Below are 143,713 nucleotides of genomic sequence, written 5' to 3'. Positions count from 1 at the left end.
GGTTCAGAGGGGGGCATTGTGGGTGGTAGAGAATTACGGTAAGGAGAGTGTCCCGGGAAACCTAAACCGCCGAAAGATTAAAAAAAAGTTTGAAGCCAGTATAGCAAAGTAATATATGTAGCCATAGGGCAGCTCCCTGATTGTTTCTTGACTGCCCAATCCCTGTAGAGGACCAGGGCACTTTCCCGCCCCTCTTCTATTCTCCAAAAGATCGCATTCTTCCCCCAGGATGAGAATCCTGCTTCGATGACCCATTCTCTGTTACATGTTTGTCTTCCCCTTTGCAGCATTCTTATCCGAGTCACCACTTCTGAGCTGTGAAATAGAGTATGAAGAGTGAGTTACACGTCCAAACCCAGTGGAAATAAAGAAAAAATGGCCGAAACTCACCGCACAATCAAGCAGTCAATCCTATTAAGGACCAACAGGGTGCAGAACACTGAACTAAACACTTGGCAGAGTACAACAGAAGCCAAAGACACAGTCCTTGCCCTCAGAGATTACATTCTGATGTGGGGGATTACCTAAATTTCACCAGCCAATTTTCTGGACCATGTCACCACTTTGGACTGTAGACCCAACAGCACTCGATGGCAATTCACCCTAGACTGTACTCTCCCAACCACTTAATACAGTGCTCTGGACACAGAAAACACCCAGTAAATACCACTGATCGATTGAGATCATCTTTTATCATTCCCTGTCTTCCACAGCCCAGGGTCTACCAGAGCCTCCAAAGCTTCCGCACATCTTACGATCAGAAAAGAATGGGGCCCACCCTCCCTCACGGACCTCTTCCTCCCGGTGGTCTTCCCCAGCCTCGCAGCTGTGACATCAATTCTGAGGGCAAGCAGTGCACTCAGGCCTGCCATAACGCATATTTCCACTACATGTCTTGGCTAGAATGCTGTGAGGGAAATAGGGAATATTCTTCTGACAACATGAGACTGTTTTGGATACAGTGCAATGCAACATCAGAAGAAACGATTGTGCACATGGGCGAGGCGATGGAATGCGCGAGGTCTACGATCCCATAGTATGGGACTCTGCTAAAGTAAGGCCTGGAGGAGTCCTGGGTGTTCTTAGATTCATAGGCGCTCACTTTTGATTCCAAACCTGGGGGCGAAGAGGCAGGGGTCAGACTCGGTGGGGAAGCATGGTCACTTAGGCTCCCGTTTGAAACCCTATCTGACTGCAGCCCGGGCAGCGGGCTGAGGAAGATCGTTAAGTAGTTGATGTTTGCCTCTGATAATAATGACCGTAGTATTTGCTAAATCTAATGTGCTAATCACTGTGCTAAGCGCTGGGATAGATACAACAGAATCAGATCAGACACAGTCCCTGTCCTACTTGGGACTCACAACCATGGGGAGCGAGACTAGGTATTTAATCCTTGTTTAACAGATGACGAAACTGAAGCCTTGAGAAGTTAAGTGAGTTACCGAGGTCACCACCAAGTGAGTAGCAGAGATGGGATTCGAACCTGGGTCTTCTGACTGCCAGTCCTGCGTTCTTTCCACAAGGCAATGTCGCTTCCCTAAGACTTTGACCGTTACAAGAAAAGGGGGGGGGTCAGAAGACTGACTCTGCAGGAATCTTGAAAATAGCAGGGCAACGAGGGTGACGAGGACCACCGTGGCTATGGAGGTAACCACTCTGCCCACTGTCTACTGGTCTGTGGCGCTTAGGCCCAGCCATTACATGATGCCGCCATGTAAATAGGTTTTGTATCTGAAATCACTTTGCGTACTTGGCAGTGAGCTGCCCCCCGCTCACCTAAGAACAATAATAATAATAATCGTGGTATTTGTTAAGCACTTACTTTGTGCCAAGCACTGTACTCAGCGTGGGTCAAATGCAAGATAATCAGTTCAGATGTAGTTCCTGTCCCACATGGGCTCACAGTCTAAGTAGGAGGGAGAATAGATATTCTTTTCCCTGTTTTACAAGTAAGGAGACTGAGGAAGAGAGAAGGCAGGGGAAGCAGAATGGCCTGGCAGATAAAGCATGTGCCTGGGAGCCAGAGGACCCGGGTTCTAACCCAAGCTAAGGCACTTTTTTTTAAAATGGCATTTGTGAAGCGCTTACTATGTCTCAGTTACTGTACCGAGCCCTGGGGTAGATACAAGTTACTGAGATTGGACACAGTTCCTGTTCCACGCGGGACTCACGGTCTTAATCCCCATTTTACAGATAAGGAAACTGAGGCACAGAGAAGTTAAGTGACTTGCCCAAGGTCACACAGCAGACAAGTGGCTGAGCCAGAATTAGAACCCAGGTCCTTCCGGCTCCCAGGCCCGTGCTCTATCCGCTAGGACACACTGCTTCTGGCCAGCGGTATGATCTTGGGCAGTTTCGTGAATGGCAAAATGGGGATTCAGTACCTGTTCTCCCTCCTACTTACTCCATGAGTCCTTGGGCGACAGGGACTGTATCCGGCCTAATTAACTTATATCTACCACAGTGCCTGGTAGATGGTAAGGGCTTAACAAATCCCATTGAAAAAAGAAAAGTGAAGTGATCTTAGGCCAACAGCAGGTGAAAAGGGGAGCAAGGATTCGAACACAGGTCCTCCAACTCCCAGGCCAGTGCTCTTTCTATTATGCCACACTGCTTTTCACTTACCCAACCAGGAACTTTGCTGGTCGAGCAAACCACTGACACTACAATCAGTTCCTAGGCATAGGGTCTCACACCAGAAGTCTTCATTATCTGGACCAAGAATTGTCCATTTTTCATGACAGGAGTTTCCACCCATTATGGCCATTTTCAACCTCTCACTCTCCATTGACTCCTTCCCCTCTGCTTTCAAACCTGCTCAAATCTCTTCGCCACACTGCCAAATCCGACAAATCCCTTAGTTCCGTGCTCTGCATGGAAGGCTCTCAATCAATACTATTGACTGATTGACATCCTGTCAGGCTGTAGTTGGCTCCAAGAATTTGATATGGCCAACTGTTGTAAATTACCTTTACAGGCTCAAATCCAGTACCAGTTAGCCAAATGCCATTTAAATGGAAATTAACCACATTTCTAATCCTACTTGGAGTCCTTTTAGGATGAAAGCAACTGCCTTCTTAGTCACCTGTGTCAACGAGTAAACCAGCATCTTCATCATCAACCTCAAGAAATTCAATTAATCTGTCATTTAAATCATCAATCTGGTAACGTTTTGCAACCGGTAAGAAACATTCCTCTTCAGCTCCCACACAGATGTTACTAAATCCCACAGGCCTAGGTCCATAGAATAAATGTCTGGCGAAATATTGCTGACAGGGAAAGGGCTGGGATAATGCCATTTCCTGGGCCTCAAGAGCTGCCGTGGCCTCTTGAACCTCACCCGTTGGCCACACAGTAGAGTCTTGGTAATTGTACAAGAAAGACACTTTCAGCCCCCGGGGGCCTTCAGCCACATGACTGTAGTTAATATCTGTAGCGATAAATTTCCATTCAACTGTCTAACTCTCCCTTCAGAATCCACCCATATATGAGGCACAGCTACTTCAGTGTTGAAAGGTAAGATCAACTACGCAGCATGGAGAATGTTGAGCTGCATTATGCTCGTCTACAATTATTCACAATTTGTAATCTGGAAAAAGCACTAAATTGAACTCCATCCTTACCAATCAACAGGCCAAGAAGAGTGACGAGGTTTGTTATGCATCCAGGAAAGGGGAAGATTACATACAGCCAAAAATAAAGCGTGATGTTTTAGACAGTGTAAAGATTGGCTGAATCTCGGAGTTCATGATCTGGCCGGGATACTGGAAGGAAGAGACCTTAGCTGCCGAAAGAATCCCGGTCGACTGAACGAAACGTTTGCGTGGGCCGGAACCCACCGGACCCACGAGACGAGGCAGTTTCCACCGATCGGTAGGGTTGTCCTCGCCTCCCACTGAAGCCCAACTTGGTGATCTGGACCGGCCACTCTAGATGAAGGGTGGCAAATAATTGCCTCGCGTCACCCCACTGCTTTGTGTGGGGGGGATTAAGGGGGCCTCAGTCTATGAGGACAAAGGACCCGTCGAGAGGAGAACAGAAGATGGAGTGGGAGGAGGAGGTTTAGCGGGAGCTAGCTGCGGGAGGGGAGAACGTGGGCTGGGGAAGCAGAGCAGGGAAAAGAGAGGTGTGGTGGCAGGAGAAAGCATCATCGGGGAAAGGAACATCACCGGGGAGGGGGGCAGTGGAGCAAAGGGTGGAACCAGCCCAGCTGGAGAGCCAGATTGATGGCATCAGGTCAACAGGTGAGGTGCAGGTGAGCTGCAGGTGAAGGAGTCTGGGTCTGACAGGGAGAAGTCAGAGCAGAGGGAAGATGTCAACAAGCAGATTTCAAGGCAGCTGATAGTCTACAAGTATATGAGGTGTCTAGAGAAGCAGCGTGGCTCAGTGGAAAGAGCCCGGGCTTGGGAGTCAGAGGTCATGTGTTCGAATCCCGCTCTGCCACCTGTCAGCTGTGTGACTGTGGGCAAGTCACTTCACTTCTCTGTGCCTCAGTGACCTCATCTGTAAAATGGGGATGAAGACTATGAGCCTCACGTGGGACAACCTGATTACCCTGTATCTACCCCAGCGCTTAGAAGGGTGCTCTGCACATAGTAAGCGCTTAACAAATACCAACACTATTATTATTATTATTATTAGAACACACATGTGACAAGCAGAAATTAATCAAAGGGAGACTCGGGGAAACTTTGACCACCTGGCCCAGAAAAGGAGATTGGGCATTCTCTCTAGAGCCCCAATAAAGATGATCTATAGGTAGTTGGAGCCTGGCTGGGGCTGTGGGTTACCCCCATCCCTCCCCCTCCCCTAATGCAGGGGCCCTCATAGCAAACATTGTAACAGTAACTACTGAGCACTTACCGAAGGGGGTGTTCTCATTCTGTACTTAAAACTCTTGGAAGTTGTGTCGCCTAGCCCAGGAACAAAGGCTCTGATGTGACTCAATGGAAAGAGCATGGACTTGGGACTCAGAGGTCGTGGGTTCTAATCCCGCTCTTCCACTTGTCAGCTGTGTGACTTTGGGCAAGTATCGACTTTTCTGTGCCCCAGTTACCTCATCTGGAAAATGGGGATTAAGACTGTGAGCCCTGTGTGGGACAACATGATAACCTGGTATCTATCCCGGTGCTTAGAACAGTGCTTGGCACATAGTAAGCACTTAACAAATACCATCATCATCATTACACTCTCTTGCATCCCTCCTATCAGTCAGTCAATCGGTGGTATTTTTTGAGCACTTGCTGTGTGCAGAGCACTGTACTGAGAGCTTGGGTAAAATACTATGTACCAGGCACTGTTCTAAGCCCTGGGGTAGATACAAGATGATCAGGTTGGACACAGTTCATGGCCCATGTGGAGCTCACAGTCTTAATGGCCATTTTACAGGTGAGGAAACCGAGGCACATAAAAGTTAAGTGACAGGCTAGTGGCCGAGTCAGGATTCGAATCCGGGTCCTATAACTCTCAGGCTCTCGCTCTTTCCACTAGACCATGCTACTTCTCATGCATTTACTTGATGCAATTATTACCACAGGAAAGATGGGTGAATAACAGTAGAAGAGAAATCACATGAGAGAATGCTAATATTAAACATGCTGCCAGACGAATACAGTCTGTGCATTTATAGTGTATTATGGAATGTCAGGAAGGGACAAAGGAAGGCTTTAGAAGTATTTATAATGTGGGCCAAAAGGGACTATGTGGCTTGAGTGGAAGGATGGGAGAATGGCAGAGAAGGGGCGTGTTGAAGAACCAAAAAAATGTTTAGCTTAATTTTAAATTCTATTTATATAAGTGAGGGAGAAGCATTTTGTTCACACGCCATTCTGATATTCCTCTAGCCACCGGGAGTTCTTAGTTTTTGTCACTTTGTGATGAATTTTACATCTCTTATGGAAACCCAGCCCCAGCCTCAATCTAAGAAAAAACAATACTTCTTTGAAACCCTAAAATTCTCAGGTGCCTACTAAATATAAAACAGCCTACATAAGACCAACAGCTCATCCTCCCTCCCAGTGTGGGTCAAAAAAATCCCACAGACTTGAGCCAAATCAGCTAATCTAAAGGACCTTAATCTAAACAGTTCAGTGTTAAATGTCGAAATGCACACCGCTCATGCAAAGTAACTTTGCCCTTCATTATCTACAGACTTCGATGAACTAATACGTTGACTAATCTTGTCCACTGATAAAATTCATGAGCAAAATGACTTGCCAACCCAGCTCTGGTGAGAGAGGTGCTGGGATCAAGGAGAGTTTTGGAGAGAAGCAGCATGGCTTAGCGGATAGAGCACGGGCCTGGGTTAATTAGTCAAGTGTGGCACGGGCTAAGTGTTTGGATCAGCATAGCAGCAGTTTGGTTGGAGAGGACAGGGTAGATTATAGCGATGTTGTGAAAGTGAAGCAGCGTGGCTCAGTGGAAAGAGCCCGGGCTTGGGAGTCGGAGGTCACGGGTTTGAATCCCGGCTCTGCCACTTGTCAGCTGTGTGACTTTGGGCAAGTCACTTAACTTCTCTGGCCCTCAGTTACCTCATCTGTAAAATGGGGATGAAGACTGTGAGCCCCACGTGGGACAACCTGATTACCCTGTATCTACCCAGCGCTTAGAACAGTGCTCTGCACATAGTCAGCGCTTAACTAATACCAACCTTATTATTATTATTAGAACACACATGTGACAAGCAGAAATTAGACGGGATCTGGTGACAGACTGAATATGTCTCCGGTCCCCAGGTGTACCCACAGCCCCCAAAACAACCGAGCCTCACTCCTTCATCCCCACCACAACCAGCTGCCAATACTTTTACAAGAGAGAAATCAAAAGCTCAGGGCATTTACCTCAATCTTAACTTTATGTCACCTCAAACTTAACATTTCAAAAACAGAACCTCCATCCAAACCCTGTCCTTCCCTTGACATTCCCATCACTGTAGACAGCACCACCATCCTTCCTGTCTCATAAGTCCACATCTTTGGAATTATCCTTGACTACTCTTTCTCTTATTCAATCCACATAGTCAATCTATCACTGAATCCTGTCGATTTAGTCCTCCATGACATCAGTAAAACCTTTCCTTTCCTCTCTCCATCCAAACTGCTACCACGTTAATTCGAGCACTTATTCTATCCCATCTGGATTACCGTATCGGCCTCCTCAATGACCTCCTTGCCTCCCGTCTCTTCCCAAACCAGCGCATACTTCACTCTGCTGCCTGGATCATTTTTCTACAGAAACATTCAGTCTTGGTTTCCCCACTCCTTATGGACCTCCAGCGGTTGCCCATTCACCTCCACATTAAACAAAAACTCATGGTTGGCTTTAAAGCATTCAATCACCTTACCTCCTCCTACCTTACCTCCCTGATTTCTTATTACGACCCAGCCCACGCACTTTGCTCCTCTAAATCCAACCTACTCCCTGTACATCGATCGCATCTATCTCACAACCGACCTCTCCCCACATCCTGCCTCTGGCCTGGATCGCCCTCCTTCTTCATATCTGACAGACAATTACTCTCCTCCTCTTAAAGCCTTCCTGAAGGCCCATCTCCTCCAAGAGGCCTTCTCTAAGCCCTCTTTTCCTTTCCTTCCGCTCCCTTCCGCATTGCCCTGACTTGCTTCCTTTATTCATCCCTTGTCCCAGTTCCACTGCACTTATGTACATATCTGTAATTTATTTATATTAATGTTGTCTCTCCCTCTAGACTGTAAGCTCTCCCTCTAGACCGTTGTCTCTTATACTGTTATATTGTACTTCCCAACATGCTTAGTACAGCACTCTCCACACAGTAAACTCTCAATAAATGCGATCATTGATTGATTTACTTGCTGGTGTTGTAGTTGCTCCATTAGGTTGAGCTAAGGATGAAATAGTACCCTGTGTCTACTCCGGTCTTATATTTCACTGCACCTTTAATGGTAGTATGCTTCATTTGGAGTCAGAATTTCTGTCAACGAGATCAAACAAGTCCCTCTACTAAGGAAAGAGTGATCGTTCCAGACTCTGTGCTAGCACAGGTACAAGAATGTACCCTTTCTAGAGCTTTCTCTTGGGATAGTAATGTGGAGAAGTGGAAGAGTCCCATCAGTGGGACTCTTCAGGATCCAAGCTTTGAGGACAGGGTGCTCAGCAAGGACTGTGGGAGGCAAGAACTTGCCCAGGTAGTTTGTGTGCAGATGTCTACAACTGACTTTGAGTGACATCTCCACCTCCTAGTGAGAGAAAACCCAAAAGGCATCCATGTGCTGGGATGGGAGTGGTTTTAAATGGAAGCATGTGTTTTGAATTGGCAATTCTTGTAACAGAAGCAGTTTGGAGTTTGGGCTGGGAACTGCTGTTACAGTAACTGCAGAACTGCAGCTGTTTCCGTGTCCCTTGAGGAGAAGGCAAGAGATGATGAGCTTCAACTGCAGCAAGAGATATTTAAGTCAGATATTTGGAAGAACTTCCTGGCTCTAAGAGTGGTGAGATGGTTGGTGTATTCCCTCTGAAGATGTTTAAGGAAAGGCCAATGCAAGCGCTGCAAGTAAGCAGGAGGAGGCGAGATACTTTCTGAGGGACTTAAAGATCACTTTTGGCCCTCTGACTCTGGGATCCTGTTATTCCTGGAAAGTTAGTTCCCCTATCTCTATTAACGGGAGAGGGGATAGGCACAAAACAAGTGCTCAGCAAATAGTCCACACCAAATGGAGAAGCACAGGAAAGCAAACACCGATGTTAGGAAGAATAAATGGAGAGAGAAAGAGGGGTTTTTGTAAAAGAACTGCCTTCCCGGGCCAATGAATAAACTGTTTGAGGTTCTAGCTTGAGCCTCTGGAAACAACACTACTGCTGACTCTAATTCTCCCCCTCAATCTCACATTTAAGCTTGTGACTTTTTGAGATAAAACTAAAATCTCCATGGATTTGATTATATAAAAAGTCTCCCAAGGAACTCAAAATCCTTCCAATTTTCAAAGCATTGCTGTGTGATGGTGACCCAGGCCATTCGTTCATTCATTCAGTTGTATTTATTGAGCGCTTCCTGTGTGCAGAGCACTGTACTGAGAGCTTGGGAAAGTACAGAAAACAACAATAAACAGTGGCATTCCCTGCCCACAACGAGCTTAGAGTTTAGAGGGCCACATAAGTGATCAGGAGCGTGAGTTTTCAAGTACACTGTCTACTCACCCGTTAGCTGATCACCCTGTTTGAAAACTTGTATCTTTGTAATGGTTTCATGTTATCAAGCATTTTTTCATGTAAAAGTTATCCTAGATGCCTCAGAGTGAATGTAGCATATCAATACCGAGGTCAAGAAGTTTGAGAGAAAGGAGAAACTGTATTTTCAGCTTGGATTTCAAGAGAGATGAAGTATAAGATGAAGTGGTGCAGAAAACTGTAAATTAATCAAGCTTTGCTGAGATATATTTATGTGCAGCCCTTAGAGGTCTTTCACTGAGGGATGGGAGTGGAGCATATGAGTGCTTAAAGAAGCAGTGTGGCTCAGTGGAAAGAGCCTGGGCTTGGGAGCCAGAGGTCATGGGTTCAAATCCCAGCTCTGCTACTTGTCAGCTGTGTGACTGTGGGCAAGTCACTTAACTTCTCTGTGCCTGTTACCTCATCTGTAAAATGGGGATTAACTGTGAGCCTCCCGTGGGACAACGTGATTACCCTGTATCTACTCCAGCGCTTAGAACAGTGCTCTGTACATAGTAAGCACTTAAATACCAACATTATTATTATTAAAGAAGCAGCATGGCTGGGTTTGGGAGTCAGAGTTGCTGGATTCTAATCCCGGCTCTGCCACTTACCTGATGTGTGACACTGGGCAATTTATCTGTGACTCAGTTACCTCCTCTGTAAAATTGGGATTCAATCCTCTGATTTAGAGTATGAGCCCCATGTGGGACAGGGACTGTGTCCAACCTGATCATCTTGTATCCCAGCCTTTAATATGATGCCTGGCCCTTAGGAAGTACTTAACAAGTACCGTTTAAAACACAGTTCAGTAGCAATAATCTAAAGGAATCCATATTTTATGATATCTTTCATGGAAATGGAATCACTGGGAAGGAAAAAATGTATTTTTAATTCCCTTCCCTAATTCACAAGTTGTGTGTATGATTACAAAGAAAGACCAGTGCTCTTGATTCTGTTCAGGCTAGTCTATAAACTCTAGATGACCTTGTTTGCACAACAGTTGATGGAGAAGCAGTTAAAATGGCTAGAAAATGGGGATCATCATTTTGGATGAGGTCAAATACTATGTTCATCATTCATGTTTCAAAAGTCACTATAGAGAATTAGACTTAGTTGAAGCTAACTAACTGTAGGCATAGAAAAAGACAGAGCGAGAGGAAAATTTGACCTCTGTAAATTTCCATTAAACTATAAAAGATGTAACCAAAGCTTCTCTAGTTGCTAGGAATTTGGGCAGTGGTTTTTACTTGAAGCTGGACACAGATTGTTAATGCAGTCTATTAGTGCCACCTATTGTGAATTTCTAGAAAACAGTGTTGCACATTCTATCAGTTTCAAACTGGTTCTGGTGCACCTCTCTCCTTTCTGCAACTTCCACCTGGCTCAGTTAATGATTCACTGCCGGGGACTCAAAGGCACAATCCAGGCTGCCACTTTGGACCGGGTTCTGTTCTACTGACAGAACTGGAATTTCTCTGAGATGTCCCCATTTAGTTTGTTCAATAGACTGTACTCAACGGTGAAGAGAGTTGAACTCCCAATTCTCTCCAACTGCTTTCACGGACCATATATTATGGTGGAGAGCAGTTGTACAGGTTCCTTAATCCCACATGGGGAGATACATTTTGGAGTGGCAAGATAGAAATATCTGGGTAGCAGTGTGACCTAGAGGAAAGAGCCTGGATCTGGGAGGTAGAGGACCTGGGTTCTAATCTCAGCTCTGCCAGTTGCCTGCTGGGTCACCTTGGGCAAGTCACAACTTCTCTGTGTCTCAGTTTCCTCGTGTTTAAAATAGGGATTCAGTACCTGTTCTCTCTCCTTCTAAGACTGTGATCCCCATGTGGGACAGCGAGTGTGTCTGGACAGATTAACATAATAATAATAATATTGTTGGTATTTGTTCAGCACTTACTATGCGCAGAGCACTGTTCTAAGTGCTGGGTAGATACAGGGTAATCAGGTTGTCCCACGTGAGGCTCACAGTCTTAATCCCTCTTTTACAGATGAGGTAACTGAGGCACAGAGAAGTTAAGTGACTTGCCCACAGTCAGACAGCTGACAAGTGGCAGAGTCAGGATTCAAACCCATGATCTCTGACTCCCAAGCCTCTGCTCTTTCCACTGAGCCACGCTGCTTCCCATGTACCTCTCCCAGCGATCAGACCAGTGCTTGACAGACTAAGCACTTTACAAATATAATAATAACGATGAATAATCATAAAAACAATAGTCAGTCCTCCTTTGTACTTCAGGTTCTTTGTGGAAGAGGAAAATCCTTACCGCTATTTTTCTCCCTTGGATCTTGCACAAATGAACGAGTTGTCTTTAAATAACACAATGAGCTCCCTGCAGGTCATCCCCCCAGATACTTTCCATTTATGTTCATTTCATCCCCATGAAGGGAGTTTATGAAGCTTTTGTTGAATAAGGAGGTGGATATGGCGGGAAACATGTCGACCCACTCTGTTACATGGTACTCTCCCAAGCAGTACAGTCCAGTACAGTGATCTGCACACAGCACTCAGTAAATATCATTGATTGATAAAGTATGAGGCTAAGTATTTTACTCTGGGGAGGTTGGAGACACCAGAGAAACCACAGGAAGAGAAACATTTTGGGGGATAGAACTGATATTTGGTACTGAAATCTTACAGAAAAGCCATTTTTACACCAAGCTATCTTGGACCATATGTTGGTAGTACTCTTTTCCTCACATTACTCTTTAAGAAGACTCCTTGCCTTGAAACAGAAATTGCGAATGAGTTTTGGGAAGTTGGGTTTTTTTTTATTTTACTAAATTTAGATCCCACTTAAAATTCATCAGTTTTGCAGTTAAAGTTTGAAGTTCTCAGTATTAGTTTGCCAGATTGAAGCTCCTTAAATTTTCTTAGAAATAGACTCAAAAAGATTTTGGGGATAAAACAAGATTTAATTGGTGCTGAATTGAACCATACTCTCCTCTTGAAGATAGGCAAGGGAATTACAGGGAAGGAAGTTGGAATTGTATTTCCCAATAGGCAAAGGGGCTGATTGCCTACATTTCCCAGAACTCATTAATGATTTCTGGTGGGTATTTTCCTTCCCGGCACTGGGAGCCTAAATCCACCTCAAGCCAGGGGGCTAAGCCTTTAAAGGTGAGTGCTCAGAGCTAAAGTTGCTCTTCTGCCTCTTGTGGGTTCATTTTTCGGCCTTTACACCGGTACCAGGCCTGCCACATGGTAAGGAGCCCTTTTATTACCTAATCAATACTTATGGGAAGGTTAGCCAGAAGAGTAATGGTTTTGCGGTTTATTCCCGGGGCTTGTGTACTTTAATCGTAGCATTTCCTTTTGCATTCCTTCTTCAATTAAATCCTCTGAGTACAATCTTGTTTGCTGGCAATTATTGGGTTGGGAAATTGTGTCTTAGACTTGCTTACTGACGACTTTGCAACTTGGAAAATGTTTATGCAGAGTTTACAGAGTTTTCCTCTGAGGCTTGGCCAGATTCCTTAACTCCTTTATTCCTTTTGAAAGTTTTAGGCCTAACAGGGATTTCTGTACTGGCCAAGGGAAATCTGACAAGATCTCTTGGCCATAAAGCCTAACTGTTAAGCTTTGATTTTACAAAATTGATTCAAGGAGACCTCCCAAACACAATTAAACAGACAGCCAGGCAACAAATCACTAAATAAGAATAATCCCCCATTCTAGAAGGAGCTGGACCTAGAATTTGGGAGAATGAAAAAATCTGTAAACTTGCTGGAGGCAGGGAATGTATCTACCAGTTCTGTTACATTGTAATCTCCCAAGTGCTTAGTACGGTGCTCTGCCCACAGTAAATGCTTAATTAATGATTGATTGACTTTCTCTCACACTGCTCCAGTGTGCTGATCTCACCTGAAGGTAAATTGTTGAAACCACCCATTTATTATGTTGGTTTTATTCCCCTCTCTCCAGATTCTCAGTTCTGATCCAGTGGCTGACCCAACACACACAGATGTACACACAACTGACGGTCTCATGAACTATGCTTCTTGTTGACCCTTTATTCATCTTGGCAAAATCAACCTGCCATATCTGCGTATGCCCCATTCTGCTCAGTGTCAACAACTCAGTAATTATTTCACAAATAAAGAAAACCTTGTTTTTGATCTCCTGGCCAGATTTCATCTTAGGGTGGCTCTAACCTACAGTGTAGTCAAGCGGAAGAATCAATCCCCCCCAGTATAGGGAAGTTTTGAGTGAAGGGTAAAACTGTGACTTTTCAAGTATTACTAGGAAATGACAGACTGAACTGAGTTCGGTATTACCTTTTAACTCTCCCGTTAAAAGTTTCAGTTGCGGCAGCTGTCAAATTGCTGGCCAAGACTTAAAAATCATTCTTCACCTTAAATCAGAGAAGCTGTGCAGTATTGGTTTGCTCCTACTGACCCCTTTTGTTCCTGGGTGTCGGTGATATGCCATTGAGTGTATTGTCCAAGTGAGTCTGCCTTTGAAAGTTCACTACGAATGCAGCGGACATTTCATATACGGTATGTTGCCGTACTTTTCCTATTAGAAAATAGTCCATGACGGTTGGTAAAGTGTGATATGGTATATAGACTATAAGCTCCTTGTGGGCAGGAAATGTGACCACCAACTCTGTTGGATGGTACTTTCCCAAACTCTTAGTACAGGGCTATGATTGATATTATACATCACCTTGTTATATGATTTAAAATCATGCAATGGTGATTTTTTTTTCCTCACCCTCTAAGAAGCTTTTTCCAAGGCAAAAAGGTAATCTTCTTTCCCATAAATAACAGCTGGTACCATTTCTCAGAGTGTCGGTGGGGATTAGCTATGTGTTATACCAGTTTCCAGAGGATGCCAACTGTTCCCTCTTCTCTTTCATCATCTGAGAATCTTCTTAAATGCTCAGGCAATGCTGTGCTAAGGAGATTGTTTCCCCAGACTACAGGTTTGCAGGCTGTAGCATCTACAGGTTGTCGATTCTAACCTTAGAGGCTGATTTACTTGTGCATTAGGAAAGCACTGTCCAAATGGACTCTTTCTGGAAAACCATTAGAAAATATCCTTCAGTTATTTTGACTTTTCTGTTCATTTGGGTTGAAAATAAGCTTCACTAGACACCAAGATATAATTCCATTCTAGTTCTATAACTGTCTACTGACTCTGTTATATTGTACTCCCGATATACGTAGTACAGTGTACTGCACTCAGGAAGCACTCAATATAATTGACTGATATAAATGATTTCCATGAGGGAGAGATTCTGTTCTCATGTCCTCCATGGTTTGAATAAAAGGAAATAATCTTAAATTAAAGCAGGAGAACTCTTTGACTGGAGAAGAACTCGATGACCTCCATGGACCAATCACTTTTGTAGCGCAGCCTAAGAGAGAAGGTTGTGGAGTTTCACCCCTGGACATCTTTAAGAAAAGAGCAGACAACCATCTGTTATAAAAGGTTTAGTAATTTCCCCTATTCTAAGGCAGAGAACTGGACAAGATGATTTTCCTTCTGGCTCACTTATTCTACAATTCTCAAAATGCTTAAAAAGGGAGCCCTTAATAGCTCCATGTGACTCTAAAATACATTTTTTAAAAATGCAAGGATCTGAATGTAAACTCCAACCAGCTGGAGTTCAGTTAGTTGACTATAGTGTTTATTAAGTGCTTCCATGTGCAAAACACTGATAGATTCAAGATTAGGTAACCCAGACCCAGACCATGTCTCACACTAGGCTCACAATCTAAGTCAGGGAGGACAGAAACATATAAGAGAGGAATAAATTAGAGAGCAAATTACAGACAACAGGAACATTGGAAGAGGAAGGGAATCAAAAATTAAGAGCAAAGATGGCAAAGAGAACAGTATACTCAGAGGGGGGTATTTTGAGGTTCCTCCCCACTCTACACCAGTCTTTGCTTCCCCAATGTTGTCGTCTCCACAGGGTTCTGACGGCTGGGGAAGTGGGCCGTGGAGGCTCCCAGCTCCTGAGGGGGGTTGGGAGGCGGATTGCCGTGAAGGAGATGGGAAGGAGAAGGTGGCCTCCGGTAGACACAGGGCCAGGCAGCCTGGGGCCGGCTTCTGAAGTGGCCCTGCTCCTGAGAGACGGTGAGGTCTGGTCGCCCACGACGGTGGGCAAGTAGCTCAGGCAAGGGTGGGCCCCTGGCAGGCCCCTGCAGTTCACAGTGTCATGGTGAAGTTCCAGCTTCACTCGATGTTTTGTATTTCCAAGGTTGCTTTTACAGTCACATCCTAGGAGGCAATTAAAGATTTGATTTTTAGCTAACTGCATACCTCTCATTCATTCATTCTCTCCCCTTCTTTCTCTCTCCCTCCCTCCCTCCTATTTTAGAGTACACAAAGATTTTAGCTAGGGTGCTGCCCTCAAGACACCTCTCTTTGCAAGTCATTTAGCTAATACACCTTTGGCTTAAAAATGAATGTATTTCATTTTGGTTTTTTCAATCTGCTAATGTGAAGCCATTCATTTAGGGATTCCCACAAAAGCCAATATCACTCGGAACAAGATATCTTTATTTTTTCAAAGCTTTATATTCAGATAGTGGAAGCCAGCCTTGCTACTCCCCAATTCCTGTCCCTAGAATGCTGCAAATTCTAGAGAGTGATTTTTCAAATCTCATACAAATAATGTCAGTTCATATATACATGCTTCCCAGTGCTGTAAGAAAAAAAAAGGATACAAAGCAGATATCCAATGGCAATTCCATTCTGGGGTTACTCTACATGGAAATGATAAATATTTTCATGCTGTGAAATGAGATACAACCAAGACTTTCAGTTGCCCAAGGATGAGAGCTGAGTCTCAGTGGGTATTAAATAAGGTTTCCCATGTGGAAACAGGCTAAAAGGCAATGAATGGACTCTGGCATGACTCTTTAAGTTTATCACTATTTCATAAGTCTTGTTCTGGATCTAAACAGACATCAGCTGAAAGCAATTGGGGCATCAGCAAAATATCGTGCTTCTCTACATTGCAAGCTCATGATGGGTGGGGAATGTGTCCTTTACTACTGTTATATTGTACTCTCCCAAGAGCTTAGTACAATGCTCTGCACATAGTAGGCATTCAATAAACACCCTCGATTGATTCCTTCCCCCTGTCTCTCTGCCTTTGGTCCTTCTAACATCGATACAAGAGTGTTGAGGTACTATATCAATAACAATAATAATGTTGGTATTTGTTAAGTGCTTACTATGTGCTGAGCACTGTTCTAAGCACTGGGGTAGATACAGGATAATCAGGTTGTTCCACGTGAGGCTCACAATCTTAATCCCCATTTTACAGATGAGGTGACTGAGGCACAGAGAAGTTAAGTGACTTGCCTACAGTCACACAGCTGACAAGTGGAAGAGCCAGGATTTGAACCCATGACCTCTGACTCCCAAGCCCGTGCTCTTTCCACTGAGCCATGCTGATTCTTTAATCAATCATCAATCAATCAATCATATTTATTGGGATTTTAGTATATGCAGAGCACTGTACCAAATACTCTCCCAACTGCTTAATACAGTGCTCTGCACACAATGTATGCTAAATACCACTGATTTTTTTTTAAAGACACTAGAGGTAAGAAGGTAGAAAAGAAAAATGTAAATTTTTAAAATGCAAGAAGTTACCTTGTTTTCCACTGTCCTGGGGTATCGTTATAAAATAGTAATCACTGTGGTATTAAGTGCTTAATATGTGCCAAAAACTGTACTAAGTTCTGGGGTAAATACATGATAATTCGATGAGACACAGTCCCTGTCCCACATGGGGCTCACTATCTAACAGGAAGGGAGAACAACTCTTGAATCCCCATTTTTCAGATGAGGAAATTGAGGCACAGAGAAGTTAAATGACTTGCCCAAGATCACCAACAGGCAAGGGGCAGAGCCGGAATTAGAACCCAGATCCTCTGACTCTCTGGCCCGTGCTCCTTCCACTAGGCCACACAGCTTCCCAACATCGATTTACAACTGCTGGCCTTAGAAAAACCCACCTGGAAATCTGGGATAAAGGTTAGGAAATAGAAGATGAAGCCAAAGGCCACTGTCCATTCACAAATTGCACTCCCTAGATGATTCTTATAATCCTATTGGGAAGGAAAAAGAAACAAAGCAAGTTTTAGGATAAATAGTTAATGGGAAACAGATGGCTAGCCCTTGCCCACAGATAAGTTACTCACCTTGCATTTAGGTTAGGTACTTTGGGAAACATGCAAACCCTATCAGGGAACCATTCTTTTTCTTCTCTGCCCCAACAGAGCTGCCTGGGTCCCTCCTAGGACCAACCACCTCTGGGCCCCGGAAGGAAGAAGAGGGAACCTAATGACTAACAAACAGCCCAGTTTACACCATCAAGGGCGGAGTGCCTGGTCTCAGCTGGTCTTTTCTGTCAGTGGGTCTGTCGGTGACTGAGGCATCTTGGGTGTCTACCTGAGCTTTACCTTATATTTTCAGACTGTGCCATCGGACCATGATTCACAGAAAACTAAGGCTTTTTAAGTCTGGCTCCATGAATCTTCACAGTGCACACTAAATGGAATTTTGTGATTCCACAATATGCATTAATATTCCAATGCAGAATTTGTCACTAGAACCTTGGGACATTTCAGAGCACTGGAGGGCGTTTGGCCATTTAACCAGACAGTGGGGATACAGAATTCGTATGGTATTTAAGGGCTTACTAGGTGCCAAGCAATATTCTAAGCACTGGGGTAGATACAAGGTAATCGGGTTGGATATGGTCCATGTCCATTTACCGATGAGATAACCGAGGCAGAGAGAAGTGAAGTGACTTTCCCATTATCACACAGCAGATAAGAGGCAGAACCGGAATTAGAACCCAGGTCTTCTGACTCCCAGGTCTGTACTCTATCCACTTAACTTTAGGTCTTTGAAAATGCACACCGAGTCCAATTTACCATATATGGATTAATGGAAATAGGGAGATTCTGTCTTACCTTCTACAATATTAGGGGAAAAATACCTTTTAATAATAATTATGCGATTTATTAATTGCTTACTTTACGCCAGCACTCTACAAGCCACTGGGCTACAAAGTAATCAGGTTGGACATAGTTCCTGTCCCACATGAAGCTCAGAGTTTAGGGGAAGAGAGAACAGGTATTGAATCCCCATTTTACAGGTGAAGAAATTGAGGCACAGAGAAGTTAAGTCACTTGCCCAAAGTCACACAGCAGGCAACTTGCAGAACCGGGATTAGAACCCAAGTCCTCTGACTCGATCAATCGAAGGTATTTATTGAGCACTTACAATGTGCAGAGCACCGTTCTAAGCACTTGAGAGCAAAATACAAGAGAATGTGCACTTCACAAGGTTACACTGCTTCTCCAAGCATCTTGGACTACAGTGCTGAATCTGAGAGGAGGAGTTTTGGAGGGATCTGAGCAGGAACCTGGGGGAGAGGTGGGTGTGTGAAGGGAAGGTGTGAGGTGGGCGGGAGGGTCACGTTTCTCCAGTGAAAACTGGAGACAACGGCCGCAATTTCTAAACGAGTTGCAAAATTCCTACCTTAATATCTGATTTCTGGCTTGATTTAGAAACCCCGCTCTCCAAAGCCCTCCGAACCACTCCACCACCCCTCTTCTGATCTAGGCCAAGGTTCTAATCTTGCCTACGCTTCCAGCCTCATGGACCCTTCGTGCTTACCAGTGAAATGTAAAATAATAATTTAGGGATGAGGCACTTCACGGCCTCCACCGATTCGGATAGCTGCAATCCAGAGAGGAAATGGATGAGCCATCGTGTTTGCGAAAGGGTGGTAACCAGGGGGTTTCCCAAATTGTCTTTTCGAAGGGAAGAAGAAGGAAAAGGGTTTCTCAACCGAGCAAGGGCCCTAAGCTCACCCCCAGCCGGCAAGGCAGCTGAGCATTATCTCAAGGAGCAGGGTGCTGGCCCTCTGGCATCCTGCAGCTCCAGAACAGGCCGAGGGAGAAGTTTTCTGTGGGAGGCAGCAGGCTCCTCACCAGCCACAGTTCGTCTATGGGATTTGTGGTGGAAGGACTCCACCTTGTGGTCCATCCACTTGCCACACGACGGCCGCTCCCGATGGGAACCATGGATGAGCTTCCATCCTGAAGTCTCAGGGCCAAGAATCTGGGGCAGAAGGACTGATTTTATTGCCAGTGTCTCGTGCGGCACCATTTGCTCTCTCTCGTCCCTGCCAGTCGCGTTCCTCCTGGGGCACGGACGAGCACCAGGGCAGTACTCTAATAATAATAATGTTGGTATTTGTTAAGTGCTTACTATGTGTAGAGCACTGTTCTAAGCACTGGGGTAGATACAGGGTAATCAGGTTGTCCCACGTGAGAGTCACAGTCTTCATCCCCATTTTACAGATGAGCTAACTGCGGCACAGAGAAGTGAAGTGACTTGCCCACAGTCACACGGCTGACAGGTGGCAGAGTCGGAATTCAAACCCATGACCTCTGACTCCCAAGCCCGGGTTCTTTCCGCCGAGCCACGCTGCTAGCGCAGAGGCACTCAGCCAGTGCTTTTGGGGGGCCGTAACGGTACTTGTTAAGGACTTTCTTGGTGCCCTGTACTAAATGCTGTGTGGATACAAGATAATCAGGTTGCGGACAGTCCCCGTCCCACATGGGCTCATAGTCTAAATAGGATTTAATCCCCATTTTATAGATGAAGAAACTGAGGCACAAAAAAGTGATCTGCTCGAGGTCACGTAGGCCTGTGTTCTTTCCTTTATCAATCAATCAATCATATTTCAGTGTGTACTGCGTGCAGAGCACTGTACTATGCACTGGGGAGAGTATAACATACATAGCTGGTAGCCACGTTCCCTACCCCCAGCAAGCCTTAAGTCTGGGGAGGGGGGATACAGACATTAATATAAATTACAGATATACACGTAAGTGCTGCGGGGCTGAGGTCTGAATAAAGGGTGCAAATCCAATTGCCAGGGCGATACAGAAGGGAACAGAAGAAGAGGAAAGGAGGGCTTAGTCAGGGAAGGCCTACTGACGGAGATGTTTTTAATAAGGCTTTGAAGGAGTGGAGAGTGATTGTCACATATGAAGAGGGAGGGCATTCCAGGCCAGCCGTAGGACATGGGTGAGAGGTTGGTGACAAGATAGATGAGATCGAGGTACAGCGAGTAGGTTGGCATTAAAGGAGAGAAGTGTGCGAGCTGGGTTGTAGTAGGAAAGTAGCGAGGTGAAGTAGGAGGGGGCAAGGTGATTGACTACTTTGAAGCCAATGGTAAGGAGTTTCTCATTGATGCAGAAGTTGATGGGTAACCACTGGAAGTTCTTGAAACGTGGACTAAAAGGTTTTTGTACAAAAATGATCCCAGCAGCAGAGTGAAGGAACCAAGTGGTAAGAGACACGAAGCAGGGAAGTCAGCAAGGAGGCTGATACCGCAAGGTGGAAAACGATAAATGCTTGAATTAACAAGATAGCGATTTGGATGGAGAGGAAAAGTTGGATTTTAGTGATGTTGTGAAGGTTGGACCAACAGGAATTGGTGACAGATCGAATATGTGGGTTGAATGAGAGAAATAGTTGAGAATAATGCCAAGGATTAAGGGTTTATGAGACAGGAAGGATGATGGTGGTTCCTACAGTGATGGGAAATTCAGGGGGAAGACAGGGTTGGCATGGAAAGATAAGGAGTCTGTTTTAGGCATTAAGCTGCACTGCTTCTCATTAAGCCAGCTACGGGCAGAACCTAAACTAGATACTTGGTCTCCTGAGTCCCAGAGCAATGCTGTTTCCACTGGGCCAACATCTAGGTTCTCTGTTCACTAGATAAACTAGAGTCCTCTCGGGCAGGATCCCTACCCCTGACCCAGTAATTTGGCACTGAGTTCTGTCCTCATCAAGGTTGGGAGACACTGTTTCCTGTTGAAATGAGGCCTCTGCCACCCTAGAACAGGAGCTCTTTGGTGTCTGGAAATCGGTGTGAATGTTTGAAAAAAATCACTTTTTAAAAAGTATTTACCACCGTGACATTTAAGGCACTCTTTAGATATTTGATTTGTCTGGGTGTAATGGAAACATCATGATAAACCTTTTTTGAACAGTTTCCCAGGCTCATTTGTCCATCACTAGGAGTATGGGATCCTCGCTCAGATTTTTTTTAAAAAAAATAAAATCTAAGATATTTACTATATGCCAGGCACTGTCCTGAGCTGAGTTAGATACAAGCTAATCAGGTTGGCAACAATGTCCCACGTAGAAGCAGTGTGGCTCAGTGGAAGGAGCATGGGCTTGGGATTCAGAGGTCATGTGTTTGAATCCCAGCTCTGCCACTTGTCAGCTGTGTGACTGTGGGCAAGTCACTTAACTTCTCTGTCCCTCGGTTCCCTCATCTGTAAAATGGGGATTAAGACTGTGAGCCTCGCGTGGGACAACATGATGATACCACAGCGCTTAGAACAGTGCTTGGCACAAAGTAAGCACTTAACAAATACATTATTATATGGGGCTCACAATCTTAATCCCCATTTTACAGGTGAGGTAAGTGAGGCACAGAGGAGTTAAGTGACTTGCCCAAAGCTACACAGCAGACTAGTGGCAGACCCAGGATTAGGACCTTCTGACTTCCATGCCTGTGCCCTATCCACTAGGCCATACTTCATGGAGAAGGCAGCTTTCCAGAGCCCCAGTGTTTCTGCCATCACTCTGGGTGAGCCTTGTTGATGGCCGATTTATCCTCAAACAGGAATATACCGCCCAATCCGGAGGCTGCTACCTGTTGCCACTGACCTTCCGCCCTGAAATAAAACTCAGGACAGGATATTGTTCTCAGAAACAACTGACCCAGAGTAGAGTGGGGTCTATTTTACTCTCCATGTCCTTGGATAATATAATAATTATGGCATTTAAGTGCTTAGTATGTGCCAGTCACCATACTAAGCGCTGGAGTAGATACAAGCAAATCAGTTTGGACATAGTCCCTGTCCCAGTGGGGCTCACAGCCTCAATCCCCCTTTTACAGATGAGGTAACTGAGACAGAGAGAAGTAAAGCGACCTGCCCAAGGTCACACAACAGATAAGTGGCAGAGTCAGGATTAGAATCCATGATCTTCTGACTCCCAGGCCCTTGTACTATCCACTCCCTGCCGGGAGTGTAGGAGCGGTGGTGAGGCTGGGGCTGGGGAGACAAGAAAGAGAGGCCCTCAGAGGACAGTCCTCCTCTCCCAACAGCGTTCTCTCTCCCCAAGGGCTAAGGATGCTGCTCTAGCAGTACACATGCTGGGAAGGGTACACGCCACCTGCACATGCGAGGGAGAGGAAAGGAATCTCTCCCTCCTCCCATTACGAAAACACTAAAAGAAAGTGGTGAGGCTTGTATAAGCCAGGCCATCCCACAGTTTCTCGGATGCCAGGTGTAAGACCGGATCTAACCTCCACCTAGACCTTGCCTCTAACCATCCCCAAATTGAGGGGAGGACTAACGGCAGGATTTGGGGTAGGTCCATTTTAACCAGCCATCTTGAGAGCTGTCCTTGCTGCAGGTGTTCCAACCGTCAGTCTCTCCAACTGAGGGCACACTCAATCTGGCCATGGTATCTGCTGGAGAAGCAGCGTGGCTGGAGAAGCAGCGTGGCTCAGTGGAAAGAGCACGGGCTTTGGAGTCAGGGCTCATGAGTTCGAATACCAGCTCTGCCACTTGTCGGCTGTGTGACTGTGGGCAAGTCACTTAACTTCTCTGTGCCTCAGTTCCCTCATCTGTAAAATGGGGATTAAGACTGTGAGCCCCACGTGGGACAACCTGATTCCCCTATGTCTACCCCAGTGCTTAGAACAGTGCTCGGCACATAGTAAGCGCTTAACAAATACCAACATTATTATTATTATTAGCTCAGGTGTGCCTAGATCAAATGACCAAGGCCACCCTGCCCAAAATGAAGGCACTGTTCGTGCAGGTTGAGGGGAACTGCCTTGTTTTCCACACTCACTTTTCTCCGAGCCCAGATCTACAATTTCAGTCACTCTACATATGTATTTATTGAGCATCTATCTACTGAGCCCCAAGCACTGAACTAAGCACTTGGGAGAGTATAAATATAGGAAGACACAAGTTCCCTGCCTTGAAGGAGTTTAAGATTTAATATAATTAAAGCTGCCCGAAAAACAGGATTCAATCCAAGGAGCAGTACTGACACATCAGGACTAACAGTTGAATAAATAAAGGAATGCACAGAGAATTATATAAATGTACATACATGATGAGGATAGAAATAAAATCCTCAAGTGCTAGGGGTGGGTGTTGGGCTGACATGATATGGTATTGTGAATTAATCAGGGGAGACTTCCTGGAAGAGGTGGGATTACAGAAGCACTTTGAAGAAGAGGAGAGCTGTGGTTTGGCAGATTTCAGGGGGCAATAAATTCCAGGATGGCATGATCGAAGAGTTGAGAGCAAGGTGCAGTTAGAAAATAAGGTGAGCTGGTGAATAACCAGGGAAGAAAGCTACTATGTAAGATGGAGACCTTCCACCAGTCTCGAAGCCGGCGGTAAGAAGTTTCTGCTTTATGTGGAGGAAGATGGGTAGCCTTTTTAGTGGAGTGGAGAGATGGCAATCTTGCAAAATATTACCTTTTCATCTGGATTCCATTCCAGTTTAGTTATGGAGATCAGCGAAGCAAATGCAATCACTGGAAAAAATAAGTAAAGGAAAATAAAGACAAAAGAGAGCTACTGTACTGGTCAAAATGGTTCATTCTTTTGCTGACGTGAAGGAAGGCAATAAACTTCTCTGCAGCGGTAACCTTCTGACTTGTACCTGAGAAATGGAATAAGTCCAGAAAAAAATGCCATATAGAAAAGAGGAAGAGAATAATGAATCCAAGTCTTTAATTTCTTTATCCTTGAAATTCCATCCTTTTATTTGCTTCTGGCTTTTGTTTCCGCTCTTGAGAGAAAATTCCTTTATCATATCATTTCCTAGACAACTGCCTTAAAGAGCTCATGAGCAAAAGATCCAAAGCACTACACTTGAAATAGTTCAGCATTGGACAACATGCTCTCCTGACACCTCTCCGTCCTGTTTCTGAGGCTAAGGTAGCCCTTCCCCACTTTACCCTTCTCACCTCCTTCCTCTTATTCTGCTGTGCTTCCCTCCAAAGCGGAAGCCCACCATGGGGTCAGGGACTGGATCCGGGTATTCCCTGGCTTTCCTACAGCCCTGAACTCCGGGAGGCAAATGCTCCTCTCCTGCTCCCGGGTCTATGCTAGAGAAGGAACAGAGGCACATACGTACAGACATACATCCAAACAGAAGCAGCATGCCTTAGTGGAAAAAGCATGGAACTGGGAATCAGAGGACCTGGGTTGTAATCCCAGCTCTGATGTATGCTGTGTGACCTTGGGCAAGTCATTTCTCTGTGCCTAAATTCCTTTATCTGCAAACTGGGGATTGTGTGCAACCTGATTAGCTGATTAGTTTGTAACTACTCCAGTGCTTAGTACAGTGCCTGACTCTTAGTAAGCACTTAATAAATACCATTGAAAAAAAGAAACTCTAACACCCTAATTATTAGAACTGGTCCAACACAAAGAGTTAGGAAACCGGGGCTGGGGACTATGGGCCTTTAGGAACTTATTCTCCATCCCCACCCTCCACCTGGGGAGGACACCCTGCCTTATGCTGAGGGGGAAACCCCTTTCAAGAATTTAAATTCCCACTCCAGGCACTGCTCAGTCATCCTTATGAAAAGACCAACTTAAATACACAAATGGCAAACTCGCCGTGGGAATAGCCAGACGGTGACCACCTACTCTCTTCCACAAAGTGTCAAACCAAAAGGAAGTGCCTTTCCCCAAGCCCTGGGTCTGTGCCCACCAGAGTCCTGTCTGAATGAGAAGGGAAGGGCATTTCAACTTGGAAGAAATAGCTCTCCGGGAGTTCCAGTTAGGTGTAAGCTCCTTGAGGCCTGGAAAGTGTCATTTTTTTAATATGCCAGGTATTGTACTAAGTGCTTCAAGCAGATACAAGCTAATCAGCCCACAGTGTACATGTGGCGGAGCCAGAATTAGAACCCAGGTTCTTCCGTCTCCCAGAAGGAGTCTTCTTTACACTGGACTTCCCAGGCACCTCGTAAGCAATCAATGGTATTTACTGTGTGCTTATTGTGTGCAGAGGACTGTACTAAGCACTGGAGAGTACAGTACAACAGAGTTGGTAGACATAATTCCTACCTACAGTGATTTTACAGTCTAGAGGACTCATTATAATCCACTGTTTTCTCCTCCACAAAACTGAACATAATCGTTCCATACCTTCATCCAATAAAAGACATTTTATTTGACACACATAACTCATTATTAGGCATCTCTCTTACAAAATAAGTACAAAGAACCGAAAGCTCTACCTATGTAAAAATTCTTGCATTTAATACTCTGATTCAATACACGTGTGGGCTATTTAGAAACTGTAAATGTTAAAGGTGCTCTAAAGTAAATATTCCTTTATAGCCACACATGAAGGTTTCTTTTTTCATGTCAAGCACTGTACTTTGTAAAATCAACTGTTGATTTCAAGAATTAGGTGTTGTGCAGGGATAAGCCCACTAAAAGGTGATCACATGTAATAGGAATGCTTAGAAATTGATATTTTACTATTTAGCAAATATTCCTCCCAACCAGTTGCGCTTAATGGTACACTACTACAATGTACCACACCAAGTGGGTGCTCAATAAATACTTTACTCCTATGACAGCTGGATTGTTCATTTTAGGTCCCCTAAAGTGCGTTTCCAAGGTGATTTTCTCTAGGCAGGAAGCTCTTATTAGTGTTGTCTAGCGACTGAAACATGGGAACAGGAGACACAGCTCTATTGTTGAAACAATGTGCGGTCTTGGAGTAGTCGCTTCACCTCTCTGTACTTCAGATTTTCCAGCTGCAAAGTAGAGATACTAATTCTTGTCCTTTCACAAGGGTTCTAGGAGGAGAATTGAAAAAATGTTTGTAATTCTTAGAAAGTAAAAATCACTATAGAAATCAGAAGTATTTGGAGCGGTACAGTGCTACTGAATATGTGTTTATGTATTTTGGCATCAGCACAATGCACTTTTAAAAGCAATGTACTAAGGAGGTAGGCACGAAAAATGCAACAAAACCTCGAACCAAAATGAAGACTGCATTTGGGGGAATTTGTTTTATGAGAATTCTTTGTCTGAGGTTCTTAAAAAGTTAAATTATTTTGAGGGGATTTCTCCAACTAACTGAGAATTTTAAGGATTGTTTTTGCTAAGATAAAAATTAATTAAAAAGAGGGTTTTCTCACACCAAATTTCCATGAATTGAGAGTTTTTGGAGTCTGATAGAAGGGCTCTGATTTTTAATGTGTCCATCTGATGCTGGAAATAAGAACTTCTTAGAGTTAACTTATTCTGCCATGTTCCCAATTCCCTTTCCGTTTAAATAGGACTTCATGAAGAGAAAAGGGTTCTTTATTTCTTCCATTTAATTTGAGCATGCTGAGCCGAGGAAGGGAAATGTTTGTTTTATTTTTCCTTGGGGATCCTTGCCCACCTAATAGTAAAATGTGGTACCTCTATGCCTTTACTTAAGTCATTCTTTTTTTTAATTTCCTTTTGATACAACTACCAAGGAATTAAAACTCCACATTAATTTTGTAGGATTTACAGCTTCCATTTTAGCAAGAGAAATCTGCATTTAAGATGCATTCTTCTAGAGCACGTGAATCCAATGAGTCATGTTTTCAACTTTATCTCACCTCTCTAAAAATGTTAATGAAACCACTCCTAGTTATAAAGAAAAAACTTCAATAGTTCCTATTTTTACAGTAAAACCTAAGTTCCTCTTTTTTTATCATTCTGTAGCTTTCTCATATAAAACCAGAGAAGAACTCTGGAAACTTTGAAAGTTATGACTTTTTTCCCCACTCATCACATTTTCAATCTAAACGGCTAAGCATTTTTTAGAGAAAAACTTAAATTACTTTCATTTCTCCTAAAACATGATGCATAATTGAGCATATTTTTCAAATGCTTTTTGCGTTAAATGCCAAATATGGTCTTTGCAGGGTAAAATAGAAGTTTCAAGAAGAAAAGGTTTCAATTCCCTTGATGATAATCCATTCAGCTGACTGTGTCCTTTTTGTTATCTTGAACCTAGCCCCTTCAAGTTTCAGTAAGGGCTCACTAATACCAAGGTTTAATATAAATAATACTAATTAATTGCTCACTATATATTACATTTAGTATCTAGTGTTTAGTACAGTGCTTTGCACACAGTAAGTGCTCAGTGAATATCATCAATTGATAAGTACTGAGGTAGATATAATATCACATGAATCTCACTGTCTAAGAGGTAAGAGGAGCAGGTATCTCATTTCCATTTTACAGATGAGGAAGCTAAGGCACATTTAAGTGAGAGATTTGGTGACTTCCTCAAAGTCACCCAGCAGGCCAGTGGCAGAGGTAGGACTAGAACTCAGGTCTCTTGATTCCAGTTCTATGCTCTTTCCCCTAGAACCTGCTGCCTCTGTGAGACTTGAACAATTCCACGTTCCTCCTGTCCACCCTCTTTGGAATTTAAGGCCTTGCCTTGCACACCTAGGAGAAAAAGATTTGACCCCTTCTGTTTTATACAGAGCTAATACTTAAAGTACAATATCAATATTAGATATTCTAGCCAGGCACTACAAAGAAAAATAAATATTTTCACATCACTTCCAAACCTGCCTGCACTGGGAGGCAAATAAAGAATGAGCCAAGAGTTCCTACTTTCCCCACATTTTTCACCAAGGTACTCTTACCAAAAGATAACTTTCGAATCAAATTGCCACTAAGTTATTGTCCCTAATGATTTCCACTCACGTGTTATCCTGCCACTAGTAAGGTTGACAGTTAAAACCCTCTTTTTCCCCTTATGCATTTCATTTCCCCTTTAGACCACTTTAGTCATATGACACTGTCATTGTGAAAATTTTTCTTCATAAGTGCCGGTCTGGTGATCTTTAGCTGGTTTCTGGAAAGGGCAGGGCTCTGGGGACCTACTGTGAACCCTGAAAAGGATACTGGGAACAACAGCAGCACACGATACAGCAGAGATGACCATCCTTATACGGCTCATAGTAACACTATTCCATCGTGGGCATGACTTGTAAGAGATGATGGACTGAAGTAGGGTGTAAATGACCCCACAGACAAAAGCTAAAAGTGCACCTCCATCATGGACCACCGGCACAGCTAATTCCTGAAAAGAGAATCATTTTACACGTTATTGCGATTGAGGACATGGTCCTGCCTTGGATGAATGATGGTTTTTTAACAGTAGCATTCCTACTTGGACTAGGTCTGATGGACACTAATTAGCACCTTAACAAGCCCTCCCTTCCTATCCAGAATCTCCCTCAGCACCAAGTATGTTAGATCCAAAGGATGACAGAGTACAAATTCTGTAGGGCTGATGCATTCATCAGTGGTTGGTGCAGAAATGTAGGTGGGGCGGGGGGGGAGAGGGGGTGCCTTGCCTGCTGATGACTAAGGCTGGCCATTTCTTTCCTCTAGACTGTAAACTCATTATGGGCAGGGAACATGTCCACTAATTCTGTAGTCATGTACTCCCCCAAGCACATAGTGCACATAGTAAGAACTCAATAGATACTACTGATTGATAGAGAAGCAGCATGGCTTAGTGGAAAGAGCAGGGGCTTGGAAGTCAGAGGTCATGGGTTCGATTCCCAGCTCTGCCACTTGTCAGCTGGTGACTGTGGGCAAGTCACTTAACTTCTCTGTGCCTTAGTTACCTCATCTGTAAAATGAGGATTAAGACTGTGAGCCTCATGTGGGACAACCTGATTACCCTGTATCTCTTTCAGCGCTTAGAACAGTGCTCTGCACATAGTAAGCGCTTAACAAATACCACATTATTATTATTATTGATGGACTCACACAAAGAGTGAGTGCTTCCTCACACTGGGGAGTCCCAAACCATGGAGAAGGCGGGGAGATTCCAAAGGGAACAAGACATGGAAACGGGAGCTGTAAAGCTCCAAACAGCTGTTTGCAGTTGTGGCGGCAGAACAACTTATATCATCAATGGTATTTACTGAGCGCTTACTGTGTGCAGAGCATTGTACTAAGTGCTTGGGAGAGTACGATACAACAGAGTTGGTAGACAGTTCTAGAGGGACTGTATATAAGCCTCTCTCCCTCAGTTTCTCTCTTGTCCCTCTCTCTCCGTCTTTCTCTCTTTCTTCCTCTCTCACCCCCACCGCAGGGAAATAGAAAGATTGTTCAGTGGAAGGTTGATGCCGGTATGATGTTGGGAAGAAAGAAGAAATAGATCACTGGTTGAACAAGTTGAAGAACAACTTTCAGGGTGAAATGAAAACTGAATTTTTCAGTTCCTTCTTTCAACAAAAGTCTTATTATCTGCCCTCCTATAATGACACCTGTCTTTCCAGGTGTCCGATTCTCACCCACTTCCTCCAGCCCACATTCTCCCACCCTAATAGGGCTAATCTCCTTAAAAATTCATCCGACTGCAGCTTGGACTTAGAAGGATTTGCCTAGCTCTGAGGGGCAGGGAACAAAAAGTTTGGAATTCATGGTTTTTATTTTCAGACCTGGTTAGCTGCTCTCGTCCTGACTCCAACCATCTCCCTTGTTCTTCTACTACTGCTGGCCATCTTTTTCACGGTAACTCTAGTACTAACTTTCTACCTGGTGATAGTGCAGCATTCATTCATTTATTCATTCAGTTGTATTTATTAAATGCTTACTGTGTGCAGAACACTGTACTAAGCTCTTGGAAAAGAACTTGACAACAATAAATAATGACAATCCCTGCCTATAATGAGCTCACAGTCTAGAGGTGGGAACACAGACATCAATACAAATAAATAAAATTACAGATATATACATAAGTGCTCTGGGGCTGGGGTGGAGATGGGGGAGCAAAGGGAGCAAGTTAGGGTGACACAGAAGGGAGTGGGGGATGAGGAAAAGTGGAGCTTAGTCTGGGAAGACCTCTTGGAGATGTGACATCAATAAGGCTTTGAGGTGGGGGAGAGTAACTGTCTGTTGGATTTGAGGAGGGAGGGCATTCCAGGCCAGAGGCAGGACGTGAGCCAGAGGTTGGCGGAAGGACAGACAAGACAGGCGAGACAGCACCAGCTTTGCTGCTTCATTTATCACAAGAATCAAGCGATCTTTAAATGTCATTTACCTCAATCAAGGAGAGGTTTGTTTCTTTGAAGAAACTGGCCAATTGTTTTCTAAGTAATCACACTTCAAATTTCTATTCTTGTGTGGCTGAGAAGAAGGTGGCGTGGGTGAGAGGAAGGTGGAGTCGGTGAGCAACGTTTTTGGCTGTTACTGTTTTGCCTCTTTTCCTTGCTGCCTGCCAGAAGGGAAAGGTATTTCCCTTGAAATGATGGATGCACTTCTAGGGCAGAGAGCGTAATAGAAGTCATGGGAGGGCGAGGACAGATTTTGGCCTATTTCAGTACTATGACCAGGGAACATGTGTGTGTAATTAAAAAAAAAAGAAGCAAGCACTGGGACAATTACCTGATATGTCATTAATCATCCATTTAAAAAAAAAATTCTTCCTTATTTTGCAGTGCCACACACAAACTCAACACCTACTTTGTATTTTTCTCATTTCTATCCTAGTTCAGGAATTTTCTCTCCCCCCACTTGTAGGCAGTTGCCACACAGCAACTCAGTACCTATCTTGTGTTCTGAGTCTAGTATAGGAAATTCCCTTTCTCCTGGCTAGCAGAAAGTTGATTTTCAGAACAGAAACAGAGGATGTGTCTTCTTGGGTTTAAGCTTAACAGCAGGATGAAAAAAGAGATCTTCCTGGGATCTTAATAAGTGAGAAGTGTGGTTTAGTGGAAAGAGGATGGGTCTAGGAGTCAGAGCACCTGGCTAATGCGGCCTCTACCACTTGTCTCCTGTGTGATCTTTGGAAAATCACTTAACATCTTTGTGCCTCAGTTACCTTATCTGTAAAATGGGGATTAAGATTGTGAGGCCTATGTGGGACAGGGACTGTGTCCTAGCTGATTAACTTGTACCTACCGCAGCACTTAGTACAAATGCCTGGCAAATAGTAAGTGCTTAACAAATACCATTTTTAAAAAAGGTTCCTCCTTTTGAGGTCAATGAATGTTAGGGGGACTTGCTCCTATTGTTTGTGTCCCAATTCAGTATGGAAAGGGTTGAGAAATAATATGTCAAAGTTGTCCAAACAATGCAGTTTTGATGTGTGACAGCATCCTTGAGAGAGCCTCTGAATTGGCCTTGTAATCAGCAGAAATGACAGTTTCTGTTACTCTGTGTTCCCCCTCACTCCTACTGGACTCTCTGAACTCCTGGGGCCCCTCAAAGCAGCAGAAGAGTGATAGGACAGGCTGGACAACAGAAAAGCCCAAAATGCATCTGTCAGGCAGATATACTACTCTCCCAAACCTGGAAAGAGATACGTTGTATATGGCTCCCCAAACATCCTTGCTATATTAGTTTAGCACTTCATACTAGGATTGAACCTTGCAGATTTGGGCCAAACATACTTTAAACTTTCTTTCTTTGTATTTCCTACTTTAAAATTGTTTTCAAAAATTAATTTGCTCCATACAAATACAGCCAAATAGCAATAATGGAGTGATACGTTCTTTAACATCCCAGTTAGACCACTGGCAGCTTCCAAACAAAAGGCCCTCATTTGACACTGTGGTCATTTCATACTGAGTTTGCAATCATCCAGAAATAAAAAAGTTTTTTTGTTTTTTTTTTTTCAAAGGAGATGTACACTCAGGTTAGTTAAGCATGAAGGCTGGATCTGTTAAACAGGACAGTTGGTGAAACTAGCCTTCTTTTTCTGCACCGTTTCAAGGAACTTCCTAGCTTTGTCCAGATGATGACTAAAGGAAAAAAACAGCATGACTACAACAAACTGACTGTTGGCAAGACTGAACCGCAAAGAAACTGTCTTTTCAGTAGAGCAAACTCATTTGAGAAAAAGAAACTTGTTAGACACCATAGAATTCACAGAAGATGAGCCACATAACCTAAACGTCTCTCAGGAAGGACATTTTCTGGGTGCCTAGAGAATGAAGTTTGCTATTACTGTGGCTTTCTCCAAACCCTGAACTGTGGAATAACAAACAAGGAAGTTATCAAAAAATAAATGTATGGGTACCATGACAACGGTCTAAGGCAAATACTTTGTTCAGACGGGAAGTGTCTGAAGAGTATTTCAAGCTCTTGTTAAGGTTTATCCACATACAAGCCACGAAAAGAACCACAAGTTCAAATATCACACCCCTAAGATGCTACCGGAAGTAAAGTATGGTCACTGCGGCTCAAAATCTGACACCTGCCTATGTACTTTAATAGAATCCAACAGTGTGGAGCAAGTTTTGATCTAAATGATCATCATGTCAGCTAATTCTCATTGTTAGACTAATTTTGAGTAGACATTAAAAAGTGAATTTTTGTGGGGGGGGCGTTATCAAGGGTTTTCTTCAATCAACATCACCTGACCTTGAGAGAGAAGTGAAGTGGGGAAGAGGGAGACAGGGAGGGAGGGTCTCGGGCTGCTCCCCCTGCTGCTATTTTGGGCCCTACGAGTCTGGGTGTGTCAGTGACTGGGCAAGGGGGTACACACACAGCTGGAGGAGGGAGGTGGGAGTGAGAATCGGAGCAGTGGGGCCCGGTATTGAGGGTGGTGGCTGGCTCAGTAAAGCAAGCAGGGAAGAAAGTGGACAAGGGGGCTAGCTCTGAACCAGAAGGACAAAGGGGTTGGGCTGTCCCAAAGTAGGTCTCATTTCTCCCCTCCAGCCTTCCCCTCTCTGCTTCCCCCTTCCTCCCCTTGTCTGCGTGATTTGTGGGGGTGGAGGAGATTGAACAGTGCAGGTGGGAGGGCAGGTGGTCCGGGGTAGAGAGAGGGTGCAGTTCAGGGACATTCCATCCAGTGCCAGTCAGGGACGGTGAACTCCAAGGGGGCTGGTAGAGAGGGGACGGACAAGATGACCACCCCCCTGCCACTGCCCAACTCCAAGTTCTGAGGAAGAAAGGAGTGGTAAGGGCAGAGAGGGGTGGGGTGGTTGGGAGAGAGAGAGTCACAGTCTGTATTTAGTTTAGTAATCGCAAGGAGGAACAGCATTGTCTCTTCTCCCTAAATGATGCTTAAATGTCCTTGTGCTGCTATAAAACCTACCTACTTCTTTCAATTATGAGCGTGTTTCACAACTTTGGTTTGCCTGCACAACTCAGAATCACCAGGGAGATAGGGACAGGAAAATCAACAAGCACTCAGCTAGATAAAAGTCCTGATTGCCCTGTGTGAGTTAGAGAATAACATTTTATCACACAGTCTTCTCAATTTGAAGGGGAGGCTGAATATTATACATGCCTGAGCTGTCGAGGGCCTTTCTGATATTTTATTTTACCAGCCTACAATGATTTCTCTGATTTTCTCAGCCAAATTTTGTTATTGGAGCATGGGATTGTGAGTCAAGAGACCCAGGTTCCAATAGTTCTGCCACTGATCTGCTCCGTAACTTCAGGCATGTCATTTAAGTTGTTTGTGCTTCGGTTTCCTCATCTGTAAAATGGGATTAAATATCTGTTCACCCTCTCTCTTTGCCTGTGAGCCCCATGAGGGACAGGGACTGTGTTCAACCTGCTTATCCTGTTCAGTGTTTGGCACTCAGGAAGCAGCAGCATGGCCTAGTGGATAGAGCAAAGGCTTGGGAGTCAGAAGGTTATGGATTCTAATCTTCCACTTATCTGCTGTGTGACCTTGGGCAAGCCACTTAACTTCTCTGTGCCTCAGTTCCCTTATTTGTAAAATGGGGATTAGATTTAGACTGTAAGCCCTATGTGAGACAGGGATTGTGTTCAACCCAATTATCTTGTATCTAACCCAGTGCTTAAAACAGTGCCTGGCACATAGTAAGCACGTAACAAATACCATCATTATTATTAGTATTAAGCACTTCTCAATTATTATTATTATTATTATTATCATCACTATTATCATTACTGTGAAATGGGTATAAAGATCCCTTCTCTTAGACTGTGAGCCCAGTGTGGGACAAAGTCTGTGTCTGATCTGATTACCTTGTATCTACCCTATTGCTCAATACGGGTGTGTGACCCAAAATAAACAGCTTAATCAATATCATAATCAACATTTTCTCCCTGGTGCAGTCTCTGTAGTCTTATTAATACTTCAGGACATCAAATTCTGACTGATATGAGCCCCACTGTGGAAAAATGCAGCTTTGGAGTTTAAGAGATCTGAGTTTCTAATCCCAGCTGTGCAAGTACGAGAATAGTCTCTGGGACTACACCATTGGCAATGAAAATTTAAGATGGAAGAACCGCCTTGGGGGTTTTGTGCCACAGACAGGTCTAGCAGGAATTGTAAAAAATAATGGCTATTGTGGTTGGAAAGGCCATAGCAGAGTTAGAAATGGCCACTCAAACCAGGATTGGATTAAATTTTTTTTCAACCCCAGGCTAATGATTGCCACCCCATCCGAGTACCCTGGACCAGCAGACAAGAGGAGCAGGGAGGGAGGGGAAGGGAGGGTTGGACAACTGGTGGAGGATTACTGGGGAGAGAGTTTGCGTCTCCCTGAGCGTCAGAGTCGAGGAGTGGCAGTAATCTGGGGGAGTGGACAGTGTGGAAAACTGAGGACCTGGTGCACCAACCACTCCAAGAAAGTGAAATTTTCCACAATCTGCTTCCCTAGTCAGAGAGCCAAATGGAAAGCCACTACTTCCCAAACCCAGGACCAATGGTCTTATTATGGTCCCAAGTCCCTTTGGGTATCATCGTCAATGGTATTCATTAAATGCTTACTATGGGCAAAGCACTGTACTAACTGCTTGGGATAATACAACAGATTTGGATGATGATCTTACAGTCTAGAGGACTGTAAGTCTTGTGGGCACCTGGGTGCCTACAAGAAACTATGCAGGTAATGAATTTGGTAGGTGAAGACTGACTGTTAGCAACCAAACTCTGTAGGTAGCCCTATTAGTCCTGCTCTGTTTCGCTCACTCACGTGGCATAGTTCAGGATTTCTCAGCCCTCTGCTTTATAATTACTTCACAAGAGTCTTGGAAACTGCTGGAAAACATACACTCTCTGGTTTTGGCTTTGGCAAGCTGTTGCCGAAAGAGCCTCTGCAGACAGTATGACATCCCGGTGATGATTAAAACAACATCTTGCTGTTCATTTTCCCAGAGAAAGCAATCTGGTAGATTTTTATGCCGGGTTTGCTGACGCACTTACTAAGAACCACAGAAGTGACTACAGAACACTACAAAGCCTGGGTGCCCTTTTGCACCTCTCTCTGGAGCTTGTACTTTGGCTTTGATTATGTTTCTAAAGTTAAGAAACCTGAGAGACATTTAGGATAAATGTCAGAATGGGGATGTGTTACACATGATTTTCTTTAACTGAGTTCCCACCCCACTCTAAATTCCACTTCCTCCTTCTAGATCATGGGGATGGAACTTTAACCCTACAACAACAGGAATTCACTTGTGTCTTATGTCCAGTTTAGCAATCTTTGCACTGAAACAAGAACAAATATTCCTAAGGAGTAAGAAAAGAAAACTTCCAGCCTTGATGCAACCCTACTCTGAGAAGGAAATTGAGAGAGTCTTCTGCCTAAGACCTTTCATTTTTAAACTTTTCCTTCAACTCTTTTTACATTCCTCTTGAACATTTAATAGCTAAATAACAGTGGGGGGAAGGCTGATGCATTTCAGAACTTAAATACATGTTCACGGAATTGAATAATTTAATTTTCTCAGTGTTAGCTATCTTTTCATATACATTCATTAAAACATCTTATATTGAATCTATCACATTCAAAAATTCTTATAAGGATAATTAAGGTGATCAATTGCATGTTAAGGTACCACCTACGTTCACATCTATTGTATTTTTATTAATGGTGAATTAAAAGAAACTAATTTTCTGACATTTTCAAAAAAGTAAATGCAGCATTCATTTCTTTTTAAGTGTCTATTAATCTAAAAGCTCCAAAGAAAAACCAAAGTGAAAGAGCACCATAACAAGGTGGCCATTTCTTGAACTGCCACATAAATTCAGTGTTTATTTCTGGAGAAACAATCTTACTGAAAAGCATATTTTTAGTATAGCCAAATATTTTTTAACAAACCTAAAGTATACGAAAAATCATATTTTCACTCTAATGAACTCTACTTCTGATCATTTTGCAATTTTGGGGCCAGCAGTTGTTAACGAACTTACTGAAGGATCTTTTTTTTTCTGAGTTTAGCAAAAATGTATTTTTCCATTATCCTAGTGATATTTATCGAGCACTTACTGTGCAGGCCACTGTACTACATGCTTGGGAAAGTACAATATACTACAGTTGGTCGACACTATTTAAAGCATTTTGACTAGCTTGTAAAATACTGAAATATCACTTGGAAACACAAGCAAACCCTGGAAGTTAGTGACATTTTTAAGAAATTTACAAGCTACTGACAAGTTGATATTAATTCACTTACCATCCTGATTAAGATATTCATTGTTGGAAACAGTAACACAAGTTAGAATTTTTCATACACTCTTACTGTGAAGGGCTACTGTTGAAATCTAATGAGACAACAAAACCACAGAATGTCTAATTGGTTGAAAAACAAATGGAAAACCAAATCCTCCTAATCCTCTCAAGCACCACAAACAGTATTGCTCCCCACCCTGAAACAAACTTTTGCAGTGAAAAGGCAAAGGTTTGTCACAACCAAAGTTTTTGGCAGACAAATAGCACATCACTAAATTTTTGAATCGATGGTCATTTATCTTTCAAAAGAGGAAATATAAAGGAAATTTCAGATTAGTTCTCAGAAATCTCCCATAATACGTCTTCAATCATTGAGATACGCACTATAAATTTGGACGTGTAAAACTAAAAATAAAAGAATCTGAAAGAGGAATGAGACATACCTGAAAATTTGCTACAATGCACATTCCAATACAGCCCACCAATCCAAGACCAAATGACACAATGTTAAACACAGGGCTAATGAAGTGTGAAGTCTCACTTTGTTTCTTCACTATTTTAAATCTTGTGTACATTGTGGCTGCACCTGAAAATAAAGCACCAAAACATTTATGGAATTTATCATCCTTACTAAGAGCATTTATTGAGTACCTTTCATATGCAGGGCGCAGGTGTAGGTCCCTGGAAACATCACTGAATCAATCAATCATGGTGTTTAGTGTGTGCAGAACACGATCCCTGCCCACAAGGAGTCGACAAACATATATTACAGTCAACAGGCATATATTCAAATAAATTACAGAGAGGAGGAAGTAAGTAAAAGATATGGTTCTTGATCTTCAGTAGTAAACAATCTAATGGGACAGAAAAACGGATGCAAACTGACAGAATATAATAGGGTAAAGAATAAGAGCATAATACCAAATGATAAAAACCAAAGAAAGAAAAATATATACACGAGTGTAAATGTGATTTCAACTGGGCAGGAGCTGAATTTTTAGAGTGTCTTTGAAGGTGGAGAAGAGTGTGTTTGATTAATTTGAAGGAAGAAGAGTTCCACGGGAGGGAAAGGATCAGAACAATAGTTTACGGAGGGGAAAGTTGAAAGACAAGTACAGTGGTGGTGGTAGTAAGAGAAGTATTATGAATAATAAGAGTAAGTAGGAGTATTTATTGAGTACCCAGTAGGGGTGACACATTATACACTGAATGCCGGGGATGGTGGGAGGTGTACATGGTGTGTTTTCTGCCCATAACAAACATTCTAATAAGAGAACTATAACGGGATCATTGCTTCTGGAAAGGTTCAGAGATGATAGTGGTATACATGTTTCCCATCCATCTTTCAATTCGTGCAGCCAGCCAATCAAAAATAGTTGTTGGCTTAATGAGAGCAGACACTGAGTGCATGTCAGTTGAGTGGGATTCCGTTGTGCTTCACAGATCCAGTGACTGTGTCCTGTGAGTGGTTCAAGGACAGAATATATTTTATAATTAAAACTAAACTGACGAGCTCTGCTCTTTATCTTCCAGTGAATGGATGGACTTGTATGGATTTCTGTCCACACAGTACTCTTTTAATTTTATCACAACGCTTCAGTACCTCCACTGCCATTTTAGAATGATGCGAAAAATTTGAAAATGCTGAGGGGTTGGACCGAAAGAGGTCTTTGAGAATTAGGACGGCATAGCGGAAGGAGCGCAGGCCCAGGAGTCACAGGACCTGGGTTTTAATCCCAGTTCTAAAACTTGTTTGCTATGTGACTTAATGACTTAACTTCTTGGTGCTTCAGTTTCCTCATCTGTAAAATGGGAATTAGGACTGTGAACCCCACGTGGGACAGGGACTGTGTCCAACCTAATTATCATCTATCTGCCCTAGCACTCAGTACTGTGCCCGGCACAAAGTAAGTGCTTAACAATGAGTTGAGAAAGGGTGGTTTTCCATTTTTAGCCTCTTTAAATGTGTCTTCATATATTGCTCTTGCTTTGGTCATGAACCTTTTTAGGATGTTTTGGCCAATATGTGCACTCTACCAACTTCTTCCCTGCCTTCCTCTTTTGAAGGCAAGGTAAGGGCTTTTTCATTGTAACCAATGAATTTTCATTTTATTTTCATGTCTCATTCTATTTTCACTGGGTTTTCTCCAGAGTCTAATTCAGTCCTTCCTGCACTTACTGAATGATTTATGAAGAGGGTCTGTCATTTTTCAATTATTATTATTCTAAACTGAACTCACTTTGCTTACCAAGAAATGCTGAAATGTTAATCATGAATCCAAAGATGCCACTCTCTGGAGGTGTCGTTCCTGTGTCACTGTGAAAAAAAGAAAACAAACACCACTGAAGATTAATTTAAAATCCTTGTAGTGGAAAGAGATAAACTACAACTTTAAATGGCTTTTTCTTTTAATTATGTGGATAATGGTAGTGATAGGATTTCGCCATTCATAGTTAAAAGGAAAAAAGAAAAACTTTGAGCCTCAGAAGAGAACCACTCCAAGAGGCCATAACCAAGCTGCTTAACCTGAAGCATGGTTCCTAGAGTCTTGAAAACCTCTTCTAGTTAATGTCCTGATGGAAGTATCACATATTCTGGCAGCTATCATAAGTAAGGTTACAAGAAAATGACCTTTTTTTTTAAAACCAGAAATGGGGTAAGTATCTCCAGATCTAACTCTGGAGATTACCCCCTACTGCCATAATTATACATCCACGTTCCTTCCTCCACATTTATTAATATTCTTGCAGATATATGTAGACATTTCTACTATCCACGCTCTTATGTGTTTTTTTAATGTTCATGTTTTGTGTTATCTTCCCCTTGGCTGTAAATTCTTTGATGACAGGGAATTTGTGTGTCACCCATCAGCGGTAAATAAATCGGATGAGGGCGTAACAGTGTCTGTGGCTGAAGAAGGCACACAAAGATATCCTTTTCCATGGCCACAGGCTGCCACCTTTTAACAACCAACCAGGGGCTGAGGCAAGAGAGATTGTGAAGGGGTGGGGGCAACTCATCCCCACAACTGAAACAAACCACCAGCAAATGTTCCCCTGGTGGGGGAATACCCCTTTCTCTATCTTAAGCAAATATTCAACCAATGCTCAAGATGCTGGCCATCTGGTTCCTAAAACAGCAGCCTCAGCAATACTGCTGCTCAGCTCAGTTGAGGAATGCACTGCTCAAGAAGGGAAGTTCTCTGGAAGGAGTGATGGGATGTCACTGCCCCTCATGGGTTGGATTGAAAGGGATGAAGTGGGGCAAACATTCAGCTGTAAAATGGGGACCGGCCAGGAACTGGAAATATGGCAAGTCCTAGGACTGGTGCCCTCCCATCTCAGATTACAATTTCCAATGGAAACAGCATCTGGAAATTTCTCTGCTATACTGCTAAACAGGCAGCCATCAAGAAATTAGATGTGTCTAGTTGAAGCCACCGAGATTGGTTCGGTGAAAATGAGTCAGCATTAAAAAGTCTACTTACAGCAGAACAATTAACGAATTAAACAAGCACCTCAGAGCAGAGAAGCTTTCAGAAACCAATACCGTGACACGCAAATCAGATTAGTTAGGGAGAAGGAATGACAGATGATGGCTCGCCAGAGCTGAGAAGTTCCAAAGCCACAGAGAATGCTCCCAAGTGAAGATTTCTACCTTATTAAAGGTCGATGGTCCCTTACACACGACCACAGATCCCAAGCACTTGGTTCAGTGTTCTGCATATGGTAAAACAGTCAATAAATATAATTGATTGATTGACCTCTGAAGAGAATAGAAGGCTCTAGTCTCATCACAGTCCAGAAGGGAATTTTGAGAGAGCAACAACAATTCAATAGCCTCCTGAACATATCATCTATTCTTGAAAATGAGGCCCTTCTGACCCCAGGCAACCTTCTGACATGAAAAGACATGACACTTGTCCCAACTACTGTGGTAATCACCACATCAGTCAGAGCCATGAAAACTGGCAAAGCACCTGCACCCAAAAGGGTACCCACTGACATCTACAAGCATGAAGGAAACCCACAGCTTTAATCATTTACACAAGCTTTTCCATGGAAAGTCACAGAATCTCCAAGATCATCTTTCACCCTATCCATTTTCAAAGTAAAAAAAATCAGATTGGGTCAACTCTCATTGTAGCACACTCCTCGCAAGACCCTAGCTAGCATCCTTCTGGACTAGTTATTGAAGAGCTTTGCTGACTGAACACTTTCAGAGAATAACACAGCAAAGCAGCCTTGACCGTCACAGTGTACCAGATAGAGAAATGCAAGAAGCAGCACCAAGTCTTTTATATGATTCTCAAGGACCTTTGAAAAATATTTCACACTACATGCTATAAAAGTGGTTATTGTCCTCTAGAGATGTATAGACAAAAAGATATGTAGATGATATAAACTATTTTGCAGTTAGAGCTGAAGAAAACCAAAGAAAGGAAACCTACACACAAGCAAAGATCTTCAGTAGTAATGGGAGTCAGAGGACCTGGGTTCTAATCCCAGCTCCACCACTTGTCTGCTGTGTGACTCTGAGCATGTCATTTTACTTCTCTGTGCCTCAGTTTCCTTATCTGTAAAATGGGGATTAAGACTGTGTGTCCAGCCTGATTAGCTTATATCTACACGAGCGCTTAGTACAGTGTTGGGCACATAGTAAGCGCTCAACAAATACCTTAAAAAAAACAGTAACATGAAATCACATGCCATTACAGAACTCAGTCACTTAGGACACACACAGTCCACTGTAATACTGGATAAAGTGGAAGATCGAATCCAGAAGGCCAACATACCCTCTGGGAGACTGAAGGGCATCAGACCTCAAATCAAACTGAAGGTGTATCAGTCAAGTGATTCTTTTCCACTTTCTTCTGAAAGTCAGGGGAAAGCCCAAATTATAGAAACAGAACAAAACAAAGATAAAACAACAACAAAATGGAACTGTCTTTCACCCAACCAGAGACCAGAGTTGGAAAATGCAGAAGCAACAGACTAGGACATATGCAGGCCAGGCCAGAGTGGTTATTTCAGGGGGGGAGTGGGGGGGGTGCTTCAAGATAGATCGGTATCACCAATCACTTCTATCTCTGGGCAGATCTGGTAGGCCCGTTCCCCATGATTATCCGACTATAAAACCACCCCCAACAGCCACAGCTATGATGAGGAAGGACCTCTTCTACGCTCTAATGAAGGAAAATATCTCTAAAACTGGGTGTAGCCAACACGGGTTTCCATTAGCCATTCTTCCACAAGCCCCACAGCCATCGCCTGGGCAGTGATATAGATGCCACCACACCTAGCCAGTCCATGCCACCGGCTACAGGTTACGCTACACCTTTCGGATGGTGATCTTTCTCGTCATCACGTAGGGCTCTGATGTGAAGGTGAAACTTGTAGAGAATAGTAATAATTGGTATTTGCTAAGTGCTCACTATGTGCCGAGGACTACATTAAGCACTAGGGTAGATAACGATACAATCAAATCAGACACAATCCCCTTCTCACACGGCATTACGAGAATGAGTTGGGTTAAAAAAGTAAAAACCTAAGTTTTAAAATCCAAGAGCTGTAGCTAGTATTTCCCATCCTTCAGTCTTCCCCAAAAAACTCACTTGAACTACAGAAGAGGTCCGGTACCCACGGGAGCTGCCGGAAGGGGGACTCTGCCTAGAAAACTAGTTTAGTTTGATATTTCCCGTACTTACACTTTAAGAAGCTTAGCTAAGCCTTAAAAGTTCAGAATTTCACAACAGAAATCTTGCAACATCCTTTCTTTCAGTTTTTAAATGAATTAATTTATGAGGTTAGGTCTGTACAGTATCATCTGATCTCTTAACGGGAATGAAATTCGCCCCAGCCTGCTCAAGCACATGCTTTCAATAGACAATTTGGGTAAAACATGTTGGAAGAATTAGGAAACATTCTTCCCGCAACATGAGTCTATTAGGGTATAACACGATCCACAAGTTGAGGCAAGTAGATTAGGTGTAGGTAGAAAGCTGCGTGGCCTAGTGGATAGAACATGGGCCCCCCGAGTTAAAAGGTCATGTATTCTAATTCCAACTCCTCCACGTGTCTGCTGTGTGACCTTGGGCAAGTCACTTCACTCTTCTTACCTCATCTGTAAAACGGGGATTGAGACCGTGATCCCCACAAAGGACAAAGACTGTGTCCAACCCGATTTTCTTGTATCCAACACAGCGGTTAGTACAGTGCCTGACACATGGTAAAGCACTTAACAAACACCACAATTATTATTATTACATGGTTGTTTGCATGTCTGGGGTGTCAGTCAAGACACTTCCCATCCTCTACCTTAGCCTACTGCACTGTGCCACACAGAACTCTCTGTTTCTTTGTGTTTTTGCAACTTCACAAGATTTAACATAGCCTAGTGGATAGAGCACGACCCTGGGAGTCAGAAAGACCTGGGTTCTAAACCTGGCTCCCCCACATCTGCTGTGTGATCTTGGGCAAGTCACTTAACTTCTCTGTGCTTCAGTTATCCCCTCTGTAAAATGAGGATTAAAACTGTGAACACACCATGTGGGACAGGGGCTGTGTCCAACCTGATTAGCTTGTTTCTAACCCAGCACTTAGTATGGTGTCTGGCACATTGTAAGTGTTTAAGCAAATGCCATTAAAAATTAAGAAAAATAACCATGAGCAGCAAGGACATAAAGCATGACAATCAATCAGTCAATGGTATTTATTGAGCACTTACTGTGTGCAGAGTACTGTACCAAGAGGTAGGAGAGTTAAGAGCGAGGGAGTCAGGTGAGTTTGGAGGTAGCTGCTGCAGGTGAACAGCTCGTTAAGAAAGCTGCTGACGTTCTCCCTCTACACTTTATGTAAGCTCCTTGTGGGCAGGGAACAGGTCTACCAACTCTACTGTATTGTACTCTCCTAAGCACCTAGCGCAGTGCTCAGCACAGAGTAAGCCCTCAAATACCACTGATTGATTGACTGTAGTAAGATGGATAAAGTTGGTGGAGAGCTTTGAAGTCAACAGTAAGGCATTTCTGCTGGATGCAGAGGGAAACTGATTTCTGCTTATGGCTTTTGAGGAGTGGAGAGATGTGTTTTATATAAAAAGATGATCTGGGCAGCAGTGGGGAGTATAGACTGAAGGGGGGGGAAAGGCTGAAAGCTGGAAGACCAGTGAGGATGCTGACACAGTAATCTAACTGCAGGTGACAAGTGCTTGAACCAAGGTGATAGCTATTTGGATGGAGAGGAAAGGAGGATGGGGGAAAGTTGTACTGTACTTTCCCAAATGCTTAGTACAGTGGTCTGCGCACAGTCAACACTCAATAAATATCACTGATGATGATGATGATGATGTGGAAGAAGAGCTGGCAGGGCTGAGTTCATTTAATGTGATACGTGAAAGAGGGTGAGCAGTTGGGACTGACTCCAAAGTCCAGGCTTATGGGATGAGGAGGATAGTGGTGTTATTGACAGGGATAAGAAAGATGAAGAGAAGTGTATTTAAGAGAAAAATGAGAAGCTCCATTTTGGAGATCTTACAGCCTTTACTGCAGAAAATGCACTTGTATTACAGAAGGGGGTCCTACCTATACACATGAGAACTGCAAGAAGGGACTATACCCAGAAAACTACCTTGCTACCCCAAAGAGAGATGCCTGAGAGGCAAAAGAAAATATAAGATTAAATTGCTGGGGAAACCAGGGCTAGAGAGGTAGATTTGGAAGTCATCCATATTGAGTGAAGAACAAGAAGCACATGGTACAGTGGATAGAGCACAGGCCTGGAGTCAGAAGGTCATGGGTTCTAATCCCATCTATGCCACTTGTCTGCTGTGTGACCTTGGGCAAGTCACTTCACTTCTCTGTGCCTCAGCTGCTTCATCTGTAAAATGGGGATTGAGACCACGAGCTCCTCATGGGAAACGGGCTGGGTCCAACCCGATTTGCTTATATCCACCCTAGCGCTTAGTACAGTGCCTGGCACTCAGAAAGCGCTTAACAAGTACCGTTATTATTATTGTTATTATTATTGTTATTAATAAGCAACCCAGAACAGAGTCTTGCAGGTCACTGCACATCCAGAAGATACACATGAAATAAATTATTAGTGATAGCGGCAGCAAATGCCCCAAAGTTCAAGTGATCCTTTAAACTGTAGTTGGGAGAAGTGTGAGAAAGAAAAGGAGGAAAGGGGCAGGGAGCCTAGATCTGTGATCTGCCCAACGAGGGTGCGCAATGAAAACTGGTGTACAGATGGCTGTTAGTTTAGGGTAGATAGTTTAGGAAGAAGAGGTAGGAGGATCAGGCTAAATTCTGCCCATTCCTCTCCATCCAAATTGCTACCCCGTTAATACAATCACTCATCCTATCCCGCCTGGATTATTGCATCAGCCTCCATGCTGACCTCTCGGCCTCCTCTCACTCCCCACTCCAGTCCAGATTTCACTCTGCTGCCTGGGTCATTTTTCTACAAAAAAGTTCAGAACATGTCACACCACTTCTCAAAAAACTCCAGTCAGTGGTTGTCCATCCACCTCTGCATCATACAAAAACTCCTCACCATTGGTTTTAAAGCAGTCCATCACCTTGCCCCCACCTACCTCATCTCTCTACTCTCCTACGACAACCCAGCCCACAAACTTCGCTCCTCTAATGCTAACCTTCTCGTCGTGCCTCTATCTCACCTATCTCGTGGCAGACTTCTCCCCCTCGACCTGCCTCTGTCCTGGAATGCCCTCTCTCCTCTTATCCTAAAGACAATTACTCTCCCCCACTTTGAAGCCTTATTTGAGGTACATCTCCAAGAGGCCTTCCCTGACTAAGCCCTCCTTTCCTCTTCTCCCACTCCCTTCTGCATCGCCCTGACTCGCTCCCTTTATTCATTCCCGCTCCCAGCCCCACAGCACTTATGACATATCTGTAAACCTGCTGTGGGCAGGGAATGTATCTGTTTGTTACACTGTAAACTCCCAACCACTTAATACAGTGCTCTGCACACAGTAAGTGTTCAATAAATACAATTGACTGACAGACAGAGAGATGGACCTTTCTGCTGCTCTCTTGGGGAATAGCAGGGTGGTTGTCGGTCGTCAGAAATTCCTGACACAAGTGCAGAAGTTTCTCAAAGCAAACAGAACTCCTTGCTTGTGTAGAGAAGATGAATGAATGACCACCTAAGGCAAAGAAATTTGTTATTATGGGATGATTGTCTCTTCCCCCACGACTCAAATTAGCCTCTGTCACTGTGACAGGCCAGCTGGCTTGAAGAAGGAGTCACCTCAGCACGACAGAACATCTCTTTACTTCTGGGATTAAGGTTGCTCAGAGACTTTGCTCTAACCCTGCCCCACTCCACTGCTCCCTGTAATCCTAGCTTGAAACTATCATTGCGAATAAACTGAAAAGAGGCCAAGGAAGGAGGGCACTGAAATACAATCATCAAGTCATTGAGTTGAGAGAGAACTCAGGGAGTCATCTAATCCGGGCAGGGCGGCAATCAAGGGTATTTACTGAGCACTCACCATGTGCTCAGTACCCGGGAGAGTACAAAGGGGTAAGTGGGCACTATCCTGACCCTCGAGGCGCTTAAACCATCCCAACTAACTAGCAATTTACCCTTCCCTTCAAGGTGCCTCTCAACGAAGGTGACTCCATAGTCTCCGGTGCCAATGCACGAAGGTGTCACAACTCTAATCGCCGAGAAGATCTTGCCATTTTCAAAAGCGCTGCTACAATTTAAACTCCCTCCCTCCTGCCCTCAGTGGAAAAGGCACAGCTGCTCGGGTGCCTTCACACTTCACATTCCACCCCAGGCTGGACGTTCAAGTCCAAGAGCATGGGCTGGGAGTCGGAGGAGCAGAGTTCTAATCCTGACTCCGCCACTTACCTGTTGGGTCACCTTAGGCAAGTAACCTGAGTTCTCTTGCCTCGCTTTCCTCAACAGTAAAATGGGCACTCAATAACCTTTCTATAATATAGACTATGTGCCCCGGATGGGACAGGTCCAACAGATTCTCTTGTGTCCACCCCGGTGCACTGTGAGCTCCAAATGGGAAGGGGACAGTTGCCAACCGATTGTCTTGTATCTACCCCAGTGCTTCGTAGGGTGCCTGGAACGTAGTAAGCGCTTGACCCGTGCCCCCATCGTTATTATTAGTGGCTAAGTTCTCCCAGTTCCTCTGGCCGTTCGTAGTAGGACCCTTCTGGCTCCACTCGAGTTAGAGGGTCCCGTCTCCAGGGGCCCTCCCCGGGCCCTCCTAGGGCAGCCCTGCGCCCCCGGCCCACCCCTTAAGGGGGCCTGGGGGCTAAAAGGATCTGGAGGGAGGGTGGTATGGTGGGGGGGGTCTCACCTGCCCTTACCTGATGTAGGGAAGGAAGGGGTTGACGTGTCCTTCGAGCACGGCGATGACATAGGAGATGATGAAGGCAGCGGAGGACCAGGTCACCAAGAGGAAGGGGAGGAAGGCCACCCCCTGCAAGTTGGCCAGCATCCTGCCGGGCCGGGCGAGGGGCTCCGAGGCCCGGAGCTGCGGCGGGGCGGCCGGGGGCCGGACGAGGAGGACGAGGAGGAGGAGGAGGAGGAGGACAGGGGGCGGGGGGAGGGAAGAGGAGGAGGGGGAGGAGGGGACGGGGCGGGTAGCCCACAGACAGAAACGTCTCCTTTCACTTTTGCTTCTGCGGATGGGCCCCGGCCGCGCCACCAAGTTTTCCCGCCCAGCCGGCCCGCCCCCCGCAGACACCCCCAAACCCTCCCGGCCCCTCCTCCCACCTTCTCCTCTATGAAGAAATTGGACCGCTGCGTCCAATCCAGTCCGGGAACTTTCCCAAAAGTTGCCACAGAAGGAAATCGTAACGGTAATGAGGGGGTTTGTTAAGCGCTTACTGTGTGCCGGGCGCTGCTCTAGACGCTGGACTAGATACGAGGTAATCGGGTCGTCATTCATTCATTCGATCGTATTTACCGAGCGCTTACTATATGCGGGCCACTCTACTAAGCGCTTGGAACGGACAATTCGGCAACAGATGGAGACGATCCCTGCCTCACAACGGGCCCACAGTCTTCGTATTTATTGAGCGCTTATTGTGTGCAGAGCACTGTACAATAATGGTACTTGTTAAGCGCTTACTACGTGCCAAGCACTGTTCTAAGCGCTGGGGTGGATAGAGGGTAGTCAGACTGTCCCACGTGGGGCTCACAGTCTTCATCCTCATTTTACAGATGAGGTCACTGAGGCCCAGAGAAGTGAAGTGACTTGCCCAAAGTCACACAGCTGACGAGTGGTGAGGTCGGGATTGGAACCCACGACCTCTAACCCCCAAGACCGGCCTCCTTCCACTAAGCCACGCTGCTTCTCATAAGTGAAGTGACTTGCCCAAAGTCACACAGCTGACGAGTGGTGAAACCGGCATTGGAACCCACAACCTCTAACCCCCAAGCCCGGGCTCCTTCCGCTAAGCCACGCTGCTTCTCATAAGTGAAGTGACTTGCCCCAAGTCACACAGCAGACAAGTGGCAGAGCAGGGATTAGAACCCACGACCTTTGACACCCAAGCCCTGGCTCTTTCCACTAAACCACGCTGATGGTATTTGTTAAGCCCTTACTATGTACCGAGCACTGTTCTAAGCACTGGGGTGGATACTTTTCAAGGAGGAAAAGTAATTAAATCATCATAATTTATAAAAGTCTTTATCTTGGCTTTATCTTGCTAGTCTCCTTAGGGATCGCAGAGCTCAAAGGACATGCCTATCCTTTCCTTTCCTCCATCACGTAACAGCAGATCTGATCTCTCTGATCCCCACTGGTTCTCTCTCCCTCATGACAGTAGCCACACTATTGTGTGAAATAATACAAGTCTAAGACACATTTCCTGCACACAGCGATCTTACCCTCTAAACAGGGAAGTCAGACACAAATATCTTTACAAAGAGTGAAATCAAAATAAACAAACTCAATATTCAAATGAAGATTCAGATCTAAATAAGTGTTGAGAATGGAACCAGATGAATACATTGTGCTAGGGGAGGCTGTAGTGTTGAGACAAGTCAGGGTGTTGAGAATTGATCAAGAAAGGCTATTTAGAGGAGGTGGCATTTTGGGAGGCTTTTGGCTGAGGACTAGCAGCTTTGAGGGGAAGGAAGTTCCAGCCTGGGGCTGGGGGTAGCATCAGGAAGGGGTTGGAGGTGAGAAGAGCAAAAAGTGTGAGCTGGAGAGCATCGGGTGAGGAGAATTCACATGTGAAATGGAGAGAACTGGAGGCGACCTTTGAAGTCAGTGATGGAGTTTTTGTTTGATGTAGAAAAAGATGGGCAGTTCAGAGAGTGGTTTGAGAAGTGAGAGATGTGTTTGGAGGTTTTTCCAGGGAGGTCATGAAAACTGGAACCTCACGAGGAGACCTAATCCTCCCATCAATGAAGCCCACTAGGCCATGTGCTTCTGTAAAAAGTCCACTATGCTATGTGTAAAAAGTGCATTTTACAGATGAGGAATCTGTGTCCAACCTGATTAACTTGTATCTTCCCCAGCACTTAGTAGAGTCCTTGGCACATAGTAAGTGCCTAACAAATATAATAAAATTAATAATAATAATAGAGGAAGAGGGAGAGTACAACCACTAGAATGTGAAGGAATAGCTTTTGGCAATTCATCCCTGATGATTTGTCAGGGGGTGGGAAGAGGCCCAGGAGAGGAACTACTCTGGCTTTGGGACTAGTACTAAAGCACAGAAGTCCCCCCAGGAACAATTGTCATATCTGGAACTTTTCAGATGACTTTAAAGGTAATATTCCCTTTGTCAAATCTACATCTGATTCCTAGGTTGGGAAAGAGACAGGGAGGAAGCAATCCTAGACCAATAACTTTGCAAACCAAAGTTTGTTCTTTCGTGGAATCTGAGTATTATAAGGTTAACAAAAGCCAAACTGTTATGTGCCTCTCTATGAGGTTCACCTTCTTATTTTGCCTTGCTTTCAAGTCTCTTACCTGTGACTCTTTGCTCATATCCTTCCTCCTGCCTGGAACTCCCTCTCCCTTCAAATTTACCAGAACACAACTTTTCCCCTCTTGAAAGCCCACCTCTTGCGGAAAGTCTCCGCTGCTTTATTTCCCAAATGCCCAAATTGTATCTGGAGATTGACGGAGCTAGAACTAAAACCCAAATCTCCTGATTTCCAGCCCTGTGCTCTTAATACTAGATCAGGCTGCTTCTCTGGGTGAGATTCAAGCAATTGCAGGTTCACCCTGTCTACCCTCTTTGAAATTTGGATGACACGTAAGGCAGAAAGGTTCTCTTAGGTTTTATTAACAGAGCTAATATTTGAAGTGCAAGATCAATATTACATGCTCTAACAGGCACTACAAAGAAAAATATTTTCATATGACTTCTAAAACTGATCCCATTGAGACCACAGAGAGCAAAGTGTTCCTGCTTTCCCCACGTTCTTCACCAGAATATTCTTCCCCAAAGGTATTTTTGAAACTAAGTTATTGTCCCTAATGATTTCCATTAATTTGTTATTCCCCTACTTTGTAGGGCCACAGTAATAATAATAATGGTGGAATATAAGTGCTTACTATGTGCCAGGCACTGTACTAAGCGTTGGGATCGATACAAGCAAATCAGGTTGGACTCAGTCCCTGTCCCACCTAGGGCTCATAGCCCTAATCCCCATATAACAGATGATGTAACTGAGGCACAGAGAAGTGAAGCGACTTGCCCAAGCTCACACAGTAGACAAGTGGCAGAGGTGGGACTAGAACCCAGGTCTTTCTGATTCCCAGGCCTGTGCTCTATCCACAAGGCCATAATGCTAACCCTGCTTCCCAACACTTTTCATTTTTTCTTTTGAATATCTTAGTCAATAACACTTGTACACATTCAGTGCTCTGCACACAGTAAGCAGTCAATAAATATGATGGAATGAACTTTGGTCGGGTTTTTTTTACCAAGATTTTGTCAAAGTTTAGGGCTCTTATAAGAGCATTTTGTGATACCTGAGATACTATACCAGTAGGGAAAAACAGCTACTTATGACACATTGATACGATCAATCAATCAATCCACGGTATTATGTGCAGAGCATTATAGTAATCGCTCAGGGGAGGGCAATATAAGAGAATTAACAAATACATTCCCTGGCCACAACAAGCTTACATGACCATCAGAGTAAAACTTTATTAATTTGAATCCTTTGAATAAGAAATTTCTGTTAGACCCTAATTGGCTGAAATAAAATAGTTTCTTTGATATTTTAATCAAACTCTGGGCCCAAGGATTGGATTTGCCCTGTTAGATACAGGTCACAAGTGGAAATTTCAAGTGAAAAAATCCTCTTGAAAATAGTTAAGCTATGCATATTTGGCCATTTAGGTGATCAGAAATGTCAACAGAAGAGCAAATACCTGAGCTATGAAAAAATAGATGGAAATTAGAGATTTTTTGAAGAGCTGCCCACCCTTACTTTTACCAAACAGTTGTTGAGAGTCCTCTGGACTGGTCTACAGGACATTACTATGGAAATTTTCTGACCCTTATAGTCTTTATTTGCCTTCTGTCCCCATTCTCCTTCCGCAACTCCCCAGTACTTTCACCTCTCTCATAATCAGTTGCCAAGCTTGAAACGAGGTCTCAACTGATTCAGAGATGTTTGGGTTTTGGGGGTTGGGTGAGGGGGTTGATAGAAAAATAAAGAGTTTAGGGGTTCTACTCTCCATTTTAAAAAATGGCATGAGAAAAGTTTTAATTTCTATTTAAAAGTTTTGGTCTTTCTGACGTAAGACAATGTTCCCGTACCACCATTTCACAATCTTTAAATAAACTTATGAAAAAATTATTATCGCCCCTAAGTGGAGCCATTCCCAATGGTAATCTCTCAAGTTGTCGAATATATTCAAGCATTTCTTCAGGAATAAAACTACTGAGATGAGAGATGGAAAATCACTGCCACGTGAGGCTACTTCAATTTCATGTCACCATAGGATTGCTCTAGTAAGGAACTGGATTCTGTGCTGGAAATTTTTCAGTATTTAATTGGAAATATTGGTTAAGAATTGGGTTAGGAATTCCCATGGCTCTCCTAGCCTCCTTATCCTCCTGTTCTGATCCCCTGAACCCACCCCTACCTCTTCCCCTCCCACACACCTCTGCACCATGCCGGCTTCTGGCTTTGCCACTTATTTGACATTGGGCAAGTCATTTGACTCGTCAGAGCCTCAGTTTCCTCACTTTTAAATGGATATTAATACGTTCTCTCTCCCGCTTAGCCTGTGAGCTCCATGTGAGACAGAGATTGGGTCTGATCTGAATGTACTGTATTTACCGCAGAACTTAGAAACCCCAAACTTTCACTGTAAGATAATGACTGTTAGCTGTCTCTCGGTCTAGACTGTAAACCAGTTTTGGGCAGGGAATGTGTCTACCAACTGTACTGCATTATACTCTTCCAAGTGCTTAGACACTGCACAGAGTAAGCACTCACTATTTAGCATTGATTGGTTGGTTGGGTGATTGATTGATAGAGAAGCAGCATGGCTCAGTGGAAAGACCATGGGTTTAGGAGTCAGAGGTCGTGGGTTCTAATCCCTGCTCCACCACCTGTCAGCTGTGTGGCTTTGGGTGAGTCGCTTAACTTCTCGGTGCCTCAGTTACCTCATCTGTAAAATGGGGATGAAGACTGTGAGCCTCACGTGGGACAACCTCATTACCCTGTATCTACTCCAGTGCTTAGAAAAGAGCTCGGCACATAGTAAGCGCTTAACAAATACCAACATTATTATTATTATTGATGTTACCCAATGTCCATTCTGGGCAACCTCTATTTTAGACTGCTTAAAGGAAATTGGCTTATACCCAGGCAATCATCACTGGCATTTATTGAGGACTTACTGTGAATAGAGCACTGCACTTGGGAGGAAAGTATGAGAGGTAGAAGACATGATCTCTGCCCTCAAAGAATTTACAACCTAGTGGGGTGAGGCAGACATGAAAATTAATTACAGGTGGTGGAACAACTGAGTAACTCCAAAGCAAATGGAAATTCAGACTCTTTGGAAGAGTTCCTGGGGAACTAGAAATCTTTTTGCACCTGCTGAGAGGAGAGTTATTAATAGTGATAGTTAAGAAGTAGGGTGGCCTAATGGATAGAACACGGGCCTGGGAGTTAGAAAGACCTGGGTCTTCTCTTCTCTGGATCCCCACTCTGCCACACCTATGTGAAATTGGGCAAGGCACTGAATCTCTGGATTCCCCACTCTGCCACATCTGCTGTGTGAAACTGGGCAAGGCACTGAAATTCTCTGCCTCGGTTACTTCATCTGTTAAATGAAGATTAAGACTTTGAGCCCCATGTGGGGCAGGGACTGTGTCCAACCTGATTAGCTTGTATCTACCCCAGCGCTTAGTTCAGTGTCTGGCACTTAACGACTACCATAAAAGAATTAAGTGCTCAGTGTGTGTCATGCACTGGACTGAGATTTTTAATGGGGCTCACAGTCTAGGTAGGAGGGAGAAGAGGTACTGAATCGCCATTTTGCAAATGAGGAACCTGAGGTATAGAGAAGTTACATGACTTGTTCAAGGTCAGAGAGCAGGTACGTGGCAGAGCCGGGATTAGAGGCCAGGTCTTCTGACTCCCAGGCCCGGGCTCTTTCAGTCAGGACCCACTGCTGCTCCTCCCAGCCGGGCCTCATGCTCCTACTTCCCCAGTGAGGAGGGTGGCAGAGCAAGGAAGGCCAGCCCGCCGCCTCAAGGAGCTGGTCCTCCGGCCATCACTGTGGACACTGGGGAGGGGGAGTGGGCACGGCCAAGAGTCTCCAGGGCGTGGGACTCTGGGCGGGAAATGGTGCTGCCCAGGGGGAAGTCGTACTTAACAACAATAATAATAATAATGTTGGTATTTGTTAAGGGCTTACTATGTGCAGAGCACTGTTCTAAGCGCTGTGGTTGATACAGGGTAATCGGGTTCTCCCACGTGAGGCTCACAGTTAATCCCCATTTTCCAGATGAGGTCACTGAGGCCCAGAGAAGTGAAGTGACTTGCCCACATTCACACAGCTGCCAAGTGGCAGAGCCAGGATTCGAACCCATGACCTTCTCTTTCTCAGCATGGGCTAGTGGATGGAGCACAGGCCTGGGAATCAGAGGTCATGGGCCGTCATTCCGGCTTCGTCTCTCATCGGCTGTGTGACCTGGAGCGAATCCCTTCACTCCTCGGGGCCTCAGCTGTAAAATGCGGTTTGGGCCTGTGAGCCCCTGGGACACAAGGGACTGGGCCCCACCCGATTCACCTGTATCCACCCCAGTGCTTGGCACGGAGTAACCGTTTGACAGACAGCACGGTTTTGGTCATAATTATTATTATTCTCGTTCCGGAAAGATTGGAGATGGCTCCGGCGCCGTTGAGCGGGGCCGGGGCAGGCGGCGGGATGGCGCTTTGTGACGTCACGGACCTCGCCCCGGCCTCGCCGCCTGCCGTGGCCTCCGGCCCGCCTTTCTCCCTCAGGACCGGCCCGGCCCGGCCCGGCCCGGCAGCCCTCAGCCCTGTGCCCTCTTCTCTCCGTCACACTCGCCCACCGGCCCCGCTCTTCTCTCGCCCTCTTCTTTCCCCTCAGGCTCGGCCCGGCGGCCTCCTTCTTCTCCGGCCCTCCTCCCTCTCTCCCTCACAGAAGGGTCGCGCTTCCGGCCATTCGTCTTCTCCCTCCCTCACACCCGACCCGCCCTGCCGGTCCTTGTCTTCTCCCTCCGGCCCTCCTCTCTCCCTCAGGCGTGGGCCGCCCCTCCGGCCATTTGTCTTCTCCCTCCCTTACACCCGGCCCTCCCCACCCCTCCGGCCATTGTCTTCTCCCTCCCTTACACCCGGCCCGTCCTGCCCGGCCGGCCGGCCGTCGTCTTTTCCCTCCCGCCCTCCTCTCTCCCTCAGAAGGGCCACCCCTCCTGCCATTGTGTTCTCCCTCCCTCCCACCCGGCCCGTCCTGCCCCGCCGGCCGTTGTCTTCTCCCTCCCCCCGTCCCTCCTCTGGCCTTGACGGCCTCCCGGCCCCTTCCGTGTTGGGCTCCCGCCCCCGTCCCAGCCCGCACACTTGGGCCACCGCAGACCCGGGCCCGGTGGCCGCCCTGGGCGCGGCGCTATGATGCTGCGCTCCCTGAAGGCGGTGGCCCTGCTCCCTCTGGCCTTGGTGATCTGGTCCTCCGCCGCCTTCATCATCTCCTACGGGGTGGCGGTGCTCAAAGGACACGTCGACCCGCTCCTCCCCTTCATCAGGTACGGGAAAGCCTGACGCGCCGCCATTCGTTCATTCGGTCCTATTGATGAAGCGCACGAGGTGGGAAGAGGACTGTATTCAGCGCTTGGGAGAGTGTCACTCCCCTCCTCAAAAACCTCCAGTGGTTGCCCATCAACCTGAGCACGAAACAAAAACTCACTCATGGCTTCCAAGCTCTCCATCCCCTTGTCCCCTCCTACCTCACCTCCCTTCTCACCCCGTACACTCCGCTCTTCTGCCGCCCACCTCCTCACCGTCCTCCGTTCACACCTGCCCCTGGCCCACCTCCTCCCGCTGTCCTGCAATGCCCTCCCTCCTCCCCTCCGCCAAATTCACTCGCTTCCCCTCTTCAAAGCCCTTCTGAGAGCTCACCTCCTCCAGGAGGCCTGCCCAGACTGAGCCCCCCTTTCCCTCTGCTCCCCTTCCCCTCCCCTCAGCACTGTGCTCATTTTATATATTATTTATTACTCTATTCATTTTGTTAATGAGGTGTCCATCCCCTTGATTCTATTTATCTTGATGATGTTGTCTTGTTTTTGTTTTGTTCTCTTTGGCTCTGCTCTCTGTCTCCCCCGGTTAGACTGCGAGCCCGTCACTGGGCAGGAATGGTCTCTATTTGTTGGCGAATTGTGCATTCCAAGCGCTTAGTCCAGTGCTCTGCACATAGTAAGCGCTCAATAAATACTATTGAATTACTGAATACAGGACAACAATAAAGAGTGACAGTCCCCGCCCACAGCGAGCTCACAGTCTAGAAGGGGGTTCGGTAAGAATAAATGACATTACAGGTATCTACATAGTGGCTTGGGGCTGGGCGAGGGGCGAAGAGCAAAGGAAACGAGTCAGGGCGACACGGAAGGGAGTGGGAGATGAGGAAATGTGGGTCTTAATCCAGAGGGGCCTCTTGGAGGAGATGACATGCTTCCTCCTAATCATAATAATAGTAATAATGATGATATTTGTTAAGCGCTTATCATGAGCTGAGCACTGTTCCAAGCGCAGGGGTAGCTCCAAGGTAATGAGGTTGTCCCACGTGGGGACCACAGTCTTAATACCCATTTTCCACATGAGGTCACCGAGGCCTAGAGAAGCGACGTGACTTGCTCAACGTCACACAGCTGCTAAGTGGCGGAGTCGGGATTGGAACCCACGACCTCCGACTCCCAAGCCCGGGCTCGTTCCACTAAACCACGCTCGGACCCTCCACCCGCCGCCCAATCTCTGTGTGGGTTCAGGCGCAGGCACCAGCCGCCCCAGTTTTTAAGTTGGACATTCCAGAATCAGAATCAAAAGTAAAGAAGGATGAGTGTCTCCCGGCCAATGCCGTCGCCCCCCCCCCCCCCATTGACTGTACTAGATTGAATTGTACTTTCCAAGCGCTTAGTACAGTGCTCTGCGCATAGTATTAAACACGATTGAATGAATGAATCACGGTGAGTGATCGGGCCACTTCTCCCTAAGCCTCCCATCATCTTAGGTCTGGGGCCAGCGGCTCCCCGCATCCCCCGGGGCTTCTCCTACACACGGAGATTTGGAGGCAACCCTCCCCTCCCCTCTTTTCCCTTAGTACTATTCCCCAATCCCCTTCTCCTGCCCCCCACCCTCCTTCCCAGTACTATTCCCTGGTTCCCTTAATAATAATTGTTAAGCGCTTACTATGGGCCAAGCATTGTTCAAAGCACTGGGGTAGATACAAGATAATCAGGTTGTCCCACATGGGGCTCACACTCTTCATCCCCATTTTACAGAGGAGGTAACTGAGGCCCAGAGAATTTAACTGGCTTGCCCAAGGTCACACAGCTGACAAGTGGCGGACCCGGAATTGGAACCCACGTCCTCTGACTCCCAAACCCGTGCTATTTCTACTAAGCCCTTCTGCCGTTCCTTCCCACTTCTTAGTACCATTCCAGCTGGAGCACGGGACTGGGAGCCAAAAGACCCTGGGTTCTAATCCCGACTTCACTACATGTGAGCTGTGTAACCTTGGGCAAATTACTTCACTTCTCTGGGCCTCAGTTACCTCATCTGTAAAATGGGGATTGAGAGTGTGAGCCCCCTCCCCCCCATGTGGGACAGGGACTATGTACATCCTCATTAACTTAAATGAAAAGGTCACTTTAAGCAATAGAGATTGTCTTTCTGTTACAAGGATTTTAAATTAATATTTATTAGTGTGTATTTTTTTTCTTAGTGACATTGGAACAACCTCCCCAGAGAGTTGTATCTTTGGATTTATGATTAACATTTCAGCATTTCTTGGTAAGTACAGTCAAATCAGGTTAGAATAGCAAAAATAAAATAAAATGGCAGGACATCATCATGACTCATTCATTGAGTATAGGTGAAATAGAAAGTGCTGAAGTAGAAAATGGGGAAAATACAATGAATACAGTGGGGAAAATACCATTCAAATCGCATCACTGCACTCCAGAAAAACTTCCGATATCCACTTTTCTAAGAGTAAGAAAGGAATATTCATAACCGTTGGCTATAAGGGTTCTTCGGCTGCTATATCCCATTATCTGTTTGTTCTCTTCTTCTGTTATACCCCAGCTGCTCCCTATAGGCACTCAAAATGTTGTTGGTGATGTCGGTAAATAATTCAACACATTGTTCCATGATTTATTTGCAGGCACAGTCACAATCTATCTAAAATTTAAAATGGTAAAGAGGCAAACTGAAACTTCACATTTCATCAGTCCCATGTTTAACATCGTTTCATCCATTTTTGGATTGGTGAGCTGTGTTGGGATGTGTATTGTTGCAAATTTTCAGGTATGTCCCAAAGCTCTGTTATCAAAGTCTTTTGATTTTATCATTGAAAGTATGAAAACGTATAGCTGTATCCCAATGATTCAAGGTATATTTTAGAATGTTTTTGAAAGAATATAAAATCTCACATTTGCTCTTTGGAATGAAGAATGGCTGGTGGATTTTAAAAAGTGGTGTAGATTGTCTTTCCACTGCAAGGGTTTGTTTCAGTGTGGTGCTTGGGGGAATTATGAGATGTTAACTTTTAAATAATTCTTACAAAAAATTAGTTTACAACTTTGATGTCAGTTTAAATTCAAATAGTGAAAATTTGCATGAAAACTTATATTTTGTGTTAGTGTTACCAATGCTAACTCCTTAATCAGGATAGTAAATGAATTTATGTGAACTGGCCAGTTTGCTTGAAATTTAATAGTAATAATAATAATTGTGGTATTTAAGTGCTTAAGGTGTTCCTAAAAATGACTTTGAATTCCATGGTTTGCTTGTGCTCCAAAGTTGTACTTTAATATTTAAAAAGTTAGCCAGAATGCTTTAACTTCAAAATAAATTTTACTAACTTCAGTGCTCAAAATAAAAATTTTATATTAAATTCTTTAACAGTCACATTCTAAAAGTTCAATATGACTAGAGAGGTAGAGTTCATTAGACTGGAAACATCGTGACACTTCCAAATACTTATGGGTTTTTTTTTATGTTGGACATGGTCGTACACTAAAAATGTGTTTTCAGTAAATATAATTTCAGAAATAGACTCTAAATTTATTTGGAAATTTAAGAAATGGCTACTTTATTATGGGACTGTTTACCTCCAGTTTTTCCTTAAAATTTTTAGATGTGCAGATTTTTAAAAGGAAATTATTCCAGCATTTGTTTTTAAATATACATCAATAAATTTAAATCGTTTTACATAATTCACAGGTAATATCCACAGGTACAGTATATGTGAATGTAGATAGAGAGTCTTAACTGACATGAAATTTATCAACTTATAAAGATTTTTTAGTGTAATAGATTCAGTATAAGATATTTTAAATGCATGCACTTGAGAAGTCAGGGTTAACATTGAGAAATTTGATTGATCTACTTATTAATAATAATAATGATGGTATTTGTAAAGCGCTTACTATGCGCCAAGCACTGTTCTAAGCCCTTGGGCAAATAACAGGATCATCAGATTGTCCATTGTGGGGCTCACAGTCTTCATCCCCATTTTACAGATGAGGTAACTGAGGCACAGAGAAGTGAAGTGATTTGCCCAAAGTCACACAGCTGACAGGTGGCGGGGTCGGAATTAGAACCCACGACCTCTGACTCCCATGCCGGTGCTCTTTCCATTGAGCATGCTGCTTCTTCTACCAAAAAAATGTACTGAATTTCAAAATCGTATCAAGTCGATCACCACAATCATTTAGCTTTCAAAAGGCACTTAAAAGGCACCAGTAAAATGCAGCGTGGCTTAGTGGAAAGAGCACGGGAGTCAGAGGTTGGGGGTTCTAATCCCGCTTCTGCCGCTTGTCAGCTGTGTGACCTTGGGCAAGTCACTTCACTTCTCTGGGCCTCAATTACCTCATCTGTCAAATGGGGATTAAAAAACTGTGAGCCCCACATGGAACAACCTGATCACCTTGTATCTGCCCAAGGGCTTAGAACAGTGCTAACACATAGTAAGCGCTTAACAAATACCAATACGATGATGATTAAAAGGAGCTGGAAGGAAGCCTATAAATGGAAAAAAGAAAAAAAGAGACCCATCATCCCAGTTTCCTACTTTGTGTGGGATCCACTAGGAGTCGCACTTTTCTTTTCTTATTCTTTAGGATTTTGTGATTTGCTTAACTGGAATAAGCCACAGAGGCAGGAAACTCACAAAAAAATCATGTGCAGCAACACTTTCAAGTTCTGACATTGCTCCTAATGTCTTCTGGCCTCCTGGCTTGAGAAGCACAATCAAAGCCAAAGTATAAGCTCCAAAAAAGAGGTGCAAAAGGGCACCAAGGCTCCGTAAGGCTCTAATCTCTTCCCTGGTCATTCGTTCGTTCGATCGTATTTATTGAGCGATAACTGTGTGCAAAACACTGTACTAAGCGCTTGGGAGAGTACAGTATAATAATAAACAGACACTTTCCCGGCCCACCTTTGAGTGTTTGAGCAAACCCAGCACAAAACTTCACCAGATTGGGAAAAAGAACAGCAAGATGTCGTTTTAATCATCGCCGGAATGTCATACAGTCTGCAGCAACTCTTTCAGCATCAACTTTTCATTTCTGTATGATTACAAACTCAGTAATTAAATGGGCATGGTGTTAAATGAAGACATTTTGCTCCATTATTGCTGGTTGGATGATTTTGCGTGGAGTAAGAATATTCTTGATGATAATTTTTTTCAGTTGAAAAATCTAATTTGCATCTGAATTTTTGAGATGCAGTCCTAGTGTGAAGTACCGACCTAATGTTAGCAGGGATTGGATCCTGGAGACAATAGTTTTGTTTCGAGGGCCATTAAACCGCTTCTCGTTCCGGGTTTGGGGCAACAGCATATCTGCCTAACGGAAAGATGCATTACAGGCTTTTCTGTTCCCCGGGCCCTAACGGATCCTAAAACTAAAAAAAACCCCGTATTTCCCAAACTTCTCCTTTCCTGCTTCACTGAGAACTAGGCAAATCCTTCCGAGTCCAAGCTGCAGTTGGATTATTTTTTAGTGTTTTTGACCAAACTGGGGTGGAGGAACAGGGCTGGAGAAAGTGGATGAGGGTAGATACCTGGAGGTGCAGGTGACATGTGGGAGAGTAACAGGAGTTCCTTCCTGTTGTTGGAATGAAGGAACTGAAGAATTCCATTCTCATTTCACACTGAAAATTGTTCTTCAAATTTTCCAACCAGTTATGTATTGTTTTCTTTCCCCTATCATCATACCTACATGATAGAGAAGCAGCGTGGCTCAGTGGAAAGAGCCCGGGCTTTGGAGTCAGAGGTCATGGGTTCGAATCCCGGCTCGGCCGCTTGTCAGCTGTGTGACTTTGGGCGAGTCACTTAACTTCTCGGTGCCTCAGTTACCTCAACTGTAAAATGAGGATTAAGACTGTGAGCTCCTCGTGGGACAACCTGATTCCCCTCTGTCTACCCCAGCGCTTAGAACAGTGCTCGGCACATAGTAAGCGCTTAACAAATACCAGCATCTTTCAACTGAACAGTATTTCTGTTTCCCTGGAGAGAGAAAGTGAGCGAGAGAGAAGCTGGAGTGTGAACAAGGTGGTAATAGGGAATGAGGTGGCAGGGAAGCAGGTCGAGTGTCTTAAGGAGGAGACAAGTGGGGGTTGATGTTATATAAGGGCTCTGCTTCCACCTGAAGCAGGTGTTCGAAGTTTTTCAGTTTCTGTGTTTTGTTCCCTTTGGAACCTCTCCACTTTCCCCAGTGGTTTGGGATTCCCAGTGAATGGCCAGCTTTAGCAGGCGGGTCACTCATGCCTATATTTCTGTACTGGCATCTAGCCTAGGGAATTTGTATTTTTCTGAAACCTGACATTTTAAGAGGGTGAGAGAGACTCTGGACAAAGAGGGAGGGCTTATTAGTATTTTTTATGGTATTTGTTAAGCACTTACTATGTGTCAGGCACTCTACTAAGTGCTTGGGTAGATACAAGATAATCAGGTTGGACACAGTCTCTGTTCCCATTTGGGGATCACATTCTTAATCCCCATTTTACAGATGAGGTAACTAAGGCACAGAGAAGTTAAGTGACCTGCCCAAGGTCACACAGCAGACAAATGGCAGGGCTGGGTTTAGAACCCAGGTCTTTCCGACTCTCAGGTTCCCCTCCATACATTAGATCACCCTGTTTCTCAAATGCTTCTTCAAATACCTTTCATCATATCAGAGCACGGGTTTGGGAAACAGAAGACATGGGTTCTAATCCCGACTCTGCCACTTGTCTGCTCTGTGACCTTGGGCAAGTCACTTAACTTCTCTATGCCTCAGTTACCTCATCTGTAAAATGGATAGAAAACTGTGTGCCCCACATGGGACAACCAGATTACCCTTTATCTACCTCAGCGATTAGAACAGCGCTTGCCATGCAGTAGGCATTTAATAAATACCACAATTTTTTTTTATTATACCTGTACTCCATGCAGGAATATTCACCATTAAAAGATATCATTCATTCAGGCCAGGACTATTGTTGCACATTAATCTGTGTGCTGATTCTCTTTCCAGGAGTTGGCTGTGCCATTGATTCATGATGGTGGTGCCTTATTGACTTTTGTCTGTGGGGTCATATATGTCATACTTGTGACAGTTATTTCCTGCAAGGCATGCCCACAGTGGAGTCTTTTTTTGATCAGTGTCATCAGAATCATCATTTCTGTTGTTTCATATATTGCTGTTGTCCTCCGTATCCTTTTAAAGTTTTACAGTGTGTTTTCAAGAGCTCTGTCTTTGACAGAAACTCAGTAAAAACAACGAGATCAATGGCTGTAGATTAGAATTTGTACAGAACAGTCTCTATGAATAAAATGTTCAGTGGTGAAATGAAACGTCTAGGGGAAGAGGAAGGGGGGGAGGGTTATTGTCTTTCTTCCTGGTGACAGGATGACAAGTGAGTGGGAAGTGAGGCTCAACAATTTAGCAGAGTCAATTTCATTCAAAAATATCTACTGGGAAGCCTATCGTGATGAAATATGTGGGGAAAGTAGAATACCTTCTTGTCTTTATTTGCCTTTACAATTGGTTCAGGTTTGAAAGTCATATGAAGATGTTTATCTTTGTAGTTCCTGTCCAGAGTTCCTAATCGACATTGTACTTCAAGCATTCAAACATTAGTAAATCCTCGGGTTGACCTTTTCTCCCCTAGGTGTGCAACACAAAGTCTTCCAGATTCCAAAAGGGGCTGGACAGGGTGAACCTGGAATTGTTCAAAAACAGGGAGTTCTAGTTGAAAGAGCATGGAATTGGGAATCAAGAGACCTGGCTTCTAGTCCTAGGTATGACACTCTCCTAATGAGTGACCTTGGGCAAGTCACTTAACCTAAATGAACACAGAATTGTTTGGGTATTCACAAATGGATTAGTCAGTGGAACCATGATGGAGCTGGGTCTCTTATTTGCCCCGGGGCCCATCCCCTGCTCTAGTCATTGGATTGCACCACTAAAGCTTCCTGCTTAGAGATGGTCAATATGGGAAATCTTTTAGGGGACCAGAAATGGATGATCCAGTTATAGTAGACATGCTGGCCCTGTCTGGTTGAAATTGAGAAGCAGTGTGTCATAGTGGAAAAAGCATCCCCACTCTGCCAGTTGCTTGCTGTGTGATTCTGGGCAACTGACTTCTCTGTGCTTCAATTACCTTATCTGTAAAACAGGGATTAAACCTCCCTCCAGTTTAGACTGTGATCCCCATGTGGGACAGGGACTTTGTCCAACCTGTCCAAGTTTCACATGGGCTCACAGTCTTCATCTTCAATTTGAATCTACTCCAGTGCTTAGAACAGTGCTTGACACACAGTAAGTACTCAGCACCTGCCATAAAAAATAATTTCCTTCCCATTTTGGGAATCGGTCAGGATTCTGCTGTGCAAAATCTCGGGACTTGGGGAAATGCACTTTATTCCTTTGTTGACACCTGGAAATTCAATAAACCTAAATGAAGAAACCTGCAAACTGGTATCTAAATGTAATAAACCTTTGCGAAAAGGCAGGTTACTCCTATTGCGAGTTTGACATTTGTTTATTAAAGCTGGTCCTTTCTTAAGGTGCCTGGTCAGTACTTGAAGTGGGTCTTTTATATGGGAATAGATCTCACCTTCAGAGTGAGCAGGGAGGGTAACCTGGGGACTCCCGGGGTGGAGTGGAGAAGGGAGAATGGATTGGAGGAAGGATTTCCCCCATTTTCCAAAAAGTCATCATCCCCAATCTCAATTTCCCAAATTCTGGGGTTGACCCAGTTCTAATAATTGGAGTATCTTGGAGTTAATATGTGCCTCTTCCCCTTATCTAGCACACACAGAATTGGGAGCAGGTGAGGAATGTCTCTTTCCCAGAGTTCAGGGCTCCAAGAAAGCTTGGGGATACTGGGTCCAGTTTTTGACCCTGGAGGAGGTGAAAAAGTGGAGAAAAGCTACCTCAGTCTCAGAAACAGACCTGAAAAGTGCCACTAAGGCATATTATTCTATACTGACACATTTCAGGAATTGTGCTTAGGCAGTATTAAGTCTGAACAAACTCTTTAAAGTGATCCTCTTGAAAATAATATGATAAAAATATTTCACTTAGAAGCAGAGTGATAAAGCTATCCCTCTCAGAAGCAGAAAACCAAAGAATAATCAAAGGAGATCAAAGATTAAATTCCAAGGAAGATAGTCTAAATATTTAAGTTCTTCTTCTTCCCCTTATAGATTTTTATCTGGATTTATTTCATTTAGGCACCAGTCAGCAGGTGTCTGTCATTTACAGTTATTGAATTTCCAGGTATTGGCAAAAGAATAAAGCCTTCCATTGATCCAGTAGTTATTTATCTCTTTTGCTTTCCTTAACCCGTGGTTTCTCAGTGATTGTAGGTGCCTCACTGATCTCCATACTCAACCTCAAATTGAATACAGGGACAAAGGTAATGTTTTGCAAAACTACTGGGAGAAAGAAGATCTAGGCCTGGAGGAAAATTGGGTGGAAAACAGGGCAGTTCCCCTGAACCTTATAAGAACAGTGACTTCATTTTGGACAGGGTCCTCTTGGCGGATTGCTTTGGGCAACCACCTGAGGTGCAACAGCAGCAGGTGCCAGGGCCAAAATGGCTGTGCCCAGATGGGGAGGCTGGCAGTTGGGGCAGCTCTCCAGACGGTTGGCTAAAACAGGCCCTGTTCAAACTACACAGTCCCGCCCTGCTACCTCCATTAGTTGTCAGAGCTTCTGTCCTAATTATGAGTTTGTTTTTCTCAATTAACTGTATTTATTGAACACTTCCTGGGTGCAGAGCATTGTACTAAGTGTTGGAAGAGTACAATATAACCGAGTTGATAGACATATTCCCTGCCCACAATGAGCTTACAAGCTAGAGCCGACCCATGCCTTGTCCTTCTTGTCTTATGCTGTCGAGTCGTCTCCGACCCATAGTGACGCCGTGGTTCTCACCCTATAAGTAGCTCTGGATAGACCAGAGTTGGGAGTATAATTGTATAATTAAGGCCTAAGTAGGGGCAAGTTCTGATGATGGATGAGCAAACAGCATAATTGAGGTAGGTAATTGTATTTTCAGTTGAATAACATATGCGAAAGTGCAGAGGATGGGCATAAATAAGCATAGGAGACGGCTGCTAGACTTGTATTACTTAGGATGCTGGGAACTTATCAGGGAAGGCTTGTCGGAAGAAGGATTTTAGGAGAGCTTTGACTATGGGGAGAGCTGTGGAATGTCTCATTTGGGGAAGGAGAGACTTCTAGGCTGGAGGAACGACATGGGTGAAGAAATGAAAGCTAGAGAACCAAGAGCGAGGTGCAGTTACAGTTTCTTGAGAAGAATGAGGAGAATGAGCTGGAGAGGACTGTGTGACGAGAACAGTCTTGGAGAATGGGGCAAGATGTTGGGGAGTCTTGAAGCTAAGTTTGAGGAGTTTTTGTTCGATGTGGAAAGACATGGGAAGCCAGTGGAGGGTTTTGAGAAGCAGAGGGATGTGTGTAGAGCAATGCTTCAGGAAGATGATCCCTGCAGCACTTAATACTGTACTCTGCACACAATAAGTGCTCAGTAAATATGGTTGATTGCAGCATTGGAATAGAAGAAATTGGAAGAGGCAGAATCTGGAAGTGTTTTAACATCTGGGGAATGGCCTGGCTTACACTTTGTTTTAGTATGCGTTCTTTTAATGTTTTTATGGTGGGTGGAGGGAGAGACATTGTGCAGGTGGTATGTATCGTCCCCTGGGCACCACTACAGCAACATCCTTAGTCCTTGGGAAGTGAGAGCACTGATGAAAGAGGAGGTCTGTGCCCTTCTGGCCTCATTTTCTTAGTTCCCCCACCCACCCTAGTCCCAGCCACACCACTGCTCCTCCACTGCCTGCAGGGGAAGAAGCTCCCTGTACATGTCCAAGGTCATGGAGAACAAGACATACCCTATGCTCCTTTGGGTTTATGAGCAGGGAACTGCCAACTCTGTTGTTCTTTCCCAAGCTCTTAGTGCAGTGCTCTGCACATAGTAAGCACTCAGTAAGTACCGTTGATGAGGGTGGTGGTAGATCAGTTGTTTCTAAGAGCAATGACTTGCCCCAAGTTTCATTTCAGGGCACAAGGTCGGTAAATTGATAGCAACAGTCAAGCAGCCTTCAAATTGGACTCCACATCTGGGGACGAATCAGCTATCAAACCAGACTTTCCCCAGGGTGATGGCAGGACACTGGAATTTTGGATGATTTTGATGTCTTTGAAATACCCCCAGAATAAGAAAGGAAGGATTTCTCTGAGATTTTCATTCCACCCAGACATAGGAAATGTGTAGAAAGTCTGAAATGTATGCAGTAGTCAAGGACATAGTTTTGAAAAAGTGATTTTTCAGGCTTCCATATGAGATATTCCTTCATTCAGTCATATTTATTGAGCACTTACTGTGTGCAGAGCATTGTACTAAGCGCTAGGGTGTGTAGAGTACAACAACAAATAGACATATTCCCTGCCCACGATGAGCTTACATCTAGAAATACTAGGCAACGGTGAGTATTTCTGCCTTGGGTTGGGAGATGTGGCATTTTTCCCACTGATCGATCTCAGCCATGGTGAGTAAAACCCTCACTGCTGGATTGCTGGGGCAGTTCTGAAGAAACTTCCCCCAGAGGACTCTAATTGGCCTTGGAACAAATTAGACTACACAGGGGAGACTTTCCACCATAAATCCAATTCATTAATTTCACTGCTGGGATTCTATTTCCTTCCATTTAAAAGACGTATTGGGAAACTAACTCCCTGGGTACTTGTCCCTTTCACACTTTAGCTCATGAAATCTCTCCTCTGCCTCCTGCCTTACAATATTCAGAAGTTTGCTTTCTTTTTTTTCCCTTCCCCATTAGGCGTATCTGATTCATCATATCAGTGCCATCAGTGAGTGGATTGTGGCATTTAACTTCTTGCTCTTTTTTCTAACCTTTATCCCGGAGTTCCAGGTAGGTATTTATGAGCCACGCTGAGGTAAATAAATGATCCCCAAGGTCATTAGGAGACCAAGGAAATTTCCTGCATTTTAAAATGGGCAATGTTTTTCATTTCTCTCCTCTCTCCTCTAGTAATTTAGAAAAACATCTTAGTATTGTTGGTTCTTATAAAATAGAAAATGGGGTGGGGGGCAGAGAGAGTGATGAAGAGGATGGTACGGTTTTAGCCAATACAAAATTGTTGTAAGTTGATTCGTGTTCAGTTCAGGCTTCAGTTTCCAGAGTGGAACTAGACATGAGTTTTTGCTTAAAGAGTTTGCTAATCCATCCCCATGGATTCTGCCCCGTGCCTACACATGAAACAATGTTCAACATAAATTGAGACTCTCACGCTTTGACCGTAAGGCTTAGCTGAGTGTCTTGCTTGATTTATGTGAGCCCGTGGTGGGGAGGGATTGTCTCTTGCTGAATTGTACTTTCCAAGTGCTTAGTACAGTGCTCTGCCCACAGTAAGTGCTCAGTAAATACAATTGAATGAATTTATTTAAAAATGTCTCTGACACACTATGAATAGGCTTACCGTTTCACTGTATAAAAACCCTAAAACTGAATTTCCATTGGATTTACTCTGCTGTCCTCATTTCCTATAGCGCTGGGGAGAAATTACGTAGACTCTAGCCCAGCTGCTGCCGGAGGACTTCAGAAGCCATGATCAACCTGCCGTGCCGCTGTGAGCCCCTGGGCCGCTGTGGACTGCCTCTGCCCGGACCAACCTCCCCCAGTCCCGATCACTTCCACCAGAGTTTAGACCCTGCTGCCTGCAAGAGCTGGGATAATTCAGAAGACATGACCGGGCTGCCATTCCCCTGTGAGCCTTGGGGACTACTGTGATGGCCCTTGATTGGAGCAAGTTTCCCATCCAGATCACCATCACCGGAATTGAGACCCTGCACCCTGCTGGAGCTGGGAGAGTTCAGAAGTCACAACTGGTCTGCATGGCACCAAAGCTCTGGGATCTGCAGAGTACTGCCTTTGCCTGGAACAGTTAAGCCCTTTTGGTTCTCATCGTGGAAGTCCAATCTCTGCCCTCCACCTCCCCCCAGGACCCAGGGGTTTTCAGAAGCTACAGTCACTGTGAGATCTGAAATTTGCATAGCGTTGTCTGGAGCCGGGACAATCACCGTCACTGTGGAATCCAGGCCTTGCAAGAGACCGGGGACTCGGGAAGTTGGGCTCATCTGTCATCCCATGGACCTCTGGGGTCTGCTCTTGAAAGGTATAATATTAACATGCAGAAACAAAAATGGTTAGAAGGAGCTATATGTTTTGAAGAGAAGAGTGACTGTCAAGGCTTGGCCATCATCCTGACACTTGCTAATTTAACTTTTAGCAGGACAATTACAATAAATCCACATATCGTATTTCCATTCTCTTTTTTCCCCTCTTATCAGTCAATAGTATTTATTGAGGGCTCACTGTGGAATTTCTTTTTTGTCTGTCTTCACCTGAACTTGGCTACCCAGAATGGGGCTTGTGAATCGACTGTAGCAACAGGAGGCTACCCAAAGAACTGTTTTATGAAAACTTGAAACTGGTAAACCAAAAGCAAGACAGGCAGAGTAAATGTTTTAAGGACACATATGTGGGTGTGGGGTTATGGGTGTGTGTGTGTGTTTCCCAGAGATTTTTGTACTTGTAATTTGACAAACCTAAAGATAAAAAGCGTAATAGGGAATGCATGCACATTTCAGTCAGTGGCAAAGTTCTGGCAGGGAGGGAGATGTGGGCCATGTGTAAGAATTTTCCACCCTCCCCATGGCAAGAGGTTGGTGGGGATATGCAAGCTTCAGGACAGCAAGTCTGGTGCTATGGAGGCCAGGTCCCAGGAAGGGAGCCCTGAGGTCTGGTGCTACGGCAGCTCTGACCGTCCCAGACCTGTAGCCTCACTGGAGGCCTGGGTGCTTCCACCACCTCAAACCCTGGCAAAGTGCTCTGTGTTTATGCACGTGGAATAAAGCGGGTGGCACTGTGTTCACGTTCAGTGTTTGGCCTTTCTTCTTCTCTTTATTTTAACCCTATTTCCCCTTCTTGCCTCTTATCCCACACTCTCCTTTCCCTTCCCACACCATCCCATCCTCCCCAGGGTCTCCGAGAAAGAGCACGGGGTTTGGAGTCAGAGGTCATGGCTTCTGATCCCACATCTGGCACTTATCAGCTGTGTGCCTTGGGGTCAGTCACTTAACTTCTCTGTGCCTCAGTTACCTAATCTGTAAAATGGAGATCAAGACTGTGAGCCCCAGGTGGGACAACCTGATGACCTTGTATCTACCCCAGTGCTTAGAACAGTGCTTGGCACATACTAAGTGCTTAACAAATACCAACATTATTATTATTACCTTGCATAAATTCAGAACATCAATACTATCTGCTGTAAAGTTTGAGGAGACCTATTCTCGCAAATATTTATAATGAATTCGAAAGGATGAGAATAGTCTGGTAGTGGTCCTCCCGCCTCCTGGAAATACAACGGCCCTAGGCTTCAGCTGAGGAGACTGGAAGCTCATTGTGGGGAGGGACCATCTCTGTTTATTGTTACATTGTACTCTCCCAAGCGCCTACTACAGTGCTCGGCACCGAGCAAGTGCTCAATAAATACTACTGAATGAATAATGATGGCATTTGTTAAGCTCTTACAATGTGGAAAGCACTGTTCTAAGCGCAGGGGAGGATACAAGGTAATTAGGTTGTCCCACGTGGCGCTCCTAGTCTTCATCCCCATTTGACAGATGGGGTAACTGAGGCCCAGAAAAGCTAAGTGACTTGCCCCAGGTCACACGGCTGACAAGAGGCTGAGCCGGGATTTGAATCCCTGACCTCTGACTTCCAAGGCTGTGGTCTTTCCACTGAGCCACGCTGAATGAACGCCAGGAATGGAAACCGAAAGCCCTTACTGTGAAATTCTTGTGCATATTCCTGTGATTTTATTGATGCCTGTCTACTTGTTTTGCTGCCCGTCTCCCCCTTTTGGACTGTGAGCCCGTCGTGGGGCAGGGATGGTCTCTGTCTGATGCCCGACTGTCCATTCCAAGCGCTTAGTCCAGTGCTCTGCACCCAGTGAGCGCTTGCAAACCCGTCGAACGGCAGACACTGTCTCTATCTGTTGCCGACTTGTTCATTCCAAGCGCTTAGTCCAGTGCTCTGCACATAGTAAGCGCTCAATAAATACTATTGAATGAATGACTCCATCCGTACGACTGACTGAATGAACGGCCGGAAGGCTGGCGACGGCGGCGGCTTGGGGCCGCAGGGCCGCAGGGCCGGAGGATGAGTCGGCGCCTGCGCAGTGGGAAGAGGGCAGCCCGGAGGCGGGGCCGGGAGCCGAGGGCGACGCGGGCTCTGGCCTCCGCCGCTCGCTAGATGGCGCCATCGCCGCCGACAGAAGCTCTGGGGGCGGGCTGGGGGCGTGGCCCGGCCCGAGGCCCCGCCCTGTCTGTGTGTGTGTGTGTGTGCGCGCGCGCACGCGCGTGTGCGCGGCAGGGGGGCGCGAGGCTCCCGGAAGCGGCTGCGGTGGGCGGAGGGCGGTGGGCGGCCGGGGGGGGCGGGCGTTGGCGTGAGGCGAGGCGGGCCGGGCCGGGCCGGGGCGGCGCTGGCCCCGTGAGGCGGCAGGGCGGGCGGCGGCGGCGGCGGAGGAGGAGGAGGAGGAGGAGGAGGAGGAGGAGGGGATGCTGCTGAAGCTCTTGCAGCGACAGACCTATACCTGCCTGTCCCACCGGTATGGGCTCTACCTCTGCTTCGGGGGCGTGGTCCTCACCATCGTCTCTGCTTTCCAGTTCGGAGAGGTGAGTATGGCGCCCAGCCCGCCCGGACCCCGCCGCCCGTCTTGGCCGCGGCCCCGTCTCTCTGCCCCCTGCCCCTAAATCTTCCCTTCCCCGCGACGTTGCTTCCCCTCTCCTTGACTTTGCCTGTCTCCTCTCCCCACTCCCGGGGAGCCTCGAGTTTTGATGGGCCGCCCCTACGGGACACGGTTCGTTCCTTCATTCATTCAGTAGTATTTATTGAGCGCTTACTGTGTGCAGAGCACTGGACTAAGCGCTTGGAAGGGACAAATCGGTAACAGATAGAGACAGTCCCTGCCCTTTGACGGGCTTACAGTCTAATCGGGGGAGACGGACAGACAAGAACAATTCTTCCGTGCCATCATCTCGTTGCAGCCTCTGGGGCCTGAATCCTTTCTCTCCCTAATCTTTCTTTTTAGCCCTCTGACACTTAATGTCCCATACCTCCAAGTGTCACACCTAGACCCTGAAGTTTTAAAATCGGTCCTCCCCACTCCTTTCTTACCTTATCTCTTCCCTCCAGCCTCTCCCTAAGGCCAGATTCTAGCCTTCCGCCGGGCATTATAATAATAATGATGGTATTCGTTAAGCGCCTACTCGGTGCCAAGCACTGTTCTAAGCGCTGGAGGGGATACAGGGTGATCAGGTTGTCCCACGTGGGGCTCCCAGTCTTCATCCCCATTTTACAGATGAGGGAACGGAGGCACAGAGAAGCGAAGCGGCTTGCCCAAAGTCACCCAGCTGACAAGCGGCGGAGGCGGGATCACTGCTTGTGGAAAGAGCCCGGTCTTGGGAGTCAGAGGTCGTGGGTTCTAATTCTGACCCCGCTGCTTGTCAGCTGGGTGACTTTGGGCAAGCCTCTTAGCTTCTCTGTGCCCCAGTTAGTTCATCTGGAAAATGGGGATTAAGAATGTGAGCCTCACGTGGGACAACCTGATTACCTTGTATCTATCCTAGCGCTTAGAACAGTAATAATAATAATAATGTTGGTACTTGTTAAGCGCTTACTATGTGCAGAACAGTGCTCTGCAGGGGTAGACACAGGGGAATCAGGTTGTCCCACGTGGGGCTCACAGTCTTAATCCCCATTTTACAGATGAGGTAACTGAGGCACAGAGGAGTGAAGTGACGTGCCCACAGTCACACAGCTGACAAGTGGCAGAGCCAGGATTCGAACCCATGACCTCTGGCTCCCAAACCCAGACTCTTTCCACTGAGCCATGCTGCTTCCCACAGTGCTTGGCACATAGTAAGCACTTTACAAATACCATCATCATCATCACCTCTTGCCGTACATAACCGCTTCTCAAAATGTTTAGTCTCATCCTCAACCTCTCTCCTTGACAGCCCCCTCCCACTTTCCTTGTGACTGGCACGTGGGATTCAGCAGGAAAAGATGGGTGGAATTCAAGGGACTTAACCTTGAGATCAAGAAACCAGCCTTTTACAGATCGACTAAAACCTAACCCGACGATGCCCGAGTTTCTTTTCCACTTGGGCTCACTCCCACAAGAGACCTTGAGTAGCTCCAAACCTGTTTCATGGTCATGAGATCGACCCAGGCGACCTTGCACATGATTCTATGCGGGCAGCTGGCCTGCGCTCCAACTCAAAGCGTCTTGGCCATCGGGAAACTAAACAACTTGGGAACTAGCCAGTAGGCAGAGAACAAACCCTTAAAGTAAAATCACAAAGCTTGAAATCCTTCAAGATGTCTATATCTTGGTTTCTGCCCTTGGAGTAATTTATTTGTTCATATTATATATCTATATAGCTATATGTGTACATATATACATATATATTTCTGCTTGATGATAAACTGACAGTGTGCAGAGACAGGATAACTTGGCATAAGATGATTAAATATAAGTGGCTATCCTGTTTAAGAACAAATACATTGGTTCAGGTGTGGCAGTGGGTTTTGATTTCAAGATTTTTTACTGTAAGTAAACACAAACAGCATGCTCAAGTACTGGATGTGTATAAGTGAATGTTCGAAGGGACCAGGATTCAAAATAGGATGATGCCTTATCATTGGAAAAAAAATGGTAGTTGCCCCTCATGTCTTTTATCAATCAGTTGCATTTATTGAGCACATACTGTGTGCAGTACACTGTACTAAGTGCTCAGGAGAGTACAGTCTAACAGAGTTGGTAGACATGTTCCCTGCCCCTAAAGAATTTATATTCTAGAGGGAGAGGCAGATTTTAATATTAATTACATATGTAGGTAGTGTTAGGTACCTATGGGAAATGTTTTAATTTGCTCACAGTAAGGCTCACAGTCTTAATCCCCCTTAAGTGTTAGGTGTTGGGAAATGTTTTACTTTGCCTCTTTGTTTAATGGGTGAGACTAATTGTGTAGGCACCATAGGTGCCCATTTATCATCTTGATCACTGGAGCAACAAAGGGGCAGGGACTTCAGCGGAGCTCGTAGGCCAGAAAGCCACCGTACTGACTCTTCTGAGCCCCAATTGGTAACTTTTCAGGTTTTCTCAGATGAATTGATAGTGTTTGTTTATTGAGTGCTTTTTCTGCATAGGGAAAGAACAGTAGACTTAGTAGATAATGGTCCCAGTCCTCAAGGAGTTTACATTCCAGCAGGGGAGACAGATGCAAAAAAAAAAGATCTGTGGGGAAGTAGTAGGGTAAAAGGGTAGGTATAAGTGTTCTGGGGTAAGGAGTGAGTAACCAAATGCTTAGGTGAGGAAATGCTCAAGTGGCAGTAGTTGCTACATGGGGTGGGAGTGGGGGATGAAGGGGATAGAGTGAGAAGATGAGATGAATCAGGGAAGACCTCCTGAAGGAGATATGATTGTAGAAGGCTTTGAAAATAGGGAGTGCTATGGTTTGCCAGATGTTAAGGAGATGGAATTCCAGGCAGAAAGAAGGGTGGCGTGATGAGAGAGATGAGTGATGCCCATTAAGTAGGTTGGCTTGAAAGGAGCAATCAGAGAGCCTGGGAGTCCAGGTCAAGCAGCTGTGGGGGCGATTGCCCCCATGGAGTAGCCATCTCTAGTAGATAACCATATCATGTGGTACTCGTATACACAAGACCATTTTCCTCCTACATTTTCTTCCCCTGGATTGTACTTTTGAGAGATGCTACTTTGTGGAAAAACTTGGCTTTAGGACCATAATTCTATAAATGGGAGTGGAGTTGCACAAACCTGTAAAATTTAGTGTCAAAGTACATTTAAATATTTCCTCTTTTAACTTGCAAGTATCTTGAGGACAAGAGCCATGTCTGTTACTTCTGTTGTGGGTTCCCAAGTGCTTACTATTATGCCTTGAACACGTTTGCAATAAATGTTTTTGATGATAGTCTTTTGCATTTAAGTACATCCTTAGTACTTAATCGTAAGTGCTTTGAAAGCAGACCTGACTGAAATAGTTAATTCACAGTTGCAGTGAAACTTTCTATATCAGGGAGAGTGAAAAATAGTTTAATTTCAGAACTCTCATCTTTTTAAGTTGATTTAGATTTGGATCATAGTGTATTTCCATTTGCAGTTATACTCAGTCTTGCATCTGCTCCTCCCTCCAGGACCTCTGTACGTGGATGCTGATATCAAGCTCAGCTTGTCCCAAATTGTCCTTATCTTCCTTCCCACAACGTCTGTCTCTCCTAGCTTTCCATTTACTGTCGGCAATGCCACCATCCCCCATCTCTCAAGCTTGCAGCCTTAGTATTATCTTGGATTCCTCCTTCCCTTTCAACCCCCACATTCAATCATTCACCAGATCCTGTTAGTACTTTCTTCACATCTCCAGAATCTGCCCCTTCCTCTGTCCAAACCACCACCACATTGTTCCTAGCACCTGTCCCATCCCAATTAGACGACTGTATCAGCCTCCCTGCCAACCTCCCTGCCTTCAACCTCTCTCCTCTCCAGTCGGTATTTCACTGCTGCATGTTCATGTTGCATATTTCTCCCCACTGCTCAGAAACTTTCAGTGGCTGCCCATTCCTCGGCATCAAGCAGAAACTCCAAATTCTTAGCTCCTTTATGGCATTCAATCAGCTGCCCCCTTATCCCCACCCCACTTACCTTCGCTCCTCTTCTACTACACCTTCTGTCACAAGCTTCATTCCTATCGGGCCAACGTACACACTGTCTTTCGCTCTCAACTGCTTTGCCCCAACCTCTTACTCATACCGTCCTTTCTGCCTGGAACTTCCTCCCCCTTCACATCTGATAGACCCCTGCTCTTCCCATCTTCATAGCCTTTCTGAAGTCACGTCTCCAGGCAGCCTTCCCTGATTGATCTTGCAGCTTCACCCCCCCACCACCACACACACACACACACACACACACAACTTTTGTGTCACCTAAACTCCCCACCCATCCGTGAATCACTTACGTGCGTAATTTTATACTCTATTTCTTAATCATACAGGTCATTTATTTCAGTGTCTTCTCCCCCTGCTAGATTGTAAAACCATGAGGGCAGAGATTGTGACTACTAACTTCCCAAGCACTTAGTGCAATGGTCTACACAGAGAAAGTGCTCAGAATGTAGAGAAGCAGCGTGGCTCAGTGGAAAGAGCACGGGCTTTGGAGTCAGAGGTCATGAGTTCAAATCCTGGCTCTGCCACTTGTCAGCTGTGTGACTGTGGGCAAGTCACTTAACTTCTCTGGGCCTCAGTTACCTCATCTGTAAAATGGGGATTAAGACTGTGAGCCCCATGTGGGACAACCTGATTCCCCTATGTGTACCCCAGCGCTTAGAACAGTGCTCGGCACATAGTAAGTGCTTAACAAATACCAACATTATTATTATTATTATTATTGATAAGCTGAGAGAAAGACATAGCTTTCATTATGTAGCATTTGAATTGATTGTAATTAAGGTATCAACCAATGGTATTGAGCACTTACAGTGTGCAGAGTGCTGTACTAAGCACTTGGGTAAGTACATAAAATAGAGTTGGTAGACACAATCCCCATCCTGAAGTTCTGGCCCAACATAAAAGAACATAATGGTTGTGGTTCAGAAAAGTTTCATAAGGATTTGGGTTGCCATTTGGAGAGATAAATATGCTTCTTAGTTGGTTTACAGAATTGGATATCTTGAGGAACATTGTGTACTCTTCATCAACATTTATGCATATGTATCCAGCCCCGAATTACAGTAACTCAGAGGGAGAAGATAAAATAGATAAGCATGCAACCCTGACAAAACAAAGAGAGAGGATCAAGTATTTAAATAGGCTGTAAGTGGTTTGTTGTCAGCTCATTGTTGGAGAATGTAATTTGAGTTTGGTGACAGATTGAATAGCTGCCGGAACCTCCTCCCAGAATACAAAACGTGCAAAAGCTGGGGCACTCTCTTGGGGCTCCTTCTCTCAGCCACTTATCCCTACCAGTCTAGGCCTCTCACTCTGTTAAAGACAGGAAACTCAAGGTAGTGCAGCAGGCTTCTGCCCGTCGTGCTGAGGCTTTGGTCCTAACGGTGTGTGGTCCCAGACACTTGCACACTGGGATGAATCTAAATGTATCAAACCACATCTATCACATGACAGACAGATGGGGCCGACCGGAAGAAGACGCCAAGATCACGGCATTCGGTCAGTGGGCTCCGAAGGGGTGTACTGGGACCGAGGCTGGAGCCCAGGAGCAAGGGTGACTGCACGTTGCCGGGGCTTCCAGGGGTCGTGATCTGATACTACTTAACAATAATAATAATAATAATAATGTTGGTATTTGCTAAGCGCTTAAGAGCCCAAGCCTGGGCTCTTTCCACTGAGCCATGCTGCTTCTCTAAGTTGCCCCATTGAGAATGGAGCCCCCAGACTCCTCGGTAAAATGGGAAAGGGGGTGTCTATCTCCCTTGGGCTCATACCCGGGCTTTGGAGTCAGAGGTCATGAGTTCGAATCCCAGCTCTGCCACTTGTCAGCTGTGTGACTGTGGGCAAGTCACTTAACTTCTCTGTGCCTCAGTTCCCTCATCTGTAAAATGGGGATTAAGACTGTGAGCCCCACATGGGACAACCTGATTCCCCTATGTCTACCCCAGCGCTTAGAACAGTGCTCGGCACATAGTAAGCGCTTAACAAATACCAACATTATTATTATTAGAACAGTGCTCGGCACATAGTAAGCGCTTAACAAATACCAACATTATTATTATTACCCCACATAAATGCAGGGTTCAGGGAGGGTGTCTTCACGTGCAGATTTCCCATCTGTTTCTTCTCCACCTAACTGCAGCACTTCAGCGCATAAAAAGGGGCACAGACACAAAAATTCCTTAATGCATAGCCCTTTAGCCTGTAAGCCCATTATGGGCAGGAAACGTATCTGCTACTTCTGTTGTATTGTACTTTCCCAAATGTTCAGTACAGTGCTGTGCACATAGTCAGTGCTCAGTAAATGCCACTGATTGATTGATAGATGCACTATTTTTATTCAGTTGTATTTATTGAGCATTTACTGTGTGCAGAGCACTGTACTAAGCGCTTTTAAAAAATGCTATTTGTTAAGCTCTCATTATGTGTCAAGAACTGTTCTGAGCGCTGGAGTACATGCAAGGTAATCCGGTCAGACGCAGTCTCTGTCCCACATGCGGCTCAAAGACTAAGTAGGAGGGAGAACAGATATTGCAGCCCATTTTACAGTTGAGGAAACTGAGGCACAGAGACTTTAAGTGACTTGTCCAAGGTCACAGAGCAGGCAAGTGGAGGACCCAGAATTAGAATCCAGGTCCTGTGACTCCCAGGTCCATGCTTTTTCCTCTAGGCCAAGTTGCTTTCCACCTAATAAGCTCAGTAGAGAAGAGTGAGTGAATTGACAGGGGGTTTCTTCATGCCCCTCTAGTATTATGGTAAATGGAATGGTAGATTTAGGGCTCTCTGGGCAAATGTCAGTTCTTCATGCTTCCAAACATCAGTCTACCCCAAGCTGGATAAATTTGCCTCCAGAGTCTTTTCTGAAGTAACTGAATGTTGGGTTACTCCAGAGCAACAAGGCTGGACTCCTAGGTTTCAGTCAGTCAGTGATATTTATTGAGTTCTTACTTTGTGCAAAGCCGTGTACCAACCACCTGGGAGAGTACAATTCAGGTTTCCTTTAAAACCTTGGATCTGGAGGCTCAGATTTTAGAAACTGCCTCACACAGATTCTCTCTGTGGGACTGGGAGAATATAAATAATGCTCATTCTTTATTTTTCTTTTGTCAAGTCGGTCAAGTGCTGATGGAAAAGTGCTTTGAGATCCCTTGGATCGATCAAATCAATGATGAGTGTTGAGGACTTCCTGTGTGCAAAGATCATTACTGAGTAAGCACTTAATTGGAAGTCATGGGAGAGTTGGTAAACATGTCCCCTGCCCACTGGGAGTGTAGGGTCTAGAGTTTACAGTCTTGGAGACTAGATGTTAAGAATTACTCTTAGATTTCCATGTGATGCCTTTATTTGTTTAATGTGCGTAACATACTGTGAGTCTTCATATGTATTAAATTGATAGTAATGATGAAGTGGCACGTGGGGAGCAAATCCTGTTGTAGAGACCCCAGTCTTTGCCTTAACAGTCAAGTATTTGGGTTTATTTGATGTCAGTTTTTTCTGCAATGTGTTTCTGAAGGATTACACTCTTTGCCAGAAATCAATCAATCATATTTATTATGTGTTTACTGTGTGCCGAGCACTGTGCTAAGCGCTTGGGAAAGTACAATATGACAGAGTAGGTAGACACTTTCCCTGCCCACAGATATAATGTCTAGAGTCTGTAAGACACTGAAAAATACTGTGGTGAACTGGGACTGCTTCAGTGTTGAGCTATTTATTCTTTGTTGTTTTTTTTTCTTTTCCCAAACTTCCTCATTTAAGCATTATAATTCCTATTCTCTTAAAGTCAGTGCAGCAGGCGGAACTGTGTAAATGAGTGCCTAAATGTCAGCACTGTGTACTGTGGTCATCTTTTTACATTTTGTGCCAGGTACATTTTTTTCATTTAAATAGGCCCTGGTTTTGAGTATTATAAATGATAACCTTTTCATTTTGCAAAAATTTGCTTACTAAATTACAGCTAACAACAACAACAAAAAAACCCTGGACTTTTGGGGCCTTGTAGAATAGTTGTTAAACTGGTAAACCTGGAAAATGGGTCTATATAACTTTAACTCCTTTTCATTCAGAAACCCGAATTCAGGCTGGTGGGGAAAGAGAGGGGGTACCTGAACTTCATCCCAGAATCAGAGGTAGAACATAAGTAGGTATTTTTAGCTCAAAGAGGCAGGCTTGCAGAGAAGGAAGGAATCCTTAGGTTGTCTTCTCCGACATTGGGGTGGTGTCCTTGACACATTTTCTAGGTACCCTTGATCCTCTAGTTTTTTACACTGGGTATCAGCTGTAACCCTGGTTGAAGATTTATCTTTTTAGTGATATTTGTTAAGTACTTATTATGTACTCAACACTGTTACAAGTGGTGGGGTGGGTACAATTTAGTTAGGTTGGACACAGTCCCTGACCCACATGGGGTTCACAGTCTAAGTAGGAAGGAGAGTGGGTATTTAATCTCCATTTTGCAGTTGAGGAAACCGAGGCACAGAGAAATTAAGTGACTTGCCCAAGGTCCCACAGCAAGCAGTTGACAGAGCAGGGATTAGAACTCAGGTCCTTTGACTTCCAGGCCGCTACCCTTTTCACTAGGCCACACTGTTGTGATTGATATGGGGTTTTCCAACCTTTGAAGACTGCATCCTTGCCTGGCTTCTAATTGGTTCAGTGAGCCCAAATGAGGGATGCCATCAGAGGATGGTTAGGTACTGTGCTCTTCCTCATCCTGTTGCCCATTTGCTGAGGCTCAGTGGACGGCTGTGTGAGAAAATGGGGCTGATATAGGATGGAAAAGTCTGAACTACAGTCAGCCTTTATGGTGCTAAAAAACTCTTCTTAGGCAGCATCCCTTAACAGGCTATTCTGGGGCAGGACTGGTGAGGGACATTTGAATCCAATCCATACTAGGAGTAACACTGTCTTTAATGCTATTTTTGTCCCCCAGTCCCTACATCGTACTTACAGTAAGCTGTACTGGTAAATATCTTCTTATTAGTGTGTCTAAATGAAGGCTTTTTCTAAGCAGATTTCTAATCTTCAGGTAGTCATCAACCTGAAATTTGGGGGTTGTCTTCTAAGTGAGGAGTGGGAAGTAATAAGGTACTTGCCCCACACAGCTGTTTTAGATTTGTCTTTTCTAGTTTAGAATTCTAAATTCCAAAAGGCCAGGAGCACAGGAAATGAGAAGGAGCTGGGTTCTAATCCCGGTTCTGCCACTTGTCTGCCACCTAACTCTTCTGTGCCTCAGTTACCTCATCTGTCAAATGATGATTAAAGACTGCGAGCCCCATGTGGGACATGGACTATATTTAAAGCCCCATGTGGTCCATGGACTATGTCTAACTTGATTAGCTTGCATCTACCCCAGTGTTTAGTACAGTGCCTGGCACATAGTAATTTCTCATGGTAATTGATGCCTCTTCAAATAGCTTTCAGGGCCACTCTCTAAAAACAAACTCCATTATCTGAGACAACCGAGAATTAGTAAACCAGGAATACTGGGAAGCATTTTTTAAAATAAATACTGATGTAACAAACCTTTTCATTCTTACAGGTTGTCTTGGAGTGGAGTCGGGACCAGTATCATGTTTTATTTGATTCGTACAGAGATAACATTGCTGGAAAGTCATTTCAAAATCGGTAAGATTATTTTGGAGATTATCAAGACTTAATGGGACCTTTGTGAACTTCATAAAATAAACCGCCCAAGAAAATGTGCAGTGAAACATGCAGTTCCATGAAATATTTCTTTGACAGTAATTTTGGAATTTAGATTAGTCATAGTTTGTTCTCAGCTCAGGGCAGAAAAATCCATACACAATTTTCCAATTCTTTGGAAGATACTACAGATGTCTGGAATCACCTGGGTTGGTCTCCAATTTCTGGAAAAATTCTTAAGGGGTTGCTAGGTGACTTGGATCTCCATTGACAAAACCAGCAGGCCCACATCACTTCTGCTAGCACTTCTAATAGTAGTCAGCCCTGAAGGAGTGAGAATCTTGGCCATTATCTCAGCCCCTAAGTCACTAGGTACCTGATGAGATTCAGTGTGAGGAATTTGGAGCCAGAGTGGTCTGGGAAGGGGAGGTTTAAAAAGGGCTGAGCAAGATGAAGGTTTCCATAGTTTTGGCCACTGCTTTCAAAAAAGAATGATTTTATAGCTCAGTGGGCCTTAAAAGATGAACTGAGTTTCAAAAGATCACCCAACTTTAGTTTAAAGGCCTGCCTTCTATAAAAAATAAAACCTTAGCTCAGAAAGTAAGCCATTCAAGCTCTTTGAATACTGGTGGTGGTCTAAACTAGCTTCAAGATAGCACTAAGCTCCCTTTTCCTCAGCTCCTCCTCCCTTCCGCATTTCAATTCACTCCCTTTACTCCCCCCCCCCCGCCCCACAGCACTTATGTATATATGTATAAATCTATAATTATATATATATATGCCTGTTTACTTGTTTTGCTGTCTGACTCCCTCACAGCCCAGACTGTAAGCCTGTTGTGGGCAGGGATTGTCTCTCTTTATTGCTGAATTGTATTTTCCAAGTACTTAGTACAGTACTTTGCACATAGTAAGTGCTCAATAAATACAATTGAATGAATGAATTAAAAGAGAACTGTTTCAATTGGTGCAGGGACGGAGCAGCCTAGTTTTGTTTGTTCTTGGGGAGGAAAAGCAGTTTTACATGATCCTTCCCCTCTTCTCCCTTCCAAAAGGTCAAGGATGGCTTCCAGGAAATAACTGAGGCTCAACCCAGGACAATTTCTTTCCCCCATTTCTCCAGGTGATGAGAGAGGAGTGAATGGTTTTTAGACCAGTGGTCTAGGACTTTGACAAAGCCCCCCAGCTCAGTAGCAGTGGCCTTAACCACCAGTTCTGTTATAGGAATTTTGGAAGCTGTGGCAGCTGTTGCAGGACAATCCCAGCAGGGGGGTGATAGTAGGATTGGGATTGGTAGCCAGGATCTTGGACCGCCACCGATCGAGGATATTATCCCCAGGGATTTTACTCAAGACATATGGGATGGGTGAACCGATCGAGGATATTATCCCCAGGGATTTTACTCAAGACATATGGGATGGGTGAAGAACCACAGATCTTGCCTATCTGCCTTGCCCCTTCTGCTACAATCTCAGGAAGGGAGACCAAACATAGAGTCGATTCTGGTGGGACCGCTTGGCCTGCTCTGGATTTGGTTGCCAGATTGGGTGGAAAGCACACTCTCGGGAAGTCTGGGGGATCGCCACATCGATCTGGGCAGCATTCCAGGCCAGGAGCACAGGAAATGAGAAGGAGCTGGGTTCTAATCCCGGTTCTGCCACTTGTCTGCCACCTAACTCTTCTGTGCCTCAGTTACCTCATCTGTCAAATGATGATTAAAGACTGCGAGCCCCATGTGGGACATGGACTATATTTAAAGCCCCATGTGGTCCATGGACTATGTCTAACTTGATTAGCTTGCATCTACCCCAGTGTTTAGTACAGTGCCTGGCACATAGTAGGTGCTTAACAAATACCATTAAAAGACTTTCTGTGCTTTTGAGAAAGCTGCCTCACAGCTCCTCTTTCCCTAAAGGGGAAGTGGCGTGTATTCTGGGATTGGCTGAAGCTGGTGCTATTTCTGTTTGGGGGCCAAAGTGATAAGGTCTTCTTCGCCAAGACAATTTCTGATCGAAGAACGACAGCAACCACAACAGCTATCTACCATTTCATATAGATGGATGATTTCTCTCTCTACCCTTTCCCCTCCCCGGTGCAGATGGTACAAAAGGATAGTTGGTTTTGCAGATGGATATTTCAAATTGAAAAAGTTGGGGTAACAAAAGTATGAACTGATGGAGTAATATTATTTGGACAGATTTTTAAAAACAGCATTGTTTAGTATTCACTATTTTAGTAGTGTTGGGCATGCTCTGCTCCTGAAATTGCCTATTGAACAACTAAGCAAATGGTTCAGTTTGGATTTGATTTATAACTATTGAGTACACAAGTTATAGTTTATAAGGAAGAATTACTATTTATGTTGAGAGTTTTATGTTGATACAGTGTGAAAATAATGTTTTCAAAAGGAAATATCATTAGGAGAGGAAAAAATGAAGAAGTAGAAAAAAAGGCTGATTTTATTCCTTGTTCATCTGGATAATGATTAAATGGCACATTCATAAGTGTCACCATTATTTTAAATCCTAGTCAAACGGTGAATAATATATCTTCAGTTTAGTTGTAAACGTGCTTCTACTGGTTTAGCGGTTTGTGAACTCAGCTACCGTTCTGGTGATTAGAATGAAGAATTCGGAGTCAGAGCCAGCAGATACTAATCCTAGTGAAACTGAGTCATTCTTTTGACCAAGTCACAAGATCTCCAAACGTTTCAATTTTTACTAGAAAATTAGTCTTATAAAGATGCTAATCTTAGTGAAACTGTCTCATTCTTTTGACCAAGTCACTTGATCTCCAAGTCTCTCAGTTTTTACTAGAAAATCAGCCTTATAAAATTGGAGCCTTTGTGAAAAGCAGATGTTCAAAGTGTTCCCAATTTTCCTATAACTTCTCTTTCTTTAAAAAATGAACACCCTGGTTTTTACTGAGTGAGAATTGGAGTACTCTGGGTTTTGTGAATGAACCTTTCATTTATAACTTGATTCTTGTTTTAGAACTGGGTAAATCAGAAAAAAAATGGACATATGGGTGAAATCCCTTCAGAAAAGTTTGCTTCAAAATAAAATTGAAACATGGGTGGCTGAAGGAATATTGAAGCTTATCAAGCAGTTTTTATTTAAATTATACTTGTTTTTGAGTGCCTATAAAACATACTACATATGCCCATTTTTTAATAAAAGCAGTTCTAGTTGGCATTGACAGACAAAAAATCCAGAAGAAAAAAATAAACCTTAATTCTGCCTCTATTTTACAGCCATTTGGACAGTGGCATGATCAGAATAAGGGGAGGTAAGGAATGGGAGGTTAGGGAGAGGTGCGGATGACGATTTTGCCACATATCCCTGGGTGTGAATGTGCCATGGCCCAGTAGGGTGAGCATGCCATAACATTAGGGCAGAAGGAGGCCCTGTTTTGCCTGTAAGGGCATGATAAGTGTAACATTTATGACAATTGCTGATGGTTGCTAACTTAGATTTATTTTCAAAAATTCACAGGTTGTGCAAGTCTGAAACCTAGCAGCCAAGAAAGGCTGTTAAACCTTTATGATTCTTAAAAATCTTCCTATTTGCTTTACATATAAAATAACCCAGTTTTTCAGCTGGTAATATGTTCCTAATAAATTTGATCAGATTCCCAGTCCCCTCTTCATCCATGTCATCTGTGGGAGGAGCTACTGCCCTAGGTCCCATAAATGGAGAGTCATTTTTGCTCTGGGCGAGAGTGCCTTAGAAAGAGCTGAAAAAAGTCAGAGTGAAAAGAGAAGCAACGTGGACTAGTGGGAAGAGCATGGGCCTGGGAGTCAGAGGACCTGGTTCTAATCTTGGCTCCACCTCTTGCCTGCTGGGTGACCTTGGGCAAGTCACTTAACTTCTCTGGATCTCAGTTACCTCATCTGTAAAATTGGGATTAAGACTGTGAGCCCTATGTGGGACAGGGAATGTGTCCAACCCAATTATCTTGTATCTACTCTTGTGCTTAGTACAGGGCCTGGTGCATAGTAAGTGTTTAACAAATACCAGAGAGAAAGAAAAGACTTCTGAAATTGTTTTTGAAGATCCTGCCACTCTTTTAAGGACCATAGACTTACATGCAATTCGTCGGTGTCATTCCCCAATGTAAGCAGGCCATATAGGAAAATAAAAATTTCACTGTAAATCCTTCCATGCTGTCCCCTCTCCTCATTCACACCTTTTCTTTGTTCCTAGGGCATTTCCTATCCCTCTGAATCCCAAATTTTGTGGCTCCCTCTTCTCCTCTCTTCCCATCCCTAGGCTTTTTTTGAATTTTTGGTAATAGTAGTTGTGAGCCTGTCATTGGGCAGTGATTGTCTCTAACTGTTGCCAAATTGTACATTCCAAGCGCTTAGTACAGTGCTCTGCACATAGTAAGCGCTCAATAAATACTATTGAATGAATGAAGAGTAATAGCAGTGGTCTAGTCCCTGTCTAGACTGTAAGCTTGTTGTGGGCAGGGAATGTGTCTGTCAACTCTGTTAAATTTTACTCTCCCAAGAGCTTACTAAGTAAATGCTCAATAAATACAACTGATTGATTAATAATATGAAATGCTTACTGTGTACAGAGCACCATACTGAACGCTGGGAAAGAATACACAGGTGGGAATTAGGCATGGTCCCCGGCCCTCGAGGGTCGGATCACAATCTGAAAATTAATAAAAGAGAAAGAGGAGACTGGCAGCGGATTCATAAGGAGAGTAGAAAGAAAGCACTAAGATGACATTCGTGAAGACAAGAAACAAAGATCAGTAGGGAACAAGGCTAGAACAGAGTTTCAGGCTCCTCGCGGTTTGGAGTTCAGTGTTTCAGCCCCATCCCCAGAGAACGCTGAACCAGCAGCCGCCCCTGTCTTCCCAAAGTTTCGTGGAGGCCATCATGACGGGGCCGTAGTATTGACTCTTTTGGCGGTGATAGCAGCGAGGGGTCTTGGTGGAGGCAGTGAGGGCTCTTGTGGGTTCCAGCAGCAAGAGCAGCAGCCATGAGAGCTCCTGCAGGTTTCAGCAATGGTCCCTAGGGCGTTAAATGGCAGTGACAGTGAAAGTTCCCACTCCTTGCAGTAGCGGTACTGATATATATAGTCTGAAGTGAGTTTCAGGAGGGCTGCCCATGTCAGGAGTTTAAAAGCATGGGGGTGTGTGGGGGAGAAATAGAAAATGGGGACCAGGTTAAGGGTTGGAAGAACAAGGGACAACCTTATGTTTTGGGGTTTTTTGGTTTTTATGTGTAAAATGGGGTCTCAGTACCTGTTCTCCTTTCCCATTTAGACTGTGAGTTCCATGTGAGACAGGGACTGTGTCCAACCTGGTTAACTTGTTCTTATCCAAGCAGTTAGTGCAGTGCTTGGCACATAGTTGGCATTTAACAAAGACTACAGTTATTATTGTACAGGTTTTGATCTTACCATGGCTAAACTATTGCGTCAGTTTCCTTGCTGGTTTTTACAGCCTCCTCCCTGCCTCCCCTCAAATCTATACTGCATGCTGCTGCACAGATCATTTTCCTTAAGTGTCACGGAGACCACATCTCTTCTCAACACCCTATACTGACTTCCTGTGCTTCTTCTCAGCAAGCACAAACTCCTAAAGGTCAACTCCAAAGCTTTCCCCAATCTAGCCTGACCCTATGTATCTGCTGTCTTCACCCACTCTTCCCCAATTGAGAATCAGTGTGGCTTAATGGATAGAGCACGGGTCTGGGAGTCAAAGGACTTAGGTTCTTATTCCAGCTCTGCCACCTGCCTGCTGAGTGACTTTGGACAAGTCACTTAACTTCTCTGTGCCTCAGTTACCTCATCTAAAAAGTGGGGATTAAGACTGTGAGTCCCAGGTGGGACATGGACTGCGTGTCACCTGATTAGTGTGAATCTACCCTAACGCTAAGTACAGTGCCTGATACAGGATGAGCACTTAAATGCTATTTAAAAAAACAGCAACCACAAAAAAAAACTTGTTCTCTGCATTCATCCTAAGCCATCTTTCTTGCTCTACCTCGCTTTTGTCTCATCAACCCCCATTCCCTCGATCAAACTGTTGCCCTGGTTTGGAAATACCTCCCTCCTCGCAAGATCTGGCAAAACACAGCTCTTCCCCCATTCGAAGGAAGGCCACCTAAACTGCACCTCCTCCAACAAGCCATCCCTGATTAATTTCCCTATGTACTTGTTTATACACCCTTTAGCACTCATGCATATATCTGCTTAATTTGACAGTCACAGGCATTTTTGGGTTTGGGTGTCCCGTTAGTGTGTAAGCTCTTTAAGGGCAGGGAACGTTTCCCATACTTCTCTACTTCCCAAACGCCTAGTATAGTGCAAGTGGGTGCTCAATACTTGATGCTGCTGCTACTGCTTAAACCTAAGTCGAACAACCCATCAGTGAATTGTAACACTTGCAAACTTACTTAGGCATGCGTGGCCTAGTGGAAAGAGTACAGAACTGGGAGTAACTTGCCCGAGGCCTGCTACGTGACCCCGGGCCAGTTACTCACTGGGCCTCAGTTCCTTCTTCTGTAAATTAGATAGAAGATTGATTGTGAGTGCCAGATGTGAAGAAGACTTTATCAGATCACATATCCCTTTTTCTGTGCCAACCCTTAGCTCTCTAGCTCTTTCTCACTTCCCTGTTCTTCACTTCCCTTCTCTGTGTCTCTTCCCCCACTCTTCCAAGTGGCAAGTGAATAATAATCTCTGGCAAGCATTTTGACTTTTCTCATCATCCTCCTTGTCTCATCACTTGTATTTGAGTGCCCACTGTATAGAGAACACTGTACTAGGCATTTGGGAACATATAATAAATGGAGAATATGTGATCTTTGCCCCTGAGCTTGAAATCAAATGGGGAAGGTAAGAACAAGAAGGAAAACAACACTAGTAAGAGCAAAAGTAAGCAAGAAGTAAATGAATAAGTGGAACAGATAAGCAAATATACACGAAAGTGCTCAGGGTGACTGATGGGATGATTTGATTTAGGAGGTGGTGAATACCCACTGCAGAAAGTGAGTTTTTTAGGAGGGCTTCTAAAGTCAAGACAGACTGTGATCTCATTAAATTGAGAAGCGGTGTTGCCTAGTGGAAAGAGCATGGCCTGGAAGTCAGAAGACCTGAGTTGTAGTACTGACTCTGCCACTTGTCTGCTGTGTGACCTTGGGCAAATCACTTAACTTCTCTGTGCCTCAGTTCCCTAATGTGTAAAATGGGGATTAAGACTGTGAGCCCTATGTGGGACAGGGACTGTGTCCAACCTGATTACCTTGTATTTACACCAGCGCTTAGAACAGTGCTTGATGCATAGCAAGAGCTTAACAAATGCCATTTTTAAAAAAAAATTGAGTGGGGAAGGAGTCCATGCAGGGCATAGGCTATGCTCATCATTCATTGGATTAACTCCATTTTAAAAAATTCTTTTTTTGGCTACATGCAACCTCATTTTCATTGGCTAACCAGTTTTTGGTTAGGGATTTTTTTGGTGAATCATCTGTTCTTGGTTTTTCATTCACGGGCAGGGAACATGTCTACTAATTCTGTTGTATTATACTCCTCTGAGCCCTTAAATACAATGCTCTGCACATAGTAAACACTCAGTAAATACCATTGTTTGATTCATTCATTTCATTAACATCTTAATTCTTTCCCTTTATTCTAGTTTATTTACTATTTCCTCTTTTTTTTAAACTTTCATTATTTTCATTTTATTCTTGATAGCTGTGTTCGGATGCAATTGGCTTAGAAGATTTGTTTTCCTCATTTAAAAAAAATTCCCAGTTTATCTCCTTTTTAAATTTTTATTACTTTTTCTGTTTTGTCCTTCTCTGATCAAGTGGCAAGAATCTGCTTGGCTCAGTTTGGGTACAGAAGACCAACCTGCACATCCTCAGCTCATCTGTCAGTCGAATCGTTGTATCCCCTCTAGGAAAAGTTAATGTGTGCTTATTACAAACAAACAAACACTATGGCAGTCTCAGGCTGCACTGTGAATCGTTAGATAGTTATATACAAAACTGTCCGATTTCTGTTAGAACTACTAGTTTATATGTGGGTTCACTGTAAGATGTGTGGGGTTTTGAGGTAGGCTGAAGTGAATGATTAATAATAATAATGTTGGTATATGATAAACTACCCCTAATAATTGCATTTTACATAATTACATTTAATTTTCTAATTAATTACTGTGATCTTCCCTCTCCAGGCATAATGTTGTTTTTACAGTTTTGTTTATTGTTTTTAAAATACTTAATTTTAGTAAGTGAAATTAAGGCATTTTTCCATTGGTTTTGGCAATCTGTTGATTTGAATATTTCACTGTCAAACCTGTTGAAAAATGAATCCTCTGTTTTGATATATTTCCCAGACTTTGTTTGCCCATGCCAGTTGACGTGGTATATACTTGGGTGAATGGCACAGATATTGAGCTGCTTAAAGAATTACGCCAAGTCAGAGAACAGATGGAGGAAGAACAAAAAGCAATGAGGTAAAAACTGATGCAAACATCCTGAAAAACGACTTCTAGTGCAAAAAGTGAGATAATCATATGCATAAAATAGCACTTACCCCTTTCCCTATTATTGAAATAATATCAAAATAATGAATATTGAATGCTATTGAATAATGAAATAATATTGAATATTGAACTAATATTGTAATATTGAAATAATGATGGAAAAATTCTTCCCATATCAGTGCTATTGTATTTTTTTAAGTTTGTAATGAGTAGGAATAAAGCTTTTGTCTTTATATTTGCTATTAGTCTTTGCCGTAATTACAGTGGAATGATTCTATTTATAAAGACCACTGCAAAATGTCAGTTCTCTGAATTAAGATTAAGACCATTAATTATCTAGAATTAATTTACTTTTTTTTTTTTAAAGAGAAATCCTTGGAAAGAACACAACTGAACCAACTAGGAGAAGGTAAATATTTTTAAGGAACAGAAGTTGAATTTGACTTGCCTCAAATAACTGATAGAGTGTGGAGTAGTGTACTTTCCTAAAATTCCACTTCCTCCTTGAAGCTTTTCCAGCTGGTTGGAAGGATGACTGTGATGTATCTCCTGACTTGTGATGATCATGACAGTGTTTTTACTCACTCTTCCCCATTAATGCCTTGCCCTTTTGCTTGCAGGAAGTACCACACTATCAGGAAAGAGTGCTAAAAGAGTTGTTTGGGGCATGAGGAAAGGGCAGATTTTAGCAATGAACCGACAGGATTTGGTGACAGATTGAATAAGAGAGTTGACTCAAGGATAATGCCAACCTTTTGGGCTTGTGAGATGGGGGGGATAGAGGTGGTGTTAGGGAAAGATGGCAGGAGGACAGGGTTTGGGTGGTAAAATGAATTCTGTTTCGAACATGTTCAGTTTGAAGTATCAGTGGGGCCCCAGAATAACAATTATTATGCGGTAAAATGTCTTGACTGTATTAACTATACAAATATATAAAAACTACTGAAAATTGTTACTCAAATCATATTTTTAAGTGTCTGATTTTTCCAGGGAAATTAAACATTTCATAATTCTTTTCCAGCGAGAAGCAATTAGAATGTTTGCTGACCCACTGCATTAAAGTGCCAATGCTTATCCTAGACCCTGCCCTTCCTGCCAATATCAGTCTAAAAGACCTGCCATCTTTTCATCATTCGTTGCATTCTGCTAGCAATGTATTCAATGTTGCAAAACCAAAAAACCCGTCAACCAATGTGTCGGTAGTTGTTTTTGACAACCCTAAGGACGGTAAGATAATTTTCATTAATATTCATAGTTTTTTTCTTATTCTATAAAAAACGAAGCATTACAACTTTGTGAAGCGATAAACTCTAAATTTACATAGGCATTCAAAAATGTTCCTGCAAATAAGACTTCAAAATTGGTGATGATATGGTAGATAAAAATATATTGTCTGTCACTTTATGTAGTCCCCTTTTTTTTCAGAGCTTATTTTAAAATAAATTCTTCTTATTTTGGTTTTTCTTTTAACACTAATGGTTTAATTTTGCTATTCAGTAATCCTTGTGAATGGCTATTTTCTACAGTGTATTTGATGCACCCTCTAATTGAAACATTAATATTTCAAATAATTTGAGAAGAGCAATTATTTTTAAAAGTCTGCTGAGAAATAGCCCAAACTAGTGGAAGGAGCATGGACCTGGGAGGCATGAGTTCTGTATTCTAATTCTGATTCTGCCACAGACTGACAGAGGGCAAGTTGCTTCTTTACATTTCAATTTCCTCATCTGTAAAATGGGGATTAAATACCTGTTCTCTTTCCCCTTTAGAATGAGCCCCTTGTGGAATAAACTCATTGTGTGCAGGGAGCGTGTCTGTTTATTGTTGTACTGTACTTTCCCAAGTGCTTAGTACAGTGCTTTGCACACAGTAAGCACTCAATAAATAGGATTGAATGAATGAATTTTCTTGACTGTACCCCAGAGCTTTATATAGTTCTCAGCATATAGTAAGCGCTTACCACCACTATTATCATTATAATTAGCAATAAGAAGAAGATATTATGGGCAGGGATCACATCTACCAACTCTGTAGTATTGTACTTACCCAACTGCTCAGCGTACAGTAAGCACTCCTATTCCACTGATTGATATGATGCACTGGAAAAAAATCTTTAATTCATAATACAAAAGACATAGTTGAGTATAATGAAATTGTGGCTTTACCAAGGTAGAATATTTTATCCAATCAATCTCTAGGACTTATTGTGCTCTTACAGTACAATAGAGTTATTAGACCCAATCCCCACCCTCAAGGATTTTATAGACAGTAAGCTCTTTATGGGCAGAGAACATGCCTGCTAATTATGTAGTATTTTACTCTCCCAAGTGCTTAGTACAGTACTGTGCACATAGTAAGCACTCAAGCGCTTAGTACAGTGCTCTGTACATAGCGCTCGATAAATACCACTGATTGAATAAATACTATTGATTACAATCTGAGAGAAAAAAGACTAGTCTTTCGGCTGTGATTTGCACTTTTTCCAGAGCACTTATTTTATCTTTCTCTTTTCAGAAACAATTTAAGATTTTTGAATTGTAAATTTTGAATGAAATAAAATATGAAAAATTCTCATAACTGCTATTTTACTGTCCCTGTGTTTCTAGTTGAAGACGCCCATGCTGGAATGTACAAAGAAAGTAGCAAGCAGGCAGTATGGAGGGGCTATTTGGTATGATTTGGCTAAGTAAATTACGTCTTAAATTTTGCTGATTAAAGTATAGAAATTGAAATGCAAATCCTTGGCTTTGAAAATATTTTACCTAGGGGAGAAAAGTAAACTCATTGCTAACTAATATCAGTTTTAAGAATCCTGACACTTTGTTTGAAACTTGAATCGAGTACAGTAGTATAATAAATATTTGGGTTTTTGTTATTTCCCCATTAATCTGATTTTTTTTTCTATTTTGCAAAGTATGAAAATTCTGCTTTGAGTGATTAAGCATATTGGGTGAAGTTATAGTAAAGACATGCAAATCACCTTTTGTTATAGCAGCTGGACATTTTTGTCCCATGAGCCTTCATTTACCTGAATTTAAATGCCCTTCTAAACGTGGGAGAATTGAATAAACTCCTATTAAATAAATAGAATAAAAAGTGGGAGAGTGAATTTCAGTATTTTTCCTCACTCTAGACAACGGATAAAGAAGTTCCCGGCTTAGTGCTACTGCAAGACTTGGCTTTCCTAAGTGGATTTCCAACAACATTCAAGGAAACAAATCAACTAAGAACCAAATTACCAGAGAACCTGGCCTCTAAAATAAAACTGGTAAGACTGTACATGGGGGGCATGGTAGTATTTGGAATGGCAAATAATTTATCTTCTCCAGTAAAGGTTTTGAAATTTACAGCAGAGCTTGTAGATTAAGGTCTTATAATTAACCACTAGATGGAGATGTAGCTTTGATTTTTCAGGCCCCCAGTTCTTAATAATGTTGGTATTTGTTAAGCGCTTACTATGTGCCGAGCACTGTTCTAAGCGCTGGGGTAGACATAGGGGAATCAGGTTGTCCCACGTGGGGCTCACAGTCTTCATCCCCATTTTACAGATGAGGGAACTGAGGCACAGAGAAGTTAAGTGACTTGCCCACAGTCACACAGCCGACAAGTGGCAGAGCTGGGATTCGAACTCATGAGCCCTGACTCCAAAGCCCATGCTCTTTCCACTGAGCCACGAGTTCTTAGGTCCGCATCGCTTATACTCCCTTTTTTCCCCCATCTAACTAATTTTAATGTCCATCTCTGCCTCTAAACTAAGCCCCTGTTGTGAAGAACAGTTCCATTGTGAAGAAGCAGCATGGCCTAGTGGATAGAGCATGGACCTGGGAGTCAGAGGACCTGGGTTCTAATCCTGACTCTGCCCCTTGTTGGCTATCTGAAGTCACTTCACTGTGCCTCAGTTACCTCATCTGTAAAATGGGGATTAAGTCTGTGAGCCACAGGTGGGATAGGGACTGTGTCCAACCCACTTATCTCGTATCTACCCCGGAGCTTAGTACAGTGCCTGGGACATAGAGAAGCAACGTGGCTTGGTGGGAAGAGCACAGGCTTAGGAGTCAGAGGTCATGGGTTCGAATTCTGGCTCTGCCACCTGTCAGCTCTGTGACTTTGGGCAAGTCACTTGACTTCTCAGTGCATCAGTTACCTCATCTGTAAAATGGGGATGAAGACTGTGAGCCTCACGTGGGACAACCTGATTACCCAGCGCTTAGAACAGTGCTTGGCACATAGTAAGCACTTAAATACCAACATTATTATTATTATTATTATTAATAACAAATATCAATATTATTATTATTATACTCTCCCAAGTGCTTAGAACAGTGCTTAGTACACAGTAAGTGCTCCACTGAGTAATTGAGTTTCCCACAAAGTTTCCTAACCTTTGTGATCTTGTACTTGTTCAGTCAAAGAATAACATTAATGAGTGGGATCTTCCATGCATTAAAGTTTTGTTGGAGTTAGGATGACAATATGCATTTGAAAGTTTTTTTAACATGTAATTGTAAATATGGAAGGGAGCCAGCTTCTTGTATTTTCCTTTGGGAGACTAATTTCATATGCAATTGGAAATACTAGAGGGAAATACCCATTGTGTTTGGCAAGTCATGATTTTTTATACCTTAGTCTCTTTTAGATTGTCTCAGTGTGTATGTGGTGGGCTTTAGTGATGCCCATTTTAAATTTTCTTGTGAATATTGTAACAAGTTGGAAAAAAAAACTTGTCAACTCAGAGGCATTAAAAGATATTCTGAAAATCAAACCCAGGATTTGAGAACTCCTCTATTAGAGGCTTAACTCTTCTTTCCAACTTGCTTCTATCTTCCCTTTATTGAACACAGAGAAAAAAGTGAGTAGTTTGGAGTTTCCCATATTGTTCTTTGTTTCAAAGTCAATTTTTATCCCAGTGAAGACTAGGGCATTAAAAGTCAGGAAGTAACTACAGTGAATAAAAGCACTACTTTTATCTCTTCAGCCTTGTAATCCCAAAGAGCCAGAATTGATTTGGAAGATTCATTTGCCAATTCTCAACTTCTCCAGTTAACTCAGGTGGTTGAAGTGATTCATTCCTTCTGTAGAATCACAGTTGTGTTTCCAGAATTGGCCCATTCAGTTTGAAATCTTAATTCTATTTCTCTGTGTCAGTGGGGAAAAAAATGTAACTTGCTACAATTCACAACAAAACATGCCCATTTTTGCCTCCTTCTCTGCCTCATGTGCTCAGTACCTGTCCCTCTCCCTCCCCCGCCTACACCATTTCTTTGGCTCTGTGGAGAGGTGGCTATCTCTTATGCAGTAGCAGGAGCTGATTTCTGGTCTGAGAGATATCACTGCCCAGGTTTCTCTTCAGGTCCCTATTTTGATTTTAAGTACAGACCAACCCCATGGATCAACTAAATTATGGTCCTTGAAAATGTGGTGGTAGCACAAATTAATCTACCAAGGATTACATTTCCCCGTAGGCTTTCACGTTACAGATTACGATCTATTCCAGAATTACTAGAAAAATGATAATGTGGCTCTCCCAGCAGACTCAGCACCTGTTGGGGGGGGGCTCAGCAAGCGGTGCCAAAGCAGAACCAACCTAAGCCTTTGAAGAGAGGAGCCCGGCAAAGGCTCTGGCTTCAGGAGATGGATGGAAAGCAAGCATGTTTTCTTTTGACCTCATCTCTGTGTGCTTGCCAGAATTGGATACCCTGGCATCCCCAAGGCTTCCTATTTAGGAGATGTAGGATTTGGGATCTGATGCGGAATGGCACTGCATTGTACTTCCATGGACTCTGATGTCAGAGGATTCGGCACACCATATTGACAGGAGTGGAAATTTGACCTCTGGCTTCAGAAAGGTCAAATATACATATAGTTTTCAACAATATAGATAGTTTTAAACAGTATTCTTTTATTTATCTTTGGGGGCAGAGATAAAGAGGGAAATAAATTTTCCTATTTTTCTTATATGTATGCACTGTAAAAATTTCTGTAGTGTTTGGATTGTTTTCTGCTCACTGGCCTTTCAGATTATTTGGTTTTATAGATTATAATCATCATGGTATTTATTGTACTCTCCCAGGCATTTAGTACAGTGCTTTGTACACCCCAAGCGCTCAGTAAATACGATTGTTTATTCAACTTCTGTTTTATGCCAAGCACTCTGCTAAACCCTGGCGTCAATACAAAATCATCAAATTGGACATAGTCCCTGTCCCATATAGGATTTACATGCTAAAAATAAAAGGTGAGGAAGAAGAGTCAGAATTTACTTTTACATACTTCAATTCTTGAAACTGCATCCTAGAAGGGGAAAGGAGGAATATTCCAGGAGAAGGTGAGGATGGATGTTTAAAGATGTATGTTGATTTGGAATTGAAACCACTGTAGACTCCAATGAATATTTCATAATGAGCTTCTAGAATTTCTTTTGACATTCATGTGTCCTTTAAATAAAGTACACACCCACTAATGGCAGCTTTGCAATTTATAACATTCCTGGATGGATAATCTTGGAGACTGCTTGCTACAAATCATAACTATACTTCAGTTCTACAGGATTGAAGTCAACTGATATGTTCAAATGAATCTGTTGAAGGTCTGAAATTGATCAGATTTTTCTAATGACAAACTTAAGTCAGATTGAAAGGTATCAAATAACAAGAGTCAAACTATTGACAGCTTTAAAATGTCACAAGCGTGACAGCTGGGCTTCTATTTGACTGCCAACAGATGGGGCAAAAAAACTGTTCACTGAAAGGGAAAGAAAAGGTCAGATTTAATCAAAAGTAAAAATTAAATTGAAACATTTATATGATGGAAAGGGTTGTTTGGCTTCCCAGATCAACATAAATTTAAGTTAGTTGGGATGATGATGATGATGATGGTATTTGTTAAGCGCTTACTATGTGCCAAGCACTGTTCTAAGAGCTGGGCACTATACTACTAATAATGATAATTGTAAGTGTGCTATTTAAGTATTGAGCACTGGGGTGGCTACAAGCAAATCAGGGTGGACACAGTTGCTGTCCCACATGGGGCTCACAGTCGCAGTCCCCATTTTACAGATGATGTAACTTAGGCACAGAGAAGTGAAGTGACTTGCTCAAGGTCACCCAGCAAACAAGTGGCAGAGCCGAGATTAGAGCCCAGGTCCTTCTGACTCCCAAGCCCATGCTCTGTCCACTAGCCCACGCTGCTAGTACTCACTCCTTTAGTATACCCCAGCAGGGATGTAAGGGTCAAATGTGCAATAGCAATAGGTTTTTTTATGACACAAGGCACAAATGATGTGCTATATTTAAGGGAACCTGAAGTAATAAACCTTCTAGTGATGGTGATGAAAACTACGGTACCTGTTAAGAACTTACTGTGTGCCAAGCATCGGTTAGTACAGATTCAAGTGCAGATTCAGGGGTAGACTCAAGCCGTGCTCTGCACGTAGTAAGTGCTCAATAAATACGATTGAATGAATAATCAGATCAGACTCAGTCCTTGTCCTACAGGGAGCTTACAATCTGTGTTTAGAATGTTATGGATATAAAATGATTGGATTAGTTTCGTAGGTGGTTTATTCTTTTAAATTATGAAGTAGAAACGTAACCTAATTCAGTTGATTTTGGCTTCAGTATAACAATTCCATCTTTACAAGTTATGTTTGCTGTCAAATATACCTTTTTATGTAAGCTTCTTTTCCTCTGGTTCATTATGAAATTAGATATTCAGAATAAATGGTGGAAAGAGAAGTCAGTTATCAGATGAAACGATGAGTTCTCTACTAAGAAATGGCCTTATAATAGGAAATCACATGTGAACTGGCAGAGATCCACAAATGAATTATTTTTAGTCCCTTTTACAGCTTATAGTTCTAAGTTTGCCTAGATTAGACAATTAAAATATATGTTTTAAACTTCTTCCCCCTTGTATATGCAGCATATGATTCTGCTTTAGCCTTTTCAGCCACACACATCAGTTGTTTCTTGTAGTATGAACGACAGCTATAGTCATGCACATGTGACTGTATATATAAATATATTCCTTAGAACAGAGACTCAGGAATGAGTACATGATTACTAAAATATCAAAATAGCATATCAAATAAGGGGGAAAAAGTGAGGATGTATTTTTAATAAGCATAAACATATTTTCTTTGTAGTATAATATAAAATAATTCCTAAAGTCATTACAAAGTTAATTAGTAACCAGTTATTTTACTAACATTTGGGTCTTATTATTCATATATTATTTCAAAGAGTGGAATCTCAGAAATAATAATTTCTTTTTAGGTTTTCTTTTGTAAGCTGACCTTTTCTTGAAATTTTTGCTGTCACATAGAAAAAATGAAACTAGAATAGGTCAAAGGTAAGTTATTTGTCTTTTATGGATGCTCTTAGAACTGTTGAGAAATGTTTTATTATTGTTTGCTTTGCTTAGTTGCAGCTATACTCAGAGGCCAGTGTAGCCCTCCTACAACTGAATAACCCCAAAGGTTTTCAAGAACTGAATAAGCAAGCGAAGAAGAACATGACCATCGATGGAAAAGAACTGACACTTAACCCGGCTTACTTACTTTGGGATCTTAGTTCCATCAGTCAGGTAAGTATTTTTTTTATAGTGTTTGATAAATACTTACTATGTGGCAGGCACTGTTCTAAGTGCCGGGGTACAAACTAATCAGGTTGGACACAGTCCATGTCCCAAATGGGCCTCACAGTCTTAAGCCCCATTTTACATATGAGGTAACTGAGGCACAGACAACTTGGGACTTGCCCTAGATCACCCAGCAGACAAGTGGCAGAGCCAGGATTAGAACCCAGGTCCTCTTCCTCCCAGGCTCACCCTCTTTCCACTAGGCCATGCTGCCTTGCCATAATGAGGAATGTTAGAATATTTAAAAAGAACAAAAACAAATGGAACCCCATTATTTTTGGCAGTTAATATGCAACAGTTTGACATGCTGTAACTTACAAACTGTGAAACTAATGTGTACTACGTAAATGTACATTTTTGGAATTTTGAATTTGCTGGAGGAACTGAGGAGTATGAGTTAGAGAGAAGGGGTGGGTGTGAGCCTTTTATTTTTAATTGTGTATGGTGAACACTTACTATGTGCTGAGTACTGTACTAAGCTCTGACAGATTTAATCAGGTCCAACACATTCCCTGCACTACCTGGGGCTGACAATCCAAGGAAGAGGAAGAACAGTTATTTAGTCATATTACAGATGAGGAAACTGAGGCATAGAGAAGTTAAGTGACTTGTCCAAGGTCAAATGCAGCAGAAAAGTGGTGGAGCCAAGATTACAACTAACGCCTATGCTTTTTAAACCAGGCCATCTGCTGCCCATGTATCTTATGCAATAATTGACTCAAAGGAAGCAGAGGAAGACAGTCCAAATGAGAGAGATGCCTCTTTCCACCCAGTCACTTGAGTGTGTTCTCCTTATTTTGCAAGAAAAGGAAAGTGGAGCCAGCTGAACTCCATTCAGAGGAGCAGACAGATTATTATGCAAAGAAGTCTCCAGACTTGGAGCTAGAATTTTTTTTCTCTGGAGTGAATCTCCAAGTATAAGGGAGTCAGTTGAGTAGGAAAATAGAGCACGAAAAGATTTTTTACCTCACGGGCAAGTTTCCAAGAATGCATATTCTGTAAGTCAAGGTGAAACTCTAATAGTATTGTAATCAGTATCATAACAGTACTGTAATCAGTTTTACTGACTTAAAACTAAAATTTAAAAACTAAGGTACATAATTATATTTAGAGTAGCCAGTTACTTTCAATGGATTATTTAAAAAATTCTAAAGTAAATTTTTGTTCTTTTCATGATTCAGAACTGCCTTGTGGTCCTCTTCAAGTACTTCATATAAAGCTAAGAAAATGAAAATCCAGGAGGGGGTAAAAATGCCAGTAAAACAAATTTAAAACCAAACAATAAAAACACACTTCATTTTTAGAACATATTCAGTTTCTTAGAAGCCACAAGGACTTTTGTTTTGGTATGTTGGTGGAATAATAACAGTAAAAATTTTCTGATAAAGTTCTAAAAGCATCTTGCTCAAGTAGGAAAAATAAAAATAGAGGCAAATTTCATATGTTCCATAAGGCCTTAGTAGCTCCATTTAATAAAATAACATATTCCTCTTTTCATTCTGTCATTAAAGGTGGGTCCAATGATTTCTGTATTATCACTAGGATGTAGAATGACATATATTAAAGCCTTTAGTGGTAAATCTAACTATAATGGGAATTGCTGGTGTAATGTGAATCTCTTGAATATTGCCATATGCCATATGGTCATATAAATTACCCCCTACCAGGTTCCCCATTGTTCAGTATAATTTCCAAATGTAGTTGCTTGCTTCATCCTCTACTGAGGTAGTTGCAGCATAGTATTTTCTTATCTGTTCGGGCAACAAAGGGAAATATTCACTAGACGTTTGAGTAATAAAAATTATGGGCCACGATAATAGACTCTTCCACTGAAAACGACAGATAAGCCTCGACCCTGAGGCTGCAAGATTTTTTTTTAATGTGCAGGACCCATTTTTGATCAAAATGGCTATAGCTTTATGCTGATGCTATGCCAAGGTGCCCTGATGGTCTATAATGACAAACTACTTTTTTTGGTTTTTCTGCATCTTGGCCACAGTAACACTTTTTATGTATAAAATGCTTTGGTATTTTCTGTGGACTACACAAATGTTTTTTAAATTTGTTTATATTCATATGAATGAGATTTATGCTACTCACAAAGACCCAAAGTATTAGAACTTTTTTAAAATGCTGAAGCTTAAGTCAAAATATGTAAGTTTTCAGTTTTCTAGGCCCTGAGTGATACTTTTAAAGCTTCTGAAAATTTTAAAATTGCTTTATTATAGAAGCAGTTTAATCCCAAAATATTTAGCCAAATTTAAATGTTATCATCAAATAATTTTGAGCCAATTTTATTAGCTGAAGGATTAGTAAGATATTGTCTTTAGAAAGTTTCCTCTTCTCTTCAGTTGTGTTTTGACTGCAGCCCAGCTGTTGTATTCGTTAAAAAATCCAGGCCAGTTTAACATTGATCTGGATATTTCAATAAATAATGAAACCATTTGTTTGTCAATGCGTAAATCTACTTTAAATCTTAATCTTGATAGATTTTTTTTTTTTGAAGTCTAAACAGGATGAGGATATTTCTGCCAGCCGTTTTGAAGATAATGAAGAGCTGAGATACTCATTACGATCAATAGAGAGGCATGCACCATGGGTTCGAAATATCTTCATAGTCACCAATGGACAGATTCCATCCTGGCTGAATCTTGATAATCCTAGGATAACTATAGTAACACATCAGGTAAGAGCAAGCAGAAATAGATGTTTCAGTTGCTCTTCATTAGTTTTCATTACGATTCCTTTATGCCTATGAAGTACAACCTCTCTTTGGACCACAGAGAGCCTGAATTAATGAGCAATGAACAGGTGGTAAGAGGCATCACTCAGATTACTTATTTTTGAAATAAGCAGGCATTATCATCTAGAAAATCTGAGTGACAGAGGACTAGGCAGGAGATGAGTGAAGGGGCACTCTCCCTTTATCCCTTCCCGTTTCTCTCTCTTTCTCACCCTACATTTCTTTTATTCCTTTCCCAGGATAATTTAAGTATCAGAAAAGTTTGCAAGTTCCACCTCCCAAAGCAAAGAGAGCAGAGAGTGTTTGTAACTTATTTTTAATGTCTGTCTCCTCTGGCAGGGATCACATCTACCAACTCTATTGTATTGTACTGTTCAAGCACTTAGTTCAGTCAGTCAATGGAATATTGTGAGCACTTAATGTGTGCAGAACACAGAAGCACTTGGATGAGAACAACACACAACAGTTGGTAGTCAGGTGTCTCCCGCCCCACCAAGGGGCTACTCCTATGTACACAATGAGCCCTGGATAAATGTCATTGACTAATTGATAGGAAGTTTTAAACTTCCTAGCCTGACTTCTTTGACCCTTCTTCCAAGACACCTTTTGCTCTTTTGTTTGTGGGCTTTCCTCTCTATTTCCCAGCCCCCTGGCCACTGGCCTTGGCTCTGCCTGCCTTGTTTCCCAAAGAAGTCACTTTCTGTGCCTAAATTATTCAGTAAGTATTCGTAATATTTTTACAGGAAATGCCAGCAGTCTTACCCTTAGCATGTCCCTGGGGCATATGGTGATTTTAAATTTTGATCATAAACTTTTTTGAGCTTGGCTTAATTCTAAATCTGTCATGAAGTATTTCTATTTAGAGAGTTACAACTGGTACTAGCATGAGACCACCAGAAAGGGGAAAGGGAATCCTTTGGGTGCAGAGGACTATGGGAGGCTTTCCTGTGGGGACTGCTTGACTTCATGGGGCTTTAGAGACACAGTTTCAAAGGACTGGAAAGTGACAACTTATTACTCTAGCTGAATGTTCCTCCTTAAGATGAGGGTGGGCTCTTCTTATTTCACCTCCATAGTTGTTAACAGGGGCACCATTTATAGCGACGTACTTGGAGCCATAATAGCCCCCATGGAATTGGAATTGTGGCAGCAAAGCTAATGACTTTGAGGCAGGGTAGGCCTCCTCCCCTTGTAGGAAAATGGGGGGGATAGCTGAAGTCACAGTCATTTTCTTCATTAAATTAGTTTTATCCTGTCCCTTGGCTTACTGGGCCCTGTCCAGCTGAGGCATCAGTGGGGAATGGTACTCTGTGAATCCCTGATTGTTTTTCCTGGATGCCTCCCAAATCCCATGTGGTTCTCATATCCCCCCACCTCCTTGCCCCCAGAACTTCATCCCAAATTCATTTCCATGCTCACAGAGTGAAAAGTTAACATCCCTGGGTGTTGTCAGCAGACTTACCATAAGGGCCCATTGGAAAATAGACTTTCTCAAAACTAAATTTGTCTGTACTTGAAGAGTATATATGCCAATGTCTCCTACAAAAAAATTTTTTTTTATATTACCAATAGGAGGTATTTCAGAATTTGAGTCATTTGCCTACTTTTAGTTCCCCTGCTATTGAAAGTCATATACATCGCATTGAAGGCCTGTCTCGGAAGTTTATATATCTAAATGATGATGTAATGTTTGGCAAGGATGTTTGGCCAGATGATTTTTACAGTCACTCCAAAGGTCAAAAGGTGAGTTCTTGGACACAAAGGTGATTAGAAATTGTTTTTTAAAAAATTTTTTAAATGCCGTGATCAATCAGCCAGTGGTATTTATTGAGCACTTACTGTGTAAGTAAGTACTCAGCCCTTGGAAGAGTACAACAGAGTTGGTAGATACGGTCCCTCCCCTCAACAAGCTTACAAGTCTAGAGTATATAAAATCTGTATTAAAGCATTAAGGACCACGAAACATTTTCAAATAAATTTTTCATTATTAGTCTTAACTGCAGATTGGATCACATTTTGATTGTATTTTAAGTATTTTTCTTATCAGGCGCTGATTGTATAGCATATTCAATAGATGAGATTACTAAAATGATTGATATTGTTCAGCCTGAAAGGTTGTGATTGTGTTCAGGAGCAAAAGTGGAATTCCTCTTTGTTTCTTTTCTTTCCCAATTTACTGTAGAAACAAAAGGTTTGAAGGTGGCTTTAAAAGCCATCAATTTCATCTCCCAGCCATTAAGCAGGGTTGCCCTAATTTTTCAAAACATATTAATTTGTATTTTATCCCTATACTTTAAAAGGATAATGGAAAATGTTATGTATTGTAGGGATTGTAGTTCGTTTCACATATATTTCTTTCTCTAATGCATGAATATAAATCACTGCATTAGCTTGGGAGCAAACGGGGCTTCACTTGATTACAGTCCTCTAAACTGTAAGCTCACTGTGGGGCAGGGAATGTGTCTATTATTGTATTGTACTCTCCCACTCACTTAATACAGTGATCTGCACACCCTAGGTGCTCAGTAAATACAACTGAATGAATTAAAGAAGCAGCATGTCCTAAATGGAAAGAGTATGGGCCTGGGAGTCAGGGGACCTGGGTTCTAATCCTTGCTCTGCCACTTGTCTGCTGTGTGACCTTGGGCAAGACATTTAACTTCTCTGTGCCTCAGTTGCCTCAAAGGTAAAATGGAGACCAAATCTTACTTTTTCCTACTTAGACTGTAAGTCCTAAGTGGGACAGGGACTGTGTCCAACCTGATTACCTTATATCTATCCCACTGCTTAGTTCAGTGTTTGGAACATAGTAAGGGGCTAAACAAGTCTCAAAAAAAATTAGGTAGTTGATGGAGTGAGGTAAGGATGATCTCTTTTTGCATAAAAGAGCAGGTATTAGAAACTAAAAGTTCAATTTGAGCTAAAAGCTCGTCTCCAGACAGTAAGCTCGTTGTGGGCAGGGAACATGCCTACCAATCTGTTATAATGTAACTTTCTCAGTGCTTAGTACAGTGCTCTGCACATAGTAAGTGCTCAGTAAATATGATTGATTGAGGCCTCATCAGGTTTTTAATATGTAAGTTCAGGTCAGTACTAAACCAAAGAAAATAAATGAAGAATTTCTGACTTTTATATGTGGGGATTGACTCTTGTATATTCTGACAAATTTTAGAGTTTTGTATCTTAATAGAGGATTGTCACTTTATAAGATGAACCACCAAATATTTTATGTATCTGTTGCTTTACAGCCTTTGAGGTTGAAAATCAAATGATTTTGAAGATGATAGTAACACACTTGATATTTTGTCTGCAATTAGGTTTATTTAACTTGGCCTGTGCCAAACTGTGCTGAGGGATGTCCTGGTTCCTGGATTAAGGATGGTTACTGTGATAAAGCTTGTAATAATTCAGCTTGTGATTGGGATGGAGGCGACTGTATTGGTAAGGATAGTTTTACTTTCTCTGAGTTTCTCCACTTCCATTTAGAGATTCCTGATTTACAAATGTGAGCAGTTTCTTGGAAATACCAGGCAAAAACAGTCTGTTGGCAGTCTGTAAAATTTACTGCTAAGCGATTCTATAAAATTCAATTATCATCTTGTTTTTAAATAGTGTCCCAGTATATGAGAATTTGAGTTTTAGAAATGCTGCTCTTTTTTTCTTTTTCAGAATCTATCACTATTTTCCCTCTTTGTCTCACTCTACCTTTTCCTTTCTCTTACCTGGGGACTTCCAGAGATGCAGAGATCCCAGTGGGATGAGGTTGGTGTAGGCACACAGGACTGGAGAGGTGGAAAGATATGGGCACATGTGAGGCCAGGGGTGGATACGCAGGCACATGTGCATGGGTTAGGGAAGAGGAAATGCAGACAGACAGACACATACACCCCTCCCCCACTCCACTCCCATGCTCTAGCGGGGACATCCAGGGTTGAGACTGAGGTGGAAGAGACTCCTGACCTGAAGTCTTGCACAGAGGCTCAAGGTTCCACCTCACCCCATATTTTCCATTGAAAAGAAGAGTGGATGACATCAATTCTGCGGGGCCAGTGCCCAACCCCAATATTGATACCCTCATCCTCCTTTAGACCATCTCTTGTGGGGCCCATACATAGCCTTTCTGGCTTTTTAGCCACCCACTTTTCTTTTTTTTCCTCTAGACTCTATTGCTTGTTTCACCAGTATTCAAGGACTGAGTCCTCTAGGGCAGGCTTATTTTTTTGAAAAAAAAAACCATTTCCACCCAAAGATCCAAATGTCCAAAGGATAAACCTAAACTTTGTTTCAATTAGTGTTTTGTTGGAAATGTAGATTTCCTTAATATACCTCATACCTGCCCTGAGAACTAAGCCACTAGCACATCAGCCTTACTGATACCTGTTCAGATTTTTTCTGGCCCCATCTCCTCCACAAGACACCACTGCCATTTAGGAGACCCTTAGGGCAGTCCCTAGATTCCAAGCAAATTTGTTAAGAGTGAGGGAGTCATTGTGAAGCCATTACCAAACTCAAACAATAGCTGTCAAACAGGGAGACTCCAAGGCCAATCAGCGCTTCATGAGAATGCAAGTCTTTTAATTAAACCCCCTCGCTTATATGATTCACAGGTTTTAGATCATCCTTACTAACTTGCCACAGAAAGCCCTATTAGCAAATCACCCTCATTTTAAATGAGTTGCCATTATTAACTATTTGTTAATGAATATTTGTTTTATTTTGTGTAAACTCAGTCATAGACTTTCTACAATCTCCCCAGTAGGGTTGGTGATAATAGTGTTTTAGGCCAAAGGAAGAAGAACCTTCCTGGGAAGTGTCTCAATTATGGTGACTTATATGAGTTGTTCTTTATACCATCAAACAGCAAAATGTGAGAATCAGTAGACAACTGACTATTTTTCAGTAAACAGTGCAGCAATAATTGAAGTCTTTCGTTTCCCCCCCTTTCAGGTAACAGTGGAGGTAATCGCTATGGTGCTGGAGGTGGCGGCACTGGTGGTGTGGGGAATGGCCAGCCATGGCAGTTTGGCGTAGGGATAACCGGAGTCTCTTACTGTAACCAGGGATGTGCCAATTCCTGGCTTGCCGATAAATTCTGTGATCAGGCATGCAATGTCCTCTCCTGTGGATTTGATGCTGGTGACTGTGGACAAGGTATAAAGTTAGCCAGGCGCTTCTGTCAGAATAACTTCTCCCTTTAGACTCTTAACTTCCCCCTCTTGACTGTAAGCCTATGTGGACGGGAAAGGTGTCCACCAACTCTGTTACATTGTGCTGTTCCAGGTGCTTAGTACAGTGCTGTGCACCCAGTAAGCGCTCAATAAATATGACTGAATAATGTGAGAAGCAGCGTGGCCTACTGGAAAGAGCATAGACCTGGGAATCAGAGGACCTGGGGTCTAAATCCTGCTTCTGCCAGTTGCCTGCTGTGAAACCTGGGGCAAGTCATTTAACTTCTCTGTGTCTGTTTCCTCATCTATAAAATAGAGATTAAATCCTACTCTCTCCTGCTTTAGACTGTGAGCCCCATATAGGACTGTGAGCCCCATATAGGACAGGGACTGTGTCCTACCTGACTACTCCAGCACTTAATACATAGTAAGCACCTAACACGCAGAAAAAAGCATGAGTTCTTCAGAATTATGTATTTTATGTGACATTGTTTATACTGCCTTTCGTTTGATTGTATTTGAGAAAAAATCAGATTGACCTATGGCCCAGGTTTAGGTGGCTAAGAGATGGGTAAATCACAGGAATTGATAGAAAGAGGAGACTTGTTTTTCCTATTTCACTGGTCTTTAAATTTCCAAGAATATGTCCATAGTTATCAAGACTATAGGGAAAGAGTAATTATGGGAAAGTAAATTGATAAAGATAAAGGTATATAAGAATGAAAATGTGGCTTACAAATGGAATCTCCACTGGAATAAATGCCATTATGCCAGAATGCAGTGTGATTTTTTGTTTTAAAGCTTAAAACCTGTAAACCTCTGACGGTACTACATAAATGTTAATATTTCATCAGGAATTGATGTTAAACATTATCAAAAATTAAATATTTACAGTAATATTTTGAGTACTGTTGAACTGTAAAGCATTAAAAGTAGAGAGAGAAGAAAGTCGAAAGAACCCGGCTTTGGGAGTCAGAGGTCATGGGTTTGAATCCCGACTCTGCCACCTGTCAGCTGTGTGACTGTGGGCAAGTCACTTAACTTCTCTATGCTTCAGTTCCCTCATCTGTAAAATGGGGATGGAGACTGTGAGCCTCACGTGGGGCAATTTGATTACCCTGTATGTACCCCAGCGCTTAGAACAGCGCTCTGCACATAGTAAGCGCTTAACAAATACCAACATTATTAAATTACAATGGAAAAAATAAAGACATTTGGGTTTTTATTCTAGATCATTTTGATGAACTGTACAAGGTGACTCTTCACCAGAATCAGACTCACTACATCATTCCAAAGGGTGAATACCTGCCCTATTTCAGTTTTGCGGAAATAGCCAAAAAAGGAATTGAAGGGGCCTATGATGACAATCCAATCATTCGTCATGCTTCTATTGCCAATAAGTGGAAGACCATTCACTTGATCATGAACAGTGGAATGAATTCCACCCTATTACATTTCAATATCACATTTCAAAATAAAAATGATGAAGAGTTTAAAATGCATCTAACAGTGGAAGCTGATACAAGAGAGGAACCAAAACCAAACACAACTACACAGAAGCCCGATGCGGTTTTGGTGAATCCGACAACATCTTTACCAGAGGCTGAAATCCTGTTTGAGGATATTCCTGAGGAAGAACGTTTTCCAAAGTATAAGAAACATGCAGTTGACACCACGGGAAACTCTCAAGAAAAACTGAGAGTTCCCTTGGTAAATATTTCAGTCCTTCCAGAAGAAACTCAGTTGGTTTTAAGAAACCTAGATTTAAAATTGGAAAATGGTGACATCACTCTGAAAGGATATAACATCTCTAAGGCTGCTTTACTGAGATCATTTTTAAAGACTGCAGAAGAGACAAAATTAAAGGTAAATCAAGTTATGGAAAGAGAAGAAAGAAATGACAGTTTGAAAGACCCATTGGGGAAAAACAAATTGTATGAGCTTCACAAAAATCTCACTGGGGAAAAATTAGACAAAGGAAAATTTCAGGGAATGAAGTTTCTTTCCAAATCTGTAGACTTAACAGGTACCAGTGTGACAATGAAAGTGAACAGCCAGCCCCAAGAAAGAATTCCAGACCAAAACAATAAAATCAAAACTGCTTCTGCGCCTACAACTCAAACAATTAGAGAAAGAGTTGGAACTGAAAGAAAACTATTAAGTGTGCTTATTCCTTTGGAAACCTACATGCCCAAAGAAAATGTGGAAAAGTCACAGGACAAAAGAAGGGTAAAAGAAAACAAGGGGCACGCCAGTGAAATAAGTGTCAATAACATATTGCCTGGAAGAAAACTGCAGTATTATATGGAAAGCTATCAGGGTTTCTTGCCTTGGGAAAAAAGAAAGTATTTCCAAGACCTTCTTGATGTAAGTAACATTTGGTCTTTTTCTACCTTTCCTTCCAGAGGGATGGAGAAGGGGCTGTTGTAAGAATGCTTTGGGTGTCTTTACTGTTTAGTTAGGGTTTGGAGGAGATCAAGGGAGAGGATTAATCCTTCTCTGTCTCTAGGCAGGATAGCCTTTAAAGGGATGGTTCCCCGGAACCAGGGGAAACCACTCTAGTTGATTTCTGAGAATTTGCAATTAAGTTGCCGCATAGTCTCTACAGATGAAGCTTCCGTTTATTTCACCACATAGTCACATCCTGAGATTCTCAGGCTATTTTGGGAGCCCCTATTTTCGTATCCAGGTGTTTTCTTGATTTGGTATATAATTTTCTGTGCGCTCTCACTGCCTTTTCATTTTCATTTCTTTCAACGTAAATATGAGTTTTTAACCATGTGAACAGACATGCAACAGTCACTTTCATTTTCCAAATCAAAATTGTAATACTCCAGAAATTCCAACTTGGCGAGACATGATCTCAACAGGGGTAGTGGCAAGTTAATTGGAATTGCATTAATGATGGAAGCTTCTGGAATATCTCATTGAGTTGTGCTCCAGAAATTGTGGGGCAATTAATCACTGGATTTCACCAGTCAGCACCCTCAAACGCTGGGATCGCTTCAGAATCTAGGCCAGACGGCTTCCTTCTGGACCAGAGAATCCATAATGTATTTGGAGAGTTTTCTTGGTTTGCCTATTGAGACTATTGGTTCAACCCAGTCTTTAACACTTCATTTTCCTATTTTAAGAAAGTATATATGGATTGTTCATCCTTCCCATTGCCTTTTCCTTCCTGTAGGATGTGGTCACTTTCCACTTGGCTAGTACAATATTTCTTCTCATTAGCTTTCTGGCAGCAGGCTGTCTCCACTTCAATCTTTTCAAAGGTACCAAGGTCATTTCTCATTCCTGCTGTCCCTATCACAGACCCCTCTCTTTCTGAAATTTTGTAGTGGTTCCAGTCATGCCTTCCCTGCTTATTTCATGTTATCACTTGACCCACTCTCTCGTTCCAATTAGACTAGCTTAGCCCTGTTTCCTGACTTCAGTCCTCCGTATTTCATCTTTGCTGTCTTTCACAGAACAGCAATCTTTTTGTATTCTGGGCTGCATCACTCCAATCTTTCAGAACCTAATTCATGACCAGTTTCTCCCAAGAAATTTCTCACACTTAACCTGATCACTGAATTCCCTTTCAGATTGGGTTTATTGGTATTCTTTTGTATTCTGCATCTGTCTTTTATGTAGTAACTGTATGTTGTTGGTATTGTCTGAGTGTTTACATTATTTAATATAGACTGTAAAACCCTTGAGGTAGACTTCTTCTCTTTTATTGCTTCCATCTCCCAACACCTAATGTGGGGCTGTGCATCTCGTAGATGGTTATAAATGTTCACTATTTTAAATAGATCTACACCTGTCAGGTATCTCAGTCAATAATAATTTCATAGTTGATGAGTATGTCACTTATTACAAAATGAAATTTTGTTATCAAGTTGAGACATTTTTTTGACTCCTCTATTACTCCATAACTGGAAAAAAAAACCAGGTTTACTGTGAAGGGTTTTTTTTTTCATAAAACAATGTTAATTTTCATCAATTTCCTATGATCATCTAGATCTTGAAATATTTGCTTGCTTCAACCTTTTCCATTTATAATTTCCCCTTTTAGAAATGGACATTCTATTTCCTTTAAATACAAATCATCAGGGCTAATTTATTTGAACAATGTATATAACAATTTTTTAAAAAATCAGTGCATTTCGCTTTAAGAATGCAATCTTATATGCTCTTTTTATTTTAGGAAGAAAAGGCATTAACTAAACAGATGTCATACCTTACTGATAGTAAATATATCAGAAGACAACTAAAAGATACATTTGCTGATTCCCTCCGATACGTAAATAAAATTCTAAATGGCAAGTTTGGATTTACCTCACGGAAAGTCCCCGCTCATATGCCTCACATGATTGACCGCACTGTTATGCAGGAACTACAGGATATGTAAGTATGCCTGCATTACTTCAGTGCTGATGTAATTCTAAATTGATAGATCGGCTGTGTTGATTCCTATTAACATTTAGCGAGTACACATTAAGGGTAGCGTTTGAGAAAAGGGAATATAGAAGTAATCTCACTTCGCTCTCCAGGTGTGGTCCTTTCCAACCCCCCAATCATCCTTTTGATTTTGATGTTAGTTTTTTGCCTCCAAAGCACTGACTTTACTGTGGATTTTTGGACAGGTTCCCTGAAGAATTTGACAAGACATCAGTTCACAAAGTACGTCACTCAGAAGACATGCAATTTGCCTTTTCTTATTTCTATTATCTCATGAGTGCAGTTCAGCCACTGAACATTTCCCAAGTTTTTGATGAAGTTGATACAGATCAATCTGGCATCTTATCTGACCGAGAAATTCGCACATTGGCCACAAGAATCCATGACCTGCCACTAAGTTTGCAGGTATGTTTTCCCAAGTTGTGACCCGAAACAGCATAATATTGAGTTTCCTCTTGTTGTAGTTCAGACCTCAGTTGTCTGAAAGGCAGATTAATTTTTTTTAAATTGCATTTTGCTTTGTTATTTTTAACTAGGTCAGATATTTATAGTATTCCTACCTCGGTTTTGGCAAAATGTTATAAAGTAGTGATTAAGTGGCTAATTTTTTGCGTCAGCATTAGATGATCAGTTTTTCAAATTAGAAAGTAGGATTTCAGAGTAGTATGATACAGTACTTTTGGATATATAGGAGAACCTCTTGCTTTTGTTATATTGTGCTCATAATAATAACTAGTGTAAATTTTGTTTATTTTTAGGATATTATTTCAATCACTATTGATAAATTTCCTGTAGAATTGAATGTTATTAATGTCATTCCTGAAACAAACTATGCTTATTTCTTATGGTAGGATTTGACAAGTCTGGAACAGATGCTGATAAATTGCTCTAAAGTGCTTCCTGTCAACATCACTCAGATAAACAACATTCCGCCAACTCAGGAAGCATACTATGATCCCAATCTAGTAAGAAAATTTACTGTGGAAACATTTCTCAAATTACTTTAAGAATGGTAAATTGTATTTTGATTAGCAAGAACTGAATCAGTAATTCCTGAATAATGACTACCAATAATTCTTTGTGGGCAGGCATCATGTCTACCAACTCTGTTGTACTCTCCCATGCTCCTTGTGAACTAGGAAAGTGTCTACCAGCTCTGTTGTATTGTTCTCTAGACTTCAAACCCGTTGTGGGCAGGGAATGTGTCTGTCTGTTGTTATGTTGTACTCTCCCAAGTGCTTAGTACAGTATTTTGTACAGAGTAAGCACCCAATAAATATGAATAAACAAATGAATACTATCTTAAGCTCTGCCAGCTCTGTTTGTGTACTCTCCCAAGCTCCTTGTGGGCTGCCAGAGTGTCTACCAGCTCTGTTGGATTGTACTGTCCCCAGCACTTGAGTGCTCTGCATGTAGTAAGTGCTGATGTACGTCAAAGAGATTGTTGATATTAGTTGACTTCAGAAATCTGAGAAGCGACAGATTTTTCCAGAATCAGCTACTGTGAGCCCCATATGGGACAGCGACCGTGTCCAACCTGATTAACTTTTTTCTTTAATTAAATATTATTTAAGTGCTTTCTATGTTGTTATAGTTCAAACCTCAATCAGTTGTCTGAAAGGCAGATGAATTTTTATTAATAGCACACTTTGCAATTAAGTTGCCACACAGTCTCTACAGATGAAAGATTCTGTTTATCTCACTACATAGTCATACATGTCCTGAGATTTTCTCTTCAAGTATTTTGGGAATCCTATTTTCATATCCAGGTGTTTTCTTTGATTCAGTATATAATGTTCTGTGATCTCTCACTATCTTTTCGTTGTCATCTCTTTCGCTCAATATAAATGTGAGTTTTTACATGTGAACAGACATGCAACAGTCACTTTCATTTTCCATTCAAAATTGTAACACTCCAGAAATTCCACCTGGTTGAGACATGATCTCAGCAGGGATAGTGGGCTAAGCACTGGGGTAGATACAAGCTAATCAGGGTGGGCACAGTCCATGACCCACATGGAGCGCACAGTCTTAATCCCCATTTTACAGATAAGGTAACTGAGGCACAGAGAAGTTAAGTGACTTGCCCAAGGCCACACAGCAGACAAATGACAGTCAGGATTAGAATCCAGGTTCTCTGACTCCCAGGCACATGTTTATCCATTAGGCCACACTTCTTGTCTCTACCTTGTATCTACCTCAGGGCTTAGAACAGTGCTTGACACATAGTAAGTGCTTAACAAATACCATTTAAAAAAGAGCCCATCTCACTGTTCTGTGAAATACTAGAGCTAAGGAAAATGAGCTAGAAATTTTAGCAGAGATATTAATATTAGAAATAAAGATGGGCTTTTTGACATAGGATTTTATAACTTAGGGAACAGAATTGTCTTTCCTAGAAGTTTTCCAGAGATGGAAATTTTGTAACATCACAAGACTGCTTGTCTGAGTGATTTAGATGAAGTTCTGCCTTTTTTTTTCCCCACAGAGTCCAAAAAGGAAATGCTTTTTTTAATCTAACTTCAAAATTTTGTATCTCTCATTCCTCTTCTTTGCTCTCTTGCCCACCGCCAATTCCTGTCCAACAACCAAGATGAAAAGATATGACCATATTTCAATTGTAAATATTTTTCATCAAACTAAAATGAAATCTGACATTTTATTAGAAAAATTTGACCTTCATTAAAAGAATTATGTTCTGGAACTTTTATGTTTAGAAATTCCAAAATCAAAACTTCTACTGTGCCTTCGGTTCTACTATAATATGCGGGGTTTTTACATGATTCAGATATGATAGACTTAGGGATTGTTCTTCCCACAACACCGTTTTGTTCTGGTATAACATGATCCACAAGTTACACAAGTTGGGTGTAGGAAGAATCATTTATACGCATATGTCATGTCAATCTACGTGAGATGCTGCTCTGCCCCAGCTTTCCCCCACTATACTACACACTATTTTGTGTTTCTTTGTGTTTTTGCAACTTAAAGTAATTCAGTAAAATAGCCCTGGGTTCCTTGGGGTGGGGAGAGGGGTGTGTGTGTAATTTTTAACATCTGGTTCATTTATATTTTCTCACAGCCACCAGTGACTAAAAGTCTAGTAACCAACTGTAAGCCAGTTACTGATCGAATCCACAAAGCCTACAAAGACAAAAACAAATACAGGTATGTAATTCTTTTTCTTGTTTTCAATTAACTTAAGTACTATTTCGGAATCCTTTCAATCTAGAGAGGTGGAAAAAAACAATCTCCTAAGACCATCTGGTACTTGAGGAAATGAGCAAACTAAAGAGAGAAAAGCAGTTGTAGAGCTAAATTAATAACTGAGCTTTAAGAAGGTAACGTAAGCATTTTCATTTAATATTTTAAGAGAGGTGGAGAAGATTAATTTTAAGGCAGCAGTAGTATAATTAGTGGACTTGGGATTCAAGGCTTCTTTGTTCTTTCCCTGTTCTTGTATTGGCTCAGTAATTGGGTGGCACCTGTAAAATATTAATGGAAATAATGATTCTTGAGAGAATTATTATTTCGTGGCATTTCTTTACCATCAGCTATTTATTTATCGTACACTACTTAGAGCAGAGTAGTGAAGTTAGTTCATTTATTCGGTGATGTTTATTGAGTGCTTGTTATGTGCTTTGATGTGGAAGAGTATAAATGGGAAGCAGCGTGGCTCAGTGGAAAGAGCCCGGGCTTGGGAGTCAGAGGTCTTGGGTTCGAATCCCGGCTCCACCACTTGTCAGCTGTGTGACTGTGGGCAAGTCACAACTTCTCTGTGCCTCAGTTACCTCATCTGTAAAATGGGGATGAAGACTGTGAGCCTCACGTAGAACAACCTGATTACCCTTTATCTACCCCAGCACCTAGAACAGTGCTCTGCACATAGTAAGTGCTTAACAAATACCAACATTATTGTTATGATTAATTAGATAATGGTCCCTGGCCTATACAGGAATTCACAATCTTCATAATGGGGAAGGTAATGAATGATATTGTGAAGATGGAAGCACGAGGAAAGACTGAAGTAATGCAAATAAGATATAAGAAAACAGGGACAATAATAAAACCAATAACAATTAGAGTGTAATTTGGCTGAAAGAGCAGTTTTTATGTTTTTTCTAACCCAGCAGGTAAATTCAGTCAGGCAGGCACAGTGCTAAGCACTTAGTACAATGTTCTGCACACAGTAAGAGCTCAGTAGATAACATTAATCTATTAGCAGTTGATGCTGCTACTGTACTGGACAGCAGGATCTAGGAAATACAAGCAATAAATTAGGCATAATTATTGCTCTCAAAGAACTTATGACCTAAGGTGGAAAAAAATATGTAGAAGTGATCAGATGGTCAGCATTGCTGAAATGTCAAAATATTAGGCATAAGAAGAAATAAAATGTCTAAAGATAGGATAGTGAGTGGCTTCATGGAATGGTAGGTAGGACCTCTTAAAATTTAAAAAACAACAAATTTATACCTTAGAAAAGTATCAAAGGTGTTGTTTTTTTTTCCAGGGCATAGATATAACTTTGGTTGCATGTTAACAGGTTCTGGGCCATCAAGTGTCCTCATGAGTTCTCTCTGAAACCCTCTTTCCTCTTGGCTTTGGTCAGTTAGCTTAATATATTTCAGATATGCATCTTTGTCATTCTGGACATCAGGAACGATTTATGGAATTGAGTGGAGTCATCCTGTTTATTAAACAAAAGGCCGGGTCTGAGTCCAGGGGTAAAAGTAAAAAATTATTTTTCCCAGACAGCATGTGTGTATTTGAGGTAGCGGGAGGATGGCTGCTGGTTCTATGTATGATTCTTGAGCTTAGAAGGCAGCACTTTCCTCACTCGCTCCTTCTCCCTCTCCTTCAATTGTGCAACCCTTAGAGTTGCTGGAAAGCCCTAGTGCCTGGTGTCTCCCTTCGTTACCCCCAACAACTGCAGCTGCCAGAACCAAGCAGGAGACCTGGAGGGCAGCTCCAGTGGACTGCTACTAGGCAGGGTGGGAGGATAGAGGGGGAAGAGAGTTTGCACTCCAGAGGGAAAGTAAAGAATTTTACTGACTTCAAACTATAGGAGCTGCAGCTCCTCTCCTTTTCCCCACCTCTCACACCTTCTCATTCTCTCTCCCTCTGCCGGCCTTCCTAACTGTACCCAGCCCAGGCTGGACAGAGCCAACCCCAATCCTCACTCCCCATCTGTGCACTGAGGGCAGCACATTGCTACGTGGTGATTGTGGGTGTTAAGAGTTATAGGACGGGTGAACAAAACCCCGTGGCCCTCCTTTCCCATCCTGAGACATCCCCCTTGTGCTACCTGAAGCCATTACAGTTTGTCGTGTGAGCAAACTGCTGTTGGTGGCCAAATGGCTGCTTGGCACACTACTGTTCACGCCCTGACCCTGTGGCCTTGGGCCAGGCCCGGTGCTGCAGGGGCAGAGTCTCTAAGAACACAATCACAAGGGGGAACCCAGGCAGCACACCTCTGTGGAGTCCCCGGTCCAGGCTGCTTGCTCAGTGCCAGTAAAAAAACAACCTAAAAGCATCCACTTTGAAATCATTCATTGTCATTTATTGAGTGCTTATTGTGTACAGGACACTCACAGAACAGACAACCAGCACTTTTTCATTTATCATTGCTCCATTCCAGCGCTTTTCCACCCCAGTATGATTGCAAATGCCCAGGATAGTGCTCTTCACCAAGGCAGTGTTCAGTAGATGCTGTTAGTATTAATAATAGTGGACTTTTTATTCAGGACTGTATTTCTTCTGTATTGGTAATTTAATCATGGTACTAGTAAAATAAGTATAAATTGTCTTATAGGTTGAGTGGATTATGATGAACTGAGGGCATTTCATTTTTTTTGAAAATTAAAGAATTAATTTTGATATTAATTTAAATTTTTGACTGTGTTTGATTAAAATAAGGTTTGAAATCATGGGAGAAGAAGAAATTGCTTTCAAAATGATTCGTACCAATGTATCTCATGTGGTTGGCCAGTTAGACGACATCAGAAAAAATCCCAGGTACTGTGATATCTTTTGCGTTAAGGTTTAGATTGCTTTTTCTAACCTCATTTTTATACTGCAGTAGGCATTTTCATATTGTGTACAGTGAGATACATAAAACTTTCATTTTTCGTAGTACAGTCAGTTCTCCTAAACAGCAGGGGTTACTTTCTTGAAGCTCCCAAAAGAAAAACATGTGTGACTCGGCTTTTATTGTGCACAACCATTTCTTCAGCATCACATCCAGGCAGGTGAATGATGGGAGAAGAATATCCCCTAATACCTCAACAATATTCACTTTAAAATATGTAGTAAAAACACATGTTATGGGAGAACTGACTATCCATTTTTTGAAAAATGGCCTTTTCTTCAACAGAATTTATGAATGTAGTCAAAAAACTTTATTTTCAATTTCACATAACCACAGATGCGAAATTTTTATAAATCAATCTAAAATACGCAACTTTAGGCACCAACGGAAAGTATGTCCGTAATTGATGTTGTGTCCCATTCCCCTTCTCTTGTGAGATACTCAAAGCTCCAATTTTGCCCATTAAAATAATCATTCTTCTAAAAAGAAACACAGATGTATAAACTGAGTAGATACTGTAAAATGACCACTGCAAAAACACTTTTAAGGTTTATCATTCTAAATCATTCTTTTATTGTACATAATCATGGAATAATGTACTCCTTTAGTATGAGCACCAGAAAGCCTTTTTGGTTACCTTGCCTATCTACAGAATACCAGACTCCTGATATTGAAAATTAAGAAAACCTGAAACTAGGGAGTGTCTGGTAAATGTAGAAAAGCACCTGACTTAGACTGACATAGGTCCAGGTCAAAGGAGTGCTGGGGGTCCAGAGAGAATCAAGTGGGAATTTCTGAGGAGGACAATAAGGCAGTTACAACTGTTATCCTTCAAGTGGGGAAATTGGCAGATGTGGAAAGTTCACAAGGCCAAAATCCTAATGCCAAAGCTCCATGATAGCCTGCTATTTTTCAGATTCCTGGTGGGCCTGTCCGCCTTGTATGCCACTGATGGCGTAGTTCCCTGTATACAGGGTCAAGACTGGGACCCACAATCTCCCCGAGGCCCCTACAACAGATTAGTGGACCATAAACTGCATTTTCAAAGAAGGGAGGGATGTTACATGATGAACAGGTGAAAGGACAGATTGGGTAAAGACTCAAAGGAGGAAGAAGGGGGACTGAGTATAAGGGCATGTAAGAAAGCAAGTATTGTCAGACCAGAATGGGCAGACTTGGCCGTAATGGGAAGTGACAGACAAAAGTGAGATCAGCTGGAGGAGAATTTTGAAGATTTGTAATTGTCCTGGAAGGCAGTGGGGAGCCACTGGCTGTAAGTAGTCTAATATCATGGTTGAAGTGTCAGGTGTGGAAGATGATGTTAGTACATTCTGATATGCAGATTGTTTTAGTGGTAAAAGGCTAGAAGTTGGGATGTGATATGAACTGGGTCTGGACATGGGATACACTATATTAGGAGAAGCAGCGTGGCTCAGTGGAAAGAGCCCGGGCTAGGGAGTCGGAGGTCATGGGTTCGAATCCTGGCTCAGCCACCTGTCAGCTGTGTGACTGTGGGCAAGTCACTTCACTTCTCTGTGCCTCAGTTACTTCATCTGTAAAATGGGGATTAACTGTGAGCCTCACGTGGTACAACCTGATTACCCTGTATCTACCCCAGCGCTTAGAACAGTGCTGTGCACATAGTAAGCACTTAACAAATACCAACATTATTATTATATACTAGTAGGTATGGAGAAGTGGGAGATCGTACCACTCCTTTTGCCACGGTCAGTTAGGACACTGCATTAGATGAACGATTAGTGTGACCTAAAATAATACTTTGTAAATGCTCTTATGTTAAATGTTGTGATGAAAGAAGTGGTTGGACCTGGCAGCCAATTAGTGCGTGTGGTAAAAATCACAACCAGTGAGAATAGGTTGAAATAGATACCTGGATAATGCATTTATTCATGTTTTAATGAAATTGTCTAGACTCATCCAAGATTATGTTGGTAATCGTGTATATAACAATGAATTTCTGTTCTTCCAGGAAATTTGTTTGCTTAAATGACAATATTGATCACAATCATAAAGATGCTCAGACAGTGAAGGCAGTCCTGAGGGATTTTTATGAATCCATGTTTCCCATACCATCCCAATTTGAGCTGCCAAGAGAATATAGAAACCGTTTCCTTCATATGCACGAGCTTCAAGAATGGTAAATACTCAGCTGTCAGAATGATTAGACACTTTGTAAAGGATAAATAGAATGTAGAGGTCTTAATTTTTATAAGCATTTTGTAAACTATATCTTCTTTCTACCTGTGACTACTCAGTTTTGTCTCCTGGTTCTTCTTCTGCCTTGCAGCCTTTCAGGGTGTGCTGCAGAGCTCTGGGTTCCCTACTTTTCTCAATTTTTCACTTAATCTCTCAGAGAGTTTAGGTTCTCACATGGCTTCAGTTATCATCTCTATGTAGATGTTGCCCAAAACTACCTTTCTAGCCCTGATCACTCATTTTTTCTTCAATCCCACATTTTCTCTCGCCTCCAAGACAGCTCACTACAGTCCTACCAGCACCTATCAATTATATTTATTATAGTTAATGATATTGGGAGAGTAAGACACGATGCCTAAAGTAAAGGAATTTACATTTTATCAGAAGAGCCAGACATTAAAGGAAATTAGGAGGAATCCTCAATCAGGCGATGGTATTTGAGTGCTTACTGTGTGCAGAGGCGCTGTACTAAGCGATTGGGGAGAGTACAGTAGAATTGGTAGACAAAATCCCTTCCCCAAAGGAGTCTACAGTCTAGGGGAGGAGGCTCTATTTTCCCTCCGTACTGCTTCACCCATATACTTAGTCCACCCCCTGAACACTTAGGTACATATCCTTATACTTTGTTACTTCCCTTAACTGTACTTGATTTTAATGACTGTTTCCCCCAGTAGACTGCCCACACCTTGTGGGCAGGGAGCGTTTTCTACCAACTGTCTCGTACTCTCCCAGGTGCTGAGAACTCTGTTCTGCACACAGTAAATGCTCAATAAATACCATTGATTGGTTTACTGGGTAAGCAACCTAAGAATAGTGCAGAAAAGGTGGGTATCTAAGTGATTGGGCTCAAGTGCATAGGTGACAAAGTAGGAAGGGAAAATAGAGTGGGTGGGTGTGAGATTAATCAGCAAAGGTTTCCTGGAGGAGAAAGCAGTGTGGCTCAGTGGAAAAAGCCCGGGCTTGGGAGTCAGAGGTCATGGTTTCAAATACCGGCTCTGCCACTTGTCAGCTGGGTGACTGTGGGTAAGTCACTTAACTTCTCTGTGCCTCAGTTACCTCATCTGTAAAATGGAGATTAAGACTGGGAGCCGCACGTGGGACAACTTGATTACCCTGTATCTACCCCAGCGCTTAGAACAGTGCTCTCCACATAGTAAGCACTTAACAAATACCAACATCATTATTATTATTATATGATTTTAGTACGGCTTTGAAGGTGAGGAGAGTAGTAGTCTGTTAGGGGTGGAAGAGGAGGGGGTTAATTATGGTACTTGTTAAGTGCTTACTATGTGCCAAGCACTGTTCTAAAGCAGGGAAAGCAGCATGGCTCAGTGGAAAGAGCAAGGGCTTAGGAGTCAGGGGTCATGGGTTCTAATCTTGGCTCTGCCACCTGTCAGCTGTGTGACTTTGGGCAAGTCACTTAACTTCTCGGTGCCTCAGTTACCTCATCTGTAAATTGGGCATGAAGACTGTGAGTCTAACGTGGGACAACCTGATTACCCTGTATCTACCCCAGCGCTTAGAACAGTGCTTGGCACACAGCGCTTAACAAATACCAGCAGCATTATTCTAAGCCCTAGAGTAGATACAAGTTAATCAGGCTGTACACAGTCCCAGGCTGGAGGGTGAGTGTAAGCAAGGGCTTGTCCGTGAGAGAAATGAGAACAAAGCGCGATAGTTAAGTTGGTGTTAGAAGAACAAAATGGGTTGGCTTGAAGTGGGAGAGAGTGAGGATAAGTAGTGGGGGAGAGAGCAGACTGAGTGCCTTAAAGCTGATGGTGAAGAGTGTCTGCTTTATATGAATAATAATAATTATGGTATTTGTCTCAGTTATACATAGCTGATTATAGATTTTATTTTACTTTTCAGGAGGGCTTATAGAGATAAATTGAAATTTTGGACCCACTGTGTACTAGTGACACTGATTATGTTTACTGTCTTCTCATTTTTTGCTGAGCAGGTAAGTTATGCACACTTTATCTGAGAATCAAGCAAAATATGTAGTATTCTGATATATATAATTTATTTTTGAAAATTTTAATTATAAATGAGGTATTTCATGATAGATGTCTCAAACACATCTGTCCAGCACCTTGTGGAACCGAACAGCCCAAGAATCTATTGTCTGCTGTTTAACTTTAAAACTCTTCAGATGAACACTACAAACCCAACATTTTTCCTTGCTAAAAAGATTTGTCTAAAGCCATATTTGTTTGTAGTTCAAATTATAGTTATTTGATCATTTTCCCTTTCACTGAAACTTGATGGCACTTCATTCTACCGAACTGGCCAAAGTGCCTATTTCTTCGGGTAACTTCTAAAGAAATTTAAAATGCAGTTGACATTAGCATTTTTTTTGTGCTTAGTTTTTTTTTGTGCAAAGACACAGTGAATTATTTAATGGGCATAGAGTCCATTGCTTTTCACTTTCAAGGCTTTATGAAAGAAACTGTAACATGTCTCCTTAGAATTTAGTCTTATCTGTAAAGTCAACTATGAGCATATAGAATCATGTCTTGAGAGAAACTGAATCCAAAATAAATTAGGCTGCAAAATAGTAAGAAAATGTTATCTCTAACACCGGTATTTACTAATAATATCATCAGGTATAACATAACTAGAATGCTGTCAAGTTCTAAAAATAAAATTGGTGAAAAATTCTGTAGGGTGGGTTTTTTTTCAATTGCAGATTTTGAAAATAGTATGTGCAACATTCTGAAGTATTCCAGACTAAATGGAACATAAGAGAAGAAAGTTGCACTTATACCTTTGTTACTTTAGAAAATTAATCATTATTTTCTTTCTTTAAACATTCAGTTAATTGCACTTAAGCGGAAGATTTTTCCCAGGAGAAGAATCCACAAAGAAGTCGGTCCTGAACGAATCAGGGTGTAGAAGAGCTTCATTTGGAAATCATTCTACCTCAATATATAATAAAGGATTTTTAAACATTACTGATGTGCTGCTTGACATAAAAAGAAATGTCAAGTAGCTTTATCACACTGTCTTCTAGCACTATGATTGTTCCTCAGGCTAGTGAAGTTGTGTAACATACTAAAAAGTGGATGGTTTTGCAACTTTCAACTGGTTTTACTTTTTAAGCATTAACTCATGTACACGTTATCCTTTTTATAAAAAGGGTTACCCAGAGACAGCTGCTTTTACTGCAGTGAATAATGCCAACTAAAATTAATAACAAACTTCTACCAAGAGGTATCCCAAATTTTGCATTTGAAAATTTTTCTGCTTTGCTGTGCTGTTTTTCCACTTCCTACTGTTTGAAAAATAAACTACTAAATTAATGTAGATATTCTTTGGAGAATAATTAACTGGGGTAGGCTAATCATATTGCTGGTATTAAAATATAGTCATAATGCAACGTCAAACTGACACTACCTATAAATGGTATATTTGGATAGCTTGAATTTAATAACATTTTGGAAGCCTTTTAATGAAAATTTTTGGCATTGAAGTATTTTATCTCTTTAAACAACAAGTAATAATGTAGCCCCGATTACAGAGACAGGGCTAGAGTTAAGTAGTGGTGACTCCAGATGTAATATTGTTTTGAAAATATTGTAAATACATAAACAAAAGTGCCTCATTGTATAAATTGGCAATATTATTTTACTGATATTGAATTATTGCAGTGGCGGTGTTCTTTTAGTAGAGTACTGTTTGTTGATCAGGTGTTATTTTTAAACTTGGACTGTTGCTAGCAAAGTGGTCCATTGACAGTTGAGAAGATTAGAGGTTGGGGGCATAAGGACACGTAAACATATTTTAAGTTGCTATTTTTGGCAAGTATTTTAGATCATGATCTAAACAGTATTCTTTTAAAATAACATCAGTGATTATTTTGTATAGGGAAACTGAAATGTATATAATATGGCTGTGCTGTAAAATTTGTTGAAATTCAAAAACAGTTGGTGTCATGAAAAACAAAATCACGTGTTCTGCCTGGTGCATTTTTTTTTTAAGTGAAGAGAAATTCTACTTAGTGATCTTATATAGTGCACTGTGAAGTTTTTCTATTTTTCTCCTGGCTGTAAACCTGTGAAATGCAATAGATTTTAAACAATGGCATGCTAGAGAAGATCTTGGAAGGTGATGTACATTGAGATGGTATGTTTTTTCTGGTGGAGAAGGAAGGGTACAAGAAGTGTGGTGTTGGTCTCTTGGTAGGTCCCGTGAAGGATTCTCCCACGAAGGTGGAGTTTGTTTTAAGAAAGAAAGATAAATCTGATTAATTTATGTCTACCTAAGACCGGATAGAAAGAACGTCAATTTTTTTGAAATGTGGTGTTGGAGAAGGGTTTTGAGAATCTCATGGACTGTCCCAAAAACAAACAAATGGATTTTAGAGCAAATTAAACCAAAGTGGTCTCTGGAAGGCCAAATAATTTTGGACACATAATCAGGAGGACTGATTCTCTGGAGAAGATGCTAATGCTAGGAAAAGTCCAGGGAAAATGTGGAAGAGGCAGACCAGCACCTAGATGGATAGACACCATAACAAGGATAACAGAAGGACCATTAGAAAGGTTGAGGATTATGGCAGAGAACAGGACGTTCTAGAGAAAGTATATCCATGGACTCGCTATGAATCGGAAACGACTCGACGGCACTTAATGATAACCCAAGTGCTTAGATGGGATTGCAATAACAGTAACTGTGGTATTTGTTAAATGTTTACCACATGTCAAATTTGGTTCTAAACACTGGGGTAGAGGCTGGGTAATCATATCAGACACAGTCCCTGCCCCACATGGGGATCATAGTCTAAGTAGGATGGAGAACAGGGATTGAATCTCCATTTTACAGTTGAGGAAATGGAGGTACAGAGAAGTTAAGTATTTTTCCAAGATCACACAGCAGGCAAGTTGCAGAGCTGGGACTAGAACCCAGGCACTCTGATTCCCAAACCTGTGCTCTTTCTACTAGACAATCACCGCCTCTCTGCATGGTCTAGTGGAAAGGGAGCTTGTAAGGGATTCTCAGTGTCACCCACAGCTATAGATAGAATCTCATTTTCAGCAGTATCATCTTCAAACCAAAGAACAACATTACTAGAACTGCTAGCTTTTCCTCTAGAAACCCACCATGGGCAACTCATCCCAAAACTTACCCAAACCTCTCTTGATCCAATCCCGTATTTTCATCCTCCACAACTAACTGTAGTGACAAATTCCATTTGTTTATCATCACCAGTATTAAGAAATATTTCCCTTTATTCACCTACTCCCCGAGAAGCTTCAGTTTAGGAAGAACTAAGCAGAGTGATGTTGCTGTGATGAATGATAATTGCGGTATTGGTTAAATGCTTGCTATGTGCTAAGCAATTGGGTAGATAGGGTACAATCAGATCAGATACAATATGTGACCCACACAGATCAGATCAGGGTATATTGTGAAGGGATGAGAATTGGAGGGAAAAAGAACCACTTTTAAACATTTTTATATTAAGGTGGTGGTGGGTGATCAAAATGGAGATGTCCTGGAAGCAGCAAGAAATGCAAATCTGGAAATCATCAATATATCTGGGGGGGAAGCGGGGATGGTAACTGAAACTATGGGAACTGATGAATGAATTAACTGTGAACCCATAGTAGTTAATGTAGATGGAGAAGACACTGTTTTTACCCCATCTGGGAACTGGGAACTCCTTACCTTCCCACATCAGACCACAGCTCTTCCCACTTTGAAATCCCTTCTGCAATCCCACCTCCTTCCAACAACATGGAAGCACTATGGTCTAGTGGATAGAGCATGGCCCTGGGAGTCAGAACGACCTGGTTCTAATCCCAGCTCCGCTGCTTGTCTGCTGTGTGACCTTGGACAAGTCATTAAACTTCTCTGGGCCTCTGTTACCTCATCTGTGAAATGGGGAATAAGACTGTGAGCCCCAAGTGGGATGGGAACTGTGTCCAACCTGATACGCTCCTATCTACCCCAGTAATTAGTATAGGGCCTGGCATGCAGTAAGTCCTTAACAAATACCAAACAAATACCATAAAAAAGCTTAATTCCCAAGCACTCTAAGCCATATCGTTCCTTCAGCCAATTCTAGCACTGGTGAAATTTTTTATACCCTCATAAGCCCTCATGTATAAATGTATACTCAATGATTTATGTTGATCACTCATAAATATTTCTGTGTCCGCATTAAACTCATTTGTAGGGAATGCATCCCTTCTTAACTGTGTACTTCCAAAGCACGTAGTATAGTGCACCACGCAAAGAGGGTGCTCTGTAACTGCTACTCCTTAATCTACTAAATGAAATGCTTTCTTCTCCAGCCCAGAGAAGAAAAGTTGGGTGGGTGAGAAGCTTGAAAGTTTTGACTAAAAAGGGACTTTCTATTATCTGTGGATTCCATATATCCATTTGATTACTACCCCTCATTCTTATAAATAATTGAACAGAGCCTGTTTGGTAAATTGAAAGATTGAATCCTCAATAGGGGAAATCCTGTCCGGGAAATACTACAAAAGCTGCATTTTTAAAAGACTTTTGAAAAAACAGCATCAGACACTGTAAACATTAAACATAACCTGTGACACCCTTTCAGTATTCAAAATGTGAAAAGGTGTGATTCCCACTTAGGCCTTATCAGCCATATCTGCACTTGTAGGAGAGCCTCATGACCAGTGATGTCTTGGCAATTCACATGTGTACATACTTTCGAAAGGATTGCCGCCTCTGTGAACTAAGGAGGGCAAAGCAATAGAAGGAAGGAATGATCTCTACCCTCAACTAGGATCTGTTATCCTGATTTACTTGGTTTCCCTGGGTTCCTAGTGAAATCAAAATTTTGAAGTCATGGTAGGTGCTTTTTTGAACTGTCAAGACTCATAAACTCGTTATGGGCAGGAAATGTTCTGCTAATTCTGTTATATCGTACTCTCCAAAATGCTTAGTACAGTGCTCTGCACGTAGCACTCAATAAATCCCACTGATTTTGTTTTGTTGTTTGTCTCCCCCTTCTAGTCTGTGAGTCTGTTGTTGGGTAGGGATTGTCTCTATCTGTTGCCAAATTGTACTTTCCAAGCGCTCAGTACAGTGCTCAACACAATAAGCGCTCAATAAATATGATTGAATGGATGAATGAATGAACTAGTTATTTTCTAGTCCTCAATCATGCCGAACTTTTGATCTTGTAGAGCATTTATTCTGTGCCAAGAACTAGACTAAAACCTGAGGTAGATACAAGGTAATCTGATGAGACATAGCCCTTTGCCCCCCAGGGGGCTTCATTCTAATAGCAAAGGAGAAGAGGTGTTGAATCCACATTTTACAGAAGAGGAAACTCTGGCACAGGGGAGTTAAGTGGTTTTGCCCTAGGTCATACAACAGGCATGTGGCAAAACCGGGATTAGGACCCAAGAGGCCGTGGGTCCCAGTCCCATACTCTGCACTAGGCCATGTTGCTTCTCAAAAAAAAAAAAAAATCAGTCCTTGCCATTTGTGAGCCCATGAGTGATTTCAATTACTTCCAAAGGACAAATTTCATCCCAAAGCTAACATATTTGTAAATGGTTTTGTGATCTGACTTGGCAATTACAAAAGCTTTTAGTGCAATGTAACAGAAAATTCATACACAAATTTTTGATAAAATGTCAAGTGAAGGTTACATTGCCCACATTTTGCAGGTGCAATAACACAGATGTCAAGTGCATAGGCTTCTTAAATGCAAATAGGCATTCTCCCTGCAACTTGTTTTCCAGCTCCAACAAAGACTGTCATCCATATTTTAGTAGAGAAATTTGACAAAATATTTAAAGTAATGTTAAATTTTGTTCTAAAATTTAGAATATTGGAATTCTTCTGAAAGATGTCAATAAGTATATACCAGTAAATAAGAAAACAGCATTTTTAGTCTGGCCCATCTTCACCACTGGTGTCAATTCCAGTAGTGCAAAAATTATTATCCATTTCACATATAGTTTTAATTACAATCTGGAAATTGACAGTTTGAGACTTGAATCTTATTGGTTGAGTGTTTTTACCTCATGATTTAAAAGCCAAAATTTGATGAGTGATCCTAAGTGTCTCTGAAACTGATGATACTTTTCTCTCTTTTTCAATGTCATTAGCATTGCTCTACCATTATTAGGTTGGTATAATCTGTTCAGTAGTGTACTCTAATTTGTTAATTTAATGTATTTGTCTAGTCTATGCATTTCCAAATATAAAGTGGTCTTTTAACTCGTAAAAATCATTTTTTTCTTTACAAAGAGCTGCAAGATTTTCAGATTTTCCCATGGGGTACATTACAATCAGAATATTAGCATGCATGGCATTTTTACTGAATAATTACCACTTTATAGACTTGCTGTATTAGTGTTGGTCCTTTTTTATTCAGTGACTTTACTTGTGTAATTGCATTATTTCACACCTGAATCACAAATAATAGATTGGGTTCCTCAGAAGTAGGCCTCAGGTGTGCCAGTGGTAGTGCTGGTGTTCACAGCGACTTTAAGAGACTAGGCAAGCACTTGATATTCGCCCCATGGCACTCAATGTACATATTCATTCAATAATATTTATTGAGCGCTTACTATGTGCAGGGCACTGTACTAAGCGCTTGGAGTGTACAATTCGGCAACAGATAGCGACCATCCCTGCCCGATAACGGGCTCACAGGCTAAACGTTGCATAAACTACATGGGAAGCAGCGTGGCCTGGTGGAAAAAGCAAAGGCATCAGTTGTAATCCTGCCTCCACCACGTGCCTGCTGCGTTTGACCTTGGATACACATCCAGACACTTCGCCATTTCCCCTTTCTCTAATTAATTTAATGTCTCTCTCTCCCTCAGAAAGTAAGCAGGTGGTGGCAGGGATCTCGCCCACCAACTCTATTGTATAATACTCTCCCAGGGAGGTTAGTTGAGAGCTCTGAACGCGGGAAGCGTTCCATAAATGCCATTGATGGATTGACTGAAAAGACCCTGGCGCTCGGGGGCTGGATCCTCTCCATTCCCTCAGGTTTTTTGGCCAACGGTTGAGGAGTGCGGTTGGGGCCGTTGGCCAAGGGGGTTTGGGCGCGAAAACAGGGGGAACCGTTGGTCGCGCGCCTCGCCACGCGCCTCGCCACGCGCCTCGCCACGCGCCTCGCCACGCGCCTCGCCACGCGCCTCGCCACGCGCCTCGCCACGCGCCTCGCCACGCGCCTCGCCACGCGCCTCGCCACGCGCCTCGGGCCCGTCCTCTACCAGCCGTTAACGGCCACTGACCTGCCCACCGGAAGCCCCCTGACGCTGGCCTTTCCTCCATTTTACCTCCCGAAGCCCGACGTTCCTCGTCGCCCTCTTCTCCGGCCATCAGCAGGTGCGGCGTTTTATTATTTCGACATTCAACGGGAACGAGAAGCTCCGCGACCCACCACCCCCAGCCGCCCCCGGCAAGGCCCCGCAGGGTGGGGAGGCGCCAAGGTCCTCAGCGCTTCGCAGCCTCGGAGAGCTTGGAGTGAGGGAGACGCCACTCGGCTTCTGGCAGTGTCGGCGTCTCCCAGCTTTCGGGATTAAAAGCTCAGTGTGTGGGTGGTGGGATGGCGGTTGTGGCCCTTCGTCTTCCCGGCCTTTCCCCGATCATGGCCGTGTGAGATGGGTTATGTCTGTCCGAGCGGGGCTCTAAACTTTTTGGCCGCTTCAGGCCAACGGCCCCCTCATTTAGATCTCAGAGGGTCCCCCCCCCCCAAAGTTCGATATTGTGGTTCTGACTCGAGCCCTCTCCTAATTCCCGCTTTTAAATGTCCCATAACCTACTTTTCCCCTGGCATGAACGTGGATAAAGTATCCGTGTCTGATCTTAGGGGCTTCTCGGAAAGGACTAAAAACTTCAGGAGTTTAAGCAGCAGTGTGGCTTCCCGTAGCATTACTTTTTAACGTCACGATAGAAATCAGTTTGTTCTTTTTAAGTGCTAGGGATTGACCCCAAAGATGCCGTCATCTTTTGTGAAATTTTAAATGTAAAGGATTCATTTATTGAAGCACTTTATTTGAAATTTCAAAGATATGCTTCCATAAAATAAGGAATAAAGGCAATTGAAGTGATTATCTACTGGTATTTAGTGAAGTGATTATCTACTGGTATTTATTACAGTGAGAATCAACTTGATCATGACAACCAACGGGGAAAACCTTCCAGTTTCGTCTGATGACACCGTTATGGAGGAGCAAGATGCAGGTGCCTTTCAGCAAGAAGAAAATAAAGATCTGAGTGGATTCCAGGAAGATGCTGAAGAAGGTATAGTACTTGCTACCTGTAATTTATTTAGTCTGTTATTTATTTATGTATATTAATCTCTGCTTCCCCCTTTTGACTATAATTTCGTTGTGGGCAGGGAATGTGTTTATTGTCAGGGAATGTGTTTATTATTATAATGTACTCTTTCGAGCGCCTAGTACAGTGCTTTGCACAAAGTCAGCGCTCAATAAATACGATTAAATGAATAATGTAATCTATACAGTAGGTTGCAGTATTTAATATTACATATCTTCCTCTCATGCCTTAACTGCTGAAATCCTGCTCCACCCCCAACCCACCACAATGGTATTTATTGCGTATTTACTGAGTGCCTGGAAAAGTACAATACAATAGAGCTAAGAAACATAATTTTTGCCCTCAGGGAGCTTACCTTTCAGTCTAGTGGGAGAGAAATACACTGAAATACATTACAGATAGGGAAAACAGAGCCTATAAGTATAAGGTACATAAGTGCTGTGGGATTAGGTGAGTATTAAAGTGCATAGGAGGTCTGGACCCAATAAACAATGCAGAGAGCAGCAAGAATGGGGTAGGGGAGGTGAAAGGTTAGTCAGAGGTGGCTTAAGGTCTCATTCAAAATACCTTCCAAGTACTCAATATTTCAAGACAGGATAGAGGTAGAGGAAGCCATGATTAATGAACTTTTGTAATATTCTGTGAATTTCTTGAACTATTAATACATGAATACTGAAGTACCAGCTAGGGAAAAAAAAACCATTAACACTCTTGGACCAAGATCCAGAAGTGAAACTAATTGTAACAATAATATTTGGAACTTGGCATTTGGGGAAGTAGCTGTTTTGCAAACAGATGCCTACTGGTTTCTAATCCCGGGTCTGCCCACTGTATGACCTTGGGTAAGTCACGTAACTTTTCTGTGCCTTAGTTTTTTCATCGGTAAACTGAGGATTCACTTAATCTATTCTCCCTCCTACTTGGACTGTGAGCCCCATGTGGGACAGGAATTGGGTGTGACCTGATTTTCTCGTATCTTGGCACATAGTAAGTGCTTAATAAATACCACCATTTTTTAAAACTTCTAAAATTTGAATCCCTTTCAGAAGTCAAAATAGAAATACTATTTGTGCCTAATGTTTCTTGTTAAACAGCTTGTATTTCCTCTTAAAATAATATAAAACTGCCAGGTAATTTTCTGACTTGACAGTTATTCAGATGTTTCAATAGAAACATCTACTGACCTGGCAAAATAATCCAACTATTTTATGTTCTGTCATTTTAGGACAGACTTCAGTAGCTGATGAGACTGAAACAAAAAATCCTGGAGAGAGTGAATTGAGTGCGGATTACTGGGGGTAAGTTGCTTAGAATATTATACTTTTAAGCTATAGCAAGTAACACTTTGGCATATAATAAAATAGTGTAGAATACTTAGAGTACATCTCTTCCAAGATACAGTAGCATACATTTTTATTTTCAATTATTTATAATTATGACAAATATGATTCTTTTAGGGATGAAATCCAAAGTTTCCTGGATGGATTAGAAGGTATGTTTTGAAAATTATATTTTTTAATTTGCTCTGTATGTAAACTATGCACCTTAAATTAAGGTAGGAAACCACAGAACAAAAATAGTCAAATTTGGATCATAAGTTTATGCATCCATTTGACTTCCCCCAAAATAGCAGGATTATCTTTTGCTTTCGAGTTGTTACAGAAACAATTATATGTCAATCAATAGTTGTGAAGGAAACAAAAATCCCCATATATTTGAAATTTGGTGCCTATGAGAGGTGTGACCCAAATGTGAATATGGAATATGCATAGGATTTCAGGAGTACGCATAGATGCTAAGCATTTTTGGCAGTAGCAGAAACCGTACCACTTCCTTCTGCTGCACCGTAGTTATCTATTATTATCTGTATTTAATGGAGGCAACCAGAAAGGATAGTTCTAGACCATCAGACAGACAGGTTTGAGTGCGGGGGTTAAAAGGATTTTAGGGAGGATCAAGACAAAGGAGCACACGGGTTTCAAAGAACCCATAGACTGTCTTTTTCAACTGTGATTGGAAACGCTCAGGTCTTGTCAGAAAAGCTGAGAATCTAGTTCAAAAAGCTTTGGGAACCAACCATGGAATAAGCATCTATGTGCTTCTCCAGGAAATTTCCTCTAATTAACCTTTGGTCCACTCTTCAATTGGCCAGCCCAATCCACAGCTCATTCATCACTCGTTCTTATATATATTTACTTGCATGACTGCCCCACTCTTTTATGTGTTTGCCACCCAAAAACGGGAGGGAGTACTACACTGGGTGAATTAAGTCTACCAGAAAGGGGACTAGAAGGAAAAAAAAAAAGGTGAGAAAGAAGATGAAGAAGGTAAACGGTCACTTCAAACTACCTCTTATTTCTATTGCACCTTTCCTCGGTGTTGCATGAAATAGTCACCAGCAAATTCACTTCCCTCCCCCAGCCCAGTGCTATGTTGTTCTGTTTGCACCCTTCTAAACTCTTTAATGAATCAACGACTCTCAACTGTTTTGACTCACGTGCACCCTATTGCTTTTCCTCCCCAAAATTATCACTGTGTACGATTAGGCAGTGTAAAAAATATTTAATTTCCTCTAAAATATTAGGATGAGGCAATTTTGCGAGTAAATGTGGTATGGAGTTTACACTTCCCAGTTGCGGAAGTTAGGTTTCCCAGTGAACCTACAGGTAACAAAAACACAATTAGTAATGCTTATAGATACCGTTAAATGACTAAAATGAATTAGCATTCTGTGCCCTGTATCACACTGGATTAAGAAGATATGTGCTCCAAAAAAGTTTCCTAAGCTTGTTCAATGCTGTTCAAGTACTCAGGGAAAGCACAATTACAGTAACTTTTAAAATTTGATTTAAAATGCTGTGTGCCCTGTCCTTAGATGTCCATTGTGCCTCATGCTATTACTGTATTAATTTATAGATTACTATATCAGTAGTTCATTAGCATTATACAAGGACCTGAACTGTAAGTGAATAGTTACAATTAGGTTGCCTGTGAAATGCTAATGAGCATCCATTAAAAAGAAACACTGAATAGGGTGCTGAGGCCAGCAAAAACGCACAATTGGCTTAAAATTGCAAGTAGCTTTGGCTACCAGTCACTCTAAAAATATATGTGCCCTAGTAGCCAAAATGGAAGCAGATACTCATTACCATCATCAATTCTGGCAAAGTTATGAAATGCAGATATGATTTCATTTTTCTGAATTCATTGGGACTGTAAGGTTAAATGTGTCTGAAAATGGTTCTAGAAGGGGGTTTCTTATATATACATACACACAAACAATTTGATGTTGTAACCATCAGTGTTTGTTAGCATGACTCTTGCCCTTTCTTGGTATAGAGGCAGATCAGTGGGTATGTAGATGGGTGGGTTGGGTGGGTTTGTGTTTGCCTTTGTCCTTATTTATTTCTTCCCAACCCTGGGCAGTGGTCATATGTTTCTCCAAGTGATTTTTATAGAAATCTCATTAATTCAGATCTCATGCCTGTTTACTTCAATTTACAACACAAATAGGAGAAAGTTCCAAGTTTTAGAAAGGTCCTGTTGGAAGTTAAATAAAGTCTTCAGTATACCTGAAACTCATGTTTCTAGAAGAAAGTTTTCAAATAAGGAAAGTTCATGCCATGTTAAATCAGTTGAGCTAATATACTTTTTTACTTTGTTGTATAAATGATTCAACTTTTGCCAATTTGAACTCCAAAGTAATAGAATTTAACAAAATTCCTTTATAAAATGAGATTTTAATGACTCTTTCAATGGAGGTGATATTAGCAAGGATCTTCTTGATTTGATGAAAAAAGTCGAACTATATGTTAAAGCTTCCCTCCCTGTGAGTGGCTTGGAGATTGAGCAAGGTGGGAAAACTCAGCAAGAACTAAGGTAAGGTTTGCATGGGGGTGCCTCTCTTTTGGTGTTTTTATTTTGTGATTAACCCTGTTGCTTAACTGTTCTTCATGTCTACAAGCATTCTGGAGGGAGATGATTAGTTTTTATGGGGCTTTATTTCCGTGCAAAAAATTTTGAGCCCAATTCTCACCTGAAAGATCACCATGTATTTAGGAGCAGCACACCCTTTTGGGTGAAAAGGAGCCCCCACCCTCCTCTTATTCCATATTTTGCTCTCCAGACCCATACAACTTGGCATTTGGTAGGAAACAAAAGTTGAAGTCCTATGTTAGGATATATAATGGGGTTCGTTCATTAATTCAGTCATATTTATTGAGTTCTTACTGTGTGCAGAGCACTGTATTAAGGGTTGGTCTCACTGAAGGGCAGATCTAAGTGGCCCATTTATTGGTGGTTCCTAACTGACTTTAGGTCTGCTGCAAATGTAGCCAGCAGAGTCCAGAATTTTAGGAATTTCTGTCCACCTGGATGGGGTGGAGTCAGAAGTTGATATGGGTGAGGGTACAGCTACTTTGAGTTTTTGTTTTTATGGTATTAAGTGTTTACTATGTGCCAGGAACTGTACTAAGTGCTGGTGTAGATACAAGATAATCTTGTTGGTTACAGTCCATATCCCACATGAGGCTCATAGTCTGAATCCCAGTCTTAATCCTCATTTTACAGATGAGGTAACTGAGGCACAGAGAAGGTAAGTGAGTTGCCAGTGGTCACGGAGTAGACATATGGTGGAGGTGGGATTAGAACCCAGGTTCCCAGACTCCCAGACCTGAGCTGTATCCACTAGGCCACTAACCTGTCCTCATTCTTCACTGTCATTGCCAGGGAGATTTGTGTGTGGCCCGACAAGGTTTGTAAAAATCTATAAATACCACACTAGCTGAAATTATTGTCATCCTGATTTATATTCGGACCATGGGCAAGGTTAACCTTATCAAATATCATTCATCAATCTTATTTATTGAGCACTTACTGTGTGCAGAGCATACCAAAATTTTAATACTTTAAAGAAAGTGATGATGGTATTTTAAGCACTAAGTGTCAAGCACTGTTCTAAGTGCTAAGATAGATACAAAGTGCTCTAAACCTCAGAAAATCTCATGTTACCTTTTATAGGTTTTTGGGCTGCTTTGATAATCTTGTTTAAATACTACAGTCAGTTCTCCTACAACATGGGTAGTTGTGCAGCTTAGACTGTGAGCCCCGTGCAGGACAGAAATTTGTGTCCTAGCTAATTATCCTGTAACTACCCCATGTTTAGAACAGTCTTTTACATGTAGGAAGCACTTAAGAAAAACAATTAAAAAACTAGTGTTACAGAAAAATTGCATTAAAATTCTCATTATTTGACCAGTGCTACTCATGAGAATAACCATGTCTTCATTTACAGCACCTTTATGTACCAAGTTGTGGATTGTGTTGTTATCGTTTTTATTATGGTATTTATTAAGCATGTATCATGTGATAGATACACAAGGTAGATCTCAAGATTGTGAGATCAGATATAATCCTTGTCCTGCTTGGGGCTATCTATCTTATCCCCATTGTACAGAAAAGGAAACTGAGGCCCAGAAAGGTTAAGTGATATGCCCACAGTCACACAGCAGGCCAGTGGCAGAGCTGGGATTAGGACCTGGACTCCTAAACCCCAGTCCCATGAACTTTCTGTTTGGCCATACTACTAAAGCATATAAAGAGCATTCCCAATTCTTAATTTTCAATAGCATTGTAATCAAATTGTGTACAGAAAAGTTGTTAGAGAAGGTCTGGCTTTATTTATAATGTAGTATTTACTTACCAGAAATATCTCTTTCACAGTGATAGTAATAGCATTTGGTTATTTTGCATTTTCAGGGATGAGATCAAAAGGTATTATTCCCAGGAGTTCCTGAAAATATTTCAGCAATGCAATGAGACAGTTCAGATATTTGAGGAATTATACAACAGTGTAACTGTAGGTATACCTTTATTTATTTTAAGATTTCAGTTTACTATATTTAAAATATTCATTCCTACTTAAAAAAAAATATAGACAACTCAGGACATTGATTATTTTTAAGCCTGGTGGAAGACTGTGAAAAACTTCCCAGTCCAACTTCTTTCTGTAATTCACTTAGTGATATGATCTCTGACAAAATGCCAGTGCGCTGTGTCATTTTCCCTCAACCGGTGATCAGGAATCTTTCAAGTTTGTGATACCTCACTTACCCAGCTCACTTCCATGGCCCTGTGGTTCAGAAGTACCCTTCTGGCACATATCCCAAACTTTAATCCCTAGACAGCAGAATGCAATTAGGGATTTGTGCCTGGGACAGGAAACCTCATTTTTGAAGGGTTTGGAGTGGTTTAAGATGAAGTAGATATTTTAGAATGTTAGTCTCATTGTTGTGACATGCAGGTCAAAAACACTGACTTGCAATCAAAGATGGTGGCCAATAACACTGTTCACTAAACTGTGTATTTTACTATGTTGTAAGTAGTTCATGCTTTCTTTGGCCTAAAGTACAAATGTGTCGTCTAATCTCATGCTACTTGAGCTCTGCATCCTTCCTAGTTGCTTTCGACATTATGCTGTTTTTCTTATCACTCAATTATAATGAATGTTTATTGAGCACAGTGTGTAGACGGTGGAAAAGTATAATACAGTAGAGTCGGTAGAATTCAATTCAGTCATATTTAATTGAGCACTTACTGTGCATAAAGTATGTACTAGGCACCTGGGAGAGTACAAGCAATCCCTTCTCACAAGGAGCTTACATTCTACAAAACGAAGTAGAAAAGATCTACCTAAGACAATCTGTGTATCATCCTCGACATTGGCTTACCAAATGGATGAGGGCCCAGTGGTGTCTGCTGTTGCCAGTGGTGTTATGTTTAAAAAAAAAAAAGCCTGGTGTTTACCAAAAGTCACGTGGGCAAGTCAGGGGCACAAAGTCACAAATAGGATTGATACCTGAGGGTGTGGGGAGCCTGATGGATGTCCTGCAGCTTCATTATTGCTGTCACGCTGCTGGATTTAGGGTAAAAAGTGACTGGCGCAACAGGGAAGATTAGAAATGAAAAGAGAATACAGCAGCCTATCATCTTTAGGTTATACATTATAAATCATTGATTAAAATTAATGCCTGTCTCCCCCTCTAAACTAGTAAGCTCATTGTGGGCAGCGAACGTATCTACCAACACTGTTGTATTGTACTCTCCCAAGCACTTGACACAGTGTTCTATACACAGAAAGCGCTCAACGAATCCCGTTGGTTTGAACCTACTACACCAGATGGTGGTGTGCTTCTGCAAGAACTCAACCCTGGGATGTAGGAGAACTACATGTAATTAAGAAATGTTAATTTGTGTGCCTTTTCAAGGAATGACTAAAAAAAGCATCATTAAAAAAAATTAATTCATAAAGTTTTCAAGACACCAGCTGAATTTTTTCACTAAAGTAGAAAAAAATCACAACTACGTTTATATTTACATTTTAGGAGCCGTTTTATCAACAAAATGGTTTCCAACCATCAAGCTTAGATGAAGAAATTCTGGAAGCATTTAGGCAGAGATATGACCAATTTACAAAGGTATGGTGAATTGTGTTATTGCCATTTCCAGGATGTGCAGCTGAGCAAAGTGTCACAAAGGACAAGCCATGTAAAACCTTCCCATGAAGCCTGTGGAGAAAATTAGCTTATGCCCCACTGGGAGTTTCAGGGAGATCCTGTTTCCCTGTATATTTAAATCTCCCAGGTGTTAGTTGGATCCTAAACTGTTTATGGACTCATTTCAGTTAGTCTGTCTACAGTCTGTGGGTACAAAATAGCACGGTCCAGAGCCTAATTTGGGGAGACTTCAGCAGGTTGGAAATCTCTGAATTTGGAGCTGAAGGAGCCTGATTCCACCTGGATCCAAATCCAGTATTTTAGATGGACCTCCAAGGGAGCAACACCCAGGTAGACCTGAATTCCTAGCACAGCCTGTCTTTAGAGAAGCTGTACTATTAGTCACCTACTTTACCTTTCATGGAGTTCATTGGGGAGAAAAAATCTTTACAAATAATGGGACATTTTGGCAAGGTGGGGTGGGGTGTTACCAGTCCACTTCTCCAGACTAAGAAGGCCTGCAACCTGGGGAAAAAAACACACAAAAACTAATCAGTCATCGTGCCAAAGAGACTTCACCCATCCAAGACTGGTGCAGGTCTGAAGAGGCACCAGGGGCATATTCCCAGGCTGCAGGCTTATTAAGTAATCCGATCTCATTTTTGACAGGAGACTCCAACTTTAATTAAAAAGTAGTACTCATCTGAGTAGGTAGTTCATACTCATTTCAGAGTGCCAAATTCTTTGAAATGCTGAGTGAAGTGCATGAGCATGACTTGAGTATTGAGATGTTTGTGATGCAATTATGGCCTTGCAACTTTTAAAGTTCCAAAAAAGACCTAACAGAAATGTTCTCATTTTTAGGCTATTGAGGAAATGAAGAGAGAAAATGAAGTCATTTTGATGAATGCACAAAATGACCTGGAAAAAATATTAGAATTACATAGCAAGCCTCTTTTGGAAAAGGTATTATGGTAGTCTTTTGTTTACCCAGATGTGTACGGTCCACTTAGTTTAGTTTAAACTAGTTTTAGTTTATACCACATTTTATTTGACCAAACATATATAGTCAGTAAAACATTTGTTTAGTAATATCTCCTTTATTGTTACAGAAGCTGCAGCAACAAATAGCAATTTTCTACAAGTTGCTTAAGTCCATGGTATTTTGATGGCTTCTTAAGAAGAAAGAACTTGTACCTATGTTAATATGATATGATTACAACCCATTAGCTAAGGGAGATGTCAGTTGTTGGCTGAGGTTTAAAAAAGTTTAAGTTGTTATACCTAGGTTTAAGTTTGCATTTTATGAAATACTTTATTATCCATAGAAAGCTTTACTGCTGCAGAAAAGCAGTGTCTGTTCTATATAAACATCTGAAATGCACCTTTTCATTTATGCATTAGCAACTCTGCAGTTTACTATCAAGGCCTTCAGAGTTTCGGTATTCATTTTTTCAACATGAATGGTCTTTGCACTAATAAAGTTCGTTGATTTTACGTATGGATTCTCTGGGTCTTTATCAGAACACAATAAAAATCACAGTTAAAGTTGAAAGCTTGCACTGCTTTTGCCAGAGCAAAAGGGGGGGGCCCAAAAATCTTTAAATAGACATGCAGTCCATTGTAATTTTTTGATACAGCCAATAGAGTTATTGAACTGATGTGAAGATAATATGATTTAACACATTTGGCCCTGATCACTGGTGCCACTTCGTAATAAATCAAACCAAAAATATTAAGACTGAAAATGGCACTATAGGTCAGTGATAGAACTTTGCGAAACAGAAGTACACAAATTGATCAGATATGACATATTAAATTCTGACGTATCCTACTCCAAAACAATAGCCCTCAAGCCCACTAAAGGATCTCCTCATGGTTCCCTAAACATGCGTGAGAAGAGAAGCAGCATGGCTCAGTGGAAAGAGCTCGGGCTTGGGAGTCAGAGGTCATGGGTTTGAATGCCGGTTTCTGCCACTTGTCAGCTGTGGGATTGTGGGCAAGTCATTTCACTTCTCTGTGCCTCAGTTACCTCATCTGTAAAATGGGGATTAACTGTGAGCCTCAATGTGGGACAACCTGATTTCCCTGTATCTACCCCAGCGCTTAGAACAGTGCTCTGCACATAGTAAGCGCTTAAACAAATACCAACATTATTAAACAGACTCTGGGAACTAATTCCCCTGATCTCTTCTAAAGCCTTCTTTCTTTGAAGTATGTTTGCGAAGTAAAACAACTGACAAGGGTTGCAGCAGCTAGTATTTACAGAAGGTAAATTTTAGTCCAAAACAACCTGAAATCGATGGTGCTCCAAACTTTATACATGTCCACACTCCTTAACAGTGAATCAACACATACATTCCTCTGAGTAAAAAGAAAAAATAAAAACCAACGGTGGTATATAGGAAAATCCTGTTGCTAATGAGGCATGGTTTAATTTTGAACAATTAAGTTCATTCATTCAGGTGTACTTATTGAGCGTTTACTATGTGCAGAGCACTGTACTAAGCAGTTGGAGTGTACAATTCGGCAATAGAGACAATCCCTGCCCAATGACGGGCTCACAGCCTAAACGGGGGAGACGGACAGCAAAGCAAAACAGAACAAAAGACATCATCAAATAAATAGAATCAAGGAGATGTACACCTAATTAACAAAATAAATATAGTAATATATGCAAATGAGCACAGTGCTTGAGGGAGAGCAGAGGGAAAGGTGGTGCTGCAGTCTGGGAAGGCCTCCTGGAGGAGGTGAGATTCTCAGTAGGGCTTTGAAGAGGGGAAGAGAGTTAGTTTGGCGGATGTGGAGGAGGAGGGCATTCCAGGACAGCAGTAGGATGTGGGCCAGGGGTCGAAGGCGGGACCAGCGTGAATGGGGGACAGTGAGGTGGTGAGCGGCAGAGGAGTGGGAGAGTCCAGGGTGTGCAGTAAGAAAGAAAGAGAGGTGAGGTAGGAAGGGCAAGGTGATGGAGAAGCTATGAAGCCAAGAATGAGAAGTTTTTGTTTCTTGCGAAGGTTGATAGGCAACCACTGGAGGTTTTTGAGGAAGGGAGTGATATGCCCAGAGCGTTTTTGTAGGAAGATGATCCCGGGCAGCGGGATTGAAGAATAAACTGGAGTGGGGAGAGACAAGAGGAGATCTGAGATGAGGCTGACACAATAATCCAGACAGGATACTATGAGAGCTCGTACCGGCACGAAAGCCTTTTGGATGGAGAAGACGGTGGATACTGGTGATACTGTGCAGGTGAGACCAGCAGGTGTTGGTAACAGATTGGATGTGTGGGGTGAATGAGAGAGCTGAGTCAAGCATGACACCAAGTTGTTGAGCCCTTGCTCACCACAACCAATTTGCAGCAGCTAAAAAAAAGTTCTAACATTTATAATAGTCTCAGAACTGTATTCAAATTATTCTATTTGAAAGCAACAGTACCAATTCAGTAAAGTTATAAACCAACCAAAATGAGGAATTTATAACCATTCCTATCCACAGAAGTGTATATTCATCTACAAAAGTTTTTAAATACTGATCCAAAAACAGCAGGCCTGGACCAACAAATGCATTAATGTCCTGAAGATACAGCTCACTTTTGGTCATGTAAGCAATTTATATAAAAAAATAATTAAAAAGAAAATAGGCATCCAGCTACAAAACCTAATTTGCTACAACCAGAGGCAGGTGTCTAAGATGTTTGTTTTAAAATAAAAGTTATAGGACTAGAGAAAATCTGAAGCCTGGATATGATCTGACTTGTGTACCTCAGTGTTTAGTGTAGTGTGTGACATGTAGTAAGAGCTTAAATTGCACAATTGTTATTGTAATACAAAAAGAATAAGATAAAAATACAATAACATCCCCTCCACTCAGTTAAGATTATCTCAAGTGATGTTTTTCAAGCTTCACCCACAAGTGGTTCTGTGCTCAGAGGGTACTTTAGGTTCAAAATCCTTCAGTATGAATGGAGAATGTAGATAGGAACACTATATAGCATTTATAGTAAATAATCCCTTTAAAGTACACACCCAACAGTTACCTGATGCAAAAAGATCATCAGTCTAAAGGGTCAGGATGCGAATCACTTACTGTGTGTATAGCTTACCTGCTGGAAGCTTCAATTTAGAAAGAACTAAGTGGAGTGATGTTGCTGAAGTAAATTGGGTAATGATAATTGGATTTGTCAAATGCTTGCTATGTGCTGAGCACTGGGGTAGATACAATCAGATCAGATAAAATATGTGACCCACACAGATCAGATTCATTCATTCAATCGTATTTATTGAGCACTTACTATGTGCAGAGCACTGTACTAAGCGCTTGGAGTGTACAATTCAGCAACAGATAGAGACAATCCCTGCCTAATAACGGGCTCTCAGTCTAAACGGAATATACTGTGAAGAAATGAGAATTGGGGGGAAAAAAATTGGCTTTTCAACATTTTTAGATTAAGGTGGTGGCAATCACCACCATCACTAAACCAGGCAATCATCAGTATATGTGGGGCGGAGGGGAGCAGACAAGGGCTGGGGGGAGCAGACAAGGTCGGGGGAGATGTGTAGGGGTGGTAACGAACTATGTGAGCTGATGAACAAATGAATTGTGGTAGTGAATGTAGTGAATGTAGAGGGAGAAGATGCGATTTTTACTCCACCTGTGAACTCCCTTCCCACATCAGGCCACAGCTCTTCCCACTTTCAAAGCCCTTCTGCAATCCCACCTTCTTCCAACAACAGGGAGGCAGGGTCTAGTGGATAGTGCATAGGCCTGCGAGTCAGAATGACCTGGGTTCTAATTCCAGCACCGCCACTTGTCTGCTGTGTGAGCTTGGGCAAGTCATTAAACTTCTCGGGGCCTCAGTTACCTCATTTGTAAAATGGGGAATAAGACTGTGAGCCCCATGTGGGACGGGGACTGTGTCCAACCTGATGCACTCCTATCTACCCCAGGACTTAGTACAGGGCCTGGCACGCAGTAAGTCCTTAAATACCATAAAAAAGCTTAATTCCCAAGCACTCTAAGTCATATCGTTCCTTCAGCCAACTCTAGCACTGGTGAAATTTTTTATACCCTCATAAGCCCTCATGTGTAAATGTATACTCAATTATTTATGTTGATACTCATATTTTTTGTGTCCGCATTAATTTAAACTCCTCATGGGCAGGGAATGCATCCCTTCTTAATTGTGTACTTCCAAAGCACGTAGTGTAGTGCATCACGCAAAGAGGTTGCTCTATAACTGCTACTCCTTAATCTAATAAATGAAATGCTTTATTCTGCAGCCCAGAGAAGAAAAGTTGGGCAGGTGAGAAGCTTGAAAGTCTGGACTAAAAAGAGACTTTCTATTATTTGTGGTTTCCATATATCCATTCTATTACTACCTCTCATTCCTATAAATAATTGAAAAGAGCCTGTTCGGTAAATTGAAGGATTGAATCCTCAGTAGGGGAAGTCGGGGCCCAGGAAATTCTAAAAGACCTGCATTTTTAAAGATTTTGGAAAAAACTGAGACACTGGAAACATTAAACATAACACAAGTGACAACCTTTTAGTGGTGAAAATGTGAAAGGGCCGTGGTTCCCCCTTGGGCCTTTTCAGCCATATCTGCACTTGTAGGTGAGCTTCATGACTGGTGATGTCTTTGAATATTTAGGACAGTTCATGTGTGTATATATACTTTTAAAAGGATTGCCCCCACTGTGGACAAAAGGAGACAATAGGAGGAAGGAATGACCTCTAACTCTACCCTCAACTAGCACCTGTTATCTTGATTTACTTGGTTTCCCTGCATTCCTAGTGAAATCAGAATTTTGATGTCATGAATAGGAAATTTTTTGAGCTGTGAAGACTGAGCTGGTCTTAGGCAGATCCAGCTACTATTCTATTCTCCCAGGGATCCTGGAAAGACTGAACAGGAGTATCCCTTGTAAATGGGCATGGCCCATGGTGTCTGGGAAAAGTAACTTTCTCAAATGGCTGTAATTTAGGGAAGTAATTAGTGGTAGTCGTTCAGGCTGTGTGATTACTGCTTGTGCCCGCCCCTTGCCATAGCAAGGAGCTGCAGTATTTAGAGTGTCACTTGCTGCAAGAGTGGGGTTTGGTTCTGGAGTAGGGTAGCAGGGCAACAGGCCTGTGGATGGGATGGATGGCCCTGAGGGTGGGAATATAATGGCAGACACAAAGTCAGGGATAGCAACCACCATCTATTTCCTAGGCTTTAATAATGTTTTGAAGGCTAGATGGAGATCTTCTACAGTTCAAAAGACTGTTGCACGAGTAGCAATTCTAATCTTCGAGAAGCTGCGTGGCTTAGTGGAACGAGCACGGGCTCGGGAGTCAGAGGTTGTGGGTTCTCATTTCGACTCTGCCACTTGTCAGCTGTGTGACTTTGGACAAGTCACTTGACTTCTCTGGGCCTCAATGACTTCATCTGTAAAATGGGGATTAAGACTGTGAGCCCCACTTGGGACAACTTCATTATCTTGTATTTACCCCAGCGCTCAGAACAGTGCTGGGCACATAGTAAGTGCTTAACAAATACCATTGTTATTATTATTATTAATCTTTTAATTCAAAAGTGACTGGCTCAGTGAAAATAGCAGGGGTTTAGGCGTCAGAGGTCATGGGTTCTAATTCTGACTCCGCCACCTGTCAGCTGTGTGACTTTGGGCAAGTCACTTGCTTCTCGGTGCCTCAGTTACCTCATCTGTAAAATGGGGATTGAGACTTTGAGCCTCACATGGGACAACCTGAATACCCTGTATCTACCGCAGCGCTTAGAACAGTGCTCAGCACATAGTAAGCGCTTAACAAATACCAACATTATTGTTATCATTAAGAAGAAGGGATGGAAACTATTTCAAGAAGCTAGGTCTGAGGTAAATATGCAATTAATGGTATTTAATGAACACTCAATGTGTGCATAGCACTGTTTCCTGATTTTAGGAAGCATTTTATTAACAGAATTGTACCTATTTAATTCAATTCCTAGAGTAAACTTTTTGTTTTCTAGAATCTGCAAATACTAAACTCTAGACTGTAAACTCATTATGGGCAAGAAAGGTGTCTGCTAATTCTGTTGTAATATAGTGTCCCAAGTGCTGAGTACAGTGCTCTGCCATTGATTGATTGATTGATTGAACTAAAGTTATTTTCTAGTAATCAGTCATGCTGAATTTTAGGTTTTTTGTAGTATTTAAGCATTTATTCTATGCCAAGAACTGTACGAAGACCTGAGGTAGATAGGTCGTCAGATCAGACACCACCCTTTTCCCCACAGGGACCTTAAATTCTAATAGTGAGGGAGAACAGATATTGAATCCCCATTTTACAGATGAGCAAACTCAAGCACAGAGGAGTTAAGTGGCTTTGCCCGAGGTCACACATCAGGCAAGTGTCAGAGCCAGGATTAGGCCCCAAGGGGACATGGGACACAGTCCCTTACTCTTTGCACTAGGCCATGCTGCTTCTCCATAAAAAAAAATAAATCACTCCCTGCCATTTGTGAGCCCATGAGTGATTTCAATTGCTTTCCAAGGACAAATTTCATCCCAAAACTAACATATTTGTAAATGGTTTTATAATCTGACTTTGCAATTACAAAGGATTTTATTTAGTGCAAGATAAATCAAAATTCATACACAAATTTTTCATAAAATGTCAAGTGGAGGTTACACTGCCCACATTTTGCAGGTGGAATAACACAGACCAGCTTTAG

General features: G+C 42.5%; 4 protein-coding genes and 2 long non-coding RNA genes across 9 annotated transcripts; 4 read left to right on the top strand and 2 right to left on the bottom strand.

The window, feature by feature from the left end:
* Window positions 1-12,329: 12,329 nt before the first annotated feature.
* Window positions 12,330-13,314, top strand: LOC114816547. The gene is made up of 2 exons (XR_003764335.2): window positions 12,330-12,400; window positions 13,121-13,314. It is a non-coding gene; the product is annotated as an uncharacterized LOC114816547 (long non-coding RNA).
* Window positions 13,315-14,619: 1,305 nt separating this feature from the next.
* Window positions 14,620-47,251, bottom strand: LOC100075664 (DNA damage-regulated autophagy modulator protein 1). 2 transcript variants are annotated; one of them, XM_029078942.2, is made up of 7 exons: window positions 47,060-47,251; window positions 38,948-39,024; window positions 37,151-37,293; window positions 28,216-28,393; window positions 23,767-23,825; window positions 17,179-17,271; window positions 14,620-15,427 (listed from the first exon to the last, which is right to left on the bottom strand). In XM_029078942.2, exons 1-7 carry the CDS (start codon window positions 47,188-47,190, stop codon window positions 15,383-15,385), a joined length of 726 nt encoding a protein of 241 aa, XP_028934775.1. In that variant the 5' UTR covers window positions 47,191-47,251; the 3' UTR covers window positions 14,620-15,382. The 2 variants fall into 2 exon arrangements, with proteins under 2 accessions (XP_028934775.1, XP_007668286.2); XM_007670096.3 differs by having other exon boundaries at window positions 38,957-39,024; window positions 47,060-47,190.
* Window positions 47,252-54,751: 7,500 nt separating this feature from the next.
* LOC100075620 (DNA damage-regulated autophagy modulator protein 1-like) lies at window positions 54,752-68,900 on the top strand. 2 transcript variants are annotated; one of them, XM_029078944.2, is made up of 7 exons: window positions 54,752-54,955; window positions 57,148-57,215; window positions 57,589-57,731; window positions 61,946-62,123; window positions 64,276-64,334; window positions 66,784-66,876; window positions 67,515-68,900. In XM_029078944.2, the coding sequence occupies exons 1-7, from the start codon at window positions 54,822-54,824 to the stop codon at window positions 67,533-67,535; spliced, it is 696 nt and encodes a 231-aa protein (XP_028934777.1). In that variant the 5' UTR covers window positions 54,752-54,821; the 3' UTR covers window positions 67,536-68,900. The 2 variants fall into 2 exon arrangements, with proteins under 2 accessions (XP_028934777.1, XP_028934776.1); XM_029078943.2 differs by lacking the exon at window positions 67,515-68,900 and having other exon boundaries at window positions 66,784-67,507.
* GNPTAB (N-acetylglucosamine-1-phosphate transferase subunits alpha and beta) lies at window positions 67,560-122,172 on the top strand. Of its 2 annotated transcripts, none has more exons than XM_029078941.2 (21): window positions 67,560-68,140; window positions 80,315-80,400; window positions 88,777-88,896; window positions 89,294-89,335; window positions 89,948-90,153; window positions 91,533-91,597; window positions 92,060-92,194; window positions 97,348-97,509; window positions 100,070-100,249; window positions 101,879-102,049; window positions 103,624-103,747; window positions 105,254-105,457; window positions 106,706-107,841; window positions 109,664-109,863; window positions 110,103-110,322; window positions 110,769-110,882; window positions 113,000-113,085; window positions 115,837-115,935; window positions 117,999-118,166; window positions 120,095-120,185; window positions 121,043-122,172. In XM_029078941.2, the coding sequence occupies exons 3-21, from the start codon at window positions 88,790-88,792 to the stop codon at window positions 121,118-121,120; spliced, it is 3,588 nt and encodes a 1,195-aa protein (XP_028934774.1). In that variant the 5' UTR covers window positions 67,560-68,140; window positions 80,315-80,400; window positions 88,777-88,789; the 3' UTR covers window positions 121,121-122,172. The 2 variants fall into 2 exon arrangements, with proteins under 2 accessions (XP_028934774.1, XP_028934773.1); XM_029078940.1 differs by lacking the exon at window positions 67,560-68,140 and adding an exon at window positions 70,556-70,703.
* Window positions 113,250-114,959, bottom strand: LOC120638805. Its single transcript, XR_005660763.1, has 2 exons — window positions 114,394-114,959; window positions 113,250-113,402 (listed from the first exon to the last, which is right to left on the bottom strand). It is a non-coding gene; the product is annotated as an uncharacterized LOC120638805 (long non-coding RNA).
* Window positions 122,173-122,335: 163 nt separating the features above from the next.
* On the top strand, window positions 122,336-137,499 carry LOC103170793 (synaptonemal complex protein 3-like). The gene is made up of 12 exons (XM_029078672.1): window positions 122,336-122,350; window positions 123,693-123,785; window positions 126,038-126,197; window positions 127,238-127,555; window positions 128,330-128,473; window positions 129,735-129,807; window positions 129,967-130,001; window positions 132,247-132,388; window positions 134,267-134,366; window positions 135,892-135,984; window positions 136,867-136,968; window positions 137,115-137,499. The coding sequence occupies exons 1-12, from the start codon at window positions 122,336-122,338 to the stop codon at window positions 137,169-137,171; spliced, it is 1,332 nt and encodes a 443-aa protein (XP_028934505.1). The 3' UTR covers window positions 137,172-137,499.
* The last annotated feature ends 6,214 nt before the right edge of the window (window positions 137,500-143,713 follow it).

This window comes from Ornithorhynchus anatinus, chromosome 14 (genome assembly GCF_004115215.2).
Source record: "Ornithorhynchus anatinus isolate Pmale09 chromosome 14, mOrnAna1.pri.v4, whole genome shotgun sequence".
NCBI lineage: Eukaryota > Metazoa > Chordata > Mammalia > Monotremata > Ornithorhynchidae > Ornithorhynchus > Ornithorhynchus anatinus.
Note: the sequence above shows the minus strand (reverse complement) of the source record. Positions and strands in the feature narration are given on the sequence as shown.

Bases quoted from the DNA above. Each gene is read 5' to 3' on its own strand.
- LOC103170793 (XM_029078672.1), top strand. The intron at 127,556-128,329 runs GTGCGGCGTTTT...TATTTATTACAG, and splicing joins TCTTCTCCGGCCATCAGCAG to TGAGAATCAACTTGATCATG. The intron at 128,474-129,734 runs GTATAGTACTTG...CTGTCATTTTAG, and splicing joins CCAGGAAGATGCTGAAGAAG to GACAGACTTCAGTAGCTGAT.
- LOC100075664 (XM_029078942.2), bottom strand. From the start codon at position 47,190: ATGCTGGCCAACTTGCAGGGGGTGGCCTTCCTCCCCTTCCTCTTGGTG. The intron at 37,294-38,947 runs GTGAGTTCAGTT...CTTTATTTTCAG, and splicing joins AGCATTTCTTGGTAAGCAAA to GTGCAGCCACAATGTACACA. The intron at 15,428-17,178 runs GTGGGTTTTTCT...ATTGCCTCCTAG, and splicing joins CCTTTATCCCAGATTTCCAG to GATGTGACTGTAAAAGCAAC.
- LOC100075620 (XM_029078943.2), top strand. From the start codon at position 54,822: ATGATGCTGCGCTCCCTGAAGGCGGTGGCCCTGCTCCCTCTGGCCTTG. The intron at 54,956-57,147 runs GTACGGGAAAGC...TTTTTTTCTTAG, and splicing joins CCGCTCCTCCCCTTCATCAG to TGACATTGGAACAACCTCCC. The intron at 62,124-64,275 runs GTATCCTTTTAA...GTGGTTTCTCAG, and splicing joins ATATATTGCTGTTGTCCTCC to TGATTGTAGGTGCCTCACTG.
- GNPTAB (XM_029078940.1), top strand. From the start codon at position 70,587: ATGCTGCTGAAGCTCTTGCAGCGACAGACCTATACCTGCCTGTCCCAC. The intron at 102,050-103,623 runs GTGAGTTCTTGG...GTCTGCAATTAG, and splicing joins GTCACTCCAAAGGTCAAAAG to GTTTATTTAACTTGGCCTGT. The intron at 118,167-120,094 runs GTAAATACTCAG...TTTACTTTTCAG, and splicing joins ATGCACGAGCTTCAAGAATG to GAGGGCTTATAGAGATAAAT.